The sequence below is a fragment of the Engystomops pustulosus genome, chromosome 11, assembly GCF_040894005.1.
Source record: "Engystomops pustulosus chromosome 11, aEngPut4.maternal, whole genome shotgun sequence".
In the NCBI taxonomy this organism is placed as follows: Eukaryota; Metazoa; Chordata; class Amphibia; order Anura; family Leptodactylidae; genus Engystomops; species Engystomops pustulosus.
The window spans coordinates 74,637,807-74,781,985 of NC_092421.1; the positions used below are offsets into that span (position 1 = coordinate 74,637,807).

General features: G+C 48.9%; 3 protein-coding genes across 9 annotated transcripts; 1 reads left to right on the forward strand and 2 right to left on the reverse strand.

The window, feature by feature from the left end:
* Nucleotides 1-729: 729 nt before the first annotated feature.
* ENO4 (enolase 4) lies at nt 730-31,178 on the forward strand. 4 transcript variants are annotated; one of them, XM_072129519.1, is made up of 14 exons: nt 732-1,038; nt 2,620-2,748; nt 3,983-4,155; nt 5,950-6,083; nt 6,181-6,350; nt 6,464-6,592; nt 7,299-7,367; nt 9,389-9,556; nt 9,704-9,829; nt 10,024-10,192; nt 29,289-29,356; nt 29,594-29,711; nt 29,821-29,940; nt 31,061-31,178. In XM_072129519.1, the coding sequence occupies exons 1-13, from the start codon at nt 853-855 to the stop codon at nt 29,892-29,894; spliced, it is 1,713 nt and encodes a 570-aa protein (XP_071985620.1). In that variant the 5' UTR covers nt 732-852; the 3' UTR covers nt 29,895-29,940; nt 31,061-31,178. The 4 variants fall into 4 exon arrangements, with proteins under 4 accessions (XP_071985622.1, XP_071985621.1, XP_071985620.1 ...); XM_072129521.1 differs by lacking the exon at nt 31,061-31,178 and having other exon boundaries at nt 730-1,038; nt 9,389-9,466; nt 29,821-30,567; XM_072129520.1 differs by lacking the exon at nt 31,061-31,178 and having other exon boundaries at nt 730-1,038; nt 9,392-9,556; nt 29,821-30,567.
* SHTN1 (shootin 1) lies at nt 31,135-80,539 on the reverse strand. 4 transcript variants are annotated; one of them, XM_072129515.1, is made up of 18 exons: nt 80,337-80,539; nt 72,533-72,585; nt 69,654-69,714; nt 60,241-60,335; nt 56,851-57,001; nt 55,780-55,877; nt 55,606-55,687; nt 49,476-49,570; nt 49,159-49,305; nt 48,864-49,017; nt 48,551-48,659; nt 48,171-48,256; nt 39,760-39,866; nt 38,583-38,654; nt 34,635-34,679; nt 34,317-34,437; nt 34,065-34,236; nt 31,135-32,355 (listed from the first exon to the last, which is right to left on the reverse strand). In XM_072129515.1, the coding sequence occupies exons 1-18, from the start codon at nt 80,404-80,406 to the stop codon at nt 32,205-32,207; spliced, it is 1,869 nt and encodes a 622-aa protein (XP_071985616.1). In that variant the 5' UTR covers nt 80,407-80,539; the 3' UTR covers nt 31,135-32,204. The 4 variants fall into 4 exon arrangements, with proteins under 4 accessions (XP_071985616.1, XP_071985615.1, XP_071985618.1 ...); XM_072129514.1 differs by having other exon boundaries at nt 39,760-39,869; nt 80,337-80,537; XM_072129517.1 differs by lacking the exon at nt 38,583-38,654 and having other exon boundaries at nt 80,337-80,538.
* Nucleotides 80,540-123,860: 43,321 nt separating this feature from the next.
* Nucleotides 123,861-143,592, reverse strand: VAX1 (ventral anterior homeobox 1). The gene is made up of 3 exons (XM_072130502.1): nt 142,461-143,592; nt 135,375-135,562; nt 123,861-125,631 (listed from the first exon to the last, which is right to left on the reverse strand). Exons 1-3 carry the CDS (start codon nt 142,687-142,689, stop codon nt 125,164-125,166), a joined length of 885 nt encoding a protein of 294 aa, XP_071986603.1. The 5' UTR covers nt 142,690-143,592; the 3' UTR covers nt 123,861-125,163.
* Nucleotides 143,593-144,179: the final 587 nt, after the last annotated feature.

The following is a 144,179-nucleotide window of genomic DNA, read 5'->3' on the forward strand; positions in this document are numbered from 1 at the left end:
GAGCCCTCTCTACGGGAGCAGAGGAGCCCTCTCTACGGGAGCGGAGGAGCCCTCTCTACGGGAGCGGAGGAGCCCTCTCTACGGGAGCGGAGGAGCCCAACCCTACGGGAGCGGAGGAGCCCAACCCTACGGGAGCGGAGGAGCCCAACCCTACGGGAGCGGAGGAGCCCGACCCTACGGGAGCGGAGGAGCCCAACCCTACGGGAGCGAAGGAGCCCAACCCTACGGGAGCGGAGGAGCCCAACCCTACGGGAGCGGAGGAGCCCGACCCTACGGGAGCGGAGTTGTGTTTCAAGTTGTGACTGATGCACTGATCTGGCAAGAGATGGTGGAACAGCAACAACATAATAGCCCCTTACTGCCGCAACATAATATAATACCCTCTTACTGCCCCCACACAATATATTGCCCCTCTAACTGCCTCCACATAATATAATTCCCCCCATACTGCCCCACATAATATAATAATCCCTCACTATAGCTTCCTGCTTAATGCCACATGTAAAATGCCCCCGGTTTATCTTGTCCCAACATTTACATCTCCCCAATCCCTCCATGTCCAGAGCACTTACCTGTGGCGGTATGTATATATGTATGTATGTATGTGTGGAGGCTCGGGCCAGCCAATCACATTCCAGCTCTGAAACTTCAGAAAACCGAAAGGCAAAAGTAAACAGCCATCTAATTGGTTGTTGCTACGACAGACGTCATCACGGCAAACCCGCGCGATGCCACAGGCGACAGCGCCATTTTCTTGTAGACTTCGTGTATTGTGGATGTGGAGACAGCGGCCGCCTGTGTGCGGGGGATCTAGTGTCTCACACTCCGTGTCCATAGTGACCGCGTAGCGTGATGCCGCGTTACCCGGAGACCAGCGCAGGCACACACAAGAGGAGCCCAGCCATGTCCCGGGCCCACCAGCAGCACCGGGCCTCCGCCGCCGCGCACTACTACCGCTCCCGCCGCGTCCCGGAGAGACTGGAGGAGGCGCTCACCGACATCTATCACCGGGGACCGGACGACGTGTACGGACACCTGGTAATGACATCATCAGCTCGAGATGACGTCACACCACATATATATACACCGCTAATAACACGTGGGGACATGTTTATGTCTATTTATATCCAGAGAGAAAGAAGATCTGGAAAAGGGAAGAGAAATAAATGAGTCTGAGAGCGGAATTATTCTAACCAATCAGAGCTTTCATTCTCCCTCAGCTGTTTATAAAATGAAAGCTGAGCTCTGATTGGTTTCCATGGGCAATGAGAACAGTTTTACCTCAGACACTTCTGATAATCTCCTGCATAATCTTTATTCATGAATCAATAAAACGCTGTTTTATATGTAAAAATAGGGTATCGGTGGGGGGAGAGGGGGAAGACAGGCTGCGGCCCAGTATCCTCGCCGCCTGTAATCACAGGAGACGGCGCATCTATCGGGGTAACGTGTATTGGGGAGCGCCTGCACTCCTTGTACCAGGGTCACACGCTCCACCGTAACAAACAAAGAGCCGGGGGATCATCATGGCCAGGGCCGGATTAAAGGAGGGGCTCATGGGGCTCGAGCCCCGGGGCCCCCACCACTTTCACTTTTTAAGGGGCCCCCACCAGTTTCCGACAGTCAGCAACTCAGCTCAGCTGAGTCGCTGACTGTCTCTGTGTGCAATGCGCAGCGGCCCGTGGCTACCCGCAACACACATAGGGGTTTAGGATGACAGCTGTGTCAGTGAGACAAAGCTGCCTCCGCAAGGGGAGATCGCCATTTTCTACAGGGGATTGTCGGCTAATGTTTACAGGGGGCTGGCAGGCTACATGCTACAGGGGTCTGGCAGGCTACATGCTACAGGGGTCTGGCAGGCTATACCAAAAACATTGTTAGAAGGGCCCCCACCAGCTTGCGCCCAGGGGCCCCCACCACCCTTAATCCGGCCCTGATCATGGCCGTCCTGCTTAACCTACAAACAGACAGTTACCCTACTTTTACATATATCAGGGCACATTTACTAATGGTCCCTTGTCCTGACTTTTTCCGTTTTACGCTAAATTGCCCCGGGTTTTGGCGCATGCAATCGGATTGTGGCGCATCGGCGCCGACTCGCATGTGCCATAAATCAGGGGTGTGGACGGCGGAAAACCCGACTGATTTGGACAAACCGCGAAATTTAAGTGCCAAGCACTTACATGCATCGGGAAGAAGAGGCTGAACTCCAGGGACCTGAGCAGGGAAGTGACACATGCAGGAAATTGGGCGCATGATCTTAGTGATTCGCTGCAGCTCCGGACCCTCGTCGGACATTCCGAATCGGCAGCGTCAACGGGACGGGTAAGTAAATGTGCCCCATTATGTCACTCAGTTATTTTAAGTGAAATCACACAAAAGAAATCCCATTTTACCAATTCATGACTAAAGATGACGTTTTATTTAAATCATTGCATTTGTTACTTCGTAGATTCTCTGATACACACTATTTCCGATAGACATGTTTATGGCGCCGTTATCATATACAGGCCGTGTCCTGCTGATGTGGGCGGGGTCTTGTAGAATCTGGGCGGGGACTTTTCTTGTTTTCCCGGATTATGTCATTGGTTTTAATATTTGTGACTTTTCTCCTTTCAGTCCTGTTATTTTGCAGCATTTTCGGATCCTCCAGTGATCAGTGACGTCCGCGGGAGGAAGGTGCTGGATGGAGCCGGAAAGACGACTCTGGAGGCGGAGATCAGTTGTACGGTGCAGACTGTCAACAAGGTATGCACAAGCCAGGTCACATCAGGTCTTTTTTGATGAGCCATCAACTTCTTATGTTGCCTGTGATCTGGACAGAATAAGGGACAGGACGGGACAGACTGCCGGACACCTGGCCACCGCCTAGGGTTGATGAAGTAAGTAGGTAGGGTGGTGGCTCAGAATTAGGGTTCACTTTATGTACATTTTTCTGTTTCTAGTCCCCCTTGCACAGATGTGTGAATAAGCTCTAACACTCTCCCACACAAGCATCAGCGGGGTCATATAGGACATTATAGAGCAGTAGTGACCTGTACTGATAAGAATAAAGCACTTGGGGTGAGATAGAAACTTCCAGCATCCTCTGTCTGGGCCTTTGTCTCTCCTTTATCACTCAGAAGCATCAGCAGAATAATATAGGACATTATAGAGCAGTACTGACCTGGGGATAAAGCACTTTTGGTAAGATAGATGCTTTCCTCTAATCTGCAGCTGTCTGAGCATGTGCTGGTGAGGGTGTTGCATCAGTACACAGCAGTGTGAGCTGTTTGTATTGTGCAGTTGTTGTATGCACCAGGAGCTCACAGCTGATGGGGCCTTGTCCCTCGCCTCCCTGCGGCACTATAGATGACAGAGCAGGCGTCGGGGCCCATTGTCACAGGACACCTGAGACCTCATGGCGCCTTTCATGACATTACAGCAACATTGAAGTAGTGACGCTGATCTCCCCCCACTCCAGTAAACAATCCGCCAGTTCACATTGTGCCCCCGGGATAATGCTGCGCTCCTGTCACACGAGGCGGCACTTCACCGCACAATGGAGATTAAAGCCCAAGGTCGTTCTCTGTGGAGGCGCACAATAGGCGCTGCCGCCATTAGAGACGACGCGCGCCCTGAAGAGCACCTGGAATGTGGATGTAGTCCGCCACTGCACAACAATCATTTATAGGCCCCTTTAAGGGTTTATACATAGAGGACATAAATGCAACAGGTCACCCATGGGCCCCGCACCATTGTGAAACAAACCTGCAGCACATTGCGCCTGGCTCAGGATGTGTAACCATCAATCAGTGCAAGGAAATTATATTATCCCAGAGCCCAGAAGATGTTTACACTGATACAAACCCTCAGCTGTATGAATTCAGGGACACATGGTGGCCCCGAGTCCTGCTCATACATGTTACTGCCCACTATGGCAGACAGTGGCCATTACAAGACCTCATAGCTGACTGGTAACTGCCCCTTGTTGTCCCCACAGAGGGTGTGTGCAGCCACTGTCCCCATGGACGCCGAGCCCGCACCAGAGGTGGCAGGAGAGACCCAGAGGCAGGAGTCTGTGGAAACCGCCATTAGATGGATCCAGGAATCGATAGGACCAGCGCTGAAGGGCATGGAACCCGGCAACCAGAGCACCATCGACCAGCTGCTCAGGTGAGTATGGGGCAAGTCTGGCAGCCAAAACTGTAACAGACTCTTTCCACCTCCTGCTTATCCCAGTATCCCTCCCTTCCTAGCTCCACCCTCCTGCTCCTCCCAGTATCCCTCCCTTCCTAGCTCCTCCCAGTATCCTTCCCTTCCTAGCTCCTCCCAGTATCCCCCCCTTCTTAGCCCCACACTCCTGCTCCTCCCAGTATCCCTCCCTTTCTAGCTCCACCCTCCTGCTCCTCCCAGTATCCCTCCCTTCCTAGCTCCTCCCAGTATCCTTCCCTTCCTAGCTCCTCCCAGTATCCCCCCCTTCTTAGCCCCACACTCCTGCTCCTCCCAGTATCCCTCCCTTCCTAGCTCCACCCTCCTGCTCCTCCCAGTATCCCTCCCTTCCTAGCTCCTCCCAGTATCCCTCCCTTCCTAGCTCCACCTTCCTGCTCCTCCCAGTATCCCTTCCTTCCTAGCTCCACCTTCCAGCTCCTCTCAGTATTCCTTACTTTGTAGCTCTATCCTCCTGTTCCTCCCAGTATCCCTCCCTTCCTAGCTCCACCTTCCTGCTCCTCCCAGTATCCCTCCCTTCCTAGCTCCACCTTCCTGCTCCTCTCAGTATTCCTTCCTTTGTAGCTCTATCCTCCTGTTCCTCCCAGTATCCTCCCTTTCTAGCTCCACCGTCCAGCTCCTCCCAGTATTACTTCCTTTCTAGCTCCACCCTCCTGATCCTCCCAGTATTACTTCCTTTCTAGCTCCACCCTCCAGCTCCTCCCAGTATTACTTCCTTTCTAGCTCCACCCTCCAGCTCCTCCCAGTATTCCTTCCTTTCTAGCTCCACCCTCCTGAACCTCCCAGTATTACTTCCTTTCTAGCTCCACCCTCCAGCTCCTCCCAGTATTACTTCCTTTCTAGCTCCACCCTCCAGCTCCTCCCAGTATTACTTCCTTTCTAGCTCCACCCTCCAGCTCCTCCCAGTATTACTTCCTTTCTAGCTCCACCCTCCAGCTCCTCCCAGTATTACTTCCTTTCTAGCTCCACCCTCCAGCTCCTCCCAGTATTACTTCCTTTCTAGCTCCACCCTCCAGCTCCTCCCAGTATTACTTCCTTTCTAGCTCCACCCTCCAGCTCTTCCCATTTATCTGTTCTTTGCTAACTCCATTCTCCTGTTTCTCCCAGTATCCCTTACTTTCTAGCTCTTCTCAGTATCCCTCCCTTCCTAGCTCCACCCACCTGCTCTTCCCAGTATTCCTTCCTGTGTAGCTACACTCTCCTGCTCTTCCTTACCTTTCCTCAGCTCCTCCTACAGTTACCTCTTGTTCCTCCTAACCCCAGCTTCTTAGTCTTCACATTGTCACCGTCCTCTCTCCCTCTTGCTCTTACCAGCTTTTTACTCCCCCTCCTCCCCTGCCTCTCCTTCCTCCTTCTGCTCCTCTTTTCTCTCTTTCTCAGCTCCTGCACTTTCCTGCCCCTCCGTTCCTTCCTTGTTCTTTCCTCTCCATCCTCCCCGTTCCCATTGCTCCTCCCTTCCTCTGTCCTCTCTGCCTTAATAATAATCTTTATTTATTTATTTCTACCACTCCCTTTTCCTCCATGCCCCTCCCCCTTCCTTTCATTTCCTTTTGCTTCTCCTTTCTTTCTAAACCTGCCCTTTCATCTTCGCTCCTCCCTCTGCATTTTCTCCTTCCTCTCTGCCACTTCTTTCTCCTTGCCCCGCCTCCTTCCTCTGTGCCCCTCCCTTCCTCTTTCTTCTTCCCCCTGGGATATTTTCCCCTGGTGACACTTCTCCTTTCTGTCCTCTTCTTCTATTAGGGATTATTTTAAGGTGATGAAGCAAGAAGACAAAGAACAGGAAGCTGAGAATGAGAGAGCGCCATCCACCCCGGTGTCCCTCCCATCCCCAGCACCCTCACCCCCATCCAGCAAAAAAAAGATGAGTGGTAAAGGTAAGAGCACGTGATTGGTGGCGCCCCCGGATGGTGATTGTGTAGTCACGCAGAGTAACCAAGATATAATTATTCAAATTATATTCACTTTCTGTAGGTAAAAAGGCGGCAGCACTGGAGAAGCCCCTCCCCCCGGCAGAGCCACCAGAAGTCACCACCAGGGGAGCCCTAGCGGTGGCCGCAGTGTCACTGGCTGTAGCAAAAAGCAGCGCCGCCCTGCAAGGTCTCCCGCTCTACTCACACATTGCAGCCTTAAAGCAGCAACAGGTAGCCTCATTGGGGTTAGCTCGTTTACATTCTCCTCCTTCTCATTTGCATGTTAGCTCCTTCCCACATGATTAATAATGAATAATATCTCTGTAATTATTCACATAATGCAGCCGTCCTCAGAGCTAATGATCCCAACGCCCCTGATCTCTCTACTGAGCTGCGGTAAATCCTCTCCAGGAAAACTCAACCTCATGAAGGAAATTCTACTGATTCCAAGGCCGGGGATGACAATGGCTCAGGTGAAATAAGACACACGTACTGCACCTGTATAGTTCACTTGTATAATGCATCTGTCACCTCTGTATACTGCACCTGTATGCGGCACTTTCCACCTGTATAGTTCACCTGTATGTGGCACTTTCCACCTGTATAGTTCACCTGTATGTGGCACCTTTCACCTGTATAGTTCACCTGTATGTGGCACCTTTCACCTGGATAGTTCACCTGTATGTGGCACCTTTCACCTGGATAGTTCACCTGTATGTGGCACCTTTCACCTGGATAGTTCACCTGTATGTGGCACCTTTCACCTGTATAGTTCACCTGTATGTGGCACCTTTCACCTGTATAGTTCACCTGTATGTGGCACCTTTCACCTGTATAGTTCACCTGTATGTGGCACCTTTCACCTGTATAGTTCACCTGTATGTGGCACCTTTCACCTGTATAGTTCACCTGTATGTGGCACCTTTCACCTGTATAGTTCACCTGTATGTGGCACCTTTCACCTGTATAGTTCACCTGTATGTGGCACCTTTCACCTGTATAGTTCACTTGTATACCACACCTCTCACCTGTATAGTTAATTTGTATACTGCATCTGTCACCTGTCTGTGCCACCTTTCACCTGTATCCCGCACCTGTCACTGATGTGCATGTATATAAATATGCACACACCTATATAAAGCCTGTCATCTATACACCTAATTTTTCTTTTATTTCTAGAGTTTGGACTTGGCCATTTGCCTCCAGACACAGATCCAAAAGCAGTTGGAAGCACAGAGTAAGGGAGGAGTAAGTGCACCACACACCTGCCCAATGTGTATATACCACACAACTGTCCTCCATCTGTCCAGGGAGGAGGACGGAGGAGGAGGAGGACAGAGTGGCCTGGAGGAGGAGGACAGAGTGGCCTGGAGGAGGAGGAGGAGGACAGAGTGGCCTGGAGGAGGAGGAGGAGGACAGAGTGGCCTGGAGGAGGAGGAGGAGGACAGAGTGGCCTGGAGGAGGAGGAGGAGGACAGAGTGGCCTGGAGGAGGAGGAGGAGGACAGAGTGGCCTGGAGGAGGAGGAGGAGGACAGAGTGGCCTGGAGGAGGAGGAGGAGGACAGAGTGGCCTGGAGGAGGAGGAGGAGGACAGAGTGGCCTGGAGGAGGAGGAGGAGGACAGAGTGGCCTGGAGGAGGACAGAGTGGCCTGGAGGAGGACAGAGTGGCCTGGAGGAGGAGGAGGAGGACAGAGTGGCCTGGAGGAGGAGGAGGAGGACAGAGTGGCCTGGAGGAGGAGGACAGAGGGGCCTGGAGGAGGAGGAGGAGGACAGAGGGGGCTGGAGGAGGAGGAGGAGGACAGAGGGGCCTGGAGGAGGAGGAGGAGGAGGACAGAGGGGCCTGGAGGAGGAGGAGGAGGAGGACAGAGGGGCCTGGAGGAGGAGGAGGAGGAGGAGGAGGACAGAGGGGCCTGGAGGAGGAGGAGGAGGAGGACAGAGGGGCCTGGAGGAGGAAGCTGGAGGTTCTTGTGTATGTTCATGTGTTGGTGATGATAAATATGTTGTAAGTAGCAGCCACTATGCAATGTTAAAAGGGTTTGCCCATGAAAGAAATTTTAATCCCCTAGTGATGTTTACACAATAAATATCATTTTTAACCGTTACTTTGCAATGTTAGTCAGTTTTACTGCTATTTTTGGTCCGGTCACCCAGTGAAGATCAGTTTAAGATTCAGGGTGGCAGTAGCTGAGAAGACACTTCATGATTCCTCTGTGCTATCAGATACTGTGTCCTGACAATGTGCTTAGATTATCAGGGTACAGGGTTTATCTATGAATATAAGATACAATAACACACTCAGCTCTGCTACCTCACCTATAAAACACACAGTCAGCACTGCTATGCCCCTCCTCCCCTCAGATACAGAGCTTATCTCATTTATAGAGCCTCTGATGTCTCCTCTCCATGCTAAGAACAATGTAGAAGCTGCTGCTGGACCAGGAAGAGCCTGTGTCTGTAATGCTCTCTGCCTCCTACCCTTCTCCCTTCTTCTGCAAGAGAAGGTAAAGGAATCTGTCAATCATAGTCAAAATATTTACGGACAAATCCAGGGACAACCAAAATGTAAACATTCGGACTGATAAAGAAAGGTTGGAATTATATCTGTGAAATGCTGTATTTTTGTTAATAACAGTGAATTAGAGGATGTGTTATTTTGTTATCCTGAGTATATTTAAGAATCTTGTCTTCGTGGGAGGAAAACCCCTTTAAAGGAAATCTACCATTATAAACCGAACATACCTTGAGAATGCTGTAGCTACACTGGTGCAGAAACATATCTTGTTTAATCCCTTAACTGAATGGTTATTGTCAAAAACAATTATAAAATTCGGCACCTTGGGAAAGCTTGGGTGCAGGCCAGCTGCCTGAACTGTGGAGAGAGGACCTGAGCTGGATTACTCATGCACAGCAGCTGGGGGATGGTGCAGCGATTAATTACTTCCGCCTGCCAGGGATAACACAGTGATGACATATTCTCAGCTTATGCTGGGCAGGACAAGGCTTAATTAGTGTAAGAGGAGAAGTGTCAGGGCAACAACAGGAGCGACAGAGCCTCATTATCATAATTTTGTAATAGTTTTTTTTTTCATCAAAACCACTAAATACAGGGATTAAACAAGATATGTTTCTGCATCAGTGTAGCATTCTCAAGTTATGTTTGGTTCATAATGCATAAAAACAAATGATAGATTTTTCTCTGAAGATGAAACTTGTCCTGATCTGGGCCTGGTCCTGATCCGGTTCCCCTGATTTGTGGTCTCTTATTTGCAGCAGTCAGTGACAAGGATGGTGTCGATGCTGGGATGTCTGGTGGTGGCGTGTGAGCGCCTGGAGCAGCCTCTGGAGTTGGTACGTGAGGCGTGTGCGGCTTTGGAGCTGGAGCTGGGACGTGATGTCTGTCTTTTCATAAACTGCGCGGCGCACGAGATAATGGACTATGTGAGTAGCGAGGAGTCGGTGGAAGTAATTGGGTGCCGTCTCTGCTACTTATTATTGTATTTGGATTAATGTGTTGCTTGTGACCTTCAACCTCATTACATTTCTTGCCTCGCGCCTGCAATAAAACATTTTTCTCCTCTTCCGCAGAACAAAGGGAGATACGAAATCATCAGTGGAGTCTGGAAGAGTCCGGACGAGATGGTCGACCTGTACGTGGATGTCGTGAACAAGCACCCGGCCATCGTGGCCCTACTGGACCCGTTCAGGAAGGAGGTAGCTCATCACCACACAAGCACAGGGGGGCAGTCATCACTGTGACCTCAAGCTAGTCAGTGATCTACAGGAAGAGGTTCTTCAGCAGCCGAGTGTAGTCATTCCTCTGCTCTAGTGTAGAACAGGGGTGGTCCCCTCACCATTTCTGTAATCTCTTACCTCTGCTGAAGATAAACATCTCTGTATCTGGACAGGACCGGGAGCAGTGGGAGGCCCTTGGGAAGGCCGTCGGCTCCAAATGTTACCTGATAGCAGATGTGGCATCAAGATCAGGGAGCGCGCCCACCTGCAGCGGCCCCATCCTCAGACTGACCAACGAGACGACAGTGACTGACCTGCTGGAGGCCGTCCAGCCGATGGAGGGTAAGAGAGGATCCATGCGATCTCCGTCTTGTGTTCGACTCTGTGTGACTCCTATATGTTACCTCCTCTACGTGACATTCTCCATGGGGCCGTCCTGCTTCACTGCTCTGTGTCACCCCTCTATGTGACCTCCACCATGTGACCCTGCGAGATGACATTGGTGACGCAAATGAAAATATGGAGTCTCTATGGTTGGAGATAAGGGGAGGGAAAAAAGAATAATAAAATATTACTAGGGGTTTGTTATAAGGCTCCAAATATAATGGAGGCAGCAGAGGAAATGCTGATAAGTGAAATGGATGCGGCTTCAAAGCATGGTGAAGTACTTATCATGGGGGACTTCAATTACCCAGATATTGACTGGGGGGCAGAAACTGCAGGTCCTTCAAAGGTAACAGGTTTTTGTCAAAATAGCAGTTTAGGGGGAACCTGGGAAATGACCACAATATCTAAGAGGGTTAGTGGAGAGGAGGACACATTTTCAGACCTTATAGACATAAATTGTGACAATGTTCTCAAAAACAAAAGCCCCCCAAAAAGAATTGAACATTTTCACAAATATTCTAAAAAATAAAAGTCCTTTGTCCTTGAGAACCACAAATCATATGGGAAAAAGCGTACGAGAAACAAGAAAAAGCCAATGTGGTAACTAGTCTTGTAAAGAAAGCAATAAGCGAGAAAGATAAGGCCTTCAAGATGCTAAAACACAAAGGTAGCGATGAGGCATTACAGGATTACAGAGAGGAAAACATTTTGTAAAAAAACATAGACTTAGATACATATTGCCAGGGAGAGTAAAAATAATCCCAAATTATTTTTCAAGTAAATAAATGATAAGAACCTAAAAATGGAGAGTATGGGCCCTCTTAAGAATAACATGGGGGGTCATGGTGGAAGGGCCAATCTACTGAATGTTTCCTTCTCGGCTGTCTTTACCCAGGAAACTCCCCTGGTGGAAGACACAATGAGGAATAATGTAAATTCTCTTTGAAATGTCAACAGTTTAACCCAGGAAGAGGTACGGCGCCGCCTCGCAAGCACTAAGATAGACAAATCGCCAGGGCCAGATGGCATACACCCCCGGGTTCTGCATGAACTATGTACCGTTATAGACCGTTATTTATAAGGCCTGGTTCTGCTCCATATACCAAATGTGGTACCAATGTACAAAAAAAGGATCAAAAAGCGATCCTGGAAACAACAGACCTGTGACTCTAACTTCTGTTGTGGGGGAAATATATTTGAGGGGTTTGTTAAAGATGCTGTCCTATAATATCTCATTCTACATAACCTTATAACACAGAATCAGCATGAGGGCCTGTACCAGGACAAGGGGGCATCTTATACACCTAGAGGAGAGGAGGTTCTTCCATCACCATAGACAGGGGGCATCCTCTACACCTAGAGGAGAGGAGGTTCTACCATCACCATAGACAGGGGCATCCTCTACACCTAGAGGAGAGGAGGCTCTACCATCACCATAGACAGGGGACATCCTCTACACCTAGAGGAGAGGAGGTTCTACCATCACCATAGACAGGGGCATCCTCTACACCTAGAGGAGAGGAGGTTCTACCATCACCATAGACAGGGGGAATCCTCTCCACCTAGAGGGCAGGGAGGTTCTACCATCACCATAGACAGGGGCATCCTCTACACCTAGAGGAGAGGAGGTTCTACCATCACCATAGACAGGGGGCATCCTCTACACCTAGAGGAGAGGAGGTTCTACCATCACCATAGACAGGGGGCATCCTCTACACCTAGAGGAGAGGAGGTTCTACCATCACCATAGACAGGAGGCATCCTCTACACCTAGAGGAGAGGATGTTCTACCATCACCATAGACAGGGGGCATCCTCTACACCTAGAGGAGAGGAGGTTCTACCATCACCATAGACAGGGGGCATCCTCTACACCTAGAGGAGAGGTGGTTCTACCATCACCATAGACAGGGGGCATCCTCTACACCTAGAGGAGAGGTGGTTCTACCATCACCATAGACAGGGGGCATCCTCTACACCTGGAGGAGAGGAGGTTCTACCATTACCATAGACAGGGGGCATCCTCTACACCTAGAGGAGAGGTGGTTCTACCATCACCATAGACAGGGGGCATCCTCTACACCTAGAGGAGAGGAGGTTCTACCATCACCATAGACAGGGGGCATCCTCTACACCTGGAGGAGAGGAGGTTCTACCATTACCATAGACAGGGGGCATCCTCTACACCTTGAGGAGAGGAGGTTCTACCATCACCATAGACAGGGGCATCCTCTACACCTAGAGGAGAGGAGGTTCTACCATCACCATAGACAGGGGACATCCTCTACACCTAGAGGAGAGGAGGTTCTACCATCATCATAGACAGGGGGCATCCTCTACACCTAGAGGAGAGGTGTATCACCATAGACAGGGGGCATGCTCTACACCTAGATGAGAGGCGGTTCTACCATCACCATAGACAGGGGGCATCCTGTACACCTAGAGGAGAGGAGGTTCTACCATCACCATAGACAGGGGGCATCCTCTACACCTAGAGGAGAGGCAGTTCTACCATCACCATAGACAGGGGGCATCCTCTACACCTAGAAGAGAGGCAGTTCTACCATCACCATAGACAGGGAGCATCCTCTACACCTAGAGGAGAGGAGGTTCTACCATCACCATAGACAGGGGGCATCCTCTACACCTAGAGGAGAGGAGGTTCTACCATCACCATAGACAGGGGGCATCCTCTACACCTAGAGGAGAGGAGATTCTACCATCACCATAGACAGGGGGCATCATCTACATCTAGAGGAGAGGAGGTTCTACCATCACTATAGACAGGGGGCATCCTCTACACCTAGAGGAGAGGAGGTTCTACCATCACTATAGACAGGGGGCATCCTCTACACCTAGAGGAGAGGAGGTTCTACCATCACCATAGACAGGGGGCATCCTCTACACCTAGAGGAGAGGAGGTTCTACCATCACCATAGACAGGGGACATCATCTACACCTAGAGGAGAGGAGATTCTACCATCACCATAGACAGGGACATCCTCTACACCTAGAGGATAGGAGGTTCTACCATTGCCATAGACAGGGACATCCTCTACACCTACAGGAGAGGTGGTTCTTCCATCACCATAGACAGGGGCATCCTCTACACCTAGAGGAGAGAAGGTTCTACCATCGCCATAGACAGGGGGCATCCTCTACACCTAGAGGAGAGGTGGTTCTACCATCACCATAGACAGGGGTCATCCTCTATACCTAGAGGATAGGAGGTTCTACCATCACCATAGACAGGGGGCATCCTCTATACCTAGAGGATAGGAGGTTCTACCATCACCATAGACAGTGGGCATCATCTACATCTAGAGGAGAGAAGGTTCTACCATCACCATAGACAGGGGGCATCCTCTACACCTAGAGGAGTGGAGGTTCTACCATCACCATAGACAGGGGGCATCCTCTACACCTAGAGGAGTGGAGGTTCTACCATCACCATAGACAGGGGGCATCCTCTACACCTAGAGGAGAGGAGGTTCTACCATCACCATAGACAGGGGGCATCCTCTACACCTAGAGGAGAGGTGGTTCTACCATCAGCATAGACAGGGGGCATCCTCTACACCTAGAGGAGAGGAGGATCTACCATCACCATAGACAGGGGGCATCCTCTACACCTAGAGGAGAGGAGGTTCTACCATCGCCATAGACAGGGGGCATCCTCTACACCTAGAGGAGAGGAGGCTCTACCATCGCCATAGACAGGGGGCATCCTCTACACCTGGAGGAGAGGAGGCTCTACCATCGCCATAGACAGGGGCATCCTCTACATCTAGAGGAGAGGAGGTTCTACCATCACCATAGACAGGGGGAATCCTCTACACCTAGAGGAGAGGAGGCTCTACCATCACCATAGACAGGGGACATCCTCTACACCTGGAGGAGAGGAGATTCTACCATCACCATAGACAGGGGCATCCTCTACACCTAGAGGAGAGGAGGTTCTACCATCGCCATAGACAGGGGGCATCCTCTACACCTGGAGTAGAGGAGTTTCTACCATCACCATAGACAGGGGACATCCTCTACACCTAGAGGAGAGGAGGTTATACCATCAGCATAGACTGGGGGCATCCTCTACACCTAGAGGGGAGGAGGTTCTACCATCACCATAGACAGGGGACATCCTCTACACCTAGAGGAGAGGAGGATCTACCATCACCATAGACAGGGGACATCCTCTACATCTACAGGAGAGGAGGTTCTTCCATCACCATAGACAGGGGGCATCCTCTACACCTAGAGGAGAGGAGGTTCTTTCATCACCATAGACAGGGGGCGTCCTCTACACCTAGAGGAGAGGAGGTTCTACCATCACCATAGACAGGGGACATCCTCTACACCTAGAGGAGAGGAGGTTCTACCATCACCATAGACAGGGGGCATCCTCTACACCTAGAGGAGAGGAGGTTCTACCATCACCATAGACAGGGGGCATCCTCTACACCTAGAGGAGAGGAGGTTCTACCATCACCATAGACAGGGGGCATCCTCTACACCTGGAGGAGAGGAGATTCTACCATCGCCATAGACAGGGGCATCCTCTACATCTAGAGGAGAGGAGGTTCTACCATCACCATAGACAGGGGGAATCCTCTACACCTAGAGGAGAGGAGGCTCTACCATCACCATAGACAGGGGACATCCTCTACACCTGGAGGAGAGGAGATTCTACCATCACCATAGACAGGGGCATCCTCTACACCTAGAGGAGAGGAGGTTCTACCATCGCCATAGACAGGGGGCATCCTCTACACCTGGAGTAGAGGAGTTTCTACCATCACCATAGACAGGGGACATCCTCTACACCTAGAGGAGAGGAGGTTATACCATCAGCATAGACTGGGGGCATCCTCTACACCTAGAGGGGAGGAGGTTCTACCATCACCATAGACAGGGGACATCCTCTACACCTAGAGGAGAGGAGGATCTACCATCACCATAGACAGGGGACATCCTCTACATCTACAGGAGAGGAGGTTCTTCCATCACCATAGACAGGGGGCATCCTCTACACCTAGAGGAGAGGAGGTTCTTTCATCACCATAGACAGGGGGCGTCCTCTACACCTAGAGGAGAGGAGGTTCTACCATCACCATAGACAGGGGACATCCTCTACACCTAGAGGAGAGGAGGTTCTACCATCACCATAGACAGGGGGCATCCTCTACACCTAGAGGAGAGGAGGTTCTACCATCACCATAGACAGGGGGCATCCTCTACACCTAGAGGAGAGGAGGTTCTACCATCACCATAGACAGGGGGCATCCTCTACACCTGGAGGAGAGGAGATTCTACCATCACCATAGACAGGGGGCATCCTCTACACCTAGAGGAGAGGCAGTTCTACCATCACCATAGACAGGGGGCATCCTCTACACCTAGAGGAGAGGAGGTACTACCATCATCATACATAGGGGGCATCCTCTACACCTAGAGGAGAGGAGGTACTACCATCACCATAGACAGGGGGCATCCTCTACACCTAGAGGAGAGGAGGTTCTACCATCACCATAGACAGGGGGCATCATCTACATCTAGAGGAGAGGAGGTTCTACCATCACCATAGACAGGGGGCATCCTCTACACCTAGAGGAGAGGAGGTTCTACCATCACCATAGACAGGGGGCATCCTCTACACATAGAGGAGAGGAGGTTCTACCATCACCATAGACAGGGGGCATCATCTACATCTAGAGGAGAGGAGGTTCTACCATCACCATAGACAGGGACATCCTCTACACCTAGAGGAGAGGAGGTTCTACCATCACCATAGACAGGGGGCATCCCCTACACCTAGAGTAGAGGAGGTTCTACCATCACCATAGACAGGGGCATCCTCTACACCTAGAGGAGAGGAGGTTATACCATCAGCATAGACTGGGGGCATCCTCTACACCTAGAGGGGAGGAGGTTCTACCATCACCATAGACAGGGGGCATCCTCTACACCTAGAGGAGAGGAGGATCTACCATCACCATAGACAGGGGGCATCCTCTACACCTAGAGGAGAGGCGATTCTACCATCACCATAGACAGGGGACATCCTCTACATCTACAGGAGAGGAGGTTCTACCATCACCATAGACAGGGGGCATCCTCTACACCAGGGGTCGGGAACCTATGGCTCGCGAGCCAGATATGGCTCTTTTGATGGCCGCATCTGGCTCGCAGCCGGGGCTCCTATCCAGGGGCGTAACTACAGCCGCAGCAACTGCTAATATGCCTGCAAAGACCAGGGGCCCATATTTGGCCGTATGTCCGGGGCCCCTGTTGTGCCCCCGGCTGTAGTTCTGCCCCTGGATGTTTTCGGCAGAGCAGCGCAGGGTCCGTGGGGTTAATTCAGGGGCGGGCATCTCCCTTTCCTTCCCTGCAGCAGTCTCCTCCGTGTGTGAGAGAGGGAGGGGAGGAGACTGTCTGCCTGCAGCCAATCCCAGCGCTGGATGTAGCAGCGCGGGAGATTCAGACAGAGGAGAGAGCTGCACACTCCGGAGACATCCAGCACCCAAGGAGAAGGAGTCAGCAGCTGGGAATCAGCCAGAGATAAGTGCTGCCTCCCCCCAGTGTCCTGTCACACTCTGCACTAACCCCTTAGTGTCCTGTGTGCAGCTATGAAGCTCTCCTGAGACTCCTCTCCATCATCCCCACATATCTTCCCCCACCACTGCATTTCTACATTAATGTGAGGTTCTGCAGCAGCTTAGACACATGTTGGCTCATGTATGGGGATGTTCTGCAGCGGTTGGCGTCTGTATAGGGATGTTCTGCAGCTGTTGGCGTCTGTATGGGGATGTTCTGCAGCGGCTGGCGTATGTATGGGGATGTTCTGCAGCGGTTGGCGTCTGTATGGGGATGTTCTGTAGCGGTTGGCGTCTGTATGGGGATGTTCTGCAGCGGTTGGCGTCTGTATGGGGATGTTCTGCAGCGGCTGGCGTATGTATGGGGATGTTCTGCAGCGGCTGGCGTCTGTATGGGGATGTTCTGCAGCGGCTGACGTCTGTATGGGGATGTTCTGCAGCGGTTGGCGTCTGTATGGGGATGTTCTGCAGCGGTTGGCGTCTGTATGGGGATGTTCTGCAGCGGTTGGCGTCTGTATGGGGATGTTCTGCAGCGGTTGGCGTCTGTATAGGGACTACCATCATTATAGACAGGGGGCATCCTCTACACCTAGAGGAGAGGAGGTTCTACCATCACCATAGACAGGGGACATCCTCTACACCTAGAGGAGAGGAGGTTCTACCATCACCATAGACAGGGGGCATCATCTACACCTAGAGGAGAGGAGGTTCTACCATCACCATAGACAGGGGACATCCTCTACACCTAGAGGAGAGGAGGTTCTACCATCACCATAGACAGGGGACATCCTCTACACCTAGAGGAGAGGAGGTTCTACCATCACCATAGACAGGGGGCATCCTCTACACCTAGAGGAGAGGAGGTTCTACCATCACCATAGACAGGGGGCATCATCTACACCTAGAGGAGAGGAGGTTCTACCATCACCATAGACAGGGGGCATCCTCTACACCTAGAGGAGAGGAGGTTCTACCATCACCATAGACAGGGGGCATCCTCTACACCTAGAGGAGAGGAGGTTCTACCATCACCATAGACAGGGGGCATCATCTACACCTAGAGGAGAGGAGGTTCTACCATCACCATAGACAGGGGGCATCCTCTACACCTAGAGGAGAGGAGGATCTACCATCACCATAGACAGGGGGCATCCTCTACACCTAGAAGAAAGGAGGTTCTACCATCACCATAGACAGGGGGCATCCTCAACACCTAGAGGAGAGGAGGTTCTACCATCACCATAGACAGGGGGCATCCTCTACACCTAGAGGAGAGGAGGATCTACCATCACCATAGACAGGGGGCATCATCTACACCTAGAGGAGAGGAGGTTCTACCATCACCATAGACAGGGGGCATCCTGTACACCTAGAGGAGAGGAGGATCTACCATCACCATAGACAGGGGACATCCTCTACACCTAGAGGAGAGGAGGTTCTACCATCGCCATCGACAGGGGGCATCCTCTACACCTAGAGGAGAGGTGGTTCTACCATCGCCATAGACAGGGAGCATCCTCTACACCTAGAGGAGAGGAGGTTCTACCATCACCATAGACAGGGGGCATCCTCTACACCTGGAGGAGAGGAGGCTCTACCATCGCCATAGACAGGGGGCATCCTCTACACCTGGAGGAGAGGAGGCTCTACCATCGCCATAGACAGGGGGCATCCTCTACATCTAGAGGAGAGGAGGTTCTACCATCACCATAGACAGGGGGCATCCTCTACACCTAGAGGAGAGGAGGTTCTACCATCACCATAGACAGGGGGCATCCTCTACACCTGGAGGAGAGGAGGCTCTACCATCGCCATAGACAGGGGGCATCCTCTACACCTGGAGGAGAGGAGGCTCTACCATCGCCATAGACAGGGGGCATCCTCTACATCTAGAGGAGAGGAGGTTCTACCATCACCATAGACAGGGGGCATCCTCTACACCTAGAGGAGAGGAGGCTCTACCATCACCATAGGCAGGGGACATCCTCTACACCTGGAGGAGAGGAGGTTCTACCATCACCATAGGCAGGGGACATCCTCTACACCTAGAGGAGAGGAGGTTCTACCATCACCATAGACAGGGGGCATCCTCTACACCTAGAGGAGAGGAGGTTCTACCATCACCATAGACAGGGGGCATCCTCTACACCTAGAGGAGAGGAGGTTCTACCATCACCATAGACAGGGGGCATCCTCTACACCTAGAGGAGAGGAGGTTCTACCATCACCATAGACAGGGGCATCCTCTACACCTAGAGGAGAGGTGGTTCTACCATTACCATAGACAGGGGGCATCCTCTACACCTAGAGGAGAGGAGGTTCTACCATCGCCATAGACAGGGGGCATCCTCTACATCTAGAGGAGAGGAGGTTCTACCATCACCATAGACAGGGGGCATCCTCTACACCTAGAGGAGAGGAGGTTCTACCATCACCATAGACAGGGGGCATCCTCTACACCTAGAGGAGAGGAGGTTCTACCATCACCATAGACAGGGGGCATCATCTACACCTAGAGGAGAGGAGGTTCTACCATCACCATAGACAGGGGGCATCCTCTACACCTAGAGGAGAGGAGGATCTACCATCACCATAGACAGGGGGCATCCTCTACACCTAGAAGAAAGGAGGTTCTACCATCACCATAGACAGGGGGCATCCTCAACACCTAGAGGAGAGGAGGTTCTACCATCACCATAGACAGGGGGCATCCTCTACACCTAGAGGAGAGGAGGATCTACCATCACCATAGACAGGGGGCATCATCTACACCTAGAGGAGAGGAGGTTCTACCATCACCATAGACAGGGGGCATCCTGTACACCTAGAGGAGAGGAGGATCTACCATCACCATAGACAGGGGACATCCTCTACACCTAGAGGAGAGGAGGTTCTACCATCGCCATCGACAGGGGGCATCCTCTACACCTAGAGGAGAGGTGGTTCTACCATCGCCATAGACAGGGAGCATCCTCTACACCTAGAGGAGAGGAGGTTCTACCATCACCATAGACAGGGGGCATCCTCTACACCTGGAGGAGAGGAGGCTCTACCATCGCCATAGACAGGGGGCATCCTCTACACCTGGAGGAGAGGAGGCTCTACCATCGCCATAGACAGGGGGCATCCTCTACATCTAGAGGAGAGGAGGTTCTACCATCACCATAGACAGGGGGCATCCTCTACACCTAGAGGAGAGGAGGTTCTACCATCACCATAGACAGGGGGCATCCTCTACACCTGGAGGAGAGGAGGCTCTACCATCGCCATAGACAGGGGGCATCCTCTACACCTGGAGGAGAGGAGGCTCTACCATCGCCATAGACAGGGGGCATCCTCTACATCTAGAGGAGAGGAGGTTCTACCATCACCATAGACAGGGGGCATCCTCTACACCTAGAGGAGAGGAGGCTCTACCATCACCATAGGCAGGGGACATCCTCTACACCTGGAGGAGAGGAGGTTCTACCATCACCATAGGCAGGGGACATCCTCTACACCTAGAGGAGAGGAGGTTCTACCATCACCATAGACAGGGGGCATCCTCTACACCTAGAGGAGAGGAGGTTCTACCATCACCATAGACAGGGGGCATCCTCTACACCTAGAGTAGAGGAGGTTCTACCATCACCATAGACAGGGGGCATCCTCTACACCTAGAGGAGAGGAGGTTCTACCATCACCATAGACAGGGGCATCCTCTACACCTAGAGGAGAGGTGGTTCTACCATTACCATAGACAGGGGGCATCCTCTACACCTAGAGGAGAGGAGGTTCTACCATCGCCATAGACAGGGGGCATCCTCTACATCTAGAGGAGAGGAGGTTCTACCATCACCATAGACAGGGGGCATCCTCTACACCTAGAGGAGAGGAGGTTCTACCATCACCATAGACAGGGGGCATCCTCTACACCTGGAGGAGAGGAGGTTCTACCATCACCATAGGCAGGGGACATCCTCTACACCTAGAGGAGAGGAGGCTCTACCATCACCATAGACAGGGGGCATCCTCTACACCTAGAGGAGAGGAGGTTCTACCATCGCCATAGACAGGGGGCATCCTCTACATCTAGAGGAGAGGAGGTTCTACCATCACCATAGACAGGGGGCATCCTCTACACCTAGAGGAGAGGAGGTTCTACCATCACCATAGACAGGGGGCATCCTCTACACCTAGAGGAGAGGAGGTTCTACCATCACCATAGACAGGGGGCATCATCTACATCTAGAGGAGAGGAGGTTCTACCATCACCATAGACAGGGACATCCTCTACACCTAGAGGAGAGGAGATTCTACCATCACCATAGACAGGGACATCCTCTACACCTAGAGGAGAGAAGGTTCTACCATTGCCATAGACAGGGGGCATCCTCTATACCTAGAGGATAGGAGGTTCTACCATCACCATAGACAGGAGGCATCCTCTACACCTAGAGGAGAAAGGGTTCTACCAACACCATAGACAGGGGCATCCTCTACACCTAGAGGAGAGGAGATTCTACCATCACCATAGACAGGGGGCATCCTCTACACCTAGAGGAGAGGAGGTTCTACCATCACTATAGACAGGGGGCATCCTCTACACCTAGAGGAGAGGAGGTTCTACCATCACCATAGACAGGGGGCATCCCCTACACCTAGAGTAGAGGAGGTTCTACCATCACCATAGACAGGGGCATCCTCTACACCTAGAGGAGAGGAGGTTCTACCATCACCATAGACAGGGGGCATCCCCTACACCTAGAGTAGAGGAGGTTCTACCATCACCATAGACAGGGGCATCCTCTACACCTAGAGGAGAGGAGTTTCTACCATCACCATAGACAGGGGACATCCTCTACACCTAGAGGAGAGGAGGTTATACCATCAGCATAGACTGGGGGCATCCTCTACACCTAGAGGGGAGGAGGTTCTACCATCACCATAGACAGGGGACATCCTCTACACCTAGAGGAGAGGAGGATCTACCATCACCATAGACAGGGGCATCCTCTACACCTAGAGGAGAGGAGGATCTACCATCACCATAGACAGGGGGCATCCTCTACACCTAGAGGAGAGGCGATTCTACCATCACCATAGACAGGGGACATCCTCTACATCTACAGGAGAGGAGGTTCTTCCATCACCATAGACAGGGGGCATCCTCTACACCTAGAGGAGAGGAGTTTCTTTCATCACCATAGACAGGGGGCATCCTCTACACCTAGAGGAGAGGAGGTTCTACCATCACCATAGACAGGGGGCATCCTCTACACCTAGAGGAGAGGAGGTTCTACCATCACCATAGACAGGGGGCATCCTCTACACCTGGAGGAGAGGAGATTCTACCATCACCATAGACAGGGGGCATCCTCTACACCTAGAGGAGAGGTGGTTCTACCATCACCATAGACAGGGGACATCCTCTACACCTGGAGGAGAGGAGATTCTACCATCACCATAGACAGGGGGCATCCTCTACACCTAGAGGAAAGGTGGTTCTACCATCACCATAGACAGGGGGCATCCTGTACACCTAGAGGAGAGGAGGTTCTACCATCACCATAGACAGGGGGCATCCTCTACACCTAGAGGAGAGGAGGTTCTACCATCACCGTAGACAGGGGGCATCCTTTACACCTAGAGGAGAGGCAGTTCTACCATCACCATAGACAGGGGGCATCCTCTACACCTAGAGGAGAGGAGGTACTACCATCATCATAGATAGGGGGCATCCTCTACACCTAGAGGAGAGGTGGTTCTACCATCACCATAGACAGGGGGCATCATCTACATCGAGAGGAGAGGAGGTTCTACCATCACCATAGACAGGGGGCATCCTCTACACCTAGAGGAGAGGAGGATCTACCATCACCATAGACAGGGGGCATCCTCTACACCTAGAGGAGAGGCGATTCTACCATCACCATAGACAGGGGACATCCTCTACATCTACAGGAGAGGAAGTTCTTCCATCACCATAGACAGGGGGCATCCTCTACACCTAGAGGAGAGGAGGTTCTTTCATGACCATAGACAGGGGGCATCCTCTACACCTAGAGGAGAGGAGGTTCTACCATCACCATAGACAGGGGGCATCCTCTACACCTAGAGGAGAGGAGGTTCTACCATCACCATAGACAGGGGGCATCCTCTACACCTGGAGGAGAGGAGATTCTACCATCACCATAGACAGGGGGCATCCTCTACACCTAGAGGAGAGGTGGTTCTACCATCACCATAGACAGGGGGCATCCTCTACACCTGGAGGAGAAGAGATTCTACCATCACCATAGACAGGGGGCATCCTCTACACCTAGAGGAGAGGTGGTTCTACCATCACCATAGACAGGGGGCATCCTGTACACCTAGAGTAGAGGCAGTTCTACCATCACCATAGACAGGGGGCATCCTCTACACCTAGAGGAGAGGAGGTACTACCATCATCATAGATAGGGGGCATCCTCTACACCTAGAGGAGAGGTGGTTCTACCATCACCATAGACAGGGGGCATCATCTACATCTAGAGGAGAGGAGGTTCTACCATCACCATAGACAGGGGGCATCCTCTACACCTAGAGGAGAGGAGGTTCTACCATCACTATAGACAGGGGGCATCCTCTACACCTAGAGGAGAGGAGGTTCTACCATCACCATAGACAGGGGGCATCCTCTACACATAGAGGAGAGGAGGTTCTACCATCACCATAGACAGGGGGCATCATCTACATCTAGAGGAGAGGAGGTTCTACCATCACCATAGACAGGGACATCCTCTACACCTAGAGGAGAGGAGATTCTACCATCACCATAGACAGGGACATCCTCTACACCTAGAGGAGAGAAGGTTCTACCATTGCCATAGACAGGGGGCATCCTCTACATCTAGAGGAGAGGAGGTTCTACCATCACCATAGACAGGGGGCATACTCTACACCTAGAGGAGAGGAGGTTCTACCATCACCATAGACAGGGGGCATCCTCTACACCTAGAGGAGAGGAGGTTCTACCATCACCATAGACAGGGGGCATCCTCTACACCTAGAGGAGAGGAGGTTCTACCATCACCATAGACAGGGGCATCCTCTACACCTAGAGGAGAGGTGGTTCTACCATCACCATAGACAGGGGACATCCTCTACACCTGGAGGAGAGGAGGTTCTACCATCGCCATAGACAGGGGGCATCCTCTACATCTAGAGGAGAGGAGGTTCTACCATCACCATAGACAGGGGGCATCCTCTACACCTAGAGGAGAGGAGGTTCTACCATCACCATAGACAGGGGGCATCCTCTACACCTAGAGGAGAGGCGGCTCTACCATCACCATAGACAGGGGGCATCCTCTACACCTAGAGGAGAGGAGGCTCTACCATCACCATAAACAGGGGCATCCTCTACACCTAGAGGAGAGGTGGTTCTACCATTACCATAGACAGGGGGCATCCTCTACACCTAGAGGAGAGGAGGTTCTTTCATCACCATAGACAGGGGGCATCCTCTACACCTAGAGGAGAGGAGGTTCTTTCATCACCATAGACAGGGGGCATCTTCTACACCTAGAGGAGAGGTGGTTCTACCATTACCATAGACAGGGGCATCCTGTACACCTAGAGGAGAGGAGGTTCTTCCATCACCATAGACAGGGGGCATCCTCTACACCTAGAGGAGAGGAGGCTTTACCATCACCATAGACAGGGGGCATCCTCTACACCTAGAGGAGAGGAGGTTCTTCCATCACCATAGACAGGGGGCATCCTCTACACCTAGAGGAGAGGAGGTTCTACCATCACCATAGACAGGGGGCATCCTCTACACCTAGAGGAGAGGAGGTTCTACCATCACCATAGACAGGGGGCATCCTCTACACCTAGAGGAGAGGAGGTTCTACCATCACCATAGACAGGGGGCATCCTCTACACCTAGAGGAGAGGAGGTTCTACCATTACCATAGACAGGGGCATCCTGTACACCTAGAGGAGAGGAGGTTCTTCCATCACCATAGACAGGGGACATCCTCTACACCTAGAGGAGAGGAGGTTCTTTCATCACCATAGACAGGGGGTATCCTCTACACCTAGAGGAGAGGAGGTTCTACCATTACCATAGACAGGGGGCATCCTCTACACCTAGAGGCGAGGAGGTTCTACCATCACCATAGACAGGGGGCATCCACTACACCTAGAGGAGAGGAGGTTCTACCATTACCATAGACAGGGGGCATCCTCTACACCTAGAGGAGAGGAGGTTCTACCATCACCATAGACAGGGGGCATCCTCTACACCTAGAGGAGAGGAGGCTCTACCATCACCATAGACAGGGGGCATCCTCTACACCTAGAGGAGAGGAGGTTCTTTCATCACCATAGACTGGGGGCATCCTCTACACCTAGAGGAGAGGAGGTTCTACCATCACCATAGACAGGGGGCATCCTCTACACCTAGAGGAGAGGAGGTTCTTTCATCACCATAGACAGGGGGCATCCTCTACACCTAGAGGAGAGGAGGTTCTACCATTACCATAGACAGGGGGCATCCTCTACACCTAGAGGAGAGGATGTTCTACCATCACCTTAGACAGGGGGCGTCCTCTACACCTAGAGGAGAGGAGGTTCTTTCATCACCATAGACAGGGGGCATCCTCTACACCTAGAGGAGAGGAGGTTCTACCATCACCACAGACAGGGGGCATCCTCTACACCTAGAGGAGAGGAGGTTCTACCATTACCATAGACAGGGGGCATCCTCTACACCTGGAGGAGAGGAGGTTCTACCATCACCATAGACAGGGGGCATCCTCTACACCTGGAGGAGAGGAGGTTCTACCATCACCATAGACAGGGAACATCCTCTACACCTAGAGGAGAGGAGGTTCTACCATCACCATAGACAGGGGGCATCCTCTACACCTGGAGGAGAGGCGGTTCTACCATCACCATAGACAGGGGGCATCCTCTACACCTGGAGGAGAGGAGGTTCTACCATCACCATAGACAGGGGACATCCTCTACACCTAGAGGAGAGGAGGTTCTACCATCACCATAGACAGGGGGCATCCTCTACACCTGGAGGAGAGGAGGTTCTACCATCACCATAGACAGGGGGCATCCTCTACATCTAGAGGAGAGGAGGTTCTACCATCACCATAGACAGGGGGCATCCTCTACACCTAGAGGAGAGGTGTATCACCATAGACAGGGGGCATGCTCTACACCTAGATGAGAGGCGGTTCTACCATCACCATAGACAGGGGGCATCCTCTACACCTAGAGGAGAGGAGGTTCTACCATCACCATAGACATGGGGCATCCTCTACACCTAGAGGAGAGGAGGTTCTACCATCACTATAGACAGGGGGCATCCTCTACACCTAGAGGAGAGGAGGTACTACCATCACTATAGACAGGGGGCATCCTCTACACCTAGAGGAGAGGAGGTTCTACCATAACCATAGACAGGGGGCATCCTCTACACCTAGAGGAGAGGAGGTTCTACCATCACCATAGACAGGGGACATCCTCTACACCTAGAGGAGAGGCGATTCTACCATCACCATAGACAGGGGCATCCTCTACACCTAGAGGAGAGGAGGTTCTACCATCACCATAGACAGGGAGCATCCTCTACACCTAGAGGAGAGGAGGTTCTACCATCACCATAGACTGGGGACATCCTCTACACCTAGAGAAGAGGAGGTTCTACCATAACCATAGACAGGGGGCATCCTCTACATCTAGAGGAGAGGAGGTTCTACCATCACCATAGACAGGGGGCATCCTCTACATCTAGAGGAGAGGAGGTTCTACCATCACCATAGACAGGGGGCATCCTCTACACCTAGAGGAGAGGTGTATCACCATAGACAGGGGGCATGCTCTACACCTAGATGAGAGGCGGTTCTACCATCACCATAGACAGGGGGCATCCTCTACACCTAGAGGAGAGGAGGTTCTACCATCACCATAGACAGGGGGCATCCTCTACACCTAGAGGAGAGGAGGTTCTACCATCACTATAGACAGGGGGCATCCTCTACACCTAGAGGAGAGGAGGTACTACCATCACTATAGACAGGGGGCATCCTCTACACCTAGAGGAGAGGAGGTTCTACCATCACCATAGACAGGGGGCATCCTCTACACCTAGGGGAGAGGCGATTCTACCATCACCATAGACAGGGGACATCCTCTACACCTAGGGGAGAGGCGATTCTACCATCACCATAGACAGGGGCATCCTCTACACCTAGAGGAGAGGAGGTTCTACCATCCCCATAGACAGGGAGCATCCTCTACACCTAGAGGAGAGGAGGTTCTACCATCACCATAGACTGGGGACATCCTCTACACCTAGAGAAGAGGAGGTTCTACCATCACCATAGACAGGGGGCATCCTCTACATCTAGAGGAGAGGGGGTTCTACCATCACCATAGACTGGGGACATCCTCTACACCTAGAGGAGAGGGGGTTCTACCATCACCATAGACTGGGGACATCCTCTACACCTAGAGGAGAGGAGGTTCTACCATCACCACAGACAGGAGGCATCCTCTACACCTAGAGGAGAGGAGGTTCTACCATCACCATAGACAGGGGGAATCCTCTACACCTAGAGGAGAGGAGGTTCTACCATCACCATAGACTGGGGACATCCTCTATACCTAGAGGAGAGGAGGTTCTACCATCACCATAGACAGGGGGTATCCTCTACACCTAGAGGAGAGGAGGTTCTACCATCACCATAGACTGGGGACATCCTCTATACCTAGAGGAGAGGAGGTTCTACCATCACCATAGACAGGGGGCATCCTCTACACCTAGAGGAGAGGAGGTTCTACCATCACCATAGACAGGGGGCATCCTCTACACCTAGAGGAAAGGAGGTTCTACCATCACCATAGACAGGGGGCATCCTCTACACCTAGAGGAGAGGAGGTTCTACCATCACCATAGACAGGGGGCATCCTCTACACCTAGAGGAGAGGAGGTTCTACCATCCCCATAGACAGGGGGCATCCTCTACACCTAGAGGAGAGGTGGTTCTACCATCACCATAGACAGGGGCATCCTCTACACCTAGAGGAGAGGAGGTTCTACCATCACCATAGACAGGGGGCATCCTCTACACCTAGAGGACAGGAGGTTCTACCATCACCATAGACAGGAGGCATCCTCTACACCTAGAGGAGAGGAGGTTCTACCATCACCATAGACAGGAGGCATCCTCTACACCTAGAGGAGAGGAGGTTCTACCATCACCATAGACAGGAGGCATCCTCTACACCTAGAGGACAGGAGGTTCTACCATCACCATAGACAGGAGGCATCCTCTACACCTAGAGGAGAGGAGGTTCTACCATCACCATAGACAGGGGGCATCCTCTACACCTAGAGGAGAGGAGGTTCTACCATCACCATAGACAGGGGGCATCATCTACACCTAGAGGAGAGGAGGTTCTACCATCACCATAGACAGGGGACATCCTCTACACCTAGAGGAGAGGAGGTTCTACCATCACTATAGACAGGGGGCATCCTCTACACCTAGAGGAGAGGAGGTACTACCATCACTATAGACAGGGGGCATCCTCAACACCTAGAGGAGAGGAGGTTCTACCATAACCATAGACAGGGGGCATCCTCTACACCTAGAGGAGAGGAGGTTCTACCATCACCATAGACAGGGGACATCCTCTACACCTAGAGGAGAGGCGATTCTACCATCACCATAGACAGGAGGCATCCTCTACACCTAGAGGAGAGGAGGTTCTACCATCACCATAGACTGGGGACATCCTCTACACCTAGAGAAGAGGAGGTTCTACCATCACCATAGACAGGGGGCATCCTCTACATCTAGAGGAGAGGGGGTTCTACCATCACCATAGACTGGGGACATCCTCTACACCTAGAGGAGAGGGGGTTCTACCATCACCATAGACTGGGGACATCCTCTACACCTAGAGGAGAGGAGGTTCTACCATCACCACAGACAGGAGGCATCCTCTACACCTAGAGGAGAGGAGGTTCTACCATCACCATAGACTGGGGGCATCCTCTACACCTAGAGGAGAGGTGGTTCTACCATCACCATAGACAGGGGGCATCCTCTACACCTAGAGGAGAGGAGGTTCTACCATCCCCATAGACAGCGGACATCCTCTACATCTAGAGGAGAGGAGGATCTACCATCACAATACACAGGGGTCATCCTCTACACCTAGAGGAGAGGAGGTTCTACCATTACCATGGAACGCTCTGCCGCAGGAGGTTGTTATGGCGGACTCTATGTAAATGTTGGAGAGAGACCTGGATGACTTTGGAGAGCAAAAATATCACAGGTTATGGGGAAAAAAACATTTGTTTAATTCTTAAAGGTTGGTCTTTGGTCTTGTTCCAGCCTTATTTGCTGTGATTCTATGCGGCGGCTGTGTCCCCCCTGTATGTGACCTCCTCTGTGTAATCTCTTCTAGAAGCGAAGCGTCTGACGATATTCGGCTGCTCTCCTGAGGAGTGTGTGGAGGAGAGCGTCGTGGATCTGGTAGGTTTCCTGTTATTTTCCTGACCTCATCACACGGGAGGAGGAGGATGACACCATCCTGGTCCCACTGGAAGAGGAGGATTCAGGGAAGGGTGTTAGGCTCCTGCCCCTGCTATGTAGTCAGGATAGGTTTCAGGGGGTCTGTGCTGGGGCTTTGGACCATCCTTTACATTTTGTGGCTTTTGGTCCCAGTTGATCTCTCAATCTATGAGCTGACTAAGTCTCTGCTGTCTCCAGGCCGTGGGTCTCGGGGTGAGGTTCGTCAGTCTGGGCGGACTGCTGCGCGGGGAGAGAGCGGCCAAATACAACCGACTACTGGCGATTGAGGAGGAGCTGACTCGCACTGGCACACTAGGTATAACAGGTCGGGGGGGGGGGGGGGGGGGGGGCCATAAGGACATCATTCTGCAAGGAGGGGGTGTCCTGGATTGTTCCCACAGATATTAATGATCCTTTGTTTCCAGGTTTGCGGGGAGAGTTTGAATTTTCAGCTCTCGAAAATGACACAAACATCCTGAATTCTCAAGACTCCATCTAATGGGGAAACCTGGAGAAGGAGCCGGACTGGGTGCAGGATGGAAGAGGTGGATACAAAACAGGGAGGCAGCTGCAGGACATAGGTGCAGGAGAGACGGGTGCGGGACAAGGGCTGGAGGACATTGGTGCGGGACAGGCGAGGGAAGCTGCAGGACATAGTATCATAGTAGGACATGGGTGTGGAATAGTGGAGGCTGCTGCAGGACATGGGTGCAGGACAGAGGAGGCGGGCTTTAGGACATGGGTGCGGGGTGAGAAAGTTGCTACGTAACGTTGGGGGTGGTCATTGGTGCAGCACCGGAGATATGCAGCATATGGGCGGCTGTGGGACATGGGTGCAGGAATGTGATGGTTGCTGCCCAGCTTGGTGTGGTACATGGGCACAAGACTGGGGAGGCAGCTGTGGGACATGGGTGCAGACTCACTCCAGTATATATTCCTGACTACAGCATCGCCTGCACCAGAGACTACACCCCAGACCCTCATCCTCTTCCTGTGGATTGTTATCTGTAATACATTTTTTTTATTTCCTCAATATCTTGGGGAATGGTCCGCAGTAGCAGGGTGTCATGGGGCTCCCTGCACCCCAAGCCTCCACTCATTGCTGCTGAAGTGATGATGCAACACTGAGCATTTATATAGATATATGTATACATGTATGTAAGTGCTGTGAACTGCGAGCCTATACTATCTGTGTGCAGTCTCCAGTGTATCCTGAGATGTAACATCACACCGTCTCTCCTGACTTGCACTGCGTGTCTATACTATCTGTATGCAGTATCCCCAGTGTATCCTGAGATGTAACATCACACCGTCTCTCCTGACTTGCACTGCGTGTCTATACTATCTGTATGCAGTATCCCCAGTGTATCCTGAGATGTAACATCACACCGTCTCTCCTGACTTGCACTGCGTGTCTATACTATCTGTGTGCAGAGTCTCCAGTGTATCCTATGAGATGTGACATCACACCGTCTCTCCTGACTTGCACTGCGTGTCTGTACTATCTGTATGCAGTATCCCCAGTGTATCCTGAGATGTAACATCACCCCGTCTCTCCTGACTTGCACTGCGTGTCTATACTATCTGTGTGCAGAGTCTCCAGTGTATCCTAAATTGGAAGGAATCCATCAATTGGTAAATATGTCTTCTTTACTCGCCCTTCAGGCCTCACCTCTCATCTTGCTGGATGGGTGCAGGGCCGGGGCACCCATGGATTTGCGATACACAGGCCAGGAGACTCGCCTTCCACGCTTTATTACTCAGCACAGACAATCGGTGTATGAAGTCACAGCCAGAAATCAGAAAATATTCACACATCAGAAAGAGTCACACAAGGAAGTGCTGCCACGCCGGGGAATCCAACGCTGTTTCTAAGGGGGTGACATAAAGGAAATCCCCCCCCCAGCACAGGTGCAAAGCCAAATAGTGCAACACATACAGTGAAAGCGACCTATAGCAACACCCTGAGCAGTAGTGCAGTGTAGCCCCATAGTGCAACGTTATAAAGCGAAGTGTAGGAGGTTCATAGAGGTGGCATGCAGCAGAAATCAGGAAAGGTATCACTGGCGGGAGGAAGGTCTGCGGAGCATTACCCAGCACCTGCTCCCCGGGAAGTGACTATATGTAATGTGACCCCTGAGTACTCCCCAGTCATCAACAAGAATGGCGCCAATCCCAAGGAAATTACCGGCTGGAGGTCCTATAAAAGCATTGGCCATAAATCTTCTCCTGTGAGGGTGATTCCCAGGGGCTGAGTTGACTAGTCCCTGGAGATGCTGGATATGGGAGCAGAATTGTTATGGCTCGGTCTACAACCTTCACCGGGAAAGGCAACGGTGGGTCTGGGGCTTGTGCTCACTCAGAGGGGGAGGGGTGACGTAGGCTTGAACTTCCATCATCGACCCCCGAATATCGATTCCTCCCCAAATGATGTGCTGTAGATGCAGCCTCCTGGTACGGAGCCTCTGGGGACTGCCCTGTGTAATTATTAAAATAAAAAGACCCTAAAAATTGTGAGGGTGCGAGGAAGCACCAACCGGGCCTCAAAGAAAACCCCCCCATAAAATCTGAGGCAACAACATACAATATGAACCCCTGCCCCCAAATTCATGTCATCTGCTTCAACCTTCAATGTGGGGGGCAAATCTCACCAGGTTTCTTCGATTTCCCATACAGCTGCGGTTTTGTGAATCAGCAGCTGATATTGGGGCACCAGGCCCAGCGCCCCCCTCTGCTGGGGTCCGGCCACATACAGTGGTGGCGCTGGAGGTGCAGGGCGTCGCGTGCTGGAGGCCGCAGACCATCCATGTTAGCAGTGAGAACTATCCACGTCCTTCCCTCTCTTATTGGAGGGGTCCACGTTCTCAGCAGCGCCCGAGTCTTCTCCTGGGGTGCAGAGTTTCACCAAACTTTCATCTGATTTTTTTCCATCAACTGCGTATCCCAAAGTCTCTGCCGAGCTGAGGAGACAGAACAGGAGAAAAGGGCAAGTCAGATGGTGGTGGTGGTGGGGTCCAAACCAACCCTTCCCCAAAAAACACAGCCTACACACAAGAGCTGCACATACTCGTTCTGCTCCTATGCAAACCTGTGGGTCCTCCTGGTCTGACTACAAGCTTATCATGTGTAGTCTGGAGGCTGTATAACCTGAGACGATGGAGACTTGTACAGGAGGAGGCAGAGGACCAGAAGGAGAAGGGGGAGGCAGAGCACCAGAAGGAGAAGGGAGGAGGCAGAGCACCAGAAGGAGAAGGGAGGAGGCAGAGGACCAGAAGGAGAAGGGAGGAGGCAGAGGACCAGAAGGAGAAGGGAGGAGGCAGAGGACCAGAAGGAGAAGGGAGGAGGCAGAGGACCAGAAGGAGAAGGGAGGAGGCAGAGGACCAGAAGGAGAAGGGAGGAGGCAGAGGACCAGAAGGAGAAGGGAGGAGGCAGAGGACCAGAAGGAGAAGGGAGGAGGCAGAGGACCAGAAGGAGAAGGGAGGAGGCAGAGCACCAGAAGGAGAAGGGAGGAGGCAGAGCACCAGAAGGAGAAGGGGGAGGCAGAGCACCAGAAGGTGGGCAGAGAGTGGGTAGAAAACAGGAGCAGCAGTCAGTGTCATCTGAGAGATCTGGAGCTCGTCTTGCTCCTTTGTTCTTGTGAATAGCGTTACGTTCTATGGCGGGCGCTCAGCGGGGCGCTACATTAGTGTCTGGCAGCTCTCCAGAATCTTTGCTCTGGCAAAACATTTTGAACTCCATTTTATTTGCAATAAAATTGGACAAAACCTGAAAACCTCAGTTGTCCCTTTAAATGGAGTGCAGGAAAATAATTTATATCTGTCAGTGCAAGTCCTGGCAGCCTGTGTGTGATCAGGAGAGCGAGAGCCGGGATGGGCACATAGTGTCTGGCCCGGCGGGGTGGCACATGGGGACACTGTGGCTTGGCCCGGCGGGGAGGTGCTCTGGGACACTGTGGCTTGGCCCGGCGGGGAGGTGCTCTGGGACACTGTGGCTTGGCCCGGCGGGGGGGTGCTCTGGGACACTGTGGCTTGGCCCAGCGGGGGGGTGCTCTGGGACACTGTGGCTTGGCCCGGCGGGGTGGCGCGTGGGGACACTGTGGCTTGGCCCGGCGGGGAGGTGCTCTGGGACACTGTGGCTTGGCCCGGCGGGGTGGCGCGTGGGGACACTGTGCCTTGGCCCGGTGGGGAGGTGCTCTGGGACACTGTGGCTTGGCTTGGCCCGGCGGGGGGGTGCTCTGGGACACTGTGGCTTGGCCCGGCGGGGGGGGGTGCTCTGGGACACTGTGGCTTGGTCCGGCGGGGTGGCGCGTGGGGACACTGGCTTGGCCCGACGGGGAGGTGCTCTGGGACACTGTGGCTTGGCCCGGCGGGGGGGTGCTCTGGGACACTGTGGCTTGGCCCGGCGGGGGGGTGCTCTGGGACACTGTGGCTTGGCCCGGCGGGGGGGTGCTCTGGGACACTGTGGCTTGGTCCGGCGGGGTGGCGCGTGGGGACACTGGCTTGGCCCGACGGGGAGGTGCTCTGGGACACTGTGGCTTGGCCCGGCGGGGGGGTGCTCTGGGACACTGTGGCTTGGTGACAGGTGTAGCTGAGGAGCAGTAGGAGCCCTCTGGCGCTCTCTGACCCTCTCAGTGTGATGAAGGCCGCCCCCAGAATCTCCATCTACTTACTGAGAGGACACCTTGGTGTGGATCCGCTTATCAGTCAGCAGCATCGGCCTCCCTCCCCCGCTGCCTCCAGCCACATTCTCAGGATCCTGCAGCGGGCAGAAAGGTGAAGCCGCTGCCATACCTAGGACTGGCATCGATTTGGATTCCAGGGCACCGAGGGTCCCCGCTGCACCTGGAGTTAAGAAGCAGGAGTCACAGACACATAAAATGAGCATCAGGGGAGGTGAGGACATCCAGGAAACTACCGCTTACCGCAAGCGTCTGACTCAGTTGTCACTTTACGACGTCGTAAAATTCTTTCCAGTTCACTTTCAGTGGAGGCTCCGGGCGTGGCTCCAAGGCGTTTCCTGCTGGGGGCGGAGCCTATAGAATCCTGAAGAAGCAGAGGAAGAGTAAGAAGAAGGAGGAAAAACTGGGATGGAGAGGAAGAGTAAGAAGGATAGGAAAAACTGGGATGGAGAGGAAAAGGACAGGAAAAGGGAGAAGAAGAAGAGAAAAGTAAGAAGGAGAGTGAGAGTAAGGAGATGTACAGCGAGAGGGAGTGGTACAGGGGGCAGGAGTGCCACTTACCAGAATACCCCGTAGCTCTTGCACCGCACTGTGGGACTGATCTACCTGAAAAAATACACCAGCAGCATTATAACAGAGCAGACACCAGGGGGCGCAACCTCCCCTAGGCTCCACATGATGCTGCCCGCATTTACCAGCCATTTACTCCTGGGCAGAGGCAACTGCTTTGCACGTGAAGACAATCTATTGCTCTCATTTATCAGCCATTTCTAAGCGAGATTTGTAAAAAGCATGTTATAGTCTGACACTTATATTTGTTGTGATCCAATAGAATAGGTGGAGTTTTCAAAAGAAACGGAGACCCTGATCTGTGAGCCACATATCTTGTTATAAGTCTCCATTTATGTTTGTAATAAATGTGAGTCACTCTTTGAGGGCACTAATGGTCTCCGCGTGTCTCATCACCCAAGTACTCGTTATCCTGATATCTTGGAGCCGTATAGAAATCAGAGGCCTAGTGGATTTGCACGACACATATACGTTGGCTCGGAGCTTCTCATGGAAGAACCTGGGAAATCTGGCAGCGTCTGACACCTTGTGATATGAAGGAGCCGGTGTGTATTATGTGCACACAATGGCAGCACTCCAGCCTGAGAGCCCCCTACCCGGCCCCCACCTTCACCTCGTCCACTTGAGGCAGTTTATAGTAAATTACATCTTTGTTAACGGACTCAAGGACGTGTTTTCCATTGAGACAACAATCGCGGAGCGGTCAGCGCAGTCACGCCACATAATGTGAATCTGCAGAACACACATTGCCAGGAATTCACCAGCACATCAAATGGAGGACAGGGGACTTATGCAGAAGGGGCTCCAAGAAATGAGGACCAAAACTCATCTGGGAGCTCTGCAGAGAGGGACTCCGAGGAATGAGAACAGGGACTGATCCAGAGGGGGCTCCGAGGAACGAGACCTGGGACTGATCCAGAGGGGGCTCCGAGGAACGAGACCTGGGACTGATCCAGAGGGGGCTCCGAGGAATGAGAACAGGGACTGATTCAGAGGAGACTCCGAGGAACGCAAAGCTGGGATTGACCCAGAGGGGACTCCGAGGAACGAGAACTGGGATTGACCCAGAGGGGACTCCGAGGAATGAGGACAGGGACTGATCCAGAGGGGACTCCGAGGAAAGCAAAGCTGGGATTGACCCAGAGGGGACTCCGCGGAACGAGAACTGGGATTGACCCAGAGGGGAATCCGAGGAACGAGAACTGGGATTGACCCAGAGGGGACTCCAAGGAACGAGAACTGGGATTGACCCAGAGGGGAATCCGAGGAACGCAAAACTGGGATTGACCCAGAGGGGAATCCGAGGAACGCAAAACTGGGATTGACCCAGAGGGGACTCCGAGGAACGTGAACGAAAATCTTATTTTCTATACATTTTTGGAGTTGTAATTTAAAGGGGTATTCTCGTCTGGGAAGTCACATTCAGTTTCATTAATCTGCCATATGTACACATTTCTTCAATTGGATGTTATTAAAAAATATGTTCCTGTGTGAAGATAATTTCTCATAAATGTAGTCATTTTGTCCCTTAGAAACGAGATAGCTTCCTCGGATACGGCCACCTCTGCTGGAGGGATTGCACAAAGAAACAAAAGGTTTTTGTATATGAAATGTCCGGGATTTACTACATGACCCACAGCCATCCTGTGGCAATGATTGCTGAATCCAGGAGGTCAGACAGGACTCTATAGCTCATGCCTGGCCCCCGCTGCCAGAGTGTGACGTGGTCGTAACCGAGGAAGCCATCTGGTTTCTAAGGGACAGAATGACTACATTTATGGGAAATTATCTTCACACAGGAACATTTTTTTTAATAACATCCAATTGAAGAAATGTTTATAAATGGAAGATTAGTGAAACTGAATGTGAACGCCCAGGCGAGAATACCCCTTTAAATATCTATAATTAGTTCAGAGGGAAAATCAGGAGGAGGCTCTGAAGGACAAGGGCAAGGACTTATCCTATGCTCCTAGAAAGAAAAAGTACAAAGGCAATAATGGACATCAACATGGTCAGAATTCAGGGAAAGTGATCCAGAGGGGGCTCCAAGGAATGAACATGGGTTCCAGAGGGGGCTCTGTTGAAAGAGGAGGCAAACAAATCCGCAGGAATCTACAAGGAATTTAGATGTGGACTAATCCCCAAGGGGTCCCCAAGGAACGAAAACTTATCCTGTGTGGGCCCGACAGACGGAGGACAGGGACTAATCCGGTGGAGCCTCCTAGGAAGATGATTGGGACCGTTTTGGAGGGACTCAAAGGAACAAGGATGGGAACAGAAATGGTCTGGTGCGGTCTTCAATGAATGAGGACTGATGTACAGGGAGCTTAGAAGAACACTGATCTGATCTGGTGAGGGCTCCAATGAACTGATCTGGTTGGGCATTCGAGGAAGGAGAATGGACTGACCCGGAGGGGGCTCAGAGGAACAAGGACATGGACTAATCCGGTGGAGCCTCCTAAGAAAGATGGGGACTGTTTTGGAGGGGACTCAAAGGAACAAGGATGGGGACACAAATGGTGGAGGCTCAGCGAAAAGAAAATTGATGTATCTGCCCCTCCAGGGACTGACCTGGAAGGTGCTCCAAAGAAAGAGGCTGTGGACTAATCTGGAAGGCTTCAAGGAACAAGGACTGATTGGGTGTGGGTTCCACGGAAAGAAATCACGGATGCAGCTGGAGAGGTTTTCTGAGGAATGAGGGACAGGGGGTCTGATCCGGAGAGGACTGATATGGTGTGGAGTCCGATACAGAGGGGGGCGCCAAGGAACAAAGAGGGACTGATCCGGTGAGGGCTATGCGGAAAGAAAACGGATGGATCAGGAGGTGGCTCAGAAAAGGACGGGGACCGATCTGCAGGAATAGGGACTGGGATTTATATGGAGAGGGCTCAAACGTTACAAGAACAGGTGCTCAGAGAAAAGAGGATAGGGAATGACCTAGTGGTGGCTTTAAAGAACGATAATGACTCCCCAGGTGCTCCAAGTACAGCAGCCATAATCTAAAACAACATGGTGGCAACTCTCAGCATGTGGGAGCTTTGCTAACAGAAAACAGGGATGGATTCAGAGGGGGCTCCAAGGAACAGGGCCAATCCATAGGGCTCTGAGGAACAGGCAAGGACGGATTCAGAAAATACTGATCCAGAAGTGGCTCAGAAGAACAAAAACAGCAGACGTAATGGAAAACAACATGGAGTCCACTCACAGCATGCGGGGGATGAGGGCTAACACACACATGGAAGATATGAGCGGCCATTAATGTGCCACGGAGCATGCATCAGGGACGTCACACGCCATGCATCAGGGACGTCACACGCCATGCATCAGGGACGTCACACGCCATGCATCAGGGACGTCACACGCCATGCATCAGGGACGTCACACGCCATGCACCAGGGACGTCACACGCCATGCACCAGGGACGCCACACGCCATGCACCAGGGACGCCACACGCCATGCACCAGGGACGTCACACGCCATGCACCAGGGACGTCACACGCCATGCACCAGGGACGTCACACGCCATGCACCAGGGACGTCACACGCCATGCACCAGGGACGTCACACGCCATGCACCAGGGACGTCACACGCCATGCACCAGGGACGTCACACGCCATGCACCAGGGACGCCATGCACCAGGGACGCCATGCACCAGGGACGCCACACGCCATGCACCAGGGACGCCACACGCCATGCACCAGGGACGTCACACGCCATGCATCAGGGACGTCACACGCCATGCATCAGGGACGTCACACGCCATGCACCAGGGACGCCACACGCCATGCACCAGGGACGCCACACGCCATGCATCAGGGACGTCACACGCCATGCATCAGGGACGTCACACGCCATGCAACAGGGACGTCACACGCCATGCATCAGGGACGTCACACGCCATGCATCAGGGACGTCACACGCCATGCATGGTCTTACTTTTGCTTCTTCCACATTTGCCGTGGGGGGAGCTGGTGGGGCCACAGTGGGCCCATGTTCTTTAGTAGTTACCTGGTCATACAATGTACAGTGATCCTTTATTCTTAAACATTCTGACACCTCTTATATATGTAAATCCTGATATTATGGAGCCTTATGCTCCAGTCACATCATAGTTCAGACACAAATGTCACTGCAATGCTACTTCACGGGGGGTTTGACTTTTGAATGCAGAAAGAGGACCCCCACTATAGTGCAGCCTACATGGGCACCCCTGCTCTATAGTGCAGCCTACATGGGCACCCCTGCTCTATAGTGCAGCCTACATGGGCACCCGCCTCTATAGTGCAGCCTACATGGGCACCCCTGCTCTATAGTGCAGCCTACATGGGCACCCCTGCTCTATAGTGCAGCCTACATGGGCACCCCTGCTCTATAGTGCAGCCTACATGGGCACCCCTGCTCTATAGTGCAGCCTACATGGGCACCCCTGCTCTATAGTGCAGCCTACATGGGCACCCCTGCTCTATAGTGCAGCCTACATGGGCACCCCTGCTCTATAGTGCAGCCTACATGGGCACCCCTGCTCTATAGTGCAGCCTACATGGGCACCCCTCCTCAATAGTGCAGCCTACATGGGCACCCCTGCTCTATAGTGCAGCCTACATGGGCACCCCTCCTCAATAGTGCAGCCTACATGGGCACCCCTGCTCTATAGTGCAGCCTACATGGGCACCCCTGCTCTATAGTGCAGCCTACATGGGCACCCCTGCTCTATAGTGCAGCCTACATGGGCACCCCTGCTCTATAGTGCAGCCTACATGGGCACCCCTGCTCTATAGTGCAGCCTACATGGGTACCCCTGCTCTATAGTGCAGCCTACATGGGTACCCCTGCTCTATAGTGCAGCCTACATGGGCACCCCTGCTCTATAGTGCAGCCTACATGGGCACCCCTGCTCTATAGTGCAGCCTACATGGGCACCCCTGCTCTATAGTGCAGCCTACATGGGTACCCACCTCTATAGTGCAGCCTACAAGGGTACCCACCTCTATAGTGCAGCCTACATGGGCACCCCTGCTCTATAGTGCAGCCTACATGGGCACCCGCCTCTATAGTGCAGCCTACATGGGCACCCCTGCTCTATAGTGCAGCCTACATGCAGGCGGTCTCTCACCTGAGGTTTGGCTCGCACCGTCTGCTGCACGGGCCGCAGATGCACACCCTTCTTGATGCGGTCCATCATCTCCTCCACCGCCTGCCTCTTCAGGTCGCCCACATTCTCTGCTGGAGGGGGACACAGCAGAAGATCAGAGACCCCTGCTGTCACAGCGGTGACCCCTGCACCCACCCCTCACCATCACTTCATACAGGCCTCTCCTGCGGCCCCTTTAAGAGCGTGGAGTTCCCCCGCAGGACTGTACAATGGTGCCGTCAGCACGTTTCAAGCTCCATTATCTGATTATTACAATGGGAAATTCATTTTCAGATTTTTCGCTTTTCCATTGTCGCTGGTGAATGACTTAAAAGCAGCGGCTGGCGGGGAGCGGCTGTCAGATGCAGCGTGCACGACTGCAGGGGGAGGGGGCTGTCAGATGCGATGTGCAGGCCGTGGCAGGGGGGCACTTAATTCCCCACTTTACATACTGACATTTACTGAACGGCACAAGACGCCGATTATTACAGCGAGAAAACACATATTACAACTCGTGTTAACAGGTAACCCCTTCACTGCCGGTGCAGGAGAGTAGACACCCCCCAACACTACTAGGCCCAGAGAGCAGCCAGAAGAGAGCAGACACCCTCCAACACTGCTAGGCCCAGACAGCGGCCAGAGGAGAGCAGACACCCCCCAACACTGCTAGGCCCAGAGAGCGACCAGAGGAGAGCAGACACCCCCCAACACTGCTAGGCCCAGAGAGTGACCAGAGGAGAGCAGATACCCCCAACACTGCTAGGCCCAAAGAGCTGCCAGAAGAGAGCAGACACCCCCCAACACTGCTAGGCCCAGAGAGCGGCCACAAGAGAGCAGACACCCCCAACACTGCTAGGCCTAGAGAGCGGCCACAAGAGAGCAGACACCCCCAACACTGCTAGGCCCAGAGAGCGGCCAAAGGAGAGGGAGCGGCCACAAGAGAGCAGACACCCCCCAACACTGCTAGGCCAAGAGCGAGAAAAGTAGACACCCCCAACACTGCTAGGCCCAGAGAGCGGCCAGAAGAGAGCAGACACCCCCCAACACAACTAGGCCCAGAGAGCGACCAGAGGAGAGCAGACACCCCCCAACACTGCTAGGCTTACAGAGTGACCAGAGGAGAGCAGACACCCACTAACACTGCTAGGCCCAGAGAGCGGCCACAAGAGAGCAGACACACCACAACACTGCTAGGCCCAGAGAGCGGCCACAAGAGAGCAGACACCCCCCAACACTGCTAGGCTTAGAGAGTGACCAGAGGAGAGCAGACACCCCCCAACACTGCTAGGCCCAGAGAGCGGCCACAAGAGAGCAGACACCCCCCAACACTGCTAGGCTTAGAGAGTGACCAGAGGAGAGCAGACACCCCCCAACACTGCTAGGCCAAGAGCGAGAAAAGTAGACACCCCCCAACACTGCTAGGCCCAGAGAGCTGCCAGAGGAGAGCAGACTCCCCCCCGCCCCAACACTGCTAGGCCCAGAGAGCGGCCAGAGGAGAGCAGATACCCCCCCCCCCAACACTGCTAGGCCCAGAGAGCGGCCAGAGGAGAGCAGATACCCCCCAACACTGCAAGGCCCAGAGAGCGGCCAGAGGAGAGCAGACGCCCCCCAACACTGCTAGGCCCAGAGAGCGGCCAGAGGAGAGCAGACACCCCCGAACACTGCTAGGCCCAGAGAGCGGCCAGAGGAGAGCACACACCCCCGAACACTGCTAGGCCCAGAGAGCGGCCAGAGGAGAGCAGACACCCCTCAACACTACTAGGCCCAGAGAGCGACAAGAGAAGAGCAGACACCCCCCAACACTGCTAGGCCCAGAGAGCGGCCACAGGAGAGCAGACACCCCCGAACACTGCTAGGCCCAGAGAGCGGCCAGAGGAGAGCAGACACCCCCCAACACTGCTAGGCCCAGAAGGCGGCCAGTGGAGAGCAGACACCCCCCAACACTGCTAGGCCCAGAGAGCGGCCAAATTAGAGCAGACACCCCCCAACACTGCTAGGCCCAGAGAGCGGCCAGAGGAGAGCAGATACCCCCAACACTGCTAGGCCCAGAGAGCGGCCAGAAGAGAGCAGACACCCCCCAACACTGCTAGGCCCAGAGAGCGGCCACAAGAGAGCAGATACCCCCAACACTGCTAGGCCCAGAGAGCGGCCAGTGGAGAGCAGACACCCCCCAACACTGCTAGGCCCAGAGAGCAGCCAGAGTAGAGCAGACATCCCCCAACACTGCTAGGCCCAGAGAGCGTCCAGAAGAGAGCAGACACCCCCCAACACTGCTAGGCCTAGAGAGCGTCCAGGGGAGAGCAGACACCCCCCACCACTGCTAGGCCCAGAGAGCGGCCAGAGGAGAGCAGACACCCCCCAACACTGCGAGGCCCAGAGAGCGACCAGAGGAGAGCAGACACCCCCAACACTGCTAGGCCCAGAGAGCAGCCAGAGGAGAGCAGATACCCCCCAACACTGCTAGGCCCAGAGGTCGGCCAGAGGAGAGCAGACAACCCCCAACACTGCTAGGCCCAGAGAGCGGCAAGAGTAGAGCAGACACCCCCCCCAAAACGGCTAGGCCCAGAGAGCAGCCAGAGGAGAGCAGATACCCCCCAACACTGCTAGGCCCAGAGGTCGGCCAGAGGAGAGCAGACACCCCCCAACACTGCTAGGCCCAGAGAGCAACCAGAGGAGAGCAGACACCCCCGAACACTGCTAGGCCCAGAGCACGGCCAGAGAAGAGCAGACACCCCCCAACACTGCTAGGCCCAGAGAGCGGCTAGAGGAGAGCAGACACCCCGCCAACACTGCAAGGCCCAGAGAGAGCGACCAGAGGAGAGCAGACACCCCCCAACACTGCTAGGCCCAGAGAGCGGCCAGAAGAGAGCAGACACCCCCCAACACTGCTAGGCCCAGAGAGCGGCCAGAAGAGAGCAGATACCACCCAACACTGCTAGGCCCAGAGAGCGGCCAGAGGAGAGCAGACACCCCCCAACACTGCTAGGCCCAGAGAGCGGCCAGAGGAGAGCAGATACCCCCTAACACTGCTAGGCCCAGAGAGCGGCCAGAGAAGAGCAGACACCCCCAACACTGTTAGGAACAGAGAGCGACCAGAGGAAAGCAGACAACTCCCAAAACTGCTAGGCCCAGAGAGCGGCCAGAGGAGAGCAGACACCCCCAACACTGCTAGGCCCAGAGAGCGACAAGAGAAGAGCATACAACCCCCCCCCAACACTGCTAGGCACAGAGATCGGCCAGAGGGGAGCAGACACCCCCCAACACTGCTGGGCCCAGAGAGCGGCCAGAGGAGAGCAGACACCCCCCAGCAATGCTAGGCCCACAGAGCGGCCAGAGGAGAGCAGACACCCCCCAACACTGCTAGGCCCAGAGAGCGGCAAGAGTAGAGCAGACACCCCCAAACACTGCTAGGCCCAGAGAGCGGCCAGAAGAGAGCAGACACCCCCCAACACTGCTAGGCCCAGAGAGCGTCCAGAAGAGAGCAGACACCCCCCAACACTGCTAGGCCCAGAGAGCGACCAGAGTAGAGCAGACACCCCCAACACTGCTAGGCCCAGAGAGCGACCAGAGGAGAGCAGACACCCCCCAACACTGCTAGGCCCAGAGAGCGGCCAGAAGAGAGCAGACACCCCCCAACACTGCTAGGCCCAGAGAGCGGCCAGAAGAGAGCAGATACCACCCAACACTGCTAGGCCCAGAGAGCGGCCAGAGGAGAGCAGACACCCCCCAACACTGCTAGGCCCAGAGAGCGGCCAGAGGAGAGCAGATACCCCCTAACACTGCTAGGCCCAGAGAGCGGCCAGAGAAGAGCAGACACCCCCAACACTGTTAGGAACAGAGAGCGACCAGAGGAAAGCAGACAACTCCCAAAACTGCTAGGCCCAGAGAGCGGCCAGAGGAGAGCAGACACCCCCAACACTGCTAGGCCCAGAGAGCGACAAGAGAAGAGCATACAACCCCCCCCCCAACACTGCTAGGCACAGAGATCGGCCAGAGGGGAGCAGACACCCCCCAACACTGCTGGGCCCAGAGAGCGGCCAGAGGAGAGCAGACACCCCCCAGCAATGCTAGGCCCACAGAGCGGCCAGAGGAGAGCAGACACCCCCCAACACTGCTAGGCCCAGAGAGCGGCAAGAGTAGAGCAGACACCCCCAAACACTGCTAGGCCCAGAGAGCGGCCAGAAGAGAGCAGACACCCCCCAACACTGCTAGGCCCAGAGAGCGTCCAGAAGAGAGCAGACACCCCCCAACACTGCTAGGCCCAGAGAGCGACCAGAGTAGAGCAGACACCCCCAACACTGCTAGGCCCAGAGAGCGACCAGAGGAGAGCAGATGCCCCCAACACTGCTAGGCCCAGAGAGCGGCCACAAGAGAGCAGACACCCCCCCCCCCCAACACTGCTAGGCCCAGAGAGCGGCCACAAGAGAGCAGACACCCCCCAACACTGCTAGGCCCAGAAGGCGGCCAGTGGAGAGCAGACACCCCCCAACACTGCTAGGCCCAGAGAGCGGCCAGAGTAGAGCAGACACCCCCCAACACTGCTAGGCCCAGAGAGAGCGACCAGAGGGGAGCAGACACCCCCCAACACTGCTAGGCCCAGAGAGCGGCCAGAGTAGAGCAGACACCCCCCAACACTGCTAGGCCCAGAGAGCGACCAGAGGAGAGCAGACACCCCCCCAACACTGTTAGGCCAAGAGCGAGAAAAGTAGACACCCCCCAACACTGCTGGGCCCAGAGAGCAGCCAGAGGAGAGCAGACACCCCCAACACTGCTAGGCCCAGAGAGCGGCCGGAGTAGAGCAGACACCCCCCAACACTGCTAGGGCCAGAGAGTGGCCAGAGTAGAGCAGACACCCCCCAACACAACTAGGCCCAGAGAGCGACCAGAGTAGAGCAGAAACCCCCCAAAACTGCTAGGTCCAGAGAGAGCGGAAAGCAAAGCAGATACCCCCCAACACTGCTAGGCCCAGAGGGCGGCCAGAGGTGAGCAGAACACCCCCCCCCCAACACTGCTACGCCCAAAAGCAGCCAGAGGAGAACAGACACCCCCCAACACTACTAGGCCCAGAGAGCGACCAGAGGAGAGAAGACAACCCCCAACACCGCTAGGCCCAGAGAGTGGCCAGAGGCAAGCAGACACCCCCAACACTGCTAGGTCCAGAGAGCGGCCAGGGGAGAGCAGACACCCCCCAACACTGCTAGGCCTATAGAGCGGCCAGAGTAGAGCAGACACCCCCCAACACTGCTAGGCCCAGAGAGTGGCCAGAGGCGAGCAGACACCCCCCAATACGGCTAGGGCCAGAGAGCGTCCAGAGTAGAGCTGACACCCCCCAACACAACTAGGCCCAGAGAGCGGCCAGAGTAGAGCAGACACCCCCCAAAACTGCTAGGCCTAGAGAGCGGCCAGAAGAGAGCAGACACCCCCCAACACAACTAGGCCCAGAGAGCGGCCAGAGTAGAGCAGACACCCCCCCAACACTGCTAGGCCCAGAGAGCGGCCAGAGGCAAGCAGACACCCCCCAACACTGCTAGGCTTAGAGAGTGACCAGAGGAGAGCAGACACCCCCCAACACTGCTAGGCCCAGAGAGCGGCCAGGGGAGAGCAGACACCCCCCAACACAGCTAGGCCTATAGAGCGGCCAGAGTAGAGCAGACAGCAGACACCCCCAAACACTGCTAGGCCTATAGAGCGGCCAGAGTAGAGCAGACACCCCCAAACACTGCTAGGCCCAGAGAGCGGCCAGAGTAGAGCAGACACACCACAACACTGCTAGGGCCAGAGTAGAGCTGACACCCCCCCAACACTGCTAGGCCCAGAGAGCGGCCGGAGTAGAGCTGACACCCCCCAACACTGCTAGGCCCAGAGAGCGACCAGAGTAGAGCAGAAACCCCCCAACACTGCTAGGCCCAGAGAGCGGCCAGAGTAGAGAAGACTCTCCCCAACACTGCTAGGCCCTGAGAGCAGCCAGAAGAGAGCAGACATCCCCCAACACTGATAGGCCCAGAGAGCGGTCGGAGGAGAGCAGACACCCCCCAAACACTGCTAGGCTTAGAGAGCAGCCAGAGTAGAGCAGACACCCCCCAACACTGCTAGGCCCAGAGAGCGGCCGGAGTAGAGCAGATACCACCCAACACTGCGAGGCCTAGAGAGCGGCCAGAAGAGAGCAGACACCCCCCAACACTGCTAGGGCCAGAGAGCGGCCGGAGAAAAGCAGACACCCCCCAACACTGCTAGGGCCAGAGTAGAGCAGACACCCCCCAACACTGCTAGGCCCAGAGAGTGGCCAGAGTAGAGCAGACAACCCCCAACACAACTAGGCCCAGAGAGCGACCAGAGTAGAGCAGATACCCCCCAACACTGCTAGGCCCTGAGAGCAGCCAGAAGAGAGCAGACACCCCCAACACTGATAGGCCCGAGAGCGGTCGGAGGAGAGCAGACACCCCCCAAACACTGCTAGGCTTAGAGAGTAGCCAGAGTAGAGCAGATACCCCCCAACACTGCTAGGGCCAGAGAGCGGCCAGAGGAGAGCAGATACCCCCAACACTGCTAGGCCCAGAGAGCGGCCAGAGGAGAGCAGATACCCCTAACACTGCTAGGCCCAGAGAGCGGCCAGAGGAGAGCAGACACCCCCCAACACTGCTAGGCCCAGAGAGCGGCCAGAAGAGAGCAGACACCCCCCAACACTGCTAGGCCCAGAGAGCGGCCAGAGTAGAGCAGACACCCCCCAACACTGCTAGGCCCAGAGAGCGGCCACAAGAGAGCAGACACCCCCAACACTGCTAGGCCCAGAGAGCGGCCATAGGAGAGCAGACAACCCCCAACACTGCTAGGCCCAGAGAGCGGCCAGAGTAGAGCAGACACTCCCCAACACTGCTAGGCCCAGAGAGCGGCCAGAGGAGAGCAGACAACCCCCAACACTGCTAGGCCCAGAGAGCGGCCAGAAGAGAGCAGACACCCCCCAACACTGCTAGGCCCAGAGAGCGGCCAGAGTAGAGCAGACACCCCCCAACACTGCTAGGCCCAGAGAGCGGCCAGAGTAGAGCAGACACCCCCCAACACTGCTAGGCCTAGAGAGCATCCACAGGAGAGCAGACACTCCCCAACACTGCTAGGCCCAGAGAGCGGCCAGAGGAGAGCAGACAACCCCCAACACTGCTAGGCCCAGAGAGCGGCCAGAAGAGAGCAGACACCCCCCAACACTGCTAGGCCCAGAGAGCGGCCAGAGTAGAGCAGACACCCCCCAACACTGCTAGGCCCAGAGAGCGGCCAGAGTAGAGCAGACACCCCCCAACACTGCTAGGCCTAGAGAGCATCCACAGGAGAGCAGACACCCCCCAGCAATGCTAGGCCCACAGAGCGGTCAGAGTAGAGCAGACACCCCCCAACACTGCTAGTCCCAGAGGAGAGCAGACCCCCCCCCCCTCCTTCAATACTGGGCCCAGAGAGCAAGGAGCTAAAGCAGGGTTTGGGAACATTTTTGGCTGAGAGAGCCATGAACACCACATATATAAAAATTTAATTGTGTGAGAGGCTACAATATGCACATGCCCCCCAGTAGATAGGTAGCCCCAGCACATGCCCCCAGTAAATAGTTAGCCACTGCACATGCTCCCAGTAAATGGGTAGCCCCAGCATATGCCCCCCAGTACATATGTAGCCCCAGCACATGCCCCCAAGTAGATGAGTAGCCACAGCACATGCCCCCCCAGTATATTGGTAACCACTGCACATGCCCCCCAGTAGAAAGGGAGCACCATCACATGCCTGCTAGTAAATAGGTATCCACAGCACATGCTCCCCAGTATATTGGTAACCACGGCATATACCCCCCAGTAAAAAGGGAGCACCATCACATGCCTGCTAGTAAATAGGCAGCCACAGCACATGCCCAAGGTAGATAGGTAGCCACAGCAAATACCTCCCAGTAGACAAGTAGCCCCATCAAACGCCCACAGACCCTAGTAGATAGGTAGCGCTAGCACATGCCCCAGTAGATTGGTAGTCACAGCACAAAAAAAAAGGGAATACTCACCTACCTACTCTTCCTTCAGCGGCTTCTCATAGAGAGGAGTGGATGCTGCTGTACTCTATGATTCAGGCGCTGTCACCCAAGCAGCGGTGCAGTGATGGCACCTTGGTCACACAAAGGACGGAGGCAGCGGTAACATCGCTGCCTGTGATCATCACTGTGTGTGTCTTACATGTACACACTGACCATCGCTATTCATAAATGATTTGTCTGAAAGCCAGAAGCAGCCATCAAAAGAGCCACATCTGGATCCAGAGCCATAGGTCCCCCTGATCTAGAGGAAGGCAAAGACCCCAAACACTGCCACGGTCACATAAAATAATGGGATGGGTTCTGGATTGGGGGGTGCTTGAGGACTTCTTACCACTGTCCGGCTGTGGTGCACTTTGCTGCTTGGTTGTGATGGCAGCTGTGGCCGAGGGCTTCTTCCTGATAATGGACATAAGGGACCTGAGGATGACAGGAGGAGTCAATGTCATACAAGAACGACTGCAGGGTAAAGGTGTCCCCCAAACCGCACATCACAAGATCCCCAACACCTTCTCACAGGTTTCATCTGTTACTTTCTGATCCCAGCAAATGGATCATTCTGACCCAACAGCAGGGATTTCTGTCCTGGTACATTGTAACAAACCCTGCAGTTGTGTACAAGACGCAGCTTGTGCATATCAACAATCCACATTCACTGTCAGCAAGCAGAGGTCTAAAATCACATTATCAACCTCCAACTGGGTTGCAGCTTACCGGATGGGGTTTGGTGGTGGAGGTGGAGGTAGAGGGGGCGGTGGTGGCGGAGGAGGAGGAGGTGGAGGAGTCTTCTCTGCCTGATGGAGCCGCTTCTGGAGCTCATCCACTGGAAACAGTAAAGATTCAGAAATGAGAAGAAGGAAGTAACTGGCACACTGTAACAGAGCGTCCCCCGCCAGAGACACCGAAAAAGAGAAAGAAAAAAAAAAAAAAAAAGAAAAGAAAGAAAGAAGAGAAGAAAAAAAAAAAAAGAGAAAAAAAAGAGAGCAAAAAGGACAGAAAATAAAGAAAAAAAGGCGAGAGAATATACCGGAGTGTTTCAGGTCCCTGACTGCGGACTCTGCATTGTGTAGTCGGCTCTCCAGGTCCTTCTTCTCCTCCTCCAGGATCTCCAGCTGTTTCTTTAGACTCTGCACCTCCTTCCGCAGCTTTGCTTCTTGTAGTTCATCCTCCAGCTCCTTCACCTATGAGCAAAAAGATCTGTATTATAAAATACTCTGTGCTGCACCTTCCCCTCTAAACCTCTGTGACCCCTCTCCTGCAATCCATTGTGGAGAGATCCCTACGCTCCCTGTAGTTCCAGGAGTGTGTGGGGCGCCCGTCACCTTCAGCTGATGCTTGATCTCTGCCTCCTCCAGTTGATGGGTTAACCTGGCGTTCTCTTCCAAAGCCTTGAGGAGTTGATCTTCAGGCGCGATGCTCTGCAGCAGGAGGCAGCTCTGTCTTTTCAGCTTATTTTGCTCTATGTACATCTGAAGAAACAATAACGTGAATGGCCAATCAAACACCCGAGCCCAGTCCTGCTCACACAGTGCCCCCCGCCAGAGGAAGCAGCAGATATCTGCAGACAACTACCCCTGCAATGTGCCCCCTTCCTTTTCTGATGTGTCCCCGTGATGCCCCCCGGTTTTCGGCCACATACCTCCTGTGCCAGTGATTCTGCTTGTGCTCGGAGATCTTTCTCCATCTCTAGGTTGCACTGCAACTCCTCATATTCTTCTACTGCCAGGATGGACACTGCAAAAAATAAATATAAAAGTGATGAGCAGGGCCCCGGGCCCCCAGGAGTAGACATCAGTATAAGTTCCTCTGAAGGCAAGGACCACATCTGTAGAGCAGCAGAATCAGCCACTCCCTGCCCCCACCCACTCCCAGCCGTGGCATCCACAACCGCCACCCACTCCCTGCCGAGGGATACACCAGCATCCACTCCCCACCCTCCTACCAACTTCCACCATAAGGATTCACCCTCCACCACTGGGACCCACTCCCTGCCCCCCACCCATTGGGATCCGCCACCTGCCCCCCACCCATTGGGATCCGCCACCTGCCCCCCACCCATTGGGATCCACCACCTGCCCCCCACCCATTGGGTTCCACCACCTGCCCCCCACCCATTGGGATCCACCACCTGCCCCCCACCCATTGGGATCCACCACCTGCCCCCCACCCATTGGGATCCACCACCTGCCCCCCACCCATTGGGTTCCACCACCTGCCCCCCACCCATTGGGATCCACCACCTGCCCCCCACCCATTGGGTTCCACCACCTGCCCCCCACCCATTGGGATCCACCACCTGCCCCCCACCCATTGGGATCCACCACCTGCCCCCCACCCATTGGGATCCACCACCTGCCCCCCACCCATTGGCATCCACCACCTGCCCCCCACCCATTGGGATCCACCACCTGCCCCCCACCCATTGGGTTCCACCACCTGCCCCCCACCCATTGGGTTCCACCACCTGCCCCCCACCCTTTGGGTTCCACCACCTGCCCCCCACCCATTGGGTTCCACCACCTGCCCCCCACCCAATGGGTTCCACCACCTGCCCCCCACCCATTGGATTCCACCACCTGCCCCCCACCCATTGGGATCCCCCACCTGCCCCCCACCCATTGGGTTCCACCACCTGCCCCCCACCCATTGGGTTCCACCACCTGCCCCCCACCCATTGGGATCCACCACCTGCCCCCCACCCATTGGGATCCACCACCTGCCCCCCACCCATTGGGATCCACCACCTGCCCCCCACCACAGGGATCCACACCCTGCGCCATCCTTCACTTTCAGCCTTGGCCCTGCACAACCAGGATCAAAGGCGAAAGGGACTGCTTCAACCCCCCATGGATTGTGGGAGGGAAGGGTGGTGCTGCCCGCCATGGACGAGAGCTAGAGGGGGCGCTGCCGGCCATGGACGAGAGTTAGAGGGGGCGCTGCACGCCATGGACGAGAGCTAGAGGGGGCGCTGCACACCATGGATGAGAGCTAGAGGGGGCGCTGCACGCCATGGACGAGAGCTAGAGTGGGCGCTGCACACCATGGACGAGAGCTAGAGTGGGCGCTGCACGCCATGTACGAGAGCTAGAGGGGGCGCTGCACGCCATGGATGAGAGCAAGACGGGGCGCTGCACGTCATGGACGAGAGCTAGAGGGGGCGCTGCCCGCCATGGACGAGAGCTAGAGGGGGCGCTGCCCGCCATGGACGAGAGCAAGACGGGGCGTTGCCCGCCATGGACGAGAGCTAGAGGGGGCGCTGCACGCCATGGACGAGAGCTAGAGGGGGCGCTGCCCGCCATGGACGAGAGCAAGACGGGGCGCTGCCCGCCATGGACGAGAGCTAGAGGGGGCGCTGCCCGCCATGGACGAGAGCTAGAGGGGGCGCTGCCCGCCATGGACGAGAGCTAGAGGGGGCGCTGCCCGCCATGGACGAGAGCTAGAGGGGGCGCTGCCCGCCATGGACGAGAGCTAGAGGGGGTGCTGCCCGCCATGGATGAGAGCTAGAGGGGGCGCTGCACGCCATGGATGAGAGCTAGAGGGGGCGCTGCACGCCATGGATGAGAGCTAGAGGGGGCGCTGCAACGCCATGGATGAGAGCTAGAGGGGGCGCTGCACGCCATGGATGAGAGCTGGAGGGGGCGCTGCACGCCATGGATGAGAGCTAGAGGGGGCGCTGCACGCCATGGATGAGAGCTAGAGGGGGCGCTGCACGCCATGGATGAGAGCTAGAGGGGGCGCTGCACGCCATGGCCGAGAGCTAGAGGGGGCGCTGCACGCCATGGATGAGGGCTAGAGGGGGCGCTGCACGCCATGGATGAGGGCTAGAGGGGGCGCTGCACGCCATGGATGAGAGCTAGAGGGGGCGCTGCACGCCATGGATGAGAGCTAGAGGGGGCGCTGCACGCCATGGATGAGAGCTAGAGGGGGCGCTGCACGCCATGGATGAGAGCTAGAGGGGGCGCTGCACGCCATGGATGAGAGCTAGAGGGGGCGCTGCACACCATGGATGAGAGCTAGAGGGGGCACTGCACGCCATGGATGAGAGCTAGAGGGGGCGCTGCACGCCATGGATGAGAGCTAGAGGGGGCGCTGCACGCCATGGCCGAGAGCTAGAGGGGGCGCTGCACGCCATGGATGAGAGCTAGAGGGGGCGCTGCACGCCATGGATGAGAGCTAGAGGGGGCGCTGCACGCCATGGATGAGAGCTAGAGGGGGCGCTGCACGCCATGGATAAAAGCTAGAGGGGGCGCTGCACGCCATGGATGAGAGCTAGAGGGGGCGCTGCACGTCATGGCCGAGAGCTAGAGGGGGCGCTGCACGCCATGGATGAGAGCTAGAGGGGGCGCTGCACGCCATGGATGAGAGCTAGAGGGGGCGCTGCACGCCATGGATGAGAGCTAGAGGGGGCGCTGCACGTCATGGCCGAGAGCTAGAGGGGGCGCTGCACGCCATGGATGAGAGCTAGAGGGGGCGCTGCACGCCATGGATAAAAGCTAGAGGGGGCGCTGCACGCCATGGATGAGAGCTAGAGGGGGCGCTGCACGTCATGGCCGAGAGCTAGAGGGGGCGCTGCCCGCCATGGACGAGAGCTAGAGGGGGCGCTGCCCGCCATGGACGAGAGCTAGAGGGGGCGCTGCCTGCCATGGACGAGAGCTAGAGGGGGCGCTGCCCGCCATGGACGAGAGCTAGAGGGGGTGCTGCCCGCCATGGATGAGAGCTAGAGGGGGCGCTGCACGCCATGGATGAGAGCTAGAGGGGGCGCTGCACGCCATGGATGAGAGCTAGAGGGGGCGCTGCAACGCCATGGATGAGAGCTAGAGGGGGCGCTGCACGCCATGGATGAGAGCTGGAGGGGGCGCTGCACGCCATGGATGAGAGCTAGAGGGGGCGCTGCACGCCATGGATGAGAGCTAGAGGGGGCGCTGCACGCCATGGATGAGAGCTAGAGGGGGCGCTGCACGCCATGGCCGAGAGCTAGAGGGGGCGCTGCACGCCATGGATGAGGGCTAGAGGGGGCGCTGCACGCCATGGATGAGGGCTAGAGGGGGCGCTGCACGCCATGGATGAGAGCTAGAGGGGGCGCTGCACGCCATGGATGAGAGCTAGAGGGGGCGCTGCACGCCATGGATGAGAGCTAGAGGGGGCGCTGCACGCCATGGATGAGAGCTAGAGGGGGCGCTGCACGCCATGGATGAGAGCTAGAGGGGGCGCTGCACACCATGGATGAGAGCTAGAGGGGGCACTGCACGCCATGGATGAGAGCTAGAGGGGGCGCTGCACGCCATGGATGAGAGCTAGAGGGGGCGCTGCACGCCATGGCCGAGAGCTAGAGGGGGCGCTGCACGCCATGGATGAGAGCTAGAGGGGGCGCTGCACGCCATGGATGAGAGCTAGAGGGGGCGCTGCACGCCATGGATGAGAGCTAGAGGGGGCGCTGCACGCCATGGATAAAAGCTAGAGGGGGCGCTGCACGCCATGGATGAGAGCTAGAGGGGGCGCTGCACGTCATGGCCGAGAGCTAGAGGGGGCGCTGCACGCCATGGATGAGAGCTAGAGGGGGCGCTGCACGCCATGGATGAGAGCTAGAGGGGGCGCTGCACGCCATGGATGAGAGCTAGAGGGGGCGCTGCACGTCATGGCCGAGAGCTAGAGGGGGCGCTGCACGCCATGGATGAGAGCTAGAGGGGGCGCTGCACGCCATGGACGAGAGCTAGAGGCTCCTGATGAGTGTCCTGCACCTCCAGGCGTCTCTTACAATAAACACTACAATTAGCCTAAGTTTCTAATCCCATTAACTGCTGAACTGTGTTAATAACCTGCTGTAAACAGACCCTCCCAATCCCGCCCCGGCCCCCCCATACTGATTATAATCACTGGCCCGCTCCCTGCCAGCGCCACATTAATATTCATGCTTCCTTCCTTCAATGGACCTTAATTACTAATCAAAGGAGAAGCAATTAAGAAAGGCAGCAATTGTCAGATCTGAAGAGTCGTGTCAGCAAACAAGTCGGAGGTGAAGCCGCGTGCGGGGGGAGCAGGGGGATGCACCGACCCACCGTGTGACAGAACCGCAGCCACAACATCCTCCTGGTCTGCTCCTCCTCACACAGCTGAGGGTTTGCTACAGAACAGAGGAACCACAACCATCAGGCCACTGCTCCTGCACGGGGTCTCCAATGATCTACGGATATTATACACTGCGTAAGCTCCCTAGAGAGCACCGTGCAGCCCACGTCCATATACTAGGCCGTGTGGTGTATGCCACTATACTAGGCCGTGTGGTGTATGCCACTATACTAGGCCGTGTGGTGTATGCCACTATACTAGACCGTGTGGTGTATGCCACTATACTAGACCGTGTGGTGTATGCCACTATACTAGACCGTGTGGTGTATGCCACTATACTAGACCGTGTGGTGTATGCCACTATACTAGACCGTGTGGTGTATGCCACTATACTAGACCGTGTGGTGTATGCCACTATACTAGACAGTGTGGTGTATGCCACTATACCAGACCGTGTGGTGTATGCCTCTATACCAGACCGTGTGGTGTATGCCACTATACTAGACCGTGTGGTGTATGCCACTATACTAGACAGTGTGGTGTATGCCACTATACTAGACCGTGTGGTGTATGCCACTATACTAGACCGTGTGGTGTATGCCACTATACTAGACAGTGTGGTGTATGCCACTATACTAGGCCGTGTGGTGTATGCCACTATACTAGACCGTGTGGTGTATGCCACTATACTAGGCCGTGTGGTGTATGCCACTATACTAGACCGTGTGGTGTATGCCACTATACTAGACCGTGTGGTGTATGCCACTATACTAGACCGTGTGGTGTATGCCACTATACTAGACCGTGTGGTGTATGCCACTATACTAGACAGTGTGGTGTATGCCACTATACTAGGCCGTGTGGTGTATGCCACTATACTAGACCGTGTGGTGTATGCCACTATACTAGACCGTGTGGTGTATGCCACTATACTAGACAGTGTGGTGTATGCCACTATACTAGACCGTGTGGTGTATGCCACTATACTAGACAGTGTGGTGTATGCCACTATACTAGGCCGTGTGGTGTATGCCACTATACTAGACAGTGTGGTGTATGCCACTATACTAGACCGTGTGGTGTATGCCACTATACTAGACAGTGTGGTGTATGCCACTATACTAGACCGTGTGGTGTATGCCACTATACTAGACCGTGTGGTGTATGCCACTATACTAGACCGTGTGGTGTATGCCACTATACTAGACAGTGTGGTGTATGCCACTATACTAGGCCGTGTGGTGTATGCCACTATACTAGACCGTGTGGTGTATGCCACTATACTAGACCGTGTGGTGTATGCCACTATACTAGACCGTGTGGAGTATGCCACTATACTAGACAGTGTGGTGTATGCCACTATACTAGACAGTGTGGTGTATGCCACTATACTAGACCGTGTGGTGTATGCCACTATACTAGACCGTGTGGTGTATGCCACTATACTAGACAGTGTGGTGTATGCCACTATACTAGACAGTGTGGTGTATGCCACTATACTAGACCGTGTGGTGTATGCCACTATACTAGACCGTGTGGTGTATGCCACTATACTAGACAGTGTGGTCCCTATAGCAGACCGTGCGGCCTGCGTCCCTATAGCACGGTGCATCTTTGACGCCCCTATAGTCGGATACAAAGCCATAAACTGGGCGTAGACTGAGGAAAGCCTAACCCTAATAGCGAACCCGGGGGCCACACACCTCGCTTGTACTTCTCCAACAGTTTCCGCTGATCAAAGACTTCCTTACTCAGGGAGACGTTCTCTTTTTTTGTGATGTTTACCTGAAAATAATCAAAAAATAAAAAAAAGATGAAGGATGGACCATCCACTGACACCACTGGGGGCGCACAGATATAGGGTCTCCTCCACACACCTCCTCTATGAGCTCCAACAGTTTGGAGCGCAGATCCTCCAGCTCCAGCGATAGCGCTGACTTCTCCTTCTGCTCACAAAGGATCCGCTCCTGAAGATCTGAAGGAGAAGGAGGAGAAAATGAGTCTCAGCCGCCATGAGGACACGGACGACATCACAGCAGACTGATAGATAAACACTAAATACGCACAATCTTAGTGAATCGCGGCAGACCCGAATCCTCGTCGGAGAACGCACCGCGGGATCGCGACAGTAATGGGTAAGTAAACGTGCCCCTAAGTACATAGTGTCCAGTAGCCTCTATACAGCTTGGCGCTGCCCCTACCTGCTGACAGCCCTGCACATGAGATAGTGTCTACTACATCCGCCGTCCCCCCCCCTCCAGTACCGTCCTCCAGCGCCCCATGCCTTAGTAGCGCCCCCGGCCCCCTTTGTACCGGCCCCTGGCGCTCCCAGTTCTGTACCGGACCCCAGCGTCTCCCTTCCCCTGTGTAATGGTCCCCAGCGCTCCCCGCTCTGTTCCGGACCCCAGCGTCTCCCCCTGTGTAATGGTCCCCAGCGCTCCCCGCTCTGTTCCGGACCCCAGCGTCCCCCCGCTCTGTACCGGACCCCAGCGTCTCCCTTCCCCTGTGTAATGGTCCCCAGCGCTCCCCACTCTGTTCCGGACCCCAGCGTCCCCCCGTGTAATGGTCCCCAGCGTCCCCCCATGTAATGGTCCCCAGCGCTCCCCGCTCTGTACCGGACCCCAGCGTCCCCCTTGTAATGGTCCCCAGCGCTCCCCGCTCTGTACCGGACCCCAGCGTCCCCCCGTGTAATGGTCCCCAGCGCTCCCCGCTCTGTACCGGACCCCAGCGTCTCCCCCTGTGTAATGGTCCCCAGCGCTCCCCGCTCTGTTCCGGACCCCAGCGTCCCCCTTGTAATGGTCCCCAGCGCTCCCCGCTCTGTACCGGACCCCAGCGTCCCCCCGTGTAATGGTCCCCAGCGCTCCCCGCTCTGTACCGGACCCCAGCGTCCCCCCGTGTAATGGTCCCCAGCGCTCCCCGCTCTGTACGGTATCGGCGCTCCCACACACCTCTCAGTTTCTGCTGACAGTCGAGTGCGGTGCAGCCTTCGGGGGCGGCCTCCTCCTCGTCCAGTTGGATCTCCTCGGTGATGGTGTCCGGGCCCAGTTTGGCCATGTACAGCATGCTGATCCTCTTCAGGTTCTTGTTCTCCTTGTTCAGCTGTGAAGAGAGCGCAGGACATGAGAGACGGGACCAGCCCAGAAGTCACTGCCAACAAAGAGACCCTTATCTGCGGAGTGCGGGGGTCACTCAGCTCCGGGAGGGGGGCTCATTCCTGAGCTGTCTCCCCAATACATAGTCCGTGCACTTCTGTATAGAAAGAAGAGCACCGTAATCACACAGTACATTAACCCCTGCAGTGCCAGTCACTCCCTTCCCCTGAGTAGGAGACTGTGACCTTCCATGGACACCCCCTCCCCCTTTAGAAGAACAGTAACAAAGATGACGCTTCCATCCACCCACGGACCAGAGACTGAGCAGCCATTGATCCGCCTGTTCTGGTGGGAAGCGCATTGGATATAGTCCATCAGCGCAAAGCAGAATATAGAGCAAGGGGAGCAGCGCCGCAGCAGAACTGGATATAGAGCAGCAAATATGAAGGATATAGAGCAGGGTGGGCAGTGCTGGATATCGGGGGAATTCTCTCTGTTGGGTTGAAAATTAGTTAATGAGGCGCAGAGTGAGATTAAGCCCCGAGCCCCGCGGAATAATCCACTCATCAGACTCACACTTAACAGTGCCGCATAATGGTGGTGGTAGTACACCCCAAGAACTACTGTCATTGCCGCCTGCTGGTGGTAGTAGAACACCTCAATAGCTAAAGTCATTGCCGCATGCTGGTGGTAGTAGTACACCCCAATATACATCCAGTAGCGCCTGCTGGTGGTTGTAGTACACCCCAATATACATCCAGTAGCGCCTGCTGGTGGTTGTAGTACACCCCAATAGCTACAGTCAGTGCCGTCTGCTGTTAGCAATGCTTCTGTGTCACCCAGCTTTCCCATAACAGAGGAGCAAGACCTTTCCATTCAGGAATCTGAAACAGTTGAGTTACATTAAGGTCATTCTTGTTCCGTTGTTGTGGGGGTCTGTTACTTCATACAATGGGGGGGGGGGGTCCTTGTGTGGGGGTCAGGTTCTTCTCTGTGTATCGGAGATGAGGAGGTTCTATAGGCTTCTCCTGCAGCTGCAGACATTAGGGGGATACTACACCCTTATAGATCCTGTATGGGGGGGCACATGTAGCACACATTTTCCTCCTGCACACATTAGGGGGCTACTACATCCCTTTAGATCCTATATGGGTATTTGGGGGGCACATGTATCAGACTGTTATTTGCAGCAGCTGCAGACATTAGGGGGCGACTAGCCCCCTATAGATCCTATATGAGTATTTGGGGGGCACATGTACCACACAGTTATCTCCTGCAGACATTAGGGGCTAATACACCCCTATAGATCCTGTATGAGTATTTGGGGGTGGGGCACATGTACCACACAGTTATCTCCTGCAGACATTAGGGGGCTAATACACCCCTATAGATCCTGTATGAGTATTTGGGGGGCACATGTATCACACGGTTATCTCCTGCAGACATTAGGGGGCTAATACACCCCTATAGATCCTATATGAGTATTTGGGGGGCACATGTATCACACGGTTATCTCCTGCAGACATTAGGGGGCTAATACACCCCTATAGATCCTGTATGAGTATTTGGGGGGAACATGTATCACACGGTTACCTGCAGACATTAGGGGGCTAATACACCCCTATAGATCCTGTATGAGTATTTGGGGGGAACATGTATCACACGGTTATCTCCTGCAGACATTAGGGGGCTAACACACCCCTATAGATCCTGTATGAGTATTTGGGGGGAACATGTATCACACGGTTATCTCCTGCAGACATTAGGGGGCTAATACACCCCTATAGATCCTGTATGAGTATTTGGGGGGAACATGTATCACACGGTTATCTCCTGCAGACATTAGGGGGCTAATACACCCCTATAGATGCTGTATGAGTATATCGGGGGCACATGTATCACACGGTTATCTCCTGCAGACATTAGGGGGCTAATACACCCCTATAGATCCTATATGAGTATTTGGGGGGCACATGTATCACACGGTTATCTCCTGCAGACATTAGGGGGCTAATACACCCCTATAGATCCTGTATGAGTATTTGGGGGGAACATGTATCACACGGTTACCTGCAGACATTAGGGGGCTAATACACCCCTATAGATCCTGTATGAGTATTTGGGGGGAACATGTATCACACGGTTATCTCCTGCAGATATTAGGGGGTAACACACCCCTATAGATCCTGTATGAGTATTTGGGGGGCACATGTATCACACGGTTATCTCCTGCAGATATTAGGGGGTAACACACCCCTATAGATCCTGTATGAGTATTTGGGGGGCACATGTATCACACGGTTATCTCCTGCAGATATTAGGGGGTAACACACCCCTATAGATCCTGTATGAGTATATCGGGGGCACATGTATCACACTGTTACCCGCAGCAGGTTCTTGACTTGAGTTGTGAGCGACACTGACAGTCTCCCCCCGTCTGCAGGAATTCTAATGCCCCGGGGTAAACAAAGGGCGATAACGAGGGCGGCTGCCCCCTCCCCATCGCCCACCTGGAATCTCTAATGAAATTTGGATGAAAATTGCTGTAATCTATTTTGCGCTGAAGAGCCCGCGACGCGTCTCCACCAGCAAGAACCGCCGAACGCAGACGATAAAAACATTCTGCCATAATGATAATAACAATAATACGCGGCTGATGAGCCCGAGGGGAGAAAATGACATCCCTGGCCAATTCATCAGAGGCTGGTAATCAGCAGGGGTCAGCGCCCACCCCCTGCACACAATCACCGCTCCCCGTACACAGCGCCGCCGCCGCTCGCCTCACACATCACGTTAAGTGCCGGCGGACAATGGCGCGGACCGCAATAAATAACAGCGATTCAGGATAAACAGTAATTTGGGTGAAATTTCTCCTGTACGAAGGGAGAGGCGGCTGAGGGGGGAGGCCGGACGCCACGCTGTAACCTCTTCCTGACCGGGAAGAGTCTGCTGCAGGTGCAGGACACCGGTGCAGAGCATCTCTCCAGAGAGCACAGAGCACAGCAGTGTGAGGATAAATGGCTGTAAATGCTAATACTGTGAACGCCCAGAAATTCTGTACACGTTATTATATTCTGTAATCTACACTGCGGACGCTCCCAGATCATGTGACCGGTCAGGTGACTTACACGTGTCATATATATATGCACACATCACACGGTGCTGATACACGGCCATTGTCTAATCAGTGCAATCAATACCGCTCATTACCCAGATCAATCCCCAATCACTCCGAGACACACCTACCTTCACCGCCAAAGCCTCGGCGCTCTCCCGACACGTCTTCTCAATCTCCAGACTGTTCTGCATGACGCTGACCTCCTCAATAACCAGGTGCGAGACTGCAGGGGAACAACGGCCGAGGATCAGTAATAATGTCATATCCCATATCACTTATTACAATAGTTGCGCTCTGGCACATGGGGGGCAGTATTATAGTAGTTATATTCCTGTACATAGGGGGCAGTATAATAGTAGTTATATTCTTGTACATAGGGGGCAGTATTATAGTAGTTATATTCCTGTACATAGGGGGCAGTATAATAGTAGTTATATTCCTGTACATAGGGGGCAGTATAATAGTAGTTATATTCTTGTACATAGAGGGCAGTATTATAGTAGTTATATTCCTGTACATAGGGGGCAGTATAATAGTAGTTATATTCTTGTACATAGGGGGCAGTATTATAGTAGTTATATTCCTGTACATAGGGGGCAGTATAATAGTAGTTATATTCCTGTACATAGGGGGCAGTATAATAGTAGTTATATTCTTGTACATAGGGAGCAGTATTATAGTAGTTATATTCTTGTACATAGGGGGCAGTATTATAGTAGTTATATTCCTGTACATAGGGGGCAGTATAATAGTAGTTATATTCCTGTACATAGGGGGCAGTATAATAGTAGTTATATTCTTGTACATAGGGGGCAGTATTAAAGTAGTTATATTCTTGTACATAGGGGGGCAGTATTATAGTAGTTATATTCTTGTACATAGGGGGCAGTATAATAGTAGTTATATTCTTGTACATAGGGGGCAGTATTATAGTAGTTATATTCTTGTACATAGGGGGCAGTATTATAGTAGTTATATTCTTGTACATAGGGGGCAGTATTATAGTAGTTATATTCCTGTACATAGGGGGCAGTATTATAGTAGTTATATTCCTGTACATAGGGGGCAGTATTATAGTAGCTATATTCTTGTACATAGGGGGCGGTATTATAGTAGTTATATTCTTGTACATAGGGGGCAGTATTATAGTAGTTATATTCCTGTACATAGGGGGCAGTATTATAGTAGTTATATTCCTGTACATAGGGGGCAGTATTATAGTAGCTATATTCTTGTACATAGGGGGCGGTATTATAGTAGTTATATTCTTGTACATAGGAGGCAGTATTATAGTAGTTATATTCTTGTACATAGGGGGCAGTATTATAGTAGTTATATTCTTGTACATAGGGGGCAGTATTATAGTAGTTATATTCCTGTACATAGGGGGCAGTATTATAGTAGTTATATTCTTGTACATAGGGGCAGTATTATAGTAGTTATAGTCTTGTACATAGGGGGCAGTATTATAGTAGTTATATTCTTGTACATAGGGGCAGTATTATAGTAGTTATATTCTTGTACATAGGGGGCAGTATTATAGTAGTTATATTCTTGTACATAGGGGGCAGTATTATAGTAGTTATATTCTTGTACATAGGGGACAGTATTATAGTAGTTATATTCTTGTACATAGGGGGCAGTATTATAGTAGTTATATTCTTGTACATAGGGGGCAGTATTATAGTAGTTATATTCTTGTACATAGGGGGCAGTATTATAGTAGCTATATTCTTGTACATAGGGGGCGGAATTATAGTAGTTATATTCTTGTACATAGGAGGCAGTATTATAGTAGTTATATTCTTGTACATAGGGGGCAGTATTATAGTAGTTATATTCTTGTACATAGGGGGCAGTATTATAGTAGTTATATTCCTGTACATAGGGGGCAGTATTATAGTAGTTATATTCTTGTACATAGGGGCAGTATTATAGTAGTTATAGTCTTGTACATAGGGGGCAGTATTATAGTAGTTATATTCTTGTACATAGGGGCAGTATTATAGTAGTTATATTCTTGTACATAGGGGGCAGTATTATAGTAGTTATATTCTTGTACATAGGGGGCAGTATTATAGTAGTTATATTCTTGTACATAGGGGCAGTATTATAGTAGTTATATTCTTGTACATAGGGGGCAGTATTATAGTAGTTATATTCTTGTACATAGGGGGCAGTATTATAGTAGTTATATTCTTGTACATAGGGGGCAGTATTATAGTAGTTATATTCTTGTACATAGGGGGCAGTATTATAGTAGCTATATTCTTGTACATAGGGGGCGGTATTATAGTAGTTATATTCTTGTACATAGGGGGCAGTATTATAGTAGTTATATTCTTGTACATAGGAGGCAGTATTATAGTAGTTATATTCTTGTACATAGGGGGCAGTATTATAGAAGTTATATTCTTGTACATAGGGGGCAGTATTATAGTAGTTATATTCCTGTACATAGGGGGCAGTATTATAGTAGTTATATTCTTGTACATAGGGGCAGTATTATAGTAGTTATAGTCTTGTACATAGGGGGCAGTATTATAGTAGTTATATTCTTGTACATAGGGGCAGTATTATAGTAGTTATATTCTTGTACATAGGGGGCAGTATTATAGTAGTTATATTCTTGTACATAGGAGGCAGTATTATAGTAGTTATATTCTTGTACATAGGGGGCAGTATTATAGAAGTTATATTCTTGTACATAGGGGGCAGTATTATAGTAGTTATATTCCTGTACATAGGGGGCAGTATTATAGTAGTTATATTCTTGTACATAGGGGCAGTATTATAGTAGTTATAGTCTTGTACATAGGGGGCAGTATTATAGTAGTTATATTCTTGTACATAGGGGCAGTATTATAGTAGTTATATTCTTGTACATAGGGGGCAGTATTATAGTAGTTATATTCTTGTACATAGGGGGCAGTATTATAGTAGTTATAGTCTTGTACATAGGGGGCAGTATTATAGTAGTTATATTCTTGTACATAGGGGGCAGTATTATAGTAGTTATATTCTTGTACATAGGGGGCAGTATTATAGTAGTTATATTCTTGTACATAGGAGGCAGTATTATAGTAGTTATATTCTTGTACATAGGGGGCAGTATTATAGAAGTTATATTCTTGTACATAGGGGGCAGTATTATAGTAGTTATATTCCTGTACATAGGGGGCAGTATTATAGTAGTTATATTCTTGTACATAGGGGCAGTATTATAGTAGTTATAGTCTTGTACATAGGGGGCAGTATTATAGTAGTTATATTCTTGTACATAGGGGCAGTATTATAGTAGTTATATTCTTGTACATAGGGGGCAGTATTATAGTAGTTATATTCTTGTACATAGGGGGCAGTATTATAGTAGTTATAGTCTTGTACATAGGGGGCAGTATTATAGTAGTTATATTCTTGTACATAGGGGGCAGTATTATAGTAGTTATATTCTTGTACATAGGGGGCAGTATTATAGTAGTTATATTCTTGTACATAGGGGGCAGTATTATAGTAGTTATATTCCTGTACATAGGGGCAGTATTATAGCAGTTTTATTCTTGTACATAGGGGGCAGTGTTATAGTAGTTATGTTCTTGTACATAGGGGGCAGTATTATAGTAGTTATATTCTTTTACATAGGGGGCAGTATTATAGTAGTTATATTCCTGTACATAGGGGGCAGTATTATAGTAGTTATATTCTTGTACATAGGGGGCAGTATTATAGTAGTTATATTCTTGTACATAGGGGTAGTATTATAGTAGTTATATTCCTGTACATAGGGGGCAGTATTATAGTAGTTATATTCTTGTACATAGGGGGCAGTATTATAGTAGTTATATTCTTGTACATAGGGAGCAGTATTATAGTAGTTATATTCTTGTACATAGGGGGCAGTATTATAGTAGTTATATTCTTGTACATAGGGGGCAGTATTATACTAGTTATATTCTTGTACATAGGGGGCAGTATTATAGTAGTTATATTCTTGTACATAGGGGGCAGTATTATAGTAGTTATATTCTTGTACATAGGGGGCAGTATTATAGTAGTTATAATCTTGTACATAGGGGCAGTATTATAGTAGTTATATTCTTGTACATATGGGGCAGTATTATAGTAGTTATATTCTTGTACATAGGGGGCAGTATTATAGTAGTTATATTCCTGTACATAGGGGCCAGTATTATAGTAGTTATATTCCTGTACATAGGAGGCAGTATTATAGTAGTTATATTCCTGTACATAGGAGGCAGTATTATAGTAGTTATATTCTTGTACATAGGGGGCAGTATTGTAGTAGTTATATTCTTGTACAAAGGGAGCAGTATTATAGTAGTTATAATCTTGAAGGTATATGACGCCACAATGCTCAGTGCCATATAGCAGAGCAAACAAACAAACACTGACACACAGGACCAGTCACCACATTTTGGTCCATTTCACATTATTCCACAATCGGTCGGTGACGAATGCCATACTACGGCCTGATCAGTCAGGGGCACGGCACTCATCACGGACTGATGACGGAATAATGTGAGACCGGCCTTATTGTATAAAGTCTATATTTAGCATTTGTTGATTGAGGATCACACAATAAAAGTGATAACATCCAGTAAAGTGGATTTCACAATCCAAGTTATGTCAAGTCTCTGCTGCTGTGGGTTGTGCAATGAATCTGAGAATTCCTGGACAATGGTTTGCAGGAAGGCAATGGCTCAGGTGCAGGTTCCAAACAATGGTCAGTATTTCAGTCAATGGGACACATTTACTAAGGGTTTGAACGACACATTTCCGTCGGGTTTCGCATTTTTTTTCCGTTTTGCCCTCAACTGCCCGCACGCGATCGGATTGTGGCGCATCGGCGCCGTCTTGCATGCGACACAAATCGGCAGGGCGTGGCCATCGGACAACCCGACTGATTCGGACAAACCCCGGAATTTAAAAAGCAAATTGTGTCACAAGATCAGCACTTAAATGCACCGGGAAGAAGAAGGTGAACTGCGGCGGAACTCAGCGGGGGAAGTGACACATGCAGGAAATTGGACGCACGATCTCAGTGAATTCCAGCAGACCCGAATCCTCTTCAGACAATGCACAGCGGGGATCGCGACGGGATCGGGTAAGTAAATGTGCCCCATTATATTCAAAGGCCTCAAGTGTGAATCTTCCAATTTTATTGAGTTCTTTGTGCCTCCCGAGATTCACCATTTTCCTCTCTGGAGCGGCTCACGTGTAGAAGCTTCCTAAAATATGGCGTCAGATATGGAGAAGGGGCAGACACTACTGTATCCGGTTCCTGCTGCCGCTAATCCCGCAGATGACACGAGGCTGAGCCTTTCCAGCAGGTCCGATGACGTCTCTATAATTGGTGTCGGGACCTGCACAGAGCGATTTGCTCTGACTACGATCCATTTAAACCAATTAGCTGAAAACCTTCCTCCAGCGACGCCTTTGCGCACAATAGACCCGGCTCCGTCATCATGAGAAACTTTTATGCCCGTGGCCATTGAAATGCAGATGGCGGTGAGAAAATAAAGCGCGGAGCGATAACCTTGACACTTTTTAGTATTTTTTTCCCCCCAGTAAATAGTAATGTTGCAGGCGCAGGGCCGAGCAAAAACCACTTAACTAATTAGCGGTTACGGCGAAGGGAGAGAAGCGCGAATCAACACTGTTATTACAAGAAGTGTCACCTCTAAGGGGCAAATAATTATAAGCCCACCAGAGCAACACCAACATTATCCACATTATGGCGGCATCCACCGTCACGGACAGCCATAGCGCCCCCCCACCCCCGGCCCCCATAAATAACACGTTAAGTGTAATTACTGGTAGACATTGTAAATAAACAGCGATGGAAGTGACAATCGGAGACGCAAGCTGACACGTCGGGAAGTGGCAGCCGTAATTGAGAGTTCCTTTCACTCGTCAAGATCGTTTCGACTGCACTTCTCAAAGGAGTCATTATGAGTGCGGGGACGAGCGCCATAATGGTATCAGCGCTGCCGACAGTGCACTGAATTAAAGGACGATCGGCGGCGGCGGCTTGATGAGCGCTGCAGATGCCTCGGTCGTTTCATCATTACAACAGAATGGCCGTGTTTTCATCAACCTTGTCGGCTTCAATTGAAAAGAAATGATTGTCTGCTGAAAGCCCCCCAACCCCCCCCCAGAGCCCCCTCCTCCTATCCTGTGCACTGAATAGAAGCAATTTTCCGAAAAACTATGAAATCAACCAATAGGCCTCAAAAATGCAGCTGCTGTGCGTAGAGAGCGCGCACGAGACCCGGCGCGGCTCATTCACACACACAAAGCCCCGGCGCCTCTTTATCTGGATAATAGCTTTTTACACTCCGCAAATAAGGACTAATATTTCCTTAAATCCCCCTCCGCCCCATGTATCCAAGCAGCAGCGACAAGATACCTCAAAAACAAGACGCATGGCTGACAAAAGGATGAAGAGACGTTGAGCGCTTCAGGTACTCGCCACGCGGAGTATTGTTCTGTACAATGTGCCAGGTGAAGAGGACGACATGATTCCCATCGCCCTGGAGGGGCGTCCGCCGCTCCCCATTGTCCCCTCGCACAATGTGACTGCACTGAGCCGACAATGAGCAGCCGACAGACAATCCTCTCGTCATAAACTACATTACTAATTACCGCTCAATATTAGAGAGAACACCATGGCGGTAAACAATGGGTGGAGCCTTGGCCAGAAAACACCGGAGCAATTATCACACAACTTAATACTACATATGTAATCATTTCCTGCAGTGCTGGCTCCTCCTCCTACAGTGTCCTGCAGCGCTCCCTACTCCTCCCTCCAGTGCCCCATACTGCCTCCTCCTCCCTCCTCCAGTGCTCCCTCATAATCCTCCCTCAAGTGCCCTTCAGCATCTCCTCCAACCAGTGCCCTGCAGCGCTCAGGCCATCTCCCTCCAGTGCCCAGCACCGCTTCCTCCAGTGACCCACAGCTCCCCCCCTTCTGCCAGCACCCCGCAGAGCCCCCTCCTCCTCATCCAGTTCTCCCGCAGAGCCCCCTCCTCCTCATCCAGTTCCCCCGCAGAGCCCCCTCCTCCTCATCCAGTTCCCCCGCAGAGCCCCCTCCTCCTCATCCAGTTTCCCCGCAGAGCCCCCTCCTCCTCATCCAGTTCCCCCGCAGAGCCCCCTCCTCCTCATCCAGTTCCCCCGCAGAGCCCCCTCCTCCTCATCCAGTTCCCCCGCAGAGTCCCCTCCTCCTCATCCAGTTCCCCCGCAGAGCCCCCTCCTCCTCATCCAGTTCCCCCGCAGAGCCCCCTCCTCCTCATCCAGTTCCCCCGCAGAGCCCCCTCCTCCTCATCCAGTTCCCCCGCAGAGCCCCCTCCTCCTCATCCAGTTCCCCCGCAGAGCCCCCTCCTCCTCATCCAGTTCCCCCGCAGAGCCCCCTCCTCCTCATCCAGTTCCCCGCAGAGCCCCCTCCTCCTCATCCAGTTCCCCCGCAGAGCCCCCTCCTCCTCATCCAGTTCCCCCGCAGAGCCCCCTCCTCCTCATCCAGTTCCCCCGCAGAGCCCCCTCCTCCTCATCCAGTTCCCCCGCAGAGCCCCCTCCTCCTCATCCAGTGCCCCGCAGAGCCCCCTCCTCCTCATCCAGTGCCCCGCAGAGCCCCCTCCTCCTCATCCAGTGCCCCGCAGAGCCCCCTCCTCCTCATCCAGTGCCCCGCAGAGCCCCCTCCTCCTCATCCATTTCCCCCGCAGAGCCCCCTCCTCCTCATCCAGTGCCCCGCAGAGCCCCCTCCTCCTCATCCAGTTCCCCCGCAGAGCCCCCTCCTCCTCATCCAGTGCCCCGCAGAGCCCCCTCCTCCTCATCCAGTGCCCCGCAGAGCCCCCTCCTCCTCATCCAGTGCTCCGCAGAGTCCCCTCCTCCTCATCCAGTTCCCCCGCAGAGTCCCCTCCTCCTCATCCAGTTCCCCCGCAGAGTCCCCTCCTCCTCATCCAGTGCTCCGCAGTCCCCTCCTCCTCATCCAGTGCTCCGCAGAGCCCCCTCCTCCTCATCCAGTGCTCCGCAGAGTCCCCTCCTCCTCATCCAGTGCTCCGCAGAGTCCCCTCCTCCTCATCCAGTGCTCCGCAGTCCCCTCCTCCTCATCCAGTGCTCCGCAGAGTCCCCTCCTCCTCATCCAGTGCTCCGCAGTCCCCTCCTCCTCATCCAGTGCTCCGCAGTCCCCTCCTCCTCATCCAGTGCTCCACAGAGTCCCCTCCTCCTCATCCAGTGCTCTGCAGAGTCCCCTCCTCCTCATCCAGTTCCCCCGCAGAGTCCCCTCCTCCTCATCCAGTTCCCCCGCAGAGCCCCCTCCTCCTCATCCAGTTCCCCCGCAGAGCCCCCTCCTCCTCATCCAGTGCCCCACAGAGCCCCCTCCTCCTCATCCAGTGCCCCGCAGAGCCCCCTCCTCCTCATCCAGTGCCCCGCAGAGCCCCCTCCTCCTCATCCAGTGCCCCGCAGAGCCCCCTCCTCCTCATCCAGTGCTCTGCAGAGTCCCCTCCTCCTCATCCAGTTCCCCCGCAGAGTCCCCTCCTCCTCATCCAGTTCCCCCGCAGAGCCCCCTCCTCCTCATCCAGTTCCCCCGCAGAGCCCCCTCCTCCTCATCCAGTTCCCCCGCAGAGCCCCCTCCTCCTCATCCAGTTCCCCCGCAGAGCCCCCTCCTCCTCATCCAGTGCCCCACAGAGCCCCCTCCTCCTCATCCAGTGCCCCGCAGAGCCCCCTCCTCCTCATCCAGTGCCCCGCAGAGCCCCCTCCTCCTCATCCAGTGCCCCGCAGAGCCCCCTCCTCCTCATCCATTTCCCCCGCAGAGCCCCCTCCTCCTCATCCAGTGCCCCGCAGAGCCCCCTCCTCCTCATCCAGTTCCCCCGCAGAGCCCCCTCCTCCTCATCCAGTGCTCCGCAGAGTCCCCTCCTCCTCATCCAGTGCTCCGCAGTCCCCTCCTCCTCATCCAGTGCTCCGCAGTCCCCTCCTCCTCATCCAGTGCTCCGCAGTCCCCTCCTCCTCATCCAGTGCTCCGCAGAGTCCCCTCCTCCTCATCCAGTGCTCCGCAATCCCCTCCTCCTCATCCAGTGCTCCGCAGTCCCCTCCTCCTCATCCAGTGCTCTGCAGAGTCCCCTCCTCCTCATCCAGTGCTCTGCAGAGTCCCCTCCTCCTCATCCAGTGCTCCGCAGTCCCCTCCTCCTCATCCAGTGCTCCGCAGAGTCCCCTCCTCCTCATCCAGTGCTCTGCAGAGTCCCCTCCTCCTCATCCAGTGCTCTGCAGAGTCCCCTCCTCCTCATCCAGTGCCCCGCAGAGCTCCCTCCTCATCCAGTGCTCTGCAGAGCCCCCTCCTCCTCATCCAGTGCCCCGCAGAGCCCCCTCCTCATCCAGTGCTCTGCAGAGCCCCCTCCTCCTCATCCAGTGCCCCGCAGAGCCCCCTCCTCCTTCCCCAGTATCCCACAGTGCTCACTAATATTCCAGCATCCTGCAGCGTTTACAACTACTACTCCTCATGATGATCATGCAGAGGGGGTTCACTTACTCTTACTGAATTCCTCCAGCTTCCTGATGGCCTCATCTCGCTCCTGCTTAACCTTGTCAATCTGTTAAGAAACAAAGAGAAAAACGAATATGCGATGATGGTGATACAAAGTGGTCAGGGAGCTGAAAGGACACAGGCGCCAACCAGAGTCCATCATTATGGCAGCAATGGAGAACAATGGAGAGCTGTAATTGGCTAAAATCGTTGTGGAGGCCCCAAAACTCTGCTCGCATCCTCCACCATCTATTGAAGAGATCCTTTAAAGTCTGCAGCTCTGGTAAAACAGGGCTCCACATTTATATTACCCAGCTCTCCCCTGGTGTCATCCTGCTACTGTACTGACCCAGTCCTACCCCCTGCCAGGTAACAGACCATTATCCCCCCCCACCCCCACTCAGTTACTGGACGACAACCAGTCACTCTTGTGACACCCTTCAGCACCATTTGACAGCCTGGCCGACCCCCAAACCAGCCAGTCAACAGGTCTTCCCCACTCCTTCCCCATCAGGCGTCACCCTGTCACTGTCCTGACCCCCACTCCTTCCCCATCAGGCGTCACCCTGTCACTATCCTGACCCCCACTCCTTCCCCATCAGGTGTCACCCTGTCACTATCCTGACCCCCACTCCTTCCCCATCAGGCGTCACCCTGTCACTGTCCTGACCCCCACTCCTTCCCCATCAGGCGTCACCCTGTCACTGTCCTGACCCCCACTCCTTCCCCATCAGGCGTCACCCTGTCACTGTCCTGACCCCCACTCCTTCCCCATCAGGCGTCACCCTGTCACTATCCTGACCCCCACTCCTTCCCCATCAGGTGTCACCCTGTCACTATCCTGACCCCCACTCCTTCCCCATCAGGTGTCACCCTGTCACTGTCCTGACCCCCACTCCTTCCCCATCAGGTGTCACCCTGTCACTATCCTGACCCCCACTCCTTCCCCATCAGGCGTCACCCTGTCACTATCCTGACCCCCACTCCTTCCCCATCAGGCGTCACCCTGTCACTATCCTGACCCCCATTCCTTCCCCATCAGGCGTCACCCTGTCACTATCCTGACCCCCACTCCTTCCCCATCAGGTGTCACCCTGTCACTGTCCTGACCCCCACTCCTTCCCCATCAGGTGTCACCCTGTCACTATCCTGACCCCTACTCCTTCCCCATCAGGTGTCACCCTGTCACTGTCCTGACCCCCACTCCTTCCCCATCAGGTGTCACCCTGTCACTGTCCTGACCCCCACTCCTTCCCCATCAGGTGTCTCCCTGTCACTGTCCTGACCCCCACTCCTTCCCCATCAGGCGTCACCCTGTCACTATCCTGACCCCCACTCCTTCCCCATCAGGCGTCACCCTGTCACTGTCCTGACCCCCACTCCTTCCCCATCAGGCGTCACCCTGTCACTATCCTGACCCCCACTCCTTCCCCATCAGGCGTCACCCTGTCACTGTCCTGACCCCCACTCCTTCCCCATCAGGTGTCACCCTGTCACTGTCCTGACCCCCACTCCTTCTCCATCAGGCGTCACCCTGTCACTATCCTGACCCCCACTCCTTCCCCATCAGGCGTCACCCTGTCACTGTCCTGACCCCCACTCCTTCCCCATCAGGCGTCACCCTGTCACTGTCCTGACCCCCACTCCTTCCCCATCAGGTGTCACCCTGTCACTGTCCTGACCCCCACTCCTTCCCCATCAGGTGTCACCCTGTCACTATCCTGACCCCCACTCCTTCCCCATCAGGTGTCTCCCTGTCACTGTCCTGACCCCCACTCCTTCCCCATCAGGCGTCACCCTGTCACTGTCCTGACCCCCACTCCTTCCCCATCAGGTGTCACCCTGTCACTATCCTGACCCCCACTCCTTCCCCATCAGGTGTCACCCTGTCACTATCCTGACCCCCACTCCTTCCCCATCAGGTGTCTCCCTGTCACTGTCCTGACCCCCACTCCTTCCCCATCAGGTGTCTCCCTGTCACTGTCCTGACCCCCACTCCTTCTCCATCAGGCGTCACCCTGTCACTATCCTGACCCCCACTCCTTCTCCATCAGGCGTCACCCTGTCACTATCCTGACCCCCACTCCTTCCCCATCAGGTGTCACCCTGTCACTATCCTGACCCCCACTCCTTCCCCATCAGGTGTCACCCTGTCTCAGTTCCCAGTAGAGCTGCACCTCCTCCTCCTCCCTGATGGTTGCAGGGTTGGGCTGCTGAGTGCACTGGAGTGGAGTGCTGTTATTTGGGCGGTGTTCGCACACTGTGTGTATATTATGATAAGCTTCTTCTAGCATCTCCACAGCCCAGATAACAGCTTGAACCTTCCAGCAGCAAATACAGAGCAGAAGCCTTCACATCATGACAGGCACCGGAGAGGCCCCCTGCCTCACTCGCCCACCGCAGCCCCCCAGCCTCACTCGCCCCGCCCCAGCAGCCCCCCGGCCTCACTCGCCCCGCCGCAGCAGCCCCCCGGCCTCACTCGCCCCGCCCCAGCAGCCCCCCGGCCTCACTCGCCCCGCCCCAGCAGCCCCCCGGCCTCACTCGCCCCGCCCCAGCAGCCCCCCGGCCTCACTCGCCCCGCCCCAGCAGCCCCCCGGCCTCACTCGCCCCGCCCCAACAGCCCCCCGGCCTCACTCGCCCCGCCCCAGCAGCCCCCCGGCCTCACTCGCCCCGCCCCAGCAGCCCCCCGGCCTCACTCGCCCCGCCCCAGCAGCCCCCCGGCCTCACTCGCCCCGCCCCAGCAGCCCCCCGGCCTCACTCGCCCCGCCGCAGCCAACCCCCCCCCCCCGGCCTCACTAGCCCCGCCGCAATCCCCAACCCCCCCCCCCCCCTGGCCTCACTCGCCCCGCCACAGCCCCCCCCCCCCCCCCCCCGGCCTCACTCGCCTCATCCTTCGTTTTATAATTTTCCGTCTTGAGTTCTTCATATTTTTCAATGGCTGAAAAAAGAGAAAGAAGAAAATTAGAGGAAGAAACACAAATACTCCCAAAATTTCCTCACCCTTGACAACAGCAATAATATAGTGAGAGGTGTAAAGGTATATATATTATATACATACACACACTGTATATATTATGGAGAATGAAGATATACGGGTATACAGACGCCCCCTAGTTCTGCACTTTATCCTCAGGCTACAATGATCAGCTATAACAGTTATCACAGGCGTCTGTAATGAAGCTTTAGTGTTACTCCTGGTTCTTATGACAATCCAACATTTTTAAAGTCCAATTGTCACAGAGACCAAAAAATTTTTTTTCTGCAGCTACAATTATGAAATATACAGTTCCGACTTACATACAAATTAATCTTAAGAACAAACCTCCGGACCCTATCTTGTACGTAACCCGGGAACTGTCTGTATCGGTATATATACAGTGTGGAGAATAAAGAAATTATATAAATGTGATGCGTGATGTGTGGGGTGTGTGTATACTGTATATATGTGATGTGAGAGGTGTATATACTGTATATATGTGATGTGAGAGGTGTATATACTGTATATACGTGATGTGAGAGGTGTATATACTGTATATACGTGATGTGAGGGTGTGTATACTGTATATACATGATGTGAGGGGTGTATATACTGTATATACGTGATGTGAGGGGTGTATATACGTGATGTGTGGGGTGTATACACTGTATATATATGATGTGAGGGGTGTGTATACTGTATATATATGTGTGGGGTGTATATACTGTATATACGTGATGTGTGGGGTGTATATACTGTATATACATGATGTAAGGGGTGTAAATACTGTATATACGTGATGTAAGGGGTGTAAATACTGTATATACGTGATGTAAGGGGTGTATATACTGTATATACGTGATGTGTGGGGTGTATATACGTGATGTGTGGGGTGTATATACGTGATGTGTGGGGTGTATATACGTGATGTGTGGGGTGTATATACTGTATATACGTGATGTGTGGGGTGTATATACTGTATATACGTGATGCGTGGGGTGTATATACTGTATATATGTGATGTGTGGGGTGCATATACTGTATATATGTGATGTGTGGGGTGTATATACTGTATATATGTGATGTGTGGGGTGCATATACTGTATATATGTGATGTGTGGGGTGTATATACTGTATATATGTGATGTGTGGGGTGTATATACTGTATATATGTGATGTGAGGGGTGTATATACTGTATATATGTGGTGTGGGGTGTATATACTGTATATATGTGGTGTGGGGTGTATATACTGTATATGTGATGTGTGGGGTGTATATACTGTATATATATATGATGTGAGGGGTGTATATACTGTATATATATATGATGTGAGGGGTGTATATACTGTATATATATGATGTGAGGGGTGTATATACTGTATATGTGATGTGAGGGGTGTATATACTGTATATATGATGTGTGGGGTGTATATACTGTATATATGATGTGAGGGGTGTATATACTGTATATATGATGTGAGGAGTGTATATACTGTATATATGATGTGAGGGGTGTATATACTGTATATATGTGGTGTGGGGTGTATATACTGTATATATGTGATGTGTGGGGTGTATATACTGTATATATGATGTGAGGGGTGTATATACTGTATATATGTGATGTGTGGGGTGTATATACTGTATATATGATGTGAGGGGTGTATATACTGTATATATGATGTGAGGGGTGTATATACTGTATAAATGTGATGTGTGGGGTGTATATACTGTATAAATGTGATGTGTGGGGTGTATATACTGTATAAATGTGATGTGTGGGGTGTATATACTGTATATATGTGATGTGTGGGGTGTATATACTGTATATATGATGTGTGGGGTGTATACACTGTATATATGATGTGAGGGGTGTATATATGATGTGTGGGGTGTATATACTGTATATATGATGTGAGGGTGTGTATACTGTATATACATGATGTGAGGGGTGTATATACTGTATATATGTGATGTGAGGGGTGTATATATACTGTATGATGTGTGGGGTGTATATACTGTATATATGTGATGTGAGGGGTGTATATACTGTATATATGTGATGTGAGGGGTGTATATACTGTATATACATGATGTGAGGGGTGTATATACTGTATATATATATGATGTGAGGAGTGTATATACTGTATGATGTGTGGGGTGTATATATGTTATGTGAGGGGTGTATATATGTGATGTGTGGGGTGTATATACATGATGTGAGGGGTGTATATACTGTATATATGTGATGTGAGGGGTGTATATACTGTATATATATGATGTGAGGAGTGTATATAATGTATATATATATGATGTGAGGAGTGTATATACTGTATGATGTGTGGGGTGTATATACTGTATATATGTGGTGTGGGGTGTATATACTGTATATATGTGATGTGTGGGGTGTATATACTGTATATATGATGTGAGGGGTGTATATACTGTATATATGATGTGAGGGGTGTATATACTGTATATATGATGTGTGGGGTGTATATACTGTATATATATGATGTGAGGGGTGTATATACTGTATATATATGATGTGAGGGGTGTATATACTGTATATATGTGATGTGAGGGGTGTATATACTGTATATATGTGGTGTGGGGTGTATATACTGTATATATGTGATGTGTGGGGTGTATATACTGTATATATGATGTGAGGGGTGTATATACTGTATATATGATGTGAGAGGTGTATATACTGTATATATGATGTGAGGGGTGTATATACTGTATATATGATGTGAGGGGTGTATATACTGTATATATGATGTGAGGAGTGTATATACTGTATATATATGATGTGAGGGGTGTATATACTGTATATATGATGTGAGGGGTGTATATACTGTATATATGATGTGAGGAGTGTATATACTGTATATATGATGTGAGGGGTGTATATACTGTATATATGTGGTGTGGGGTGTATATACTGTATATATGTGATGTGTGGGGTGTATATACTGTATATATGATGTGAGGGGTGTATATACTGTATATATGATGTGAGGGGTGTATATACTGTATATATGATGTGTGGGGTGTATATACTGTATAAATGTGATGTGTGGGGTGTATATACTGTATAAATGTGATGTGTGGGGTATATACTGTATAAATGTGATGTGTGGGGTGTATATACTGTATATATGTGATGTGTGGGGTGTATACACTGTATATATGATGTGAGGGGTGTATATACTGTATATATGATGTGTGGGGTGTATATACTGTATATACATGATGTGAGGGGTGTATATACTGTATATATGTGGTGTGGGGTGTATGTACTGTATATATGTGATGTGAGGGGTGTATATATACTGTATGATGTGTGGGGTGTATATACTGTATATATATGATGTGAGGGGTGTATATACTGTATATATGTGATGTGTGGGGTGTATATACTGTATATACATGATGTGAGGGGTGTATATACTGTATATATGTGATGTGAGGGGTGTATATATACTGTATGATGTGTGGGGTGTATATACTGTATATATATGATGTGAGGGGTGTATATACTGTATATACATGATGTGAGGGGTGTATATACTGTATATATGTGATGTGAGGGGTGTATATATACTGTATGATGTGTGGGGTGTATATACTGTGTATATATATACATGATGTGAGGGGTGTATATACTGTATATATGTGATGTGTGGGGTGTATATACTGTATATACATGATGTGAGGGGTGTATATACTGTATATATGTGATGTGAGGGGTGTATATATACTGTATGATGTGTGGGGTGTATATACTGTATATATATGATGTGAGGGGTGTATATACTGTATATACATGATGTGAGGGGTGTATATACTGTATATATGTGATGTGAGGGGTGTATATATACTGTATGATGTGTGGGGTGTATATACTGTGTATATATATACATGATGTGAGGGGTGTATATACTGTATATATGTGATGTGAGGGGTGTATATATACTGTATGATGTGTGGGGTGTATATACTGTATATATATGATGTGAGGGGTGTATATACTGTATATATGTGATGTGTGGGGTGTATATACTGTATATACATGATGTGAGGGGTGTATATACTGTATATATGTGATGTGAGGGGTGTATATATACTGTATGATGTGTGGGGTGTATATACTGTATATATATGATGTGAGGGGTGTATATACTGTATATACATGATGTGAGGGGTGTATATACTGTATATATGTGATGTGAGGGGTGTATATATACTGTATGATGTGTGGGGTGTATATACTGTGTATATATATACATGATGTGAGGGGTGTATATACTGTATATATGTGATGTGAGGGGTGTATATACTGTATATATATGATGTGAGGAGTGTATATACTGTATATATATATGATGTGAGGAGTGTATATACTGTATGATGTGTGGGGTGTATATATACTGTATGATGTGTGGGGTGTATATACTGTATATATATGATGTGAGTTGTGTATATACTGTATATATATATATGATGTGAGGGGTGTATATACTGTATATACATGATGTGTGGGGTGTATATATACTGTATGATGTGTGGGGTGTATATACTGTATATACATGATGTGTGGGGTGTATATATACTGTATGATGTGAGGGGTGTATATACATGATGTGAGGGGTGTATATACTGTATATATGTGATGTGAGGGGTGTATATACTGTATATATATGATGTGAGGAGTGTATATAATGTATATATATATGATGTGAGGAGTGTATATACTGTATGATGTGTGGGGTGTATATACTGTATATATGTGGTGTGGGGTGTATATACTGTATATATGTGATGTGTGGGGTGTATATACTGTATATATGATGTGAGGGGTGTATATACTGTATATATGATGTGAGGGGTGTATATACTGTATATATGATGTGTGGGGTGTATATACTGTATATATATGATGTGAGGGGTGTATATACTGTATATATATGATGTGAGGGGTGTATATACTGTATATATGTGATGTGAGGGGTGTATATACTGTATATATGTGGTGTGGGGTGTATATACTGTATATATGTGATGTGTGGGGTGTATATACTGTATATATGATGTGAGGGGTGTATATACTGTATATATGATGTGAGAGGTGTATATACTGTATATATGATGTGAGGGGTGTATATACTGTATATATGATGTGAGGGGTGTATATACTGTATATATGATGTGAGGAGTGTATATACTGTATATATATGATGTGAGGGGTGTATATACTGTATATATGATGTGAGGGGTGTATATACTGTATATATGATGTGAGGAGTGTATATACTGTATATATGATGTGAGGGGTGTATATACTGTATATATGTGGTGTGGGGTGTATATACTGTATATATGTGATGTGTGGGGTGTATATACTGTATATATGATGTGAGGGGTGTATATACTGTATATATGATGTGAGGGGTGTATATACTGTATATATGATGTGTGGGGTGTATATACTGTATAAATGTGATGTGTGGGGTGTATATACTGTATAAATGTGATGTGTGGGGTATATACTGTATAAATGTGATGTGTGGGGTGTATATACTGTATATATGTGATGTGTGGGGTGTATACACTGTATATATGATGTGAGGGGTGTATATACTGTATATATGATGTGTGGGGTGTATATACTGTATATACATGATGTGAGGGGTGTATATACTGTATATATGTGGTGTGGGGTGTATGTACTGTATATATGTGATGTGAGGGGTGTATATATACTGTATGATGTGTGGGGTGTATATACTGTATATATATGATGTGAGGGGTGTATATACTGTATATATGTGATGTGTGGGGTGTATATACTGTATATACATGATGTGAGGGGTGTATATACTGTATATATGTGATGTGAGGGGTGTATATATACTGTATGATGTGTGGGGTGTATATACTGTATATATATGATGTGAGGGGTGTATATACTGTATATACATGATGTGAGGGGTGTATATACTGTATATATGTGATGTGAGGGGTGTATATATACTGTATGATGTGTGGGGTGTATATACTGTGTATATATATACATGATGTGAGGGGTGTATATACTGTATATATGTGATGTGTGGGGTGTATATACTGTATATACATGATGTGAGGGGTGTATATACTGTATATATGTGATGTGAGGGGTGTATATATACTGTATGATGTGTGGGGTGTATATACTGTATATATATGATGTGAGGGGTGTATATACATGATGTGAGGGGTGTATATACTGTATATATGTGATGTGAGGGGTGTATATATACTGTATGATGTGTGGGGTGTATATACTGTGTATATATATACATGATGTGAGGGGTGTATATACTGTATATATGTGATGTGAGGGGTGTATATATACTGTATGATGTGTGGGGTGTATATACTGTATATATATGATGTGAGGGGTGTATATACTGTATATATGTGATGTGTGGGGTGTATATACTGTATATACATGATGTGAGGGGTGTATATACTGTATATATGTGATGTGAGGGGTGTATATATACTGTATGATGTGTGGGGTGTATATACTGTATATATATGATGTGAGGGGTGTATATACTGTATATACATGATGTGAGGGGTGTATATACTGTATATATGTGATGTGAGGGGTGTATATATACTGTATGATGTGTGGGGTGTATATACTGTGTATATATATACATGATGTGAGGGGTGTATATACTGTATATATGTGATGTGAGGGGTGTATATACTGTATATATATGATGTGAGGAGTGTATATACTGTATATATATATGATGTGAGGAGTGTATATACTGTATGATGTGTGGGGTGTATATATACTGTATGATGTGTGGGGTGTATATACTGTATATATATGATGTGAGTTGTGTATATACTGTATATATATATATGATGTGAGGGGTGTATATACTGTATATACATGATGTGTGGGGTGTATATATACTGTATGATGTGTGGGGTGTATATACTGTATATACATGATGTGTGGGGTGTATATATACTGTATGATGTGAGGGGTGTATATACATGATGTGAGGGGTGTATATACTGTATATGTGATGTGAGGGGTGTATATACTGTATATACATGATGTGTGGGGTGTATATATACTGTATGATGTGTGGGGTGTATATACTGTATATATATGATGTGAGGGGTGTATATACTGTATATACATGATGTGAGGGTGTATATACTGTATATATATGATGTGAGGGGTGTATATACTGTATATATATGATGTGAGGGGTGTATATACTGTATATACATGATGTGAGGGGTGTATATACTGTATATATGATGTGAGGGGTGTATATACTGTATATACATGATGTGTGGGGTGTATATACTGTATATACATGATGTGTGGGGTGTATATACTGTATATACATGATGTGTGGGATGTATATACTGTATATATATGATGTGAGGGGTGTATATACTGTATATATATGATGTGAGGGGTGTATATACTGTATATATATGATGTGAGGGGTGTATATACTGTATATACATGATGTGAGGGGTGTATATATACTGTATGATGTGTGGGATGTATGGGGGTGACTCCTCCGTGTGCTGGGTGTGGGCTCGGGGCGGGCTCCGGGCACAGGTGGATATGTACGGGATCTCGGGTGGTGCGGCCGGTACACGGGTCACTCCCCGCCCTCACCCTTCTCCTTCAGGCCGGTGAGGATCCTCAGCTCCCGGTCCTCCGCCTCCTCCTCCTCCGGGCGGATCATGGTGACAGTGGGAAGATGCGGAATGCGGCTCCAGCGGCCCCGGAAGTGGGAGAGCGGGGGGCGGGACCTGCTGTCACCTACAGGAGCGCCCACCCCCACCTCACCTGCAGGGGCGCCCCCCTCACCTCACCTCCAGGGGCCCTAAGCACACAGGAGTCTCCCTCATACAGGGGCGCCCCCCTCACCTCACCTCCAGGGGCCCTAAGCACACAGGAGTCTCCCTCATACAGGGGCGCCCACCCTCACCTGCAGGGGCCCTATGCACCCAGGAGTCTCCCTCATACAGGGGCGTCCACCCTCACCTGCAGGGGCCCTAAGCACACAGGAGTCTCCCTCATACAGGGGCGCCCACCCTCACCTGCAGGGGCCCTATGCACCCAGGAGTCTCCCTCATACAGGGGCGTCCACCCTCACCTGCAGGGGCCCTATGCACCCAGGAGTCTCCCTCATACAGGGGCGTCCACCCTCACCTGCAGGGGCCCTATGCACCCAGGAGTCTCCCTCATACAGGGGCGTCCACCCTCACCTGCAGGGGCCCTAAGCACACAGGAGTCTCCCTCATACAGGGGCGTCCACCCTCACCTGCAGGGGCCCTATGCACCCAGGAGTCTCCCTCATACAGGGGCGTCCACCCTCACCTGCAGGGGCCCTAAGCACACAGGAGTCTCCCTCATACAGGGGCGTCCACCCTCACCTGCAGGGGCCCTAAGCACACAGGAGTCTCCCTCATACAGGGGCGCCCACCCTCACCTGCAGGGGCCCTATGCACCCAGGAGTCTCCCTCATACAGGGGCGTCCACCCTCACCTGCAGGGGCCCTATGCACCCAGGAGTCTCCCTCATACAGGGGCGTCCACCCTCACCTGCAGGGGCCCTATGCACCCAGGAGTCTCCCTCATACAGGGTGAGACTATGCACCTCTGCTGAGGTCTCCAGAAATCATGTACATTGCAGTAATTGGGGCTTGTAGTGTAAGGAGCCGCACAAAGTTTTACTTTGAGGTCTTATATTATCACAAACATTTTAATATAACTTGGTCTGAATTAACTATGTATGAGGCTCAGTTACTGAGGGCTTTGCGCCAGTTTTCTGTCAGACACGTTCTTTTAGGTGTAAACTTCCCGCACGGGTATTTAAGAAGTGTCCGTGCCGCTATTGTGTCACACGCGAACCCTTTTGTGGCACGGCTGCACTACACTCCCTGCGACACAAATTAGGGGGCGTTTTGGCACTCAGTTGGACCGAGCGTAGGTTTGTTCTTAAGTTGAATTTGTATGTAAGTCGGAACTGTATTTTTTATCATTATAACTCCAGACAAATTTTTTTTGGTCTCTGTGACAATTGGATTTTAAAAATGTTGGGTTGTCATAAGAACCAGGATTAACCATGAAGCTTCATTACAGACACCGGTGATAACTGTTACAGCTGATTATTGTAGCCTAGGACTAAAGTACAGAAAATTAGCAACATCCAGAGGTCCGTTTGTAACTAGGGGTCGTCTGTAAGTTGAGTGTTCTTAAGTAGGGGACCGCCTGTAAATGTGTCCTTATGAAGCACATTTACTTACCTGTCCGGAGGAGATCCCCGAAAGTGCATTGTCCGTGTATAATGCCCTGTGCAGCAATTCACTGAGATCGTGCACCCGAGATCCTGCATGTGTCACTTCCCCGCTCAGGTCCGCCGGAGTTCACCTTCTTCTTCCTGGTGCATGTAAGTGTGTTGTCTCGCGACACAATTTGAATCTTAAATCCCGCACTCAGTTGGATCTTCCGACGGCCACGCCACCCCCAATTTCTGTCGCATGGAAGCAGCACAGCTGCGCCACAATCCGATCACATGCAACACAATCCCAGTGCAAACCCCTGTTAAATACCAAATATCAAAGTTACACAAATGCCGAAAACTGGGAACAGTCCAACGAAAGTGCAATCCACAACCCTTAGTAAATAAGCCCCAATGTGTTAATTTGAGGTCTCAATGTTTCATATATTTTCTAGTATGTTCTGTATTGAAAAGCCTGGAATGAACATGTTTGTCAGGTCTCTTTGTGACCCAGATATTCTAGCAAGCCAGAGCTGCACTCACTATTCTGCTGCTGGCACACTCACTGTGTACACACACGACATTACTGATCCTGAGTTACATCCTGTATTATACTCCAGAGCTGCACTCACTATTCTGCTGCTGGTGCAGTCACTGTGTACATACATGGCATTACTTATCCTGTACTCATCCTGAGTTACATCCTGTATTATACTCCAGAGCTGCACTCACTATTCTGCTGCTGGTGCAGTCACTGTGTACATACATGACATTACTTATCCTGTACTGATCCTGAGTTACATCCTGTATTATACTCCAGAGCTGCACTCACTATTCTGCTGCTGGTGCAGTCACTGTGTACATACATGGCATTACTTATCCTGTACTGATCCTGAGTTACATCCTGTATTATACGCCAGGACTGCACTCACTATTCTGCTGCTGGTGCAGTCACTGTGTACATACATGACATTACTTATCCTGTACTGATCCTGAGTTACATCATGTATTATACTCCAGAGCTGCACTCACTATTCTGCTGCTGGTGCAGTCACTGTGTACATACATGACATTACTTATCCAGTACTGATCCTGAGTTACATCCTGTATTATACTCCAGAGCTGCACTCACTATTCTGCTGCTGGTGCAGTCACTGTGTACATACATGACATTACTTATCCTGTACTGATCCTGAGTTACATCCTGTATTATACCCCAGAGCTGCACTCACTATTCTGCTGCTGGTGCAGTCACTGTGTACATACATGACATTACTTATCCTGTACTGATCCTGAGTTACATCTTGTATTATACCCCAGAGCTGCACTCACTATTCTGCTGCTGGTGCAGTCACTGTGTACATACATGACATTACTTATCCTGTACTGATCCTGAGTTACATCCTGTATTATACCCCAGAGCTGCACTCACTATTCTGCTGCTGGTGCAGTCACTGTGTACATACATGATATTACTTATCTTGTACTGATCCTGAGTTACATCCTGTATTATACCCCAGAGCTGCACTCACTATTCTGCTGGTGGTGGAGTCACTGTGTACATACATGACATTACTTATCCTGTACTGATCCTGTGTTACATCCTGTATTATACCCCAGAGCTGCACTCACTATTCTGCTGGTGCAGTCACTGTGTACATACATGACATTACTTATCCTGTACTGATCCTGAGTTACATACTGCATTATACCCCAGAGCTGCACTCACTATTCTGCTGCTGGTGCAGTCACTGTGTACATACATGACATTACTTATCCTGTACTGATCCTGAGTTACATCCTGTATTATACTCCAGAGCTGCACTCACTATTCTGCTGCTGATGCAGTCACTGTGTACATACATGACATTACTTATCCTGTACTGATCCGGAGTTACATACTGCATTATACCCCAGAGCTGCACTCACTATTCTGCTGCTGGTGCAGTCACTGTGTACATACATGACATTACTTATCCTGTACTGATCCTGAGTTACATCCTGTATTATACTCCAGAGCTGTACTCACTATTCTGCTGGTGGTGCAGTCACTGTGTACATACATGACATTACTTATCCTGTACTGATACGGAGTTACATCCTGTATTATACCCCAGAGCTGCACTCACTATTCTGCTGCTGGTGCAGTCACTGTGTACATACATGACATTACTTATCCTGTACTGATCCTGAGTTACATCCTGTATTATACCCCAGAGCTGCACTCACTATTCTGCTGGTGCAGTCACTGTGTACATACATGACATTACTTATCCTGTACTGATCCTGAGTTACATCCTGTATTATACTCCAGAGCTGCACTCACTATTCTGCTGCTTGTGCAGTCACTGTGTACATACATGACATTACTTATCCTGTACTGATCCTGAGTTACATCTTGTATTATACCCCAGAGCTGCACTCACTATTCTGCTGGTGCAGTCACTGTGTACATACATGACATTACTTATCCTGTACTGATCCTGAGTTACATACTGCATTATACCCCAGAGCTGCACTCACTATTCTGCTGCTGGTGCAGTCACTGTGTACATACATGACATTACTTATCCTGTACTGATCCTGAGTTACATCCTGTATTATACTCCAGAGCTGCACTCACTATTCTGCTGCTGGTGCAGTCACTGTGTACATACATGACATTACTTATCCTGTACTGATCCTGAGTTACATCCTGTATTATACCCCAGAGCTGCACTCACTATTCTGCTGCTGGTGCAGTCACTGTGTACATACATGACATTACTCATCCTGTACTGATCCTGAGTTACATCCAGTATTATACTCCAGAGCTGCACTCACTATTCTGCTGCTGGTGCAGTCACTGTGTACATACATGACATTACTTATCCTGTACTGATCCTGAGTTACATCCTGTATTATACCCCAGAGCTGCACTCACTATTCTGCTGCTGGTGCAGTCACTGTGTACATACATGACATTACTTATCCTGTACTGATCCTGAGTTACATCCTGTATTATACCCCAGAGCTGCACTCACTATTCTGCTGCTGGTGCAGTCACTGTGTACATACATGACATTACTTATCCTTTACTGATCCCGAGTTACATCCTGTATTATACTCCAGAGCTGCACTCACTATTCTGCTGCTGGTGCAGTCACTGTGTACATACATGACATTACTTATCCTGTACTGATCCTGAGTTACACCCTGTATTATACTCCAGAGCTGCACTCACTATTCTGCTGCTGGTGCAGTCACTGTGTACATACATGACATTACTTATCCTGTACTGATCCTGAGTTACATCCTGTATTATACCTCAGAGCTGCACTCACTATTCTGCTGCTGGTGCAGTCACTGTGTACATACATGACATTACTTATCCTGTACTGATCCTGAGTTACATCCTGTATTATACCCCAGAGCTGCACTCACTATTCTGCTGCTGGTGCAGTCACTGTGTACATACATGACATTACTTATCCTGTACTGATCCTGAGTTACATCCTGTATTATCCCCCAGAGCTGCACTCACTATTCTACTTTTGGGAGCTTGTAGAAATACGGATACATCAGCCTGTATATTTCTGTTTACTGTGTTTGTTTTCTACCCCACCAGATCTTGACCTGGTAATATAGTGACCTCTCCCTCTGGGTCAATCATTTGGACATATGAAAGTCTAGTGATCTGTCCACCATGTCCTGACCATCTCCTATTGAGATCTGTGGTGAGGGCTCCGCTGAATTCCAGCTGAATGGACAGAGAAGGTGCAGTAGAGAAGACATCTAAGTCCACCCTACCACTGGACACCTTGCAGGTATGTACAGTCCCCGCACCATCACATGCCACCAGAACCATATGCCTCACACCCGTGGGTTATTAGGTTAGCCCCTTAACGACATAACTATTTTAAACCTCCTTGACATGGCCTATTTTTTTTAAATCTGCTCCGGCTCACTATAACTTTCGAACTCTAACATCTCCAGCTGATTTTGTCTGTTTTTTCGTGACACATTGCATTTTATGTTTTGTTTTTGTTTTGTTTGGCAAAATTCTCAATTCAAAATGTTCTACTTCTCTGACACAAAGCCATAACACCAAAATAAATTAATAACTAACATTTAACGATTCTCTGTTTCATGTCAACGTAGTTTTTTTATGTGTCCTCTTATGTTTGTAGGACGTTATGAGGCTTAGGACTTTAGATGCCATTTTTCACATTTTCATTCAAAATGCTAAATCATACTTTTACAGGACCTGCTCAGATTTCAAGTATATACTCGAGTATAAGCCTAGTTTTTCCAGCACAAAAAATTTGCTGAAAAACCCTAACTCAGCTTTTACTCGTGTCAAGAAAAAAAAAAAGTGTACTCACCTTCCGACGCCCCCCCCCCCCTCTTGCAGGTCCTCTTCTATACATCGATGCCCTAGCTCTGTGGGGCTGGCAGGCTATATACTACAGGGGGCTGGCAGGCTATATGCTAGAGGGACTGGTAGGCTATATGCTACAGGATCTGGCAGGCTATATGCTACAGGGACTGGCAGGCTATATACTAATGGGGCTGGCAGGCTATATGCTAGAGGGACTGGCAGGCTATATGCTAGAGGGGCTGGCAGGCTATATACTAATGGGGCTGGCAGGCTATATGCTAGAGGGACTGGTAGGCTATTTGCTACAGGGGCTGGCAGGCTATATACTATAGGGGGCTGGGCAGGCTATATACTACAGGGGCTGGCAGGCTATATGCTACAGGGGCTGGCAGGCTATATGCTACAGGGGCTGGCAGGCTATATGCTACAGGGGCTGGCAGGCTATATGCTACAGGGGCTGACAGGCTGTATACTAGAGGGGCTGGCAGGCTCTATACTACAGGGGGCTGAGCAGGCTCTATACTACAGGGGCTGGCAGGCTATATGCTAGAGGGGCTGGCAGGCTATATGCTAGAGGGGCTGGCAGGCTATATGCTAGAGGGGCTGGCAGGCTATATACTAGAGGGGCTGGCAGGCTATATGCTAGAGGGGCTGGCAGGCTATATGCTAGATGGGCTGGCAGGCTATATGCTAGAGGGGGCTGGCAGGCTATATACTAGAGGGGGCTGGCAGGCTATATACTAGAGGGGGCTGGCAGGCTATATACTAGAGCGGCTGGCAGGCTATATACTAGAGGGGCTGGCAGGCTATATGCTAGAGGGGCTGGCAGGCTATATGCTAGAGGGGCTGGCAGGCTATATGCTAGAGGGGCTGGCAGGCTATATACTAGAGGGGCTGGCAGGCTATATGCTAGAGGGGCTGGCAGGTTATATGCTAGAGGGGCTGGCAGGTTATATGCTAGAGGGGCTGGCAGGCTATATGCTAGAGGGGCTGGCAGGCTATATACTAGAGGGGCTGGCAGGCTATATGCTAGAGGGGCTGGCAGGCTATATACTAGAGGGGCTGGCAGGCTATATGCTAGAGGGGCTGGCAGGTTATATGCTAGAGGGGCTGGCAGGTTATATGCTAGAGGGGCTGGCAGGCTATATACTAGAGGGGCTGGCAGGCTATATGCTAGAGGGGCTGGCAGGCTATATGCTAGAGCGGCTGGCAGGCTATATGCTAGAGGGGCTGGCAGGTTATATGCTAGAGGGGCTGGCAGGTTATATGCTAGAGGGGCTGGCAGGTTATATGCTAGAGGGGCTGGCAGGCTATATGCTAGAGGGGCTGGCAGGTTATATGCTAGAGGGGCTGGCAGGCTATATGCTAGAGGGGCTGGCAGGCTATATACTAGAGGGGCTGGCAGGTTATATGCTAGAGGGGCTGGCAGGTTATATGCTAGAGGGGCTGGCAGGCTATATGCTAGAGGGGCTGGCAGGCTATATGCTAGAGGGGCTGGCAGGCTATATGCTAGAGGGGCTGGCAGGTTATATGCTAGAGGGGCTGGCAGGTTATATGCTAGAGGGGCTGGGCAGGCTATATACTAGAGGGGCTGGGCAGGCTATATACTACAGGGGCTGGCAGGCTATATGCTACAGGGGCTGGCAGGCTATATGCTACAGGGGCTGGCAGGCTATATGCTACAGGGGCTGGCAGGCTATATGCTACAGGGGCTGGCAGGCTATATGCTACAGGGGCTGGCAGGCTATATACTAGAGTGGCTGGCAGGCTATATACTAGAGTGGCTGGCAGGCTATATGCTAGAGTGGCTGGCAGGCTATATGCTAGAGGGACTGGCAGGCTATATGCTAGAGGGGGCTGGCAGGCTATATACTAGAGGGGGCTGGTAGGCTATATACTAGAGGGGGCTGGCAGGCTATATACTAGAGCGGCTGGCAGGCTATATACTAGAGGGGCTGGCAGGCTATATGCTAGAGGGGCTGGCAGGCTATATGCTAGAGGGGCTGGCAGGCTATATACTAGAGGGGCTGGCAGGCTATATGCTAGAGGGGCTGGCAGGCTATATGCTAGAGGGGCTGGCAGGTTATATGCTAGAGGGGCTGGCAGGCTATATGCTAGAGGGGCTGGCAGGTTATATGCTAGAGGGGCTGGCAGGTTATATGCTAGAGGGGCTGGCAGGCTATATGCTAGAGGGGCTGGCAGGTTATATGCTAGAGGGGCTGGCAGGCTATATGCTAGAGGGGCTGGCAGGCTATATGCTAGAGGGGCTGGCAGGTTATATGCTAGAGGGGCTGGCAGGTTATATGCTAGAGGGGCTGGCAGGCTATATGCTAGAGGGGCTGGCAGGTTATATGCTAGAGGGGCTGGCAGGTTATATGCTAGAGGGGCTGGCAGGTTATATGCTAGAGGGGCTGGCAGGTTATATGCTAGAGGGGCTGGCAGGCTATATACTAGAGGGGCTGGCAGGCTATATGCTAGAGGGGCTGGCAGGCTATATGCTAGAGGGGCTGGCAGGCTATATGCTAGAGGGGCTGGCAGGTTATATGCTAGAGGGGCTGGCAGGTTATATGCTAGAGGGGCTGGCAGGCTATATGCTAGAGGGGCTGGCAGGCTATATGCTAGAGGGGCTGGCAGGTTATATACTAGAGCGGCTGGCAGGCTATATACTAGAGGGGCTGGCAGGTTATATGCTAGAGGGGCTGGCAGGTTATATGCTAGAGGGGCTGGCAGGCTATATGCTAGAGGGGCTGGCAGGTTATATGCTAGAGGGGCTGGCAGGTTATATGCTAGAGGGGCTGGCAGGCTATATGCTAGAGGGGCTGGCAGGTTATATGCTAGAGGGGCTGGCAGGCTATATACTACAGGGGCTTTTATGAAGTTTCTTAATCCCTTAACCCCTTCGTGTCTATGCCATTTTAGACCTTTAGGACCAGGCCTGTGTCATTATAGGAGGTTATAACTTCGTGGCGCTTTAACTTAAACAGGGGATTTTGAGATTGTTTTACCATCACACATTGTACTTCAAAGTAATAGAAAAATTTTGATGCTATCTTTTGTGTTTAGTTATGAAAAAAATTGAAATTTGGCAAAAATTTCTTAAAATTATTCATTTTCAAAGTTCAAAATGTTCTGCTTTTCAGGCAGATAGTCATAGCACCCAAGTAACTTTATAACTAACATTTCCCGAATGTCTGCTTTATATCGGCACAGGGTTTTATGCATCCTCTCTCTTTTCTAGGTTGTTAGGAGGTTCAGAATTTCGGGTGCAATTTTTCTCATTTTTATGAAAATCGCCAAAACCCTTATTTAGAGGCACCTGCTCAGCTGTAACTGACTGTGAGAGGCCTAAACAGCAGTAAAACCCCATAAATCATGCCATTTTAGAAACTACACCCCTCAGTGTGTAAAAAATCAACTTTAAGAAGTGTGTTAACCCTTTAGATGCTTCACATGAGTTAAAACAATATGGAGGTGTAATTTACAAGCTGTCATTTTTTTTAGACAATGTATTAATTTTGGCCAAAAATTAAACCGTTACAAAGTATTAAATGACAAAAAACTCCACAAAGTTTGATACCCAATTTCTCCCGAGTATGAGGATGCCCCATATGTACCTGCTGTATGGGCGCACGGTATGAAGCTGCGCCATTCAGAGCAGATCTGCAATGTCACATTTTACAGGCTATAAAATGTTTATTTTTTTGTAATTTGGACATATAGGAGATTATTTTTTTTTTGTGGATGAGATCCACTTTTCAGGGACATCATTTACAGGGGGGCTCAATAGCCAATAATCAGATTTTATTAACTCTTTCTTGGTGGTGGTTAAAAAAATCATTAATTCTTGTTTATGGTTTTTAGCATTTTTTTCGTCGGTTGTTCACCATTCCATAAAAATAATGTATTATCTTTATTCTACGGGTCATCACGATTACGGCGATACTCCATTTATATGGCTTTTTTATGGTGAACTTGTTTTGCAGAATATAGAACTCATTTTGTGAGAAATCTGCTTGTTTTTGTATCGCCATGTAACAATGGGCAGAACGTTTATATATTTATTGTATACAGAGCTGGTTTATAGCTTAATTTTTGCGGGACAAGCTGTACTTATTCTTGGTATCATGTCGGGGTAAATGTTACTTTTTGATTACTTTTTATGCGCTTTTTATGAGGTCAGATGTGAAAATTTCACAATTTTTGCAAGTTTTTTTTTTTTTTTTCCACCGTACGGGGTCAGTGACGATTTTATTTTATTGTACGGTTGTAACGGACGTTGTGATGCCCAATATGTTGTGTTTTCTTGGTGATTTTCACTTTTTTATGTTTTATTGGGTAATTGCATGGGATGGGACTTCAAGGGACTTTTATTCTTTTTTAATAATTTTTTTTAATTGCACTTTTTTTTTCTTTAACTTTTTTTTACTGTTTTATTTTGTCCCAGGGTGGGACATGAACAAGTGATCATTTGATCACTTGTTCATTGTAATATACTGCAATACTAATGTATTGCAGCATATTACATAGTCAGGGTATGCAGTCTGCATAGGCTGACATCAGCACTGTTAGATCGTGCTTACAGCACGATCCTAACAGGCTTCTAGTGAAGGCAACCCTGGGGTCCTTATTGGGCTTCAGGGTTGCCATGGCAATGATCGGCACCTCCGTGCCTCCATAGACGCTGCGGTCACAATGACTGCGGCGTCTATAGGGTTAAACAGCCGGGATCGCGATAGTCGATAGTTGGCTGTTACTGCGGGATCCCGGCTACCGTGTACCGCCGGGATCCCGCGGCGATCGCCCGGGCTCAGCTTCGAGCCCAGGTGATCGCCATGACGTGATACTACGTCAAGGTGCGGGAACGACCCGCATCCTATGACGTAGTATCACGTCAAGCTGCAGAAAGGGGTTAAGTGTCTCACAGGGGTTAAAACAAAATGGAGGTTTAATTTTGAAATTGTCATGTTTGTGGCTAAATGAATGTAGTTTTCCATAAATGTACACATTCTCATTGGATAAAATACCAAAACGCCCCATAAAGTTTGATAACCAATTTCTTCCGATTATGCCAATCCCCCATATGTGGTGGGAACCTTCTGTATGGTTACATGTCATTTTTTGGGCAATTTGGTCATTTGAAGGCTTATTTTTTGTGGGATGAGAGGTACTTCACAAATACTTCATTATAGGACACTTGAGCTTATTGATAACATTTATTAACTCTTTAATGTGTGTAGAAAAAGAAAATCATCAATTCTTGTTTCTGATTTTTAGTATTTTTTTTGGGGGGGGAGCGTTCAATGTACAAAAAAATAATATATTATCTTTATTCTATTGATCACTACAATTACAGCGATACCTCGTTAATGTAGTTTTCTTTATATCTGTCCAATTTTACTGAAGAAAAACCAAAAATTGTTTTAACATTTTGTTTTAGCAGTACCATTTTTTCAGAGGCTTAACTATAGTATTTGTTGGTTGAGGGCGCTTTTTGTGTGTGAAAAATTGTTCTTTTCAGTGGTAACATTTTGGTTTTTCAACATTTTTTTGTGAAGGGATTTGATGAAAAATGTCGTTTTTCAGGTTTTTTTTAAATGGCGTTCACCGTGTACAATGTATTGTACAGATTGCTAAGGATGCAGGGATACCAAATATGTGTGTGTGTGGGGGGGGGGGGGGGGGGTTGTAGTTTCTGTACTTTAGATGTAGATTAGATGTGTATAGGAAATGGTGGTGTTTAGGGGATTTTCACTTTCTTTATTTCCATCACGTCCCCCCATGATTCCCCGACTGCAAGTTGGACCTTGAGCTTTGTAGGGACAGGGAGTAGTGAGAAAGGATAAAGACATCACCAATGTCTTCCTTTCTCTTTCTATGTTAGGATGGCAAGATTCTCTCTCTCCATTTGGGGGATGCAAGGGAGTGAAGGGTATGAAGGCCGTACTCGATCAGCTTGCCTTTCCGGGAGTTCAAAACATTTTTCAGACTGCCCCCCTCTCCCTATGGGCTTAATCAGAGGGGGAGCCGAAATGTTCCTCTTTTGGTTTTCTGGTCCCTCCTGAGGGAGGCCTCATCCTGGCTCGCCAGAAAGACGTATCTGCAAGGTGCCTGCGTGTTGTGGGGGAGAATGTCCGAACATCCGGAATTGGCGCATGTTTCTGTCACGTGCAAGAACACACCATGAGTTATTCTTCGCCATCCGATGTGAACCGCGACGGGAACTCCTCCCACAGTCTGGAGTGCGGGCCGGTCTGAATGTTTAAGCGGTTATGCCACCTAATGCTCAGAGGAAATGGAGAACGTAAAAGGTAAGGATAACAATAAGGAGAGTCGTAAAAAACGGTTAAAAAATAAACTTCTAAGAAATGTTGCACATGCTCTATCATGCTGGTGGATCCTATCCTTGATCCCTTTGTTGTGTTTGCCTGTCTAAAGTCTCAAAAGTGGAAAAATCTGTTATGATGGATGAATTACGCTCTGATATCAGAGATGTACAAACGTCTATACAAACGTCTATGTTAGACCTGTTAAAAGATCCAAACCTATGCCAGAAGCTTTTTCAGACTCTGAACATTCTTCTGATACCCCATCCTGTTTTTTGAAAGATACCTTTGATGATGAGTAAACTCAATTATTTCCAAAGAAAGGTCCACCACAAAATACTTTTCCTCTGGGGAAGGTCTGGAGACCCTTATGAAGGTTGTTAGACACCCTGAATATAAGGATATAATTGAGCCAACATCCATTTGGGATGAACTGTTTGGGGGTCTGAAAGTCAAAAGGAAACTCATGTTCCAAATCAACCAGACCCTTAAAGAGATAATATTAGAAGAGTGAAAGGATCCAGAGAAAATTATTGTTATCCCAAAGGAGTTTGAACAACCACCTAGTTTTTAACAAAAACAATACAGTGTTTTTGGAAGTAACACCCCAAAGTTAATGTCCAGGTAACAAAAGTCATAAAAAAGATGGATCTACCATTCGAGCATGCAACCCGGCTAAAAGAACCGCACGACAGGAAATCTGATGACCTCCTGAAAAAGCTGTGGGAATCCTATATTATAAATATGAACACCAACATCACTACCACCTTGTTAGGGTCGGTGGTGATGGACCCAATGAACCACCACGAGCGATGACGTAAGCCGACACGTGGGAGCCGAGTCTAAGTGGCAGCTGGTATTCACCAGAGCCCGCTGCAAAGTAGGTTGGACTTGCTGCGGCGGCATACCATCCGGACGCTCAACAGGCGCAACTTTTCTCGCGGTGATGGCCAAGGTGAGGTACAGAATTTGCAAGCAGAATTGGAGTTGTGGTCAGACGGGACAGGATCAGAGTCGGGACATAGCAAACAGTCAAGGCAGGCGACAGAGAATCAAGGTCAGGAGCGTAGCAGGAGGTCACACGGATAATACACAGGCATTGTAGTCAGCTTTCACTAAGGCTATGAAGCTCAAAGATCCAGCAGAGGTCACAGGAAGAGGTCGGCTATTTATGAGGTTAGCAGCCGGCCAGCGCCAATCAGCAGCCCGCTGGGCCCTAGCGTGCACGGGCCCTAGGAAACGTGGCCAGATGTGACGAACCACAGGAGCCATTGCTGGAGCGCGGACAGATAAGTCAGCTTGTGTTGGCCTCAGTGGAGGACCTGGAGGTGGACTGGTGCGCCTGGGACGTGGGTTGCAGGGGCACCCGTGACAATAAAACCACCCCGCCGGCCTCCCCTTCTTTTAGACTGAACAGACCTTAGAAGAACACAGGAGTCCAGGATGTACGTGCTTGACCTTGCAACACAAAAAAGTTAAATCCCGCACTCTGTCCGAATCAGTCGGATCGTCCGACGGCCCGCTCCCTAATTTCTGTCGCAATGAAGCAAGCACAGCTGCGCCAAAAAACATGGGACACAATCCCAGCGCAGGCACCTGTCAAATCCTCGAAAAGTTCAACAAAAGTGCGATTCCTAACCCTTAGTAAATGAGCCCCATTGTAAAAAACCTTCAGCTCCGTGAGCAAGACATGTTCAGGATGGGTCAGAAATATTGCATTAATAAACAGAAGTACAGGAAGCCCCCGGGTTATGTACAGGATAGATTCTGTAGGTTTGTTCTTAAATTGAATTTCTTCACTGACAATTGGATTATAAAAATGTTGGATTGTCATAAGAACCAGGAGTAACAATAAAGCTTCATTACAGACGCCTGTGATAACTGTTACAGCTGATTATTGTAGCCTGGGACCAAAGTACAGGCGGTCCCCTACTTAAGAACACTCGACTTACATACGACCCCTAGTTACAAATGGACCTCTGGATATTGGTGATTTATTGTACTTTAGCCCTAGGCTACAATAATCAGCTGTAACAGTTATCACCGGTGTCTGCAATGAAGCTTTAGTGTTAATCCTGATTCTTATGACAACCCAACATTTTTAAAATCCAATTGGCACAGAGACCAAAAAAGTTCTGGCTGGGATTACAATGATAAAACATACAGTTCCGACTTACATACAAATTCAACTTAAGAACAAACCTACAGACCCTATCTTGTATGTAACCCGGGGACTGCCTGTACAGCAAATTACTAAATATCCAAATGTCTGTTTGTAACTAGGGGTAGTCTGTAAGTCGGGTGTTCTTAAGTAGGGGACCAAATGTAAATGGGTTTTAAAATGTCAAAAGACATTGCAGAACCTTTTATTATACCGGTAAAAAAGACAACAATTGAGCAGGATCTGCTGTAGATCACCCTGTGAAAGTCTCTGGCCACCTTCTATGTATCCTCCCACGAATGGCGGCACGTGGAATAAAGCTTTGCCCTCCGCAGTAACACTACTGCCTCTTCCTTCCCATAAAAAAAGAAAACTTCTACCGTCTTTAGAAATTTTCTTCCCAAATAAAGTTGCCAGAGGAAGCGGTATTATAGGTGGCAAATTAAAATAATTACCGTCCCTGTGTGAAAGCCATTTAGACGTAGACTTTGTGAGCAGGGACATTATGCACATTATCATTATTATTATTATTACCCTCATCTCAGTCATTCTCTGGTGGAAGGTCTGGACGATGAAAACATATCTGGTGCAGAAACAACGTGCAGGACTCGTGGGGACATGGCGAGGTCAGAGTCGGGCAGTCACGAGGGGTTTTGCAAAGGGTTTTTGGTCTAAGTTCAGGACAGATGGTGGGGGGGGGGTCCTATGACTAATGTGGGGCTGTGCAAAAATCTAGTGGGGAAGTTCTTTATCTCTGTTTTGAAGTATTGGGGCTTATTTACTAAGGGTCCGCGGATGGCACTTTCGTCAGATTTTCGGGATTTGCACCAATGTGGCAGATATTTAACTGGGGATTGTGTCGCACGTGACTGGATTTTGGCACAGCTGTGATACTTTCATGTGACAGAAATCGGGTGATGTGTCGTTGGACGGCCCCACTGATTCGGACTGAGCGTGCAATTCAACTTTCAAATTGTGTCGCAAGACAATGCACTTACATGCACCAGGAAGAAGAAGGTGAACTCCGGGGACCTGAGCGGGGAAGCGACACATGCAGGATATCGACCGCACGTTCTTAGTGAATTGCTGCAGATGTGCATGATCGTCGGACACTCCGTACTTCGTGAACTCCTCCAGATGGGTAAGTAAATGTGCCCCAATGGGGCACAGTTACTTACCCGGTCCTGTCGCGATTCCTGCTGTGCATTGTCCGACGATAATGCCCTGTGTTTCGATTCACTAAGATCGTGCGCCCGATATCCTGCATGTGTCGCTTCTTCTGCTCAGGTCCCCGGAGTTCACCTTCTTCTTCCTGGTGCATGTGAGTGCATTTTGTCGCGACACAATTTAAATGTTAAATTCCCCCCATTTCTCTCGCATGAAAGGCGGTGCCGATGTGCCAAAATCTGATCACGTGCGACACAATCCCCTTTTAAATGCGATGCAAAGCGGTAATCGTCGGATTATCTGACGTTTGTGTGATCCGCGGACCCTTAGTAAATGTGCCCCAATGGGGGTCATTTACTTAGGGCCCGATTCGCGTTTTCTCGACGTGTTACCCGAATATTTCCGATTTGCGCCGATTTTCCCTGTATTGCCCCGGGTTTTTGGCGCACACAATCGGATTGTGGCGCATCGGCGCTGCCATGCACGCAACGGAAATCGGGGGGCGTGGCCGAACGGAAACCCGACGGATTCGGAAAAACCGCTGCATTTAAAACAAAAAATTGGTTGCACGCACCATACACAGATACACCAGGAAGACATCAGTGAACTCCGACGCAACTCGGCGGACCTCGGTGCAGCAGCGACACCTGGTGGACATCGGGCGCACGACCTTCATGAATTGCCGGAAGACCCGAACGCTCGTCAGAGAAGCCGCCGCTGGAACGCGAATGGACCGGGTAAGTAAATGTGCCCCAATGTGTCCATTAGGACTGGTGCTCTTTGTAAGTCCACTACATTCCAAGTTATTATGAAAATTTTATTTAAATTTGTTGTGAAAGGTTCAATTTTTTTACATTTAAATTACACTCATAGGGGTGTTATTTATCATGATTTTCCTGCCAGTGCAACATCAGGCAAAGATTAATTACTGTGGACTTTTGCAAAAAGTCGAAGAAAAAGTCTTATAGTCCCTCCAGTCCCCTGCTGGTCTATGTGCTGGGACTTTTTATGCATTTTGAGACAGAAAGTAGACCCTTGAAACATTTATTAACCCCTTAAGGACACATGGTTTTTTTTTCGCTCATTTCTCGGTCTCAACCTTTAAAAATCCATAACTTTTTCATTTTTTTGTATACAGAGCTGTGTGAGCGCTTATTTTGTGTGTAACAAATTTTACTTTCCTGTGATGTTATTTATTATTCCATGCCGTGTACTGGGAAGCAGAAAAAAAATTCCAAGTGTGGAAAAATTTAAATGATAAACCGCATGTGCGTCACGTTCTTGTGGGCTCAGTTTTTACGACTTTCACTCTGCGCTCCAAATAACACCTCAGCTTTATTCTTTGGTTAAGTACAATCGCGGTGATACCAAATTTATATAGTATTTTTGCGTTTTAATACATTTTCAAAAACTAAACGAATGTGTACTAAACAGAAAAAAACTTTTTAGCCATCTTCTGACGCTAATAACTTTTTCATACTTTGGTGCACGGAGCTGTGTGAGGTGTAATTTTTTTGCGAAATGAGCCGACGTCTTCATTGCTACCATTTTGATCACTTTTTATTACATTTTTTATGCCATGTAAAATGGTGTAAAAGTCGTGTTTTGGACATTTTGGGCGCCATTTTCTGTTATGGAGGTCACCGCTGATCATAAGCGTTTTTATATTTTCATAGATCAGGCAATTTGGGATGCGGTGATACGTAATTTGTTCATGATTTTTACTGTTTTATAGGATTTATATCAGTTCTAGGGAAAGGGGGGTGATTAGAATTTTTTATATTATTAATTTTTTACTTTTTAAAAAAAAAATTAATTTTTTTTTCACTATTTCTTTACTTTATTTTATTACTTTTAACCCTAGATGGTCTGATCGTTCCTACCATATACTGCAATAATGCTTTATTGCAGTATATGGCGTTTTTGCATAGGATTCATTACAATGAACCATGCAGCCTTGAGTCTGACGAAGACCCAAGGCTGTTATGGCAACTGATGGCGTTCGGGGAAGCGACAATCTCAACAAAGGTGGTGGAGCCCATGGGCCACCATGTTTTAAGTGATGCCAGCGTCTTTGCCGGCGGCAGACAAGAGGTCAACACCCGCGATCGGTGCAAGCCCCGACCGCGGGTGTTAGCGATGGGTCTTTGCTGCAATATGCAGCAAAGCCCATCTCTATATGAAGACAGCCCTCTTCATACACCCTTCATAGCTCTGCGGCAGATAAGATATATTCGGCGCAGAGCGTGAAGGGGTTAAAGGGCCAAAGCCAGTTTAATAAATCTGATGGGCAGCGGAGCTCCACAAATAGACATAGAACTGTCCCAAGGAGCCAAACAATAATTAACCCCCATAGTCACAATTTTGTTCCACTTTCAAGACCTAAGTTCACTTTCAGTAGCTTTCCGGATTGCAAGAATTTCATTGCACGCTGAAACACTTCCAACACTCCTAAGGAATTACTATGTACCTACATTATCCTCTCATTCCTAGAACTGCAGTTTCAGGACCTTACAGGACTCCACTTTCAGGACCTCCCAACATAGGGTCATTCCCAGGATTTTACTAGAATATCCCCGGGCCCTCACCGGGCCATAGCTGCCCGCCCCGGGCCTAGCTGCCCTCCCCGGGCCATAGCTGCCCTCCCTTGGACCCAGCTGCCCTCCCCTGGACCCAGCTGCCCTCCCTTGGACCCAGCTGCCCTCCCCTGGACCCAGCTGCCCTCCCCTGGACCCAGCTGCCCTCCCCTGGACCCAGCTGCCCTCCCCGGGCCATATCTGCACTCCCCGGGCCTAGCTGCACTCCCCGGGCCTAGCTGCACTCCCCGGGCCTAGCTGCACTCCCCGGGCCTAGCTGTCCTCCCCTGGCCTAGCTGCCCTCCCAGGACCTCAGCAGACAATGCCCTTGGACTGATGTATTGTCCAGGTACTTGATGTCAGATTGTTAGTATGGCTTCTTCTTGTGTAAACAAAGTTTTCAAGTTTTGTGGTGAATACTCAGGAGAAGACATTTAAGAAGGAGGGAGGTTAATGAAGAAAGTGAAGGCAATCCAACAGGAGCAAAAAGAATGAAAATAGCTGCTCGGAATCCATTAGGCTTCCCGGGCGAAGCGTCCACCACCCTGAAACCTATTAAAGTATCTGCCATGCAAACGGCCAAATGCTTTTAAAATCATTAATGAGGATCTTAAAGAAAACACGAAGCGGCACAAGTGTGGAAGACGCTGCCGTTGAGGTCTATTAACTGCAACCTTTGTGCTAATGGTCCTGTATTAATGTGCCGCTAGCAGGAAGCTGCTCGCCATCATGACACTCGGGAATTAATTCAATTATCTCAGGATTTTACATAACCCCCCCACCCCTTGTTTCTTCTCTTTTGGGTGAATCTTTAGGCTGAAGTGTGTGTACCGAGGTAAGAAAAGCTTTCATCCACAAGTGGCACGGAGCCCAGGGCCCCTCAGTATGGTCGCTGTCCCCCCCCTGACCACTCCTGTAGCTCTCTGTGCTGCTGTACATATGATCCCCATAGGCGTGCCCCCTATACGCTCACTTTTACAGGAGCCTTTATTGCTATAGGTTTGTACTTTGTTTCTTGGCATGAGCCGGGGAATCAGATCCTGAGGTGTCTACATGAGATACACAGCAGCCTAACGTGGTTAGGGTGTTAGGTGAGCGTCATCCTTAGGGTGATGCCACACACGGCGTTTTGAACCTGGTTTTGGTCCATCTTGTTCCATTGACTAATTATGCACCACACCCAGTAGTCTCCTCTCTGGTTCACTAATAGTTAAGCTGGGAACTTATCCTCAGTGCTAGTTGAGGGTGCAGCCACACGTTCAGTTTTTCAGGTGCAGTTTTTGAAACAAAAAGCAGATGTGGATCATAATGGGTGAGGACTTGTCGTTAAGAAGAGCTGCTCCTCCTCTATTTTCACTCCACGCCTGGTTTGGGCATCAAAAACTGCACCTGAAAAACTGAATGGGGCTTATTTACTAAGGGTCCGTGGAGCGCACTATCGTTGGGTATTTCCGTTTTGCGGCGGATTTAGCAGGGGTTTTTGGTGCACCCGATCAGATTTTGGCGCAAAGCGCAAGCTTTCATGCTACACAAATTGGGGGGGTTGGGCCGTAGGACGATCCGACTGATTCGGACTAAATTTAAGATTTAAGTTGTGTCGCAAGCCAAGCACTTACATACACCAGGAAGGTGGGGTACAGTCTAGGACACCTCAGTGGTGGGATACAGTCTAGGACACCTCAGTGATGGGATACAGTCTAGGACACCTCAGTGGTGGGATACAGTCTAGGACACCTCAGTGGTGGGATGCAGTCTAGGACACCTCAGTGGTGGGATGCAGTCTAGGACACCTCAGTGGTGGGATACAGTCTAGGACACCTCAGTGGTGGGATGCAGTCTAGGACACTTCAGTGGTTGTATACGGTCTAGGACACATAAGTGGTTGGATACGGTCTAGGGCACCTCAGTGGTGGGATGCAGTCTAGGACACCTCAGTGGTGGGATACAGTCTAGGACACCTCAGTGGTGGGACGCAGTCTAGGATACCTCAGTGGTGGGACACCGTCTAGGACACCTCAGTGGTTGGATACGGTCTAGGACACCTCAGTGGTTGGATACGGTCTAGGACACATAAGTGGTGGGATACGGTCTAGGACACCTCAGTGGTGGGATACAGTCTAGGACACCTCAGTGGTGAGATGCAGTCTAGGACACCACAGTGGTGGGATGCAGTCTAGGACACCTCAGTGGTTGGATACAGTCTAGGACACCTCAGTGGTTGGATACAGTCTAGGACACCTCAGTGGTGGGATACAGTCTGGGATACCTCAGTGGTGGGATACAGTCTAGGACACCTCAGTGGTGGGATACAGTCTAGGACACCTCAGTGGTTGGATACAGTCTAGGACACCTCAGCGGTAGGATACAGTCTAGGACACCTCTGTGGAGGGATACAGCCTAGGACACCTCAGTTGTGGGATACCGTCTAGGACACCTCAGTGGTGAGATACAGTCTAGGACACCTCAGTGATGGGATGCAGTCTAGGACACCTCAGTGGTGGGATGCAGTCTAGGACACCTCTGTGGTGGGATACAGTCTAGAACACCTCTGTGGTGGGATACAGTCTAGAACACCTCTGTGGTGGGATATAGTCTAGGACACCTCAGTGGTGGGATACAGTCTAGGACACCTCAGTGGTGGGATATAGTCTAGGACACCTCAGTGGTGGGATACAGTCTAGGACACCTCAGTGGTGAGATACAGTCTAGGACACCTCAGTGGTGGGATACAGTCTAGGACACCTCAATGGTGAGATACAGTCTAGGACACCTCAGTGGTGGATACAGTCTAGGACACCTCAGTGGTGGGATACAGTCTAGGACACCTCAGTGGTGGGATACAGTCTAGGACACCTCAGTGGTGGGATACAGTCTAGGACACCTCAGTGGTGGGATACAGTCTAGGACACCTCAGTGGTGGGATACAGTCTAGGACACCTCAGTGGTGGGATACAGTCTAGGACACCTCAGTGGTGGGATACAGTCTAGGACACCTCAGTGGTGGGATACAGTCTAGGACACCTCAGTGGTGGGATACAGTCTAGGACACCTCAGTGGCGGGATGCAGTCTAGGACACCTCAGTGGCGGGATGCAGTCTAGGACACCTCAGTGGTGGGATACAGTCTAGGACACATCAGTGGTGGATGCAGTCTAGGACACCTCTGTGGCGGGATGCCGTCTAGGACACCTCAGTGGTGGGATACAGTCTAGGACACCTCAGTGGTGGGATACAGTCTAGGACACCTCTGTGGAGGGATACAGCCTAGGACACCTCAGTTGTGGGATACAGTCTAGGACACCTCAGTGGTGGGATACAGTCTAGGACACCTCAGTGGTGGGATACAGTCTAGGACACCTCAGCGGTAGGATACAGTCTAGGACACCTCTGGGGAGGGATACAGCCTAGGACACCTCAGTTGTGGGATACAGTCTAGGACACCTCTGTGGAGGGATACAGTCTAGGACACCTCAGTGATGGGATGCAGTCTAGGACACCTCAGTGGTGGGATACAGTCTAGGACACCTCAGTGGTGGGATGCAGTCTAGGACACCTCTGTGGTGGGATACAGTCTAGAACACCTCTGTGGTGGAATACAGTCTAGAACACCTCCGTGGTGGGATACAGTCTAGGACACCTCTGTGGTGGGATATAGTCTAGGACACCTCAGTGGTGGGATATAGTCTAGGACACCTCAGTGGTGGGATACAGTCTAGGACACCTCAGTGGTGAGATACAGTCTTGGACACCTCAGTGGTGGGATACAGTCTAGGACACCTCAATGGTGAGATACAGTCTAGGACACCTCAGTGGTGGATACAGTCTAGGACACCTCAGTGGTGGGATACAGTCTAGGACACCTCAGTGGTGGGATACAGTCTAGGACACCTCAGTGGTGGGATACAGTCTAGGACACCTCAGTGGTGGATACAGTCTAGGACACCTCAGTGATGGGATACAGTCTAGGACACCTCAGTGGCGGGATACAGTCTAGGACACCTCAGTGGCGGGATGCAGTCTAGGACACCTCAGTGGCGGGATGCAGTCTAGGACACCTCAGTGGTGGGATGCAGTCTAGGACACATCAGTGGTGGATGCAGTCTAGGACACCTCTGTGGCGGGATGCCGTCTAGGACACCTCAGTGGTGGGATACAGTCTAGGACACCTCAGTGGTGGGATACAGTCTAGGACACCTCAGTGGTGGGATACAGTCTAGGACACCTCTGTGGAGGGATACAGCCTAGGACACCTCAGTTGTGGGATACAGTCTAGGACACCTCAGTGGTGAGATACAGTCTAGGACACCTCAGTGGTGGATACAGTCTGGGACACCTCAGTGGTGGATACAGTCTAGGACACCTCAGTGGTGGGATACAGTCTAGGACACCTCAGTGGTGGGATACAGTCTAGGACACCTCAGTGGTGAGATACAGTCTAGGACACCTCAGTGATGGGATGCAGTCTAGGACAGCTCAGTGGTGGGATACAGTCTAGGACACCTCAGTGGTGGGATACAGTTCAGGACACCTCAGTGGTGGGATACGATCTAGGACACCTCAGTGGTGGGATGCAGTCAAGGACCTCTAAATTATACCCCAGTACTCATCTATCCTCTGCTCTGTATTATACTCCTGTACTCATCTATCACATGTGCTATAATATACTCCTATATTCCTCTATCCTTTGCTCTATATTATACTTCTGCTCTGCCTCCTTTTCTAGTCTTTTTCGTTGTGTCAGATATTTCCTGGCTGTGACTGATAGAATGCGGGTCACTCTGATGTAAAGTTATCTCGCCCCGCTCATTGTCGCCCATGTGAATGGGGCGAGACTCCTAGACCATGTGACAGGACTATAAAAGCCTCTTGTCCTGCTGCTATAGGACACAATAATACAGTAACATGGTCCGTCCTCCGTCTGTATCGTCTGGCGGGGTGAGGCCCATTGTCCCCCTGGCATCCATACTGCTCGGGTTTTGTGGAAGGCGTCAATCTTTTGGCCATTATGAAAGCTTGAGGAAATTAAAGTAGAGCGGCCCCATGACTGCCCTCCGAGGCCTGGCGGGGTGTCTGCACTGTGCCACTAATGAGGCCCCGAGTAACAAAGTAACCTCAGCCCCCGGTAACACCTGCATCTCAGCCCAAGACACAAGGCGACCCCTCAAGTGTTATTAATGGACACCTACCTGCCTGCCAATTATCCCACAGCACCAGGTGCATCCCCAGGAACCCCCAGATCGCTGGGAATCACAGCACAAACATCCAGAGACACTGAGACGTGTATCTAATCCTATCACGTGTGATACTGTCTGCTGAGCTGTGTATCTAATCCTATCCTGTGTGATACTGCCTGCTGAGCTCCTGTATCTAATCCTATCCTGTGTGATACTGCCTGCTGAGCTCCTGTATCTAATCCTATCATGTGTGATACTGTCTGCTGAGCTGTGTATCTAATCCAACCATGTACGATACTGTCTGCTGAGCTGTGTATCTAATCCTATCCTGTGTGATACTGTCTGCTGAGCGGTGTATCTAATCCTATCCTGTGTGATACTGCCTACTGAGCTGTGTATATAATCCAATTCTGTGTGATACTGTCTGCTGAGCTGTGTATCTAATCCTATCCTGTATGATACTGCCTGCTGAGCTGTGTATCTAATCCTAGCATGTGTGATACTGTCTGCTGAGCTGTGTATCTAATCATATCTTGTGTGATACTAACTGCTGAGCTGTGTATCTAACCCTATCATGTGTGATACTATCTGCTGAGCTGTGTATCTAATCCTATCCTGTGTGATGCTGTCTGCTGAGCTGTGTATCTAATCCTAGCATGTGTGATACTGACTACTGAGCTGTGTATCTAATCCTAGCATGTGTGATACTATCTGCTGAGCTGTGTATCTAATCCTATAATGTGTGATACTGTCTGCTGAGCTGTGTATCTAATCCTACCCTGTGTGATACCGCCTGCTGAGCTATGTATTTAATCCTATCATGTGTGATACTGCCTGCTGAGCTGTGTATCTAATCCTATCCTGTGTGATACTAACTGCTAAGCTATGTATCTAATCCTACCCTGTGTGATACTGTCTGCTGAGCTGTGTATCTAATCCTATCCTGTGTGATACTGTCTGCTGAGCTGTGTATCTAATCCTATCATGTGTGATACTAACTGCTGAGCTGTGTATCTAATCCTATCCTGTGTGATACTATCTTCTGAGCTGTGTATCTAATCCTATCATGTGTGATACTAACTGCTGAGCTATGTATCTAATCCTATCCTGTGTGATACTGTCTGCTGAGCTGTGTATCTAATCCTATCCTGTGTGATACTGTCTGCTGAGCTGTGTATCTAATCCTATCCTGTGTGATACTGACTGCTGAGCTGTGTATCTAATCCTATCATGTGTGATACTGTGTGCAGGCACATAAAATTACTTGGTATATATTTACTGCTGTCGTGATATCAGTATTGATTACTAAAGTTAGTTATCAGAGTGAGGGTGGATGAGGGTAATTGAATTTGTCATCACAATGTATTAGTCAGTATACCACTCCGGAGAAAATGTATAATAAACACAATAAATCTGAATATATTTCAGCACATGGAAAAGACCAAAGGGACCTTTCCCATTGACAGACCCTAAATGAAAGACCTGCGGCTCCCCCCATCCACATGGTGCTAGGACGCCCAGGAGGAGAGCCAATTATATCATAGTTTATACGGTTGAAAAAAGACACTTGTCCATCAAGGTAAACTAAGGAAGGGAATGGATTGCATGAGGAAGGGATTTAGGGGAACAATTCTATATAACATAACCGTTATTTAGTGTTATTTAGGTGTAAAAAAGGCATCTAGACCCTTCTTGAAGCTCTCTGCTGTCCCTGCTGTGACCAGCGCCTGAGCTCGGCTATTGCACAGATTGTAACAAAGCCCTGTCGCCTCTGGTGATTAAACCTTGTCTTCTCCAGACAGAGACAGTGCCCCCTCGTCTTTTGATTTGATTTAATCTACATTGGTGTATATACAGCTAGTGTTATTAACACTTATAAGGAGAAAAATAGATTAACCCTTTAACAACCTGTCCCTTGGATCGTCATCTGGGGAACTTCAATGCCGTCTACTGGGAAGCAGGACGCAGTTTCACCATTTTCTGGGTGGCTCTGTGTTTATGGTTTTCTCTGTGCACTCCATGTGACACCTCCCCTTATTTATACTTATATAGGTTTTATTATGTCTTAACCCCTTCCCGTGTGCGGCTCTCAGCTGTATATTACAGAGATATCTCCAATCATGGGTGTAAACCCCTCACATGCCACGGTCAAGCATGCCCCGTGGGTCTGACCCCCTTGTGCAGCTTACTGGGAGCTGATGAGTGCCCTGGGGCTGTCTGATGCCCAGTTATGTCAGATCCTGCAGGGGGCAGGATCTAAATGTAACTGTCTGCACAGGCGTCTGCATCCTGAGCGTCACACCACTCTGCAGAGCGTAAGTATTTCAGTGCAGTAACCCGGACTTGACCAAGTGTTCAGATCATCGCTTGTTCAAGTCAAAGTGTAAAGAGAAATAAAAAGTGAATAAAAGATTTAAAAAGAAATCTACCCTCAAAATCTATCATGATCAACCAAGGATCCTTACCCATAGATTCAGGCACCATGACTGTGGAAATCTTAATAGTTGTTATCCTTGGCCTCCTTCCATCTAAATCAACTTTGAAAATTATGCTAATGAGACTTAGCCCCTCCCCCCTCTGTGATGTGGCTTTATAGGCTGTGTGCGTCCTGTTGTATTTTCAGTGCTAAGGGAGCAAGGGAGAGTGCAAGACACGTCACAGAGGGGGGCCATGGTAGCCCCTCAGACTCGTTAGCATAATTATAAAAGTTGATTTTAGGAGGCAGGAGGCCATGAATAGCAAATATAAGAGGATTGCCATTGTCAGGGTACCTGGATCTATGAGTAATGCCCATGGTTTATCATGATGAATTTTATGAACAATACATTTTTTATAGTTTTTTTACTACAAAATACATGCATATGCAACACTGAAAACATCCATGGATTGTGATGGTAGATTTAAAAACTGACTCGAAATAGGAAAAAAAAGAAAGTCCCTAAAATAGCACATTCCCATAGTTTACAGGCAGGTTACGAACAAGATAGGTTCCGGAGGTTTGTTCTTAAGTTGAATTTGTATGTAAATCGGAACTGTATATTTTATCATTGTAATCCCAGCCAGGACTTTTTTGGTCTCTGTGACAATTGGATTTTAAAAATGTTGGGTTGTCATAAGAACCAGGAGTAACAATAAATCTTCATTACAGACACCTGTGATAACTCTTACAGCTGATTATTGTAGTCTAGGACTAAAGTACAGTAAATTATCCAGAGGTCCGTTTGTAACTAGGGGTCGTATGTAAGTTGGGTGTTCATAAGTAGGGGACCACACCGGTAACAATCCGTAGAAAAAATCTAAAGAAATATTGGAATTATGTGAACTCCCTAAAAAAAAATTACAGTAAAGACGGCATTTTAAGGCAGGGAGAGCTTGACTTCAGTGTTAAACTCTCCACCTCCTTGACTTCATAAAACCAATTTACATATGACTTCAAAGTAGATTTTCTGGATAATGCCACCACTCCAGGACATGAAAAAAAACATCATCCAGAAGCTGCTAGTGGTTTATTAGACTAATTTCTGATGACAGGTGCCCTTTAAACCAACCATCGTCCATCCATCAATAGTAGATTATAATATAGGCGTTTTGGACGCTAGCCTGGGGCCCAAGGCTTGTAGGGGCCCATGGCCACCAACTTATATTGAGAAAGAGCTTTACCCATGGAATCCTCGTACAGCCAGCTGTTCCTGCTCTCAATACACATGTACACAAGAGTCATTACAGGACATTTTAAGGTCTTCTAAAGCTCCTGAAGACACAGTTTGAAAGCAGACAGAAGGAACGCATCCTCCATTCCCCCAAAAACTTTCTAGCACCATATGTAGGAAATGTTTACAGACTTGTAGGGGCTTTAAAATTCATACAGCCCCAGACCAGTGGCTGTCTTAATCCGATCCATTCTTATCAATCCTATTTCATCCCATTTAGATAATGGTGATTTATTCCATACTGTTACTTTAGTCCTTTATTTATAATTAGCTATACATTGAATTTTGTAGAATCATTAATCACTGACATAGTTTTAATACCAAGGTACTCAAAACTCTGTAGTGTATCTAAAATTATTAACTTCTCTACCCCTGTATTTCCAAATTATCTATTGGGCACAAACCTGGTTTATCCCAATTTATCTCCATACCTGAATAAGTACCAAATTCACTTGTAATTTGCATTTCTCGCAGAACTGACTTGCTTGACTTTCTCATGCACAACAGGACATCGTCAGCATAGAGCAGTATTTTATTGTTCTCCCCTTTACATCCAAAGCCCTTAATATCTTCTTCTGCTCTTCCCATTGGCTCGATAAAAATAGGCAAACAGGAGAGGAGACAAAGAACAGCCCTGCCAAGTACCCCATTGGGGCACATTTACTTACCCGGTCCCTGCGCGATCCCCGGGGTGCATTGTCCGACGAGGATGAAGTCTGCCACAATTCAAGAAGATCGTGCGCCCGAAATTCTGCATGTGTTGCTTCCCCGCTCAGGTCCCTGGAGTTCACCTTCCTCTTCTGGGTGCATGTAAGTGCATGGGCTCACGACACAATTTGAATTTTAAATCCCGTGCTCAGTTCGAATCAGTCAGATTGTCCGACGGCCCGCCCCCCGATTTGTGTTGCATAAAATTTGGCGCGATTGCGCCAAAATCTGATCGTGATCGCCAAAAACCCCTGTTAAATGCGACACAAAATAGGAATAGTCAGTAAACCCGACGGAAATGCGGTCCGCGGACCCTTAGTAAATCTGCCCCATTGGGCAGATTTACTTACCTGGTCCAGTCGCGATCCAGCTACGCAAATCGGAAAATTTAGGGAAACCCGGCGGAAAACCGCGATTCGGACCCTTAGCAAATGAGCCCCACTGTGTTTGTACTTTTACCAGGAATAAATCCACATTGGCCCTTATGTATTGCAGATGGTGCTATTTCTTTAAAGGGGTTGTATGACCGCATAAAAAAATCTAGTTAAAAAACTAAACATTCACTTACCTCAACGGTCCCTCCTGGCGTCCTGCACTGCCGTATCTCCGGTCCATGCCCCATGTGAACAAACAGGGGCACGAAAGCCGCGCTACGTTCAGCTTCCGTCCAGCTTTCGTGGCCTTGTTCGTTTACATGGGGCACGGACTTGAGAGATAACAGCGCAGGAAACCGGGAGGAACCGTAGAGGTAAGTAAATGTTTATTTTTTTTTTAACCGGCCCCCTCCCGGCCACCAATAGTTTTTTTTTATACTGTTGGACAACCCCTTTAATTTGATTGGCCAATACTTTTGGTAAGAGCCTAGTGTTTATGTACAACAATGATATCAGCCTAAGGGTGATGGCACACGTGGCGTTTTGAACTCGTTTTTGGGCCGTTTTTAAGCAGTCCGTCAAAGAACGCATGCATTAAGAAACGCATGCATTTTTTTAAAAACGCATCTGTTTTTGTCAGGTTTGACCAATTATCTTCATTGATACTGGTCAAAAATGCATACGTTTTTTGACAGACTGCTTAAAAATGGGCCAAAAACCTGTTCAAAACGCCACGTGTGCCATCACCCTAAAAGATTCTTTCAAGATCAAATCTTTGTTCTTTTTTCGGATTATGGTTAACACGCCCTCATAAAATGAGGCTGGAATTTTACCATTAATATGATTCATCTCCCAAATCTGTATCATTATTGGAAATCAATTGATTACCATATTACCTATAAATTTCCACTGGAAATCCATTCACACTTGGCACTGGGCTCCGGTGAAAACCGGGGTCCCAGGTGTCGGCTTATGTCATCGTTCGCGGTGGTCCCGGACCCTGAGTTTCCCTGATTCACAGATTCTGACCTGCAAAAATATCTTTTGTTGTGCTTTTCCAATTAAGTAGGTCTTCCATTCCTCACGTGCCTTATCTACATTTAGTAACATTGCTTCTGCTTTCCTCTTCTCTAGTTCCTGTTCCCAGCGGGAAATTTCATTTTTTTATCTACTCTCTTCCTGAAAAGAAGACGTACATTTGTATAACTGTGTTTCCCCCAGGCATTCCTAGATATTGTCACTACAGTATCATTTCCATATTCATAGTGAATATCGCTTACCATAATATTGAGACAGCTCTTAAAGGTATCCATAAATTTTAACAAACTCTGGTGCTGAATATTCAGCCCAAACGGAGGAGGAATATAAAGTGCTGCAATAATACAGTTCACCCCCTCTAATTTACCATACAAAAAAATAAACCCCCCCCCCCCCATCACAAATACATTCCTTCTTATGAATGAATATGGGGACTCCCCAGGAGTATACGGAACATCCCGAATGGTATTGTTACTAGAGATGAGCGAACATACTCGTCCGAGCTTGATGCTCGGTCGAGCATTAGGGTACTCGAAACTGCTCGTTGCTCGGACGAATACTTCGCCCGCTCGAGAAAATGGCAGCTCCCGCCGTTTTGCTTTTTGGCGGCCAGAAACAGAGCCAATCACAAGCCAGGAGACTCTGCACTCCACCCAGCATGACGTGGTACCCTTACATGTCGATAGCAGTGGTTGGATGGCCTGATTAGGTGACCCTGGGATAGACTAGCCCCTGCCCGCGCTGCTCGGATCATTCTGTGTCTGGATGCCGCTAGGGAGAGAGCTGCTGCTGGTCAGGGAAAGCGTTAGGGTGTTCTATTAGAATAGTGTTAGGCAGGAGTGATTCTACAAGAACCCAACAGCCCTTCTTAGGGCTACAATAACGTTATACTTTTTTTTTTCGTTTGCTTGTGGCTGGGCTTGCTGGCACTAGTAGTGCAGCTAGTACCATATTGTGAGGAGTTTGCAGGGGGATTGTCAGGAATTTGGAGTGAGACTTGCGACCGCTGTGTTTAGCGCTTAGTGACGCACATATCCATCGCAAAGACTGAAGTGGGAAAATTTATTAGGGGTTGGATTTCAATTAGGCACAGTCTGGCAGTTTCTTTTTATTTTATGTTTATTTTTTCATAACTCAGCGTCATCTCATCTTGCATAGTAGTGTGCTTTCATACTTGGCTAGAAAATAGCCAAAGGAGAATCCAAACGGCTTACTTACGCCTACAGTAGCGTTATATATATTTGATTTCTGGTTGATCTGCTGGTGGCTGTACTTGCTGCAGTGCATCTACTACCATATTGTGAGGAATTTGCAGTGAGACTTGCGACCGTTGTGTTTAGCTCTTAGTGACACACATATCCATCGCAAAGACCGAAGTGGGGCAATTTATTAGGGGTTGGATTTCAATTAGGCACAGTCTGCCATTTACTTTTTATTTTACGTTTATTTTTTGATAACTCAGCGTCATCTCATCTGGCATAGCAGTGTGCTTTCATAGTTGGCTAGAAAATAGCCATAGCAATAGGATAGCATCGTTTGGTTTTAAAAACTAAAGAACACAAAAAAAAAACCAAAAAAAAAAAAACACAAAAAAAAGTAAAAAAAAAAATTAAAGTTATAACTTTCATTTTCAAAATGTTTAACCCGAGGGCTAGGGGTAGAGGACGAGGGCGGGGACGTGGGCGTCCAACTACTGCAGGGGTCAGAGGCCGTGGTCCTGGGCGGGGTGAGACACCACCTGCTGATGAGGGAGCAGGGGAACGCCGCAGAGCTACACTCCCTAGGTTCATGTCTGAAGTTACTGGGACTCGTGGTAGAGCACTGTTGAGGCCAGAACAGTGCGAACAGGTGATGTCGTGGATTGCCGACAATGCTTCTAGCCATTTGTCCACCAGTCAGTCTTCCACGCATGTCACCGAAATCGGCACTCCTCCAGCTCCTGCACCTCAGCCTCCTCCCCCCCAGTCTGCCCCCTCCCAGGAAAATTTGGCATTTGAACCGGCATACTCTGAGGAACTGTTTTCTGGACCCTTCCCACAGTCACAAACCACTTGTCCGGTTGCTGCTGAGCAATTTTCCGATGCCCAGGTTTTCCACCAGTCGCAGTCTGTGGGTGATGATGACCTTCTTGACGTAGTGGAAGAAGTGTGTAAAGAGGTGTCCGACGATGAGGAGACACGGTTGTCAGACAGTGGTGAAGTTGTTGTCAGGGCAGGAAGTCCGAGGGGGGAGCAGACTGAGGGATCGGAGGATGATGAGGTGACAGACCCAAGCTGGGTTGAGAGGCCGGGTGAACACAGTGCTTCTGAGACGGAGGAGAGTCCTATAGCAGAACAGGTTGGAAGAGGCAGTGGTGGGGCCAGACGGAGAGGCAGGGCCAGAGCAGGTGCATCAGCGCCAAATGTGTCACGTAGTGAAGCTCCCGTGGCGAGGGCTCCCGCGGCGAGGGCTAGATTTTCAGAAGTCTGGAGGTTCTTTAAGGAAACACCGGATGACCGACGGACTGTGGTGTGCAACCTTTGCCAAACCAGGATCAGCAGGGGTTCCACCACTACTAGCTTAACTACCACCAGTATGCGCAGGCATATGAATGCTAAACACCCCACTCAGTGGCAACAAGCCCGTTCACCTCCGGCCGTGCACACCACTGCTCCTTCCCCTGTGTCAGCTGATAGTCAGCCCCCTGCCCAGGACCCTGGCACAAAAACCCCATCGTCGCCTCCACAATCCTCCACAGCATCCACCAGCGTTCAGCTCTCCATACCCCAGACGCTGGAGCGGAAAAGAAAATATAGTGCAACCCACCCGCACGCCCAAGCCCTTAATGTCCACATCTCCAGATTGCTTAGCCTGGAGATGCTGCCCTATAGGCTAGTAGAGACCGAGGCCTTTCGCAACCTCATGGCGGCGGCCGCCCCTCGGTATTCGCTCCCCAGCCGCCACTACTTTTCCCGATGTGCCGTCCCAGCCCTGCACCAGCACGTGTCAGACAACATCATCCGTGCCCTGACCAACGCCGTTTCTGACAAGGTCCACCTGACCACGGACACGTGGACGAGTGCTGCCGGGCAGGGCCACTATATATCGCTGACGGCACATTGGGTTAACTTGGTGGAGGCTGGGACCGAGTCTGACCCTGGGGCTGGTCATATACTGCCGACGCCGAGGATTGCGGGGCCTACCTCGGTCCAGGTCTCAAAGGCCTACTATGCCTCCTCCTCCTCCCACCCCTCCTCCACCTCCTCCTCCGAACTACCATCCGTGGGCGTGGCGCCATCAGTCGCTATCTCTAGGCACAGCAGCAGTGCCGTCGCTAAGCGACAGCAGGCGGTGCTCAAACTGCTGAGCCTAGGCGATAAAAGGCACACCGCCCAAGAACTATTACAGGGCATCACGGCGCAGACTGATCTGTGGCTGGCACCGCTGAACCTGAAGCCAGGCATGGTTGTGTGTGACAACGGCCGTAACCTGGTGGCGGCTCTGCAACTCGGCAGACTGACACATGTGCCATGCCTGGAAGTCCAGCACAGATGCTGCCACTCTCAGGGCAGCGCAGCGCCGCCTCCAACTGCCCGCTCACCGACTGTTGTGCGACGTGCCCACGAGGTGGAATTCAACATTAACCATGTTATCCAGAGTTTACCAGCAGCGCAGAGCGATTGTAGACTGCCAGATGTCAACTTCCACCAGAACTGGTAGTCAGGTCAGTCAGCTTCCTCAAGTCTACAATGAGGAGTGGACGTGGATGTCTGATATCTGTCAGGTGCTGAGTAACTTTGAGGAGTCAACACAGATGGTCAGTGGCGATGCCGCCATCATCAGCCTCACCATCCCGCTGCTTGGCCTGTTGAAAAACTCTCTGATCAGCATGAAGTCGGAAGCTTTGCGCTCGTCACAAGAGACGGGGGAAGAAGATTCCCTTGTTGATAGCCAAAGCACCCTCAGGTCTGTTTCTCAGCGCATATCGGAGGAGGTGGAGGAGGATGAGGAGGAAGAGGAGGAGAATGTTGGCGAGACACAAGAGGGGAGCATTGCTCAGACCTTCACTGTTCAGCGTGTATGGGCAGAAGAAGAGGAGTTGGAGGAGTTGGAGGAGGAGGAAATGGGCAGTCAGGCCAGTGAGGGGAGTGAATTCTTGCACGTTGGGACTCTGGCACATATGGCAGATTTCATGCTAGGCTGCCTATCCCGTGACCCTCGCGTTCAAAGAATTTATTCCAGCACCGATTACTGGGTATTCACTCTCCTGGACCCACGGTACAAGCAAAATCTTTCCACTCTCATCCCTGGAGAGGAAAGGAGTGTGAGAATGCATGAATACCAGCAGGCCCTGGTGCACAAGCTGAAACAGTATTTCCCTTCTGACAGCGCTAGCGGCAGAGGGCGTACTTCTGCGGGACAAGTAGCGAGGGAGAGTAGGCGAGCAGGCAGCTTGTCCAGCACTGGCAAGGGTACGCTTTACAAGGCCTTTGCCAGTTTTATGTCACCCCAGCAAGACACTGTCACCTGTCCCCAGTCTCGGCAGAGTAGGGCTGATCTTTACAGAAAGATGGTGAGGGATTACGTAGCTGACCATACCATCGTCCTAAATGATCACACAGCTCCCTACAACTACTGGGTTTCAAAGCTGGACATGTGGCACGAACTGGCGCTGTACGCCTTGGAGGTTCTTGCCTGCCCTGCCGCTAGCGTCTTGTCCGAGCGGGTTTTCAGTGCAGCTGGTGGCATCATCACCGATAAGCGTACACGCCTGTCGACTGACAGCGCTGACAGGCTGACGCTTATTAAGATGAATAAAGCCTGGATTTCTCATAATTTCCAATCTCCACCAGGTGAAGGAAGCTCAACCTGAATAATTGATCCACTCCTCCTCCTCCTCATTTTCCTCCTTCTCCTCCTCTTTGTACACTAAAGCAGAGGAAACTGGCTATTTTTTGACAGGGCCAACTGGCTCTAGCTATAGTACTCTATGCATTTAATTTTTCTGGAGGGCCACCTACCCGGTCCTCTGTTTTAAACAATTTTTGGGAGTGCCACATACAGGCACTCAATCTATTCAATTTTTCTGGAGGGCCACCTACCTGCTCCTCTGGTTTGAAAACTTTTTTGGACTGCCACATACAGGCACTCAATCTATTCCATTTTACTGGAGGGCCACCTACCTGCTCCTCTGGTTTGAAAACTTTTTTGGACTGCCACATACAGGCACTCAATCTATTCCATTTTTCTGGAGGGCCACCTACCTGCTCCTCTGGTTTGAAAACTTTTTTGGACTGCCACATACAGGCACTCAATCTATTTCATTTTTCTGGAGGGCCACCTACCTGCTCCTCTGGTTTGAAAACTTTTTTGGACTGCCACATACAGGCACTCAATCTATTCCATTTTTCTGGAGGGCCACCTACCTGCTCCTCTGGTTTGAAAACTTTTTTGGACTGCCACATACAGGCACTCAATCTATTTCATTTTTCTGGAGGGCCACCTACCTGCTCCTCTGGTTTGAAAACTTTTTTGGACTGCCACATACAGGCACTCAATCTATTTCATTTTTCTGGAGGGCCACCTACCTGCTCCTCTGGTTTGAAAACTTTTTTGGACTGCCACATACAGGCACTATCCAAATTAAATTGTCTCCATAGCAGCCTCCACACGTTGTCTCCATTGCTACCTCCAAAAGTCGTCCATATAGCTGCCTCCATACATCGTCCCCTTATCAAACGAGGTGTGTCAGGCAAAAATTTGGGTTGTTTTCATGGATTCCACATCAAAGTTGTTAACTTTGTCGCCACCCTGCTGTGTTATCCACAAAATATACTGGCAAACTTTTATGATTAACCGATATTATTTCAGCGCTTCTTGCGCATCTGTTTACATTCCCCTCACCCGCCATATCCAAAACTTTTAAGAACGCTACTACACTTGATCTTATACAAAAGGTTCTTAGAAGTGCTGTTTGGGGAGTAGCCGAGAGACAGGGGCTTGGATTGGCGAAAGCTCGCCTGGCAGCGGAGCGCCAGCTCCATGCCAAGATCCAACTAACATAGTTTTAACTGCAGCACCTTTAATCTACTACTAGTTCACTGCCTCCATACATGGTCCCCTTATCAAACGAGCTGTGTCAGGCAGAATTTTCAGGTGTTTCACCACATACATAGTGGAACTCGGCGCGTCTGTCGCCGCCATGCTGGAGACCTGCAGTTGCAATCATAGAAGCGCAATATGGATGCCCCATACTGTCGCTCTTAATCATGGAAGTCCTCTCCATGGCTGCCTCCAAATGTCGTCCCCTTATCAAACGAGCTGTGTCAGGCTCATTTTTCGGGTGTTTCACCAGATACGTTATGGAACTTGGTCACTATGTCGCCACCATGCTGTATTATCGACTAAATATACCGTCAACCTTTTGTTCACAGAGGAAATAATTTCAGCGCTTCTTGCTCACCTCCATTGGTGAAACCTGAGTCCATTTAGGGTATGTCGCCATGACACTCTCTAGCCTGCCGCTGCTGCCGCTGCCTCTGCATGCCGTCCCCTATAGTGTCAGGGTCAATTATTGGATGTTTTAGATGCTATCTAGCTTCATTCTGTCACTCTGTCATGGCCATGCTGTTGCCCATAATTTTGGCATAATGGTGCGATTAAGCGGCCTCAGAGGCATCCATGCATGCTGCCCCTGCTGTTTCCTGTCCATTTCCGTGGTGTTTCCATCCTTTTCTGAGGTTCCCAGGTGTTTGGCCAAGCTTCCCTGTGCAGAGCCTTGGTGCCCTTGAAAAATGCTCGAGTCTCCCATTGACTTCAATGGGGCTCGTTATTCGAGACGAGCACTCGAGCATCGGGAAAAGTTCGTCTCGAATAACGAGTACCCGAGCATTTTAGTGCTCGCTCATCTCTAATTGTTACCCTTTCCAGATTTTATTAAACAAATATAATCTTTCTTGAACTAAATGTATCTCCAACAATGGCCGCAAAATACTGTATTTTTCATACTATCAAAGGTGCGCCTTATGGTCCAGTGCGCCTTATATATGAACCGTGCTTACAGACAACAGCTGCCTTGTACTGTGCACAGGTCTGCCACCTGCTGGTCATTCACCCTTATAATCAGGTGCGCCTTATAATCAAATGCGCCTTATATTTGAACCGTACTTACAGACAACAGCTGCCTTGTACTGTGCACAGGTCTGCCACCTGCTGGTCATTCACCCTTATAATCAGGTGCGCCTTATAATCAGATGCGCCTTATATATGAACCGTACTTACAGACAACAGCTGCCTTGTACTGTGCACAGGTCTGCCACCTGCTGGTCATTCACCCTTATAATCAGGTGCGCCTTATAATCAGATGCGCCTTATATATGAACCGTACTTACAGACAACAGCTGCCTTGTACTGTGCACAGGTCTGCCACCTGCTGGTCATTCATCCTTATAATCCGGTGCGCCTTATATATGAACCTAGACGTTTTAGCAGGCATTTATTGATGGTGCCCCTTATAGTTTGAAACTTGTTGATTATATCAAAAGCAAGAAACCTCTTAGTAATATCCCCCAAACCCCCCCACGTTCCACATTATTATTTTACTCATAGCTTCTTATTGTAAATTATCTGAGTGAAAGAAAAAAAAAAAAAAACATTCGGCATCCCTCCCTCTTACCTGCTCTTTACTTTTTGCTCCGTATTCCCTTTGTATGAAGCCATTCTGCTACTCTTTCCGGCGAATCAATTATGTTAATTTTACCTTGAAATACCACTCTTAATGTTGCCGCAAAAACAAACAAGTGCGCTATTTCTTTTTTCTACTCAGCTGAGGCCGGCGGCACACTTGGCTTTTTGAACCCGTTTTTGGGCCGAATTTAAGCAGTCCGTTAAAAAAATCGTATTCATTTTTGACAGGTTTTACCAATTATCTTAATTAAAACTGGTCAAAAACGGATGCGTTTTTTAACGGACTGCTTAAAAACAGCCCAAAAACGGGTTCAAAACGCCACATGTGCCGCCGGCCTAATTCTTAATTTTCTGACAAATCTAGCTCTAGAAAAATCTGCTTGGGAAAGGCTTCGGACGAGGCTGAAACGTAGCAACTTGGGAATAAAAACCACTCGATTTATCCCCACAATATTGGAGTGCCGCCTATTTTTCTATTTTATATGGACTGTGGGACCTAGCCGGCCCGTCTGTGCGTGCACCCATCTATACCTGTTAAGCAGTGCCACTGTGAACTCTCTTTTTTTCTAGAAAAATCTGGATATATTGAAACTTTATTTCCATTTTCCTTTAATTCTACTTTTTCCCCCATTCTTCTAAGGATAATATCCCTATGTATGGAAAGTAATGTACAATATACAGTACATCGTGAAATGATTCAGCTCCCTTGAACTTTTCTACCTTCTGCCACATTTCAGGCTTAAAGATATAAAATTGTCATTTTTTTTGGAGAAGAATCAAGTCGGACACAATTGTGAAGTGGAACCATTTTGGAAGAAAATCTGGGACGGAGATTTATCATTGTCTTATCTAAGACAATGATCCCAAACATAAAGCAGAACCTACAATGGAAGGCTCACAAATAACCGTATCCAGGTGTTAGAAGGGCCGAGTCACATCCAGACCCAAATCCAATGGAGAATCTGTGGAAAGAGCCGGAAACTGCTGCTCACAGACGCTTCATCCAACCTCCCTGAGCTCCGGCTCTTCTCCAAGGAAGAACGGGAAGAACTTCAGTCTCTCCATGTGCAAAACTGATAGAGACCTGATACCCCGAGCCACTGCAGCTGTAACTGGGGGAGCTACAAAGTATTCACTTAAGGGGCCAAATAATATTACACACCCAACTTTTCAGTTTATTAATTTTTACAAAAGTTTAAAATATTCAATAAATTACATTCCACAATTGTGTCCCACTTCATCTTTCCTTCAATTGCAGCCAGTGGTCCTGTCACTGACCCCATAGCCTGATGCTGACCCCACCATGGGATTGTATTTGGACCGGTAGTTTAGTGCCACAAATTTCCCTGTATGAGGTTCCTACCTGAGTGCAGTAAATTAATAATAATCTTTATTTATATAGTGCCATCATATTCCGTAGCGCTTTACAAATAATAGGGGGCACATACATAGAAAGTACTACATTACAGAGTACAAACAATCATATGGAACAAAGGAGTGGGGGCCCTGATCACAAGAGCTTACAGTCTATGAGGGGGTGACACAAGAGCTTACAGTCTATGAGGATGAGAGGGTGACACAAGAGCTTACAGTCTATGAGGATGAGGGGGATGACACAAGAGCTTACAGTCTATGAGGATGAGGGGGTGACACAAGAGCTTACAGTCTATGAGGATGAGGGGGTGACACAAGAGCTTACAGTCTATGAGGGGGTAACACAAGAGCTTACAGTCTATGAGGATGAGGGGGATGACACAAGAGCTTACAATCTATGAGGATGAGGGGTGACACAAGAGATTACAGTCTATGAGGATGAGGGGGTGATACAAGAGCTTACAGTCTATGAGGATGAGGGGGTGACACAAGAGCTTACAGTCTATGAGGATGCGGGCGTGACACAAGAGGTTACAGTCTATGAGGATGAGGGGGTGACACAAGAGCTTACAGTCTATGAGGATGAGGGGGTGACACTAGAGCTTACAGTCTATGAGGATGTGACACAAGAGCTTACAGTCTATGAGGATGAGGGGATGACACAAGAGCTTACAGTCTAGGAGGATGAGGGGGTGACACAAGAGCTTACAGTCTATGAGGATGAGGGGGTGACACAAGAGCTTATAGTCTATGAGGATGAGGGGGACACAAGAGCTTACAGTCTATGAGGATGAGGGGGTGACACAAGAGCTTACAGTCTATGAGGATGAGGGGGTGACACAAGAAGTATAAGAGCTTGTATAATGGGCCAGCCATTCTTTATAAAGGAACAAAATAAAATAATTTAATAAATAAAAATGCTGCTTCAAGCAGCCGTCAGCCGCATTTTATATACAAAGTCCAAAGTTAATGGGATTGCACAGAAGCCTGGAGCTCTGGTGTTTGCTGAATAACTAATGGGCGGAGGATGGATAATAAAGAGAGAGTTGCATGCCGTTGTTTCTGAGATATATGTGGCAAGAGCGAGCAAGTGATTGAATACGGGTCCTTTAGGCCAATGGAGCGAAGCCTCCTGAGGAGGAGCTGAGAAGTTAGCTGAAATATAGCGGGTTAGTCAAGAATAGACCAGGGGTTCCAGGAGTTTGGAGTCGAAAGGGAGTTTTAAAACTGTTCTATAGTTGGCAGCACTGGATGGGTTCAGGGAAGGCTTCTTTAGTAATGGGGTAACAGATGCATGCTTGAAAGAAGAGGGGACGACACCAGAAGATAGAGAGAGGTTGAAGATGTTAGTGAGATGAGAAGAGACTGCTGGGAAGAGGGACTGTACGAGATGTGAGGGGATGGGGTCACTGATGCATATGGTGGGGTGAGCAGAGAAGAGGAGCCTGGACACTTTTTTCGCAGTGACTGGCTCAAAATGGGGGGAATGAACAAGGTGAGGTAACGGAGGGGATTAATGGAGTGAGTGATTGAGAAATTATTTCCTGGCGAATGCAATGAATTTTATCTTTAAAGTTGGTGGCCAGATCGTCAGCCCCAAGGCCCGTGACAGGTGGTGGCACCTTTGGTGTTTGTAAGGAGTGAAGAGTATTAAAGAGCCTTTGGGGATTGTTACAGAGAGAGAATAGTAGATGAGTGAAGTAGACTTGTTTAGCGAGGTGAAGGAAAGAGTTATAGGTGCTGAGGATAAATTTTAAGAGTATACAGTATTACGAGGTCTGCCTGTTAAAGATATTTGATAGAGAGTGGTGCCATCTCATCTAGGGAACTTCTGACAGTACAGTTATAATGTTTAGTAGCCAGGTTAGGGCAAGTGAAGGAGGAGATGCATGATGAGTGGATGGAGAAAGAAATAAGATTAAGGTCAGAAAGTGAAAAGGAAGAATTGGTAAAATTAGATACTGATGAAAGTCGAGAGAATGTTTCCATCATTGAGTGGGAGGTCTTGTGAAAGACCTACAGAAGTAGTTAGCGATAATGGGGTAATTAATAGGGATATTAAAGTCTCCCATAATAATTGTTGGAATCTCACAGGATTTAAAGTGAGGGAGCCATGAGGTAAAGTCGTTAAGGAACTGGTAGGTTGAGAGAATGGGTGGAAAAGTCTGAGGGTGTGGACCTCAAAGATGTAAAAGTGAGAGAGGGTACAGGAGGAATGACCTGGAAAGTGCATTGTGGAGAGAGTAGTATGCCAACCCTTCCTCCCTGCCTAATCTCATGTCTGAAGCCCACCATAAGACAAAGCAGACTAGGAGGCAGAGTCATTCTGCTGGACCCATGTTTCAGTGATGGTCAGCAGGACTTAGAAAGTAACTGTTCATGAACAGATTCTAGTTTATTACACACAGAACGGGCGTTCCATAGGGCACATTTAAAATGGGTTATGGCTGGAGGAGAAGGAGGGGGATACACTGAATTTTGATAAGGTTAGCAGGGTCTCTGTATGAAGTGTTAAAAAGAGCAGAAGGTGGTCCTGGGGTAGGTGAGATGTACGCTGCAGCAAACAGGAGGAGAAAAAAGAGAGACAAAAAATGCTTCAGAGATTTATAAATGATTACCTGCTTCACAACAGAACACTGTGGTAAGTTAGTATGGTTATATAAAGTGTGTGAGTGGTGTGCAAAGGTGAGTGGAGAAGTGAGGCATTGATGGGAATAGTTGGTACTAGTGGAATAGATGGACTGCAAGCAAGTAAAACGACCATAGCAGATATTAGAGAGAAAGCAGAAAAGATTTTTAGACAAACATAACTGTTAGTTTTGCTCTGCCATCTTACCTGTCTCCTGTCCTGTCTAACTGCAATGTGTAACTGCACCATACTTTTCAGAATATTATACTTGTCAGAATATTATGATATGCAAAAAATCAAATAATGCAAGCATCCTATATTCACACAAATGTGTGCCTGCCGTACCATAGCACAGTGGGCACACGTCACCGCCGGGGAGAGGAGGAGCGCCACTCAACTCCGCCCCCTCTCCATAGAGAAACATGTGGCACGGCGCCGTATTCCTGGGTAAGATAGGACATGTCCTATCTTTACCCCGGGTATGGAACGGTACGGTGCCGCACGTGTGTTGCACCATAGCGCTCACATATTGCGACATGCGCCCATTGCCGTCTATGGGCAACATACCTTATATACTCGAGTATAAGCCTAGTTTTTCAGCACAAAAAACTGTGCTGAAAACCCAAACTCGGCTTATACTCGAGTAAAAAATATATAGGTTTTACCAGGTTTTTGTGGTAAAATTAGGGGCCTCGGCTTATACTTGGGTCGGCTTATACTCGAGTATATACGGTATATACAGCTTATATATATACCTCCCCCATACAACAGTGTGAATGTAGCCTTAGCTTGTAAAAAAAAAAAAAGAATCTAGAAGGAATGTGAAACAAGTTCTGAACGGAGACAAAATATAAATAATGTTATACCAATGTATTCTACAAATTACATCAAGAAAAGACCTAAAAGTATTAAATAAGTAGTAAATTAACACCACCCTCAGTTTTTAACCATTATACTGCAAGATATATAGTCGATGAATGGCTCGTTATCTTAATAATAGGTCGCATGTAACCGAATGACCAATATACAGCAGTAGCTATATCTTGTCGAAAAAATATAGCCATCCAGTATTTCCAGGAGTTAAATCTTATGAGTGGACTATTACCATCCAACCGAGGTATCCCAGGAATGAGATGTTATCATTGTAGTGTGTTATTGGCTACTGTATATTGCCCATAATAAAGAGAGATGTTTCTTTATGAGACAATTTTTTCTAGGTTCTGGAATGATCAGAATATCAGCTTTGTACATAGAAGAATGTGGCCGGCGTCTTCTCCGCAGGAAGTAAGATAGGCTCATTCTTATGGAAACCTCTACTGGTAGGACATCCAGCCCAGATGCCTTCCCAGAGACATTGGGGCTCATTTACTAAGGGTCTGACCACCGCACTTTCATCGGGTTTTTGAGGCACGCGATCGGATTGTGGCGCATCGGCACCGGCTTGCATGCAACAGAAATCGGGGGTGTGAAGTCCGGCGCGATTCACAAAGCTCGTGCGCCCGAGTTCCTGCATCCGTCACTTCCCCGCCGAGGTCCGCCGGAGATCACCTTCTTCTTCCCGGTGCTTGTAAGTGCGTGTCCTGCGACACAATTTGAAATGTTAAATCCCATGCGTAGTCCGTATCCGTTGGGTTGTCTGACGGCCCACCCCCCGATTTGTGTTGCGTGCAAGCCGGCGCCGATGTGCCAAAATCCGATCGCGTGCGACACAATCCGATGCGGCGCAGATCGGAAATTGTCTTCATATCCGACCAAAGTGCGGCCGCAGGACCCTAAGTAAATGAGCCCCACAGTGAGGGTTTGTGGTTTTTAATTTAAATAACTGGGTCTGGACCTACCCCATTGTAGGCAGGGTAACTATTCCCACCATTTTCAGCCCCCTAACCCCATTTTTCAGCCATTTAGGGGGTTCAGTAGGGGTTCAAGTTCAGGATCAAGTCCACGTCCTTAACCAAATTTTGCACCGATATCCAGACGAACCCGGATTTTGCCCAACCCACTCATAACTACCGAACAAACTTTTACTGTTAACATAATCACTTGTAAGAGTTCTGACAGACGTTTAGAAACGTAATAAAAGCGCATGGGGGAGCGCCACGTCCCGGTCACATATGCTTCTCTATGGAAACGCATCTAAATGCAAGACACTGGGTGTTGTTTACTGATTGCATGCGTTTCGCACAAATGTGATTGGGCCATGGCACGCCATTTTATGCTTTGATTTTGTTTGTAAACAGATGCTAAGCATGACGTCTGACAGCAACCTAACCCGTCCAAAAGATGAAGTTATTAAAGTATGAAATTAATGTAAGTAGGACAAATGGGCACAGTGTTACCCTAGCATGACCACAAATTTATGTACAATTGTCTTTTGAAAAAAATTACCATATTTTTCAAACTATAAGGCGCACTGGATTATAAGGTGCACCATCAATAAATGCCTGCTAAAACGTCTAGGTTCTTATATAAGGCTCACGGGATTACAAGGTGCACCTGATTATAAGTATGAATGACCAGCAGGTGGCAGTGTTATAAAGGGCGATCGGAGGACGGGATGTACGGATGTAGGAGTGAGGCTGTGCTCAGTGTAATCTCCAGGATGACCTGCAGAGGCGCCGGTGTAATGATGGAGACCAGGCGGAGCGTGTGCCCAGATCAAGTTTTTTCCATTTAATTTCAGATCCAAACATCCATATAATGAGAGATGATCGCTGCGGCGCCCGGGCTCCAAGCCACCGCCCACATGTCAAATAATTAGCATCTGGTGTTTAAATAGAATGTGAAAAATACATAAATCTCTTCTCATATATATATATACATACAGCTTTTATATATATATATGCTCCAAGTCACTCACACAACATCAACACAAGACGCCCCTGAGGCCAAGCTCGCCCGCTTTCCTCCCGCTTTCCCTTAAATAATTTACAATAAAATGACTATAATTACAGCAAGGAGCCGAGCGCTGCCCCCGATCAGCCGGTCACATGACCTTCTCCCCGGTCCGGCCGATCGGGAGGCGCCGGCGCCTCGCCACACATTCAAGTACAACCGACAAATCGCTGGTGGTTTAATCATCCAAACAAATCCATGGATGTGATCCGAACACACAAAAACACAAGACCCCGTGCAGGCTGGAGGGTCATACGATGCTTCTTCTGTGCTGGTGTTAGGACCCTGGGCCAGGGTCATGACCCTCTGATCCCAGGGTCATGAGAGTCATTCCCATTGAGGGATGCAATGTTCTGCTGTGTGACGGGTCACAGGATGGGGGCGCTCCACAGGCTGCACAGTATAACAGACCCTGCATGTGTATTGTACCCCAGAGCTACGCTCACTCTTCTGCTTCCTATGTTGTATAATGCCTGCCTGGTACATCCCATAGGTCCAGCACATGCGCTGTGATGCTGGGGTGTACTGGGTCACTAAACCTTTCATCATAAGGACAAGTAGTTGGTTGAGTGTCGCCCCGACAGGTTCCCGTGTTCTGTGCACATATTGGTGGGGGTACATTTATGATTTGTTGGGGCACCTGGAGCTGCTATAGAATTGTGCAGTGCTAATACAGTAGAATCTGGGGTATAATGCACTCACAGTGATGTTTTGGGGTCCAGTGATCTTACAGTTATGTTTGGGGTGCACTGCTATTATATTATTTTGGGGTGCAGTCCTCTTACAATAATGGGGTGCAGTATTATTTTGGAGTGTACAGCTGCTACAGTATTATTTTGGGGTGCAGTGCTCTAAAAATAATGTTTGGGGTGCAGAGCTCCTGCAGCATTATTTTGGGGTGCAGTGCTCTCACAATAATGTTTGGGGTGCAGTGGTCTCACAATAATGTTTGGGTTGCAGTGCTCCTGTAGTATTATTTTGGGGTGCAGTGCTCTCACAATAATGTTTGGGGTTCAGTGCCCTTCCAGTAATGCCTGGGGTACTTCACACATGACACACAGCAGGGTCAGTCCAGTGACTTCTTCTCTAGCACCTCCTTGGAGGAGCTCCTGGAGTAGGGCTCGAAGGCAGAGGAGCTGAGGTATCGGGCAGAGAGTTCCTGCAGGTTTCCGGCCATTGTCAGGGGGTTAGACGTCAGCCGATTGGCTACTGTGCCTAGGAGGGATGGCACTGGCATGCCGAAGATGCTGTGTCCAGTAGGGGAGGGGTGCAGTCCAGATTGGTGAGAAGGTGTGCTGGGAACTTCCGGGAGGGTTGGGCCCCCAGGACCAGAACTGCTTTGAGCCCTTAAAGCACCTGTGGCACAAGCAGGGATTAGTCCAGGCAACCCGGGAGGAGACAGGAGACGGCCTTGTTCCAGAAGTCGCAGGACACTGCAGGTGGCGGCCGTCTCTGACACCACCGACCTCAACTCAGAGTCTTTCCCCTGGTCCTTCTTCTGTTTTGTTCTACGGTTCTGGAACCAAACCTTCACCTGCAAGGAGAGAACAAAGGACATGAGATAGACGCAAAGAAAGCACAACAAACGTGGAAGCAATGCATATCTCTGAGGTCTCTGAGCGATGTTTGGGCCCGGGTGTGAGCCTTTGTCATGCAAAGTACAAGTGATACAAACGGTTATATTTAGTAAAAAAAAGCGGGGTAACATGACCCCAGCGATTCACCTTTGCACCTTACAAAATTAATATACGATTCATAAAAGTGCACGACATAGAATAATCTGATACATTTAATACACACTACAAAGTAACACATAATACATGATAAATACACAGCACTACAAGTGACATGTAATACATTATACAGGGACTTGTGAAAGTATTCAGACCCCTTGAACCTTTCCACCTTTTGCCACATTTCAGGCTTCAAACATAAAGATAGATTGTAATTTTTTTGGTGAAGAACTCAATTTATTGGATATTTATTGGATAACTGAAAAGTTGGGCGTGTAATATTATTCGGCCCCTTAAGTGAATACTTTGTAGCGCCCCCAGTTACAGCTGCAGTGGCTCGGGGTATCAGGTCTCTATCAGTTTTGTGCATGGAGAGACTGAAGTTCTTCCCGTTCTTCCTTGGAGAAGAGCCGGAGCTCAGGGAGGTTGGATGAAGCGTCTGTGAGCAGCAGTTTTCCGGCTCTTTCCACAGATTCTCCATTGGATTCGGGTCTGGATGTGACTTGGCCGTTCTAATACCTGGATACGGTTATTTGTGAACCTTCCATTGTAGATTTTGCTTTATGTTTGGGATCATTGGGGGACATTTACATAAAGTGTCGGTGTCTGCATTGGCTTTGTTACCGACCTGCTCTCGGAAAGAAGACACACATTTAATATTGTGTAGCTGTGCAGATACATTTCTGGCACTGAGAACATTTTCTGTCCCTGGGACCAAAATCTGTCCGAGCACCAGAAATGTGTCCAACAGTCAGAGAACAGGCAACAGTGCACTGTTTTGTGTCCCTGCTAGACCAAATTTCTCTTGGTCTACTTTCCGCCAAATGACAGCGCCCAAAAATGGCTGTGACACATATTAATTGTGTCTGAGGAGGCGATCGGATGATCCAACTGATTCGGAATTAGCGCAGGGTTAAAGTTTCAAATTGTGTTGCCAGCCCAAGCTCTTACATGCACCAGGAAGAGGAAGGTGAACTCTGGCGGACCTGAGCGGGGAAAGGACACATGCAGGATATCGGGCGCACTATAGGATTATAGTGGAACAATGCACTTTATGTGAACACTGGTGACCGGGTAAATAAATGTGCCCCAGTATATATCAAAATTCAAAAATTCAAAAACTATGTACTATAAATTACAAAAAAATACTTTTTTTTTCCACTTTTAACCCCAAATAAGAATAAAAATAAAAAATTTGTAAAACTTTTATTATGTTTTTACTATCTCAATGGGGGTCATTTACTAAGGGCCCGATGGCCGAACGAATACCCGACGGATTTCAGAAAAACCGCCGCATTTAAAACAAAAAATATGTTGCGGAGCTTGCACTTACCTTCACTCAGCCCGGCTCGGTGTATTCCAGTGCGTTCCGATGCTCTTCAGCACAGCAGCGCCACCTGGTGGACGGCGGAGGAAATGCCTTAATAAATCCCGGCCGGACCCGAATCCAGCACAGAGAACGCACCGCTGGATCGCGAATGGACCAGGTAACCGGGTAAGTAAATCTGCCCCAATGTGTCCCGAAAAAATACACTGAAAAAAATATTAAGGTAGCACGCAAAAAAAAAAAAAAAAGTTATGGCCCTTAAACCGCCGCTTACAAATATTCGCTAAAAATGCCCGGTCACTAGAGCCTTTTCAGGCTGCGTCACTAAGGGGTTAATCTTCTCCACAACAGAATCGCGGACCTACCTGTTGACATGAGACTATGACAGAGCAGGTGGATTTATACGGAGACCTGATTACACACAGGTGGATTATATTTCTCCTCATCAGACATTTAGGACGACACTGGATCATTCAGAGATCAGAGACTGAACTTCTGGAGGGAGTTTGCTGCACTGGAGGTAAATGGGCCGAATAATATTGCACCGCTAACTTTTCAGTTTATTAGTTTTTACAAAAGTTTTAAATATCCAATAAGTTTTGTTTCAATTCACAATTGTGTCCCACTTGTTGTTGATTCTTAACCAAAAAATTACAATTTTTATAACTATTTTTATACCAATTTTTATGTTTGAAGCCTGAAATGGGGCAAAACGTAGAAAAGTTCAAGGGGGCCCGAATACTTTCACAAGGCCCTGTATATACAATACATGTTACATATATGTGACACAAAATACATGATAAATACAATACAAATTATTGCTAGTGGTCTTTCCCATTCCCTTGTGACATCTGAAGAGCCGGCACAGCAGCTGCTGCTCTCCCACTCCCCACGATGCTCCTTCAGGAGGAAATGTCTGTTAGGCGGGACACAGGGGGAGGGTTGTGCAGGAAGCTGCGCTCTGCGCTCTGTGCTCTGTGGTTTTCCAGGGATGTGGTCCTCTTTGCTCATGTCCTGGATAACATGTAAGTGACCACTAGAAATATGTATGTAACGTGTGTATATGATGTGATATGCTAATCTGTATGCTATATATTGTGTGTTGTGTATGTTGTATGTACATGTGTATGTTGTTTGTGCTTATTAACATGTACCATATATACTCGAGCTTTAACCCGAGATACCTAATTTTAACACAAAAAACTGGGAAAACCTATTCATTTGAGTATAAGTATTGACTCAGGAAATACAGCCCCTGTCCCCCAGTATACAGCCTGAAAGCCCTAGCCCCCCAGTATATAGCCAGCAGCCCCTGTCCCCAGTATACAGCCTGCCAGCCACTGCAGTATTTAGCATTCCAGCCCCAGCCCCCCAGTATATAGACAGCAGCCTCTGTCCTCAGTATACAGCCTGCCAGCCACTGCAGTATATAGCATTCTAGCCCCTATCCCCCAGTATATAGCCTGCCAGCCCTTGCCCCCCAGTATATAGCCAGCAGCCCCGGTCCTCAGTATACAGCCTGCCAGCCACTGCAGTATATAGCCTGTCAGCCCCTGTCCCCCAGTATATAGCCTGCCAGCCACTGTCCCCAGTATATAGACAGCAGCCCCTGCCTCCAGTATATAGTCTGCCAGCCCCTGCCCCCAGTATATAGACAGCAGCCCCTGCCCCCAGTATACAGCCTGCCTGTCACTGCAGTATATAGCCTGCCAGCCCCTGTCCCCCAGTATACAGCCTGCCAGCCCCTGTCCCCCAATATATAGCCTGCCAGCCCCTGCCCCCAGTATACAGCCTGCCTGTCACTGCAGTATATAGCCTGCCAGCCCCTGTCCCCCAGTATATAGCCTGCCAGCCCCTGCCCCCAAGTATATAGCCTGCCAGCCCCTGAACCCCAGTATATAGACAGCAGCCCCTGCCCCCAGTATACAGTCTGCCTGTCACTGCAGTATATAGCCTGCCAGCCCCTGTCCCCCAGTATATAGCCTGCCAGCCCCTGCCCCCCAGTATAAAGACAGCAGCCCCTGCCCCAGTATACAGCCTGCCTGTCACTGCAGTATATAGCCTGCCAGCCCCTGTCCCCCAGTATACAGCCTGCCAGCCCCTTTCCCCCAATATATAGCCTGCCAGCCCCTGCCCCCAGTATACAGCCTGCCTGTCACTGCAGTATATAGCCTGCCAGCCCCTGTCCCCCAGTATATAGCCTGCCAGCCCCTGCCCCCAAGTATATAGCCTGCCAGCCCCTGCCCCCCAGTATATAGACAGCAGCCCCTGCCCCCAGTATACAGCCTGCCTGTCACTGCAGTATATAGCCCGCCAGCCCCTGTCCCCCAGTATACAGCCTGCCAGCCCCTGCCCCCAAGTATATAGCCAGCAGCCCCTACCCCCCAGTATATAGACAGCAGCCCCTGCCCCCAGTATACAGTCTGCCTGTCACTGCAGTATATAGCCTGCCAGCCCCTGTCCCCTAGTATACAGGCTGCCAGCCCCTGTCCCCCAGTATATAGCCTGCCAGCCCCTGTCCCCCAGTATATAGCCAGCAGCCCCTGCCCCCAGTATACAGCCTGCCTGTCACTGCAGTATATATCCTGCCAGCCCCTGCCCCCAAGTATATAGCCTGCCAGCCCCTTCCCCCCAGTATATAGACAGCAGCCCCTGCCCCCAGTATACAGCCTGCCTGTCATTGCAGTATATAGCCTGCCAGCCCCTGTCCCCCAGTATATAGCCTGCCAGCCCCTGCCCCCCAGTATATAGACAGCAGCCCCTGCCCCCAGTATACAGCCTGCCTGTCACTGCAGTATATAGCCCGCCAGCCCCTGTCCCCCAGTATACAGCCTGCCAGCCCCTGCCCCCAAGTATATAGCCAGCAGCCCCTGCCCCCCAGTATATAGCCAGCAGCCCCTGTCCCCAGTATACAGCCTGCCTGTCACTGCAGTATATATCCTGCCAGCCCCTGTCCCTCAGTATATATCCTGTCAGCCCCTGCCCCAAGTATATAGCCAGCAGCCCCAGCCCCCCCAGTATATAGCCTGCCAGCCCCTGCCCCCCCAGTATATAGCCTGCCAGCCCCTCCCCCCTCAGTATATAGCCTACCATCCCCTGTAGTATTTAGCCTGCCAGCCCCTGTAGTATATAGCCTGCCAGCCTCCTGTAGTATATAGCATGCCAGTCCCCATAGTATATAGGCCGCCAGCCCCACCCAGCATATATTGAGCCCCTGCCCACCATTATATAGTCGGCTGGCCCCTGCCCCGGGTATGCCAAGACTTTAATTTAAAAAAATTAACACTGTAGTCACCTTTCCGATGCCCCCGCAGGTCCTCTTCTTGCTTTGGATGCTCCGGTGCCTCTTCGGATCCTCTTCCAGTTTTTCAGCTCCTCTTCGGGATGTTTGTGAGGGGACCCGAAGACGAGCAGAATGACCCAAAGAAGACCCGAAGAGGCACCGGAGCATTGGAAGCAAGAAGAGGACATGAGGGGGCGTCGGAAGGTGATTACAGTGTTAATTTTTTTTAATTGATTCGAGTATAAGCCAAGTTATTTTTTTCAGCACAATTTTTAATAATCCAGTAGGGTCACACGCTCTTATTAGATCTGGTCTATTTTCAGGATGTGACACAGTTGCACCTTTTGTTTTCTTGGTATTTAGCTTCATCAAATTGCAGCAGCATTGTGGCATGCCTCAGTAATAAACGTGGCGCAAACTCCGACTAAGCACTACCATGCCCCTTTAGCTGCACATGCCCCTTTATGTTATGTGTACTATATGTCTTGTGTACTGTATGTGTATGCAGTATGTGCTGTTTGTTGTTTGTACTACATGTACATGTGTATGATATGTGCGCTGTTCTGTGTGGCAGTGAAGCTTCACTACATTCCTCTCAACAAAAAGGGGTATCAGGGGTGCACAACCCGAAGCATTGTCCACACGCAGCCTGTAAACCCTCAAATTGTGGTTCACATCCTGAGAGCACCTCCATAACTGATGGTCATTGGTGCTAGAGGCCAGGTAGTGGACACTGGTTGCATACATCAGGGTTCAGGACACTGAGCAGAATGGCCCCAGGAGCAGTAAAGCAACCAGGAGAGGTAAGTACTTGTCAGCTCTACTGTTCTTGGTTAGTAGATGATTTATATATTTCTCTGCTCTAGGGGTCTCCAGTATTATTAGTTGTATTCTCTGGGGCTTCCCAGTATTATCTTTGATTGCTCTGTGGTCTCCACTATTAATATCCTCTCTGGGGTCTCCACTAATATTGTCTCCTTTGCAGCATTTGGTTGCTGGAGTGCCATTTTCTGTTGTATTGTGGTCATTAGAGCATCAGGAAATCTGGTAACTGGTGCAGCCCATGAAAGTCATGCAGTATGACAAGTGCTGTATATAATACTATACATACATAATGTACAGGCAGTGGTGTATACATGATGTAAAAAAAACCATATCCAATGATACCAAACTTAAATTGAAACCTCTATTTTTGTGATGCAAATTCAAATTCCCCATGAAAAATTACATGGATTTGACCTAAGTCTATTTCCATTTGGTATCAGATGGCGCTGTACCTCGCCAAAAATCTAAACATGTGCAAAAATGTTGAATAAGGGAATATTTCAATAAATTCACAACAGATCCAAAACCTGAATATAGACTTATGCAATATTTTTCTAAAAGCTATCCGATATTTTCAAATTCCAGCACTAAATTCCCTTAGAATGTTGTTTCCCCTAAATCCCTTCCTTGGTTGAACCTGATGGATATGTGTCTTTTTTTTAACCGTATAAACTATGATACTTATTCCAGTAACTTTTTCGGCAACCAGAGAAATCCCCATCTTCAGAGCGGAGGAGACTTAAGTTAATCGTCTCTCCGATGTGTGAGAGGCAGGGACTCACATTACACCTGCCCCCAATGTGTGAGAGGCGGGGACTCACATTACACCAGCCCCAAATGTGTGAGAGGCGGGGACTCACATTACACCAGCCCCCAATGTGTGAGAGGCGGGGACTCACATTACACCAGCCCCCGATGTGTGAGAGGCAGGGACTCACATTACACCAGCCCCCGATGTGTGAGAGGCGGGGAATCACATTACACCAGCCCCCGATGTGTGAGAGGCGGGGAATCACATTACACCAGCCCCCGATGTGTGAGAGGCGCGGACTCACATTACACCAGCCTCTGATGTGTGAGAGGCGGGGACTCACATTACATCAGCCCCCGATGTGTGAGAGGTGGGGAATCACATTACACCGGCCCCTGATGTGTAAGAGGTGGAGACTCACATTACACCGGCCCCTGATGTGTGAGAGGCGGGGACTCACATTACACTAGCCCCCGATGTGTGAGAGGCGGGGACTCACATTACACCAGCCCCTATGTGTGAGAGGTGGGGACTCACATTACACTAGCCCCCGATGTGTGAGAGGTTGGGACTCACATTACACCAACCCCCGATGTGTGAGAGGCGGGGACTCACATTACACCAGCCCCCGATGTGTGAGTGGTGGGGACTCACATTACACCAGCCCCCGATGTGTGAGAGGCGGGGACTCACATTACACCAGCCCCCGATGTGTGAGAGGCGGGGACTCACATTACAACAGCCCCCGATGTGTGAGAGGTGGGGAATCACATTACACCGGCCCCTGATGTGTAAGAGGTGGAGACTCACATTACACCAGCCCCCGATGTGTGAGAGGCAGGGACTCACATTACACTAGCCCCCGATGTGTGAGAGGTTGGGACTCACATTACACCAACCCCCGATGTGTGAGAGGCGGGGACTCACATTACAACAGCCCCTGATGTGTGAGAGGCAGGGACTCACATTACACCAGCCCCCGATGTGTGAGAGGCGGGGACTCACATTACACCAGCCCCCGATGTGTGAGAGGTGGGGACTCATATTACACCAGCCCCCGATGTGTGAGAGGCGGGGACTCACATTACACCAGCCCCCGATGTGTGAGAGGCGGGGACTCACATTACACCAGCCCCTGATGTGTGAGAGGCGGGGACTCACATTACACCGGCCCCGATGTGTGAGAGGCAGGGACTCACTTTACACCGGCCCCTGATGTGTGAGAGGCGGGGACTCACATTACACCAGCCCCTGATGTGTGAGAGGCGGGGACTCACATTACACCAGCCCCCGATGTGTGAGAGGCGGGGACTCACATTACACCAGCCCCCGATGTGTGAGAGGCGGGGACTCACATTACACCAGCCTACTATGATCAAATCATGAGTTTTTTGATTCATTGTGTATTTCTTGAGATGGCCCCAATTTTGAAAATGTTTTTCCCATGGATGAGACAACCAGCATTTTTTTTAAACTAATCTCATTCTAGTTTTGCTTTACTCTTCCTTGTTCTTCTCTTATGTCACTCTAGACTCGTAGGTTGACTATTTGATCAAATTTGAATTGCTTTGTATTTTTTTTTTTTATAAGTTGTGATTTTTTTCTTTTTTTCGACAAAAAAAAAAAGACTTTGATCATACATTTAATCATGCTCATTTTATTCTGAAGAATCCCTATCTGCATTGAAAATATGGGAATTTCCCATTTAAGGTTTGAAAGTTTTTTGAAAGGTTTGGTATCATTGGATAGAATCTTAAAAAAAAAAAATTGTCTGTTATATATTTAGTTTTTTGATTCGATGTGTTTTTCACAAAATATTCCAACTACACACAATTTTTGTTACATCCTTTATAATACTATATATAATGTATAGGCAGTGGTGTATATAATAACACATATAAAATATACATATAGTGTTATATAAAATTATATATATATATATATATATATATATATATATATATATATATAGGCGGTCCCCTACTTAAGAACACCTGACTTACATACGACCCCTAGTTACAAACGGACCTCTGGTTGTTGGTAATTTATTGTGATTTAGTCCTAGGCTATAATGATCAGCTGTAACAGTTATCACAGGTGTCTGTAATGAAGCTTTAGTGTTAATCCTGGTTCTAATGACAATCCAACATTTTTAAAATCCAATTGTCACAGAGACCAAAAAAAATTTGGCTGGAGCTACAATTATAAAATATACAGTTCCAACTTACACATATATATATATATATAGCCAGTGGTGTATATAATACTATATATATAATATACAGGTAGTGTTGTATAAAATACTATATATATATATATACACACACACACACACACACATATATATATATATATATATATATAGCCAGTGGTGCATATAATGTTCTCTCTCTCTCTCTCTCTGTGTATATATATATATATATACATACAATGCACAGGCAGTGGCATATATATATATATATATATATATATATATATGTATATAATACTATATAGAAAATGTAGAGTCAGTTTATAATTATATTTATATACAGGGCAGGTTTTAGGCAAAGTGGGGCCCTGTGCAAAACTAAAAGTGGCAATGTACGAGAAGGAAAAGAGGGTGGGGTTTAACGGGTGCACTTGTATCCAAGAAGCGTGAGGTGTCCTCATCATGGACCAAAACTATTTGAAGTCAACAAGTTTTATTAGCGAGATATAAAATACACTCAAACTAAAAGTGGGGCCCCAAAATAAAAACTTTTTTGTGAACAGTCACAGTGAGAGGCTCCTTTAGCCGTGCACAATAATAACACTTTGTAGTTACACCCATTAGTAGGGAAGTGTCTGTAATATGGGGCTGTAGGAGAATGTTATAGGAGAGACAGATGATGGGGAGATGGAGGATAGAAGATACTTAGGAAAGATGATAGAGATTTATAGATACAGAAATACACAGTAGATTATATACAGATAGATGATAGATATGAGAGATAGATACAGTAGAAGAGAGATAGAAGATCGATTGATAGATGAATAGATAGGAGATAGATAAATAGACAGATTATAGGAGATAGATCAGCCCCTTAACATCTTCCCTGTGTATATAATACTATATATATATATATATATATATAATGTTCAGGTAGTGGTGCATATAATTATATATATAAAATATACAGGCAGTGGTGTATATAATACTTTATTTTTAATATACAGGCAGGGGTGTGTATAATACTATATATAATACTATGCATAATGTATATAATGTATATGCTGTGGTGTATATAATACTATATATATAATGTAAATGCAGTGGTGTGGATAATGTTGTATATATAATATACAGGTAGTGCTGTGCTCTTGATGGGTCTGGTACCTGGGTCTCTGAGAGATTGAGCTGTCGGGCCAGTTCGGTTCTCTCCCGGCCCACCACGTACTGGCACCTTTGGAACTCCATCTCCAGGCGGTAAAGCTGTTCTGCTGTGAACGAGGTCCGGGTCCGCTTGGGTCGATCCAGGTCCAGGCCCTTTGGCAGGATGATCTCCCGGATAGAGCCTTTGGCATCTGTGGGAGCAAATCCACAGGGTCAGACGTGTCACTCTAGAACCCCCCAGATCTAGTCATTGACTACCGACACCTCACACCCCTCGTATCTGCACACAGGTCCCATGCCCAACCCAAACCAGGCACTGGGTGCCCCAGAAGTCATTTTGGCTTTATCTAGTCTGAGCTCCGGGAAAACAAACTGCAATTCTGTATCATAATCATCACGTGAATGTAGTATTTGTAGCATATAAAGTATAGTAATTCTGTATATAATGAACAGTGTATAATTGGGGAAACACCGAAACATCAAATCACATAATATAACATTATATAAAAATGTAATGTAAATGTAATATAACACATTATAGCAGCAGACAGTACAACATCACATCACATGAAAAAAAAACAGAAAGAAAAGAAGAAAAATAAAAAAACACAAATAAAATAACACAATATAACATTGCATAATTGAACTCACTACATCCGTACAAAATATATCGTAACATAAAATGACATCACAGGATATAATAAACTGCGACACACAAAATAAACGCAATATACCATCACAAAATATAATATAACACAATATAACATCACAATACAGAATATGTCACGCTATAACATCACAGAAACTAATGTCAAACACTATAAAAATCACAGGATATATTTTATAACCATTTATAACATTGTAGAATATAATATAACACGGCAAATAATACACTCTAGCATCACATCACACAATGTAAAAACCTTCTATATCACACAATTTAATATAACACATTTTCAGGTCTTGGGTTTGTTTGATTTATCTTATAGGGTAAAATACCAGGCTGCTGAATAGTTTTAAAAAAAAAAAAAACATATTCGGAAAAGTCTCAGGTTCTTTGAATGTCTTTCCTACCCCTCCTCGTGAGTGGATTTTTATTAGTTTACAGAGATTGCATAAACAGTGGGTCAACTTTGCTGGATAAGTGAAAAGAAATAATAAAATAAAAAGAGAAAAAACGAAAGTGGAAAAAACTAAGATAAACGACCCCCTATTACATCACACAAAATAGTATAAAATACTACGAAACCAAGAATGTTGAACAATATGACATACACATAATATGGCACAAAATATAACACAGTAAATGTCACACAAAATAACACTATAACATGACACAATATAATATAACACACTATAACATGACACAATATAAAACAATATAACATGAGACAATATAATATAACACACTATAACATGACACAAAATAGTATAAAATACTACAAAACCAAGAATATTGAACAATATGACATACACATAATATGGCACAAAATATAACACAGTATAATGTCACACAAAATAACACACTATAACATCACACAATATAAAACAATATAACATCACACAATATAATATAACACACTATAACATGACACAATATAATATAACACACTATAACATCACATAATATAAAACAATTCCGTATAGCATCATATAGTATTATATAACACACTATAACATGACACAATATAATATAACACACTATAACATGACACAATATAATATAACACACTATAACATCACACAATATAACACACTATAACATGACACAATATAATATAACACACTATAACATGACACAATATAATATAACACACTATAACATGACACAATATAATATAACACACTATAACATCACACAATATAACACACTATAACATCACACAATATAACACACTATAACATGACACAATATAATATAACACACTATAACATGACACAATATAATATAACACACTATAACATGACACAATATAATATAACACACTATAACATGACACAATATAATATAACACACTATAACATCACACAATATAACACACTATAACATGACACAATATAATATAACACACTATAACATCACACAATATAATATAACACACTATAACATCACACAATATAACACACTATAACATGACACAATATAATATAACACACTATAACATGACACAATATAACACACTATAACATCACATAATATAAAACAATTCCTTATAGCATCATATAGTATTATATAACACACTATAACATGACACAATATAAAGTACATACTATTACATCACACAATATTATGGAGCACACTATAACATGACATAACATACTGAATGCAGTATAGCATTACACAATATAAAATAACACTATAGCATCACATATCATAACACAATATAATGTAAGACACCACAACATGACAAAACACTAAAACATTACGCATCGCACCATATAATATAATACAGTATTACACTACACAATATAAAATAACTCACTATGACATCACACCATATAATATAACTCTGTAACATCACATAATATAACACTATAGCATCACGTAACATAACACACTAAAACATAGCACAATATAATGTAACACACCACAACACGACATAACATCACACCATATAATAGAACACAATGTTACATTCCATGTTTTGACAATAAAAAGTCATATAACACTTGAACAATCCTAAATAAAATAATATGTGAATTATATAATACAGCTGATCTGGGAGGCTATCACTGGAGCTTGGGCTATGCCATAGTAATAGTAGTTATAATAAATAATAAAGATAATAACATGAATATAATCTGTAATATAATACTAATAAGAATCATCATAACTATAATTATGATTCTGGGTAGTAAAAAAAATAACAGTGAATAAAAAAATCATTGTAATTTCATAAATATTAATAAAATAATCATTTCTATGCTGAAGTTACAGGTGTGATATATATATACAATGGGGGTTATTTATCATGAGGCGGCTCCCCGGGACAGGTCTATGTTTGCCTTTGGATCTTCGCTGCCAATCAGAGTCATTAAAGTGTCATTAAAGTCGTATGATATGTGCCACAGTTGCATTAAAAAAAAAGTCACAAAATATCATCAAAAGTCTCAGAATTTTGACCAGGGCGGGGACTGGTGTCAATTTGCGCCAAAACTTGCACGGAAAGTCGCAAATCATGAATTCAGTCCTATTGTGAGAACTAGTCCATGCAGATAACGAAATGGCGCAAGCAGGGTCTATTCTGTACCACAACTGCGCCAAAACAACACCAAACATAGACAAAAATATTAATAATAAATTTCCCCCAGGTGTTATATATAAAGTGAGATATACTGTGTGTTATATATAGAGGTGTGATATACAGGTGTGTTATATATAAAGTGAGATATACTGTGTGTTATATATAGAGGTGTTATACACATACAGATGTGATTTTATATATATATATATATATATATATATATATATATATATATATATATATGTCATATACAGATGTGTTTTGTATAAAGTTGTGATATACAGATTTTTTATATATACAGGTATATCATAGTGTTATATATATTATAGTGATATACAGGTGTGTCATATAACAGATTATTGTGAATGAGGTGGGTCCATAAAAGTATGTACTAGGCCATACATTAAATAGTGATATACAAGTGTGTTATATATACATGTGTGATATACTACACAGGTGTTATATAAAGGAGCCTGTATACGGAGGTGCATGTATAGGTGCATATATAGATAGCAGATTTGCAGAGGTTTACATATAGAGAAGGTCTACACAGGTGTAATATAAAGTTGCAACATAAAATAGAGTTACGTGGGTAGAGGTGATATTGTAGAGGAAAGTTTACAGGGGAGATATTATAGAAGTGTATATATAGGAGCCGGTATACAGAGATGTATATATAGAAGAATGTATATAGAGGTGTATATATAATAGAATGTATGCAGAGGTTTATTTATAGGAGCAAGTATACAAAGCTGTATATATAAAACAGGTATACAGAGGACTATATATAGGAATAGGTATTCAAAATTGTATTTATAGCAATATATATATATAGTAATACACAGGTGTATATATATGAGAAGGTATATAGAGGTGTAGATATATATTAAAAGGTATACAGAGGTGTATATATAGGAGAAGGTGAAGAAATTTGTATATATAGGAGCAGGAATACAGAGGCATATAGAGAGAGAGCAAAGATTTAGAGATGCATATAAAGAGAAGGTATACAAAGGTGTATATATATATAGGAGCATATATACAAAGCTAATATGTGTAGCGATGGTAGGTGTGTATATGTATATATAGAAAAGTCGACACAGAGAAAAGATTTGCAGAGGTTTACATATAGAGAAGGTATACACAGGTGTAATATAAAGGAGCGTGTATACAGAGGTGCATGTATACAGAGGTGCATATATAGGTGCATGTATACAGAGGTGTATATATAAGAGCAGGTATACAGAGGTATAAATAGGTGCATGTATAAAGAGGTGTATATATAGTGTCAAGCATACAGATGTGTATATATAGGAGCAGGTATATAGAAGTATATATATATATATATATATATATATATATATATATATGAACAATTATACAGAGGTATGTGTATAGGAGGTGTACAGATGTGTATATATAGATCAGGTATACAGAGGTGTATATATAGGATCAGGGATAAATAGATGTATGTATAGAAGCAGGTATACGGAAGTGTATATATGAGGGGAGGTTTGTAGAGGTATATATATGAACAGATATACAGGGGTGTATTTATTGGAGCAAGTATACAGAAGTGTATATATAAAGAAGAAGGTATACAGAGGTGTGTGTATGTATAGGAGAATATACAGAGGTGTATATATTTCAGCAGGTATACAGAGGTGTTTAAAGGAGCAGGTATACAGAGCTGTATTTATAGGAGAATGTATACAGAGGTGTATATATAGAAGCTATACAGGGGTGTATATATAGGAGAAGGTATACTGAGTGTTTAAACAGTATCAGGAATACAGAGGTGTATGTATAAGTTCAAGTATACAGAGGTGTTTATACAGTATCAGGTATAGAGAGGTGTATATAAAGGGTCAGGTATACAGAGATGTATATACAGTATCAGGTATACAGAGGTGCATGTATAAGATCAGGTATACAGATGTGTATGTATAGGATCAGGTATACAGAGGTGTATTTAAAGTATACATAGGTGTATATGCAGGATCAGGTATACAGAAGTGTATGTATAAGATCAAGTATACAGAGGTTTAGATATAGGAGCAGGTATACCGTGATGTATATACTAGATCAGGTATACAGAGGTGCATGTATAAGATAAGGTATACAGAGGTGTATATACAGGATCAGGTATACAGATGTGTATGCATAAGATCAAGTATACAGAGGTTTAGACATAGGATCAGGTATACAGAGGTGTATGTATAAGATCAGGTATATAGATGTGTATATACAGGATCAGGTATACAAAGGTGTATATGCAAGATCAGGTATTTAGAGCTTTACATATGGGATCAGGTGTACAGAGGTGTATATATAGGATTAGGTATACAGAGGTGTATATATAGAACAGTTAAACAATGGTATATATAGGATAATTTATACAATATACAATGATGTATATACAATATACATGGGAGCAGCTATACACAAGAGTGTATATATAGGAGCAGGTATATAGAGCTTTATATAAAGAGCAGGTATACAGATGTGTTAATATGGGAACAGCTATACAGAGGTGTATACATCGGAGAATGTATATAGAAGTGTAGGTATTGGAGCAGGTATACAGAAGTTTATATAGGAGCAAGTAGAGGTGTATGTACGGAATCAGATATTCAGAGGTATATATATAAGATAAGGTATACAGAGGTTTCTATATATAGAAGGTATACCGAGGTACATATATATAGGAGCAGGTATACATAGTGTTTATACAGTATCAGGAATACAGAGGAGTATATATAGGATTAGGTATACAGAGGTGTATATATAGGATTAGGTATACAGAGGTGTGTGTATGTATAGGAGAATATAAAGAGGTGTATATATTTGAGCAGGTATACATAAGTGTATGTATTGTAGCAGGTATACATAGGTATATGTATATGTGCATTTATACAGAGGTGTATATATATGTATAGAAGCTATACAGGGGTGTATATAGGAGCAGATATACAGAGTGTTTTTACAGTATCAGGAATACAGAGGTGTATATATAGGATTAAGTATACAGAGGTGTATATATATATATATATATATATATATATATATAAGTTATACAGGGGTGTATATATAGGAGCAGGTATACAGAGTGTTTATATAGTATCAGGAATATAGAGGTGTATATATAGGATTAAGTATACAGAGGTGTATATCTAGGAGCACGTTTACAGAGGTGTATATACAGGATCGGGTATAAAGAGGTGTATGTATAAGATCAAGTATACAGAGGTGTATATATAAAACAGGTATACAGGTTTATATATAGGAGCAGGTATACAGAAATATATATACAGGATCAGGTATACAGAGGTGTATTTATAGGAGAAAGTATACGCAGGTATATATATATAGGAGCAGATATACAGAGGTGTATATATGGCATCAGGTATACAGAGGTATATATACAGGATCAGGTATACAGAAGTGTATAAATAGGAGCAGGTATAGAGAGGTGTATGTATAGGAGCAGGTATACAGAGGTGTATATACAGGATCAGGTATACAGAGGTGTATATACAGGATCAGGTATACAGAGGTGTATATACAGAATCAGACATACAGATGTATACATTTAGGAACAGGTATACAGATGTGTATATAGGAGCAGGTATACAGAAATGTATATACCGGACCAGGTATAGAGAGCTATGATGATGACATGTAAAGAATAAAGTTTGTGCAGCTGCAGGGGTACAATGTTGTCTCAGTGTTCTGCTGGATGTTCATTTCTATAATTTGCAGGGACATGATAGATCCCAATGTAAAATGCAAGGTTTGGGAGTATGTGGGGTTTGGGGTACATGGGTGGCACAGTCCAGGTTACCTCGCACCAGGATCCTTCTGCAGTAGTCCGGGTCTGTGCTCTTGCTCTTGGAGCAGGGGTCGGACGCTCCCGTTGTTGGGGGATAGGATCCCTGTGACTGGTGTTCCTTAAGATAGGGGCTGGGGATGCCCGGCATTGGGTCCCTGAGGTCCTTGCCATCCTTATGCCTGGGCTTTGAGCCATGGGTGCTCTCCTCCCTCAGGTCCATGCTGTGCACCTTCTCAAACATAGAGGAGTTTTTGGGGTGCTATCCTGGCGCAGTGCTGCTGCTGGATCCTGATGTCACTGAGCAGAGGAGCGGAGTGCACCGAGTCTTCAGCCTCCACTCTGAGGGCTCCTCATCAGCGCAGCTCACTCTTCTGTAGATGGAGGAGATGTCAAGTGGCCCCAATCAATGACAAGAGATGATGAGGGGCCCAAATCACTGACAGGAATGGGCAAAGGGCCCCGTCACACAGGAGAGGGTTGAGGGTCCCTAAGTACTAAGGGGAGGGCTGAGGACTGAAGAGAAATACCACAATTACCAGGGGAAAGGGTTGCGGGACCTTGATCACGAAGGAAGGGCCCAGATCATTGAGGAGTTTGGGAGAGGTGACGAGAAGTGGCTGCAACGAGGTGGTGAGGGTCCGGTGCTGTCAGCCAGTAGTGGCCATGCGAGTCATCATTGCAGAGTGTCAGCCCCTGAGCCCAGTATTTATCCCTGCCCTCCAGTCCTCTGATGACACTGACAAATGATGCTCTTTTGTTGGAATTTGTGGCTCAGAAGAGAGGGTCCGGGGCTCAGCGGCCGCCTCCTGCCCTTCTTCTCCACTTCTCATGGGATTGAGCAGCTCCACGCACGGCTGAGGTGCCGGGACACTATCGTCAGGGGACCAGCAGAAAGTTTCTCCTGGCAGAAGCTGCCTATTGTCCTACCCAGAGCGCAGCCAGTAATCCAATCAAGCATTGATTAGGCCACAATGGCTCCATTCAAATCAATGGCCTTGTGAAGAGAGGATGGAGCGCTCCTTGTCACCTTGCATGGGACCCCTCCTCACAGACCTGCTCATTCAGCTCCTTATGAAGAATGGACGGAGGGCTGGTAATTATCTAATAGGACCGGCCGGGTGGGTGTCTGCCAGGGGGAAAGGAGAAAAACTCCACCAGGCTGAATGAGGAACTAAGATCTGGGCGGAGAGGCGAACCAATGCAACCTAACAATACAGCTCCTATCAGGGGCCCGCCACTAACACTGGGGGCCACACCGCCTCTGCAGATATCAAACTGCCTAGAGAACCTTTATCCTCATGTGACCTCTGGTCAGTAGAACTAGGAGCTGGGGGGTCGTTGTTACAATTATTCTTATGCATCACCTATCAATGTAACACAGAAGAAAACTTCCCCCAGCTGCTACATTATAACATATAATTCAGTTATTACACAGGACCCAACGCTGCATTCTGACAACTTATCCCCAATGTCAGCAGAAGAAAATAATGTACATGGTGGGGACTGATGTCAGCAGCATGGAGTTCTAGAGGCCTACAACACACAGTTACCAAACAACCATGCTTCCTCAACTCATGTAACCATCTATTCCTCATATAGATAACATATAGATTGTGACCTCACCTCGTGTCTCCATCTACCCCCCATATAGATTGTGTCCTCACCTCGTGTCTCCATCTACCCCCCATATAGATTGTGTCCTCACCTCATGTCTCCATCTACCCCCATATA

Coding starts and splice junctions, on each gene's coding strand:
- ENO4 (XM_072129519.1), top strand. CDS start 853: ATGCCGCGTTACCCGGAGACCAGCGCAGGCACACACAAGAGGAGCCCA. Junction 6,084..6,180: donor AAAAAAGATGAGTGGTAAAG/GTAAGAGCACGT, acceptor CACTTTCTGTAG/GTAAAAAGGCGGCAGCACTG. Junction 6,593..7,298: donor CGGGGATGACAATGGCTCAG/GTGAAATAAGAC, acceptor TTTTATTTCTAG/AGTTTGGACTTGGCCATTTG.
- SHTN1 (XM_072129514.1), bottom strand. CDS start 80,406: ATGATCCGCCCGGAGGAGGAGGAGGCGGAGGACCGGGAGCTGAGGATC. Junction 34,680..38,582: donor CAAATGTGGAAGAAGCAAAA/GTAAGACCATGC, acceptor GTATTTTTTCAG/GTAGATCAGTCCCACAGTGC. Junction 34,237..34,316: donor AACTGAGTCAGACGCTTGCG/GTAAGCGGTAGT, acceptor TCTTAACTCCAG/GTGCAGCGGGGACCCTCGGT.
- VAX1 (XM_072130502.1), bottom strand. CDS start 142,689: ATGTTTGAGAAGGTGCACAGCATGGACCTGAGGGAGGAGAGCACCCAT. Junction 135,563..142,460: donor CAGAAGGATCCTGGTGCGAG/GTAACCTGGACT, acceptor TTGCTCCCACAG/ATGCCAAAGGCTCTATCCGG. Junction 125,632..135,374: donor TCAATCTCTCAGAGACCCAG/GTACCAGACCCA, acceptor CTCTCCTTGCAG/GTGAAGGTTTGGTTCCAGAA.